General features: G+C 39.0%; 2 protein-coding genes across 5 annotated transcripts; one reads left to right on the forward strand and one right to left on the reverse strand.

Moving 5' to 3' along the window:
- The first annotated feature begins 283 nt into the window (after positions 1 to 283).
- LOC119775288 (small EDRK-rich factor 2-like) lies at positions 284 to 3,758 on the forward strand. Its single transcript, XM_038273215.1, has 3 exons — positions 284 to 413; positions 1,095 to 1,203; positions 3,339 to 3,758. Exons 1-3 carry the CDS (start codon positions 407 to 409, stop codon positions 3,403 to 3,405), a joined length of 183 nt encoding a protein of 60 aa, XP_038129143.1. The 5' UTR covers positions 284 to 406; the 3' UTR covers positions 3,406 to 3,758.
- Positions 3,759 to 17,561: 13,803 nt separating this feature from the next.
- Positions 17,562 to 107,731, reverse strand: LOC119775289 (semaphorin-4B-like). Of its 4 annotated transcripts, none has more exons than XM_038273216.1 (16): positions 107,571 to 107,731; positions 107,247 to 107,474; positions 63,207 to 63,642; positions 42,714 to 42,868; positions 42,412 to 42,474; positions 41,627 to 41,725; positions 38,560 to 38,671; positions 32,783 to 32,899; positions 32,206 to 32,363; positions 24,994 to 25,175; positions 24,758 to 24,908; positions 23,438 to 23,648; positions 23,195 to 23,310; positions 22,310 to 22,467; positions 21,004 to 21,095; positions 17,562 to 19,264 (listed from the first exon to the last, which is right to left on the reverse strand). In XM_038273216.1, the coding sequence occupies exons 3-16, from the start codon at positions 63,325 to 63,327 to the stop codon at positions 18,498 to 18,500; spliced, it is 2,502 nt and encodes an 833-aa protein (XP_038129144.1). In that variant the 5' UTR covers positions 63,328 to 63,642; positions 107,247 to 107,474; positions 107,571 to 107,731; the 3' UTR covers positions 17,562 to 18,497. The 4 variants fall into 4 exon arrangements, with proteins under 4 accessions (XP_038129144.1, XP_038129146.1, XP_038129145.1 ...); XM_038273218.1 differs by having other exon boundaries at positions 107,247 to 107,470; positions 107,571 to 107,716; XM_038273217.1 differs by lacking the exons at positions 107,247 to 107,474; positions 107,571 to 107,731 and adding an exon at positions 90,593 to 90,778.
- Positions 107,732 to 144,179: the final 36,448 nt, after the last annotated feature.

Raw genomic sequence — 144,179 nt, forward strand, 5'->3', positions numbered from 1 at the left:
GGACCATCAGAAACTGGCAGAGTTAAGATGACCTAGAGTAAATTAAAATTATATGGGCAAATGTGATTTAGTATTATGTTGGTTTAAGTTACACAGGTTTTTTTTTTTTTTTTTTTTTTTTTTTTTTTTTTTTTTTTTTTTTTTTTTTTTTTTTTTTTTTTTTTGGGTGAATCGTTTTCTGTTTTCTTGCTTTACTCCATATCAGTTGGTGGCGGTAATGCACAATTCACAAGCCTGCCAACCGCCATAAAACCCCATAAGAAGAAGAAGAAGAAGAAGAAGTTCACGGCCACAGTGAGCAGGCGGAACCGCAGCGGACGCAGCAACTGGAACAACGACGAGGGAGCTAGCGGCCCTTTGGCTGAGCCTTTCTGGATTCCGGGTGAAACAAACTTAAGGTGCTAAAATGACAAGTAAGTAAAGATACATATATATTTTTTAAACACTTGCGGTTTTTGTTCCACAACAAACGACCTGGGCTCCATTTCAGAAAATAGACGGAGCCCTACTCGGTGTATTTACCGTCCTGCCATTGATAATCAGCCCTGGGATTTTGTTTATTAACCAAACCCCATATCGCCCTGTTTTTAGTAGTTTTAGTTGGTTAAATATGGTGTATCTTTAGAGTGTCTGCTAAACGGGTGTTACATAACAGGCGTCTGCGGGTCTGTTCCGGTTGTTAGTCTAAGCCCTTTCATACTGAAAAAACAGCTTTCGTTTGACTTTCTTGCTTATTTAAGCCATAAGTAAAATGCATAATGGGGGTGAGATTAAAGCGATGAATGGTGATCGTTATTATTTTTTTTTATATTGGTTTGTAAGTGTTTTTACCATCAATAATAACCCCCTGGGCTGCGACAAAGCGCTGGTTGATATTTTCCATTCCCTGCAGCTGCTCCACAGCGCCGCTCTGCCACGTCGGCTGCTTTAACTTCAAGCATTCACATTTATTTTGTTTACCTTTGTTTTCTTTGCATTTTATGGTTTTTCTTTAAAGCTCATTTATTGCGATTTTTAAAAGCATTGTATAAAGTTTTTTCTCTGTGCTCTGAGGATCTTTCTGAGGTGTCTTTGCTGTGTTTTCTGTCCCTTAGGAGGGAACCAGCGGGAGCTTGCCCGCCAGAAGCATGCCAAGAAGCAGACCGAACAGTGCAAAGGCAAACGGAATGAGGACGGACTGTCTGCTGCTGCTAGAAAACAACGGTGGGTGCTAATACTTCTGTCCTATAAAACGATGCAGTGATGCACTGAACTCTTATTACAGTTGATATGAGGCTTTTCCACCAGAAAGGAACACAGTTCAGATCATTCCCCACCTCTGAGCCACAGGATTGAAGTCAATCTAACCTGTTTGGGTGTTGATGTAGACATTTTCTTAAATATAATCTGATTAATCCATATTATGAGGAACTCTCAGCTGATTAAGGCTATGTTCACACAGCAGCCTAGAGTGGCCCAAATGGGACCTGTATCTGATCTTTTCATGGCAGTCTGAACAACACAGTTCCAATGCGACCTAGGCCGCTTGGCTCTGTGGGCCTGAATCCGATACAAATCTGATCTTTTCAAATGTGACCTGTGTTTGAACGGCCGGGTCGCATTCCTCCGACCTGGACGCCATTAATACCCGACAAAGGTCACTATTCGTGGTCTTGCTATGAAGAAGCGGCAAGAAAAACAACAACTATGGCGGACGATGATGCGGAGAGCAGTATTTATATTTATGAGCAATTTTAATGTTTAACCATCTTGAAAAGATTGCTTTTATGGTTGTGAAAGACCGGTAGATGCACCACGTCACTACCATCCATGTTTACTTCTGTAAACACAGAGCACACTGGCCTGTGATGTCATTGCGTCCTCTACTGCAGGGGTCCCCAACCACCGGGCCGCGGACTGGTACCAGTCCGTGGGTCATTTGGTACTGGGCCGCACAGAAAAAAGTCTATATATATATATATACATATAATTTATCGACGAGTCTGAGTGATGTTTTATTTTGAAAATTATAAAAAATTGTGGTATTCGCTCCCAATTACATCAGTCGGTGCATCTGTGCCTCTCGACACAGGTTAATTCTCGTCCTCTCGATAACATCCTATCTTTGTGAAGCGGGATTTTCTGCGGTTACAGCGACCAAAACAAAGCTACGGAGCAGACTGGACATCAGGAGCACACTTCGTCTGTCATTGTCTCCGATTACGCCTAGATGGGACCGGCTTGTTGTTTTATTTTTATGCTGTTTGTATTTGATTTTATGCCAGTCGTATCATTTTACCCTCGGCCGGTCCGTGAAAATATTGTCTGACATATAGCGGTCCGTGGTTGGGGACCGCCGCTCTACTGCACATGCGAGACACTTGCGTTGCATTACTGCAGTTCACACTGGAGATCACATACAGGTCGCATATATTTGGAAATGTGATTGGCAACGCAAAAAAATCAGATTTCACCAAAAAAAAAAATCAGAATTGAGCATCAAGGCCTGCAGTTTGAACGTAGCCGTAGTCTGTACGGTGGTTTGTGCAAAATTTTAAAGCACAAAACTTTGATTTTGGTCAGAACTCATAACTGTATTCTATTGTTTCCTAAATTCAACTTTTTTTTTTTTTATTACTTTTTATGTTCGCAAATCACTGGGAAGAATTAGTTTTTTCGTATGTGGAAGTGCTGCGTAAAACATTTGTGTAAAATCACTTTAAACATCAGTGATGCATTCTTCAGGATTTTGCTGACCAATGCTGATTTTCAGTTTTTCCTGAGCAGCTCTTTAGATTCTATTTGTTTCTCAGGCTAAAATAACGTGCTGCAGATTGTTTGATTAAAATAATCGTTTTATAATTTAGTTTTTAGTATTTGGCCTGACGGTTATTTATAAGAACTGATCGAGGTGAAATTGCCCATTTCTAATCTCTGCTTAGAGTGGTGCATCAATAAATCACTGAAAGAATCGAGGGCCTGTCAAAGTTTCCCACTAAGCTGTAGAAGATGTCTGTTTTTAAACTGGTTTCTTTTGGTCTCCGAAATCCACAATTAAAAACATATTCGGTTAACAAGAACTGAAATGATGTGCATTGACATTTAAATGGTATTTTATAACTCTTAACTCTTTATTTGAATGATAATATCTGAATTAAATCTACTGAAACTGTTTAGATATGTTTGTTCCTTGTGATCAATTTTGCTTATAACGGGGCATAGATACAATCCTTCTCTGGTCACTATTCTAAGATTAAAACTCTGATCCTATATTGTCAAAGGTCATGTTGGTAAAATTATTCATGCCTTCCAGTTGACTTATTAACCCTGACTAACTGAAACTGTCTTCACTCTCTCAGGGACGCTGAAATCATGCAGCAGAAGCAGAAAAAAGCAAACGAATCAGGAAAAGGAAAGACCAAGTGAAACATGAGATGGACGAAGAGTTCAGCTCAGTTTTTTTCTTTTTTTTAAGATCGTCACTTGTTCTGAATTCTTTCCTGATATTTATAAGAATGGATCTATCAGTTTTGTCTCGACTCAAGAATCCAGCATTCACCAACCTCCCTGTGGCAAATGACTGCTTGTTGGATTTGTTTTTAAATGGTTAAACTATGAATGGGTTAGACCTTACTCCGGTGCTGCGTGCAGAGCACCATCAGTGGTGTAAGCAGGATGAAGTGGAACCTCGATGTAAAGCATCAGTGTAACAGTTGTGTATTTTTGTACAAAAAGTGTCCCTTTCTGGTTTCAAATAAAGTGTATCTTTTTAGTTCATGCTTGCTTATTCTAAATGTTTGTGGTTGGAGTTTGTGCACCGCTTGCTGCTACACATCTTTACATTTGGTTGATTAATGTCTTCTTCTTTTACAATTGGAGTTTTTTGATATCAGATGCATTTAGAATAATCTAACTCTCCTTTGCAACATGTAGTGAACATTTATGGGTTTCTGCCTTTGTTTCCCTGTGATAAACAGTATACTTGTTATTCAATAACTACTGGATATAGGTAACAGCCTCCCCCTGGCCCTGCAGGTTGATGTATGCTTTCAAGGGGGAGCTTAGTAACTCCATTATAAGTGATTTCATTAAGTGCACCAACATTATACTGAGGGGCTTTACAATAAGCAGAGGACTTGCAACCTACTAAAACAGTTTATTGCCCAATCATAACCTCCAAGCCATGACTTTTCCATAAATTAACACATTAAGGACCTAAATGTTCCAGAAAACCCACTTGAAGGTTTTGTGGGCTGATGAAAAGATCATCCAGGAGGAGTGATTCCTGCAAAATGAATGACTCCAACTGCTTTTTTGTATAAGAAAATCCATTTTGGTCTTCTTTTAGGTTGAAAACACTATTTAAGCTGTGGCACGTAAAAAATGCATCTTTCAAGAAGTCTACATTGGAAAAAGTCGAAATCTAAAATAATTTTTTTCTTAAAATAAGTATTTGTTCTTGGATTGAGGAGGTAAAAGAGACATCATTGCATTGTCTTATTTCAACTGCATATTATCCAATTATCACTAGAGAAAATTCTAATTCCATTGGCAAACTATCTAATTTACCTACTCAAATTAAGGGTAAACACACTTAATTTATGTCATTTTACTTATTTTTAGATAAAGATCTGAAAAATGAAAGAATAACATGAAAACCTTTCCGATCTAGAACCCTTGGAGACCCTGTCTTGAGGGCTGGGGTTGCTGCTGCACATGAGGCTGATGATCAATACATTAAGAAACTGGCAAACACAGGATGATGACAGTAATCCGAAAGAAGGGAGAGTCATTTTACTTTGACAGTTTTAATTCAATAAGTTGTTTATTTTACTTAATCTTCTTTTACCAGTTAAAACAATCTTCATGTAGCAATCATCCGACTAAATAGATCAGTATCAGCAAGATAAAGAACAAAAAGCATACATTTTAAATTAGGAACAAATAGATGTAGATACATTTAAGGCCATTACCTGGGGTCCATGGTGGGCCCCAGGGGCAATACTAAGATCAGAGGTTTAGGGGTGCTGAGAACCTGGCAGCTTTAATCTTTAAACATACATTTTCTATGTTTTTGAACCTTGCTCAGTGCATTTTTACCAATAACTGATTCACCAACACATCGTATTATCTGAGACTTAAATGTTTAGTGTCTTCTAGGACGTGCCATACTGAAACTTCACTAGTACACCTTTTTTTCTCTCAGCTATTTTATTGTCATTACATTGTCACACATACCGAGCAATGAAATTAACTCTCATTATTTAACCCATCCCCTTGAGGAGCAGTGGGCTGCCATTGTGCGGCGCCCGGTGAGCAGTGTGGGGTTAAGGATTTTTGCTCAGAGACCCAGAGAGGCATTCTGTGGGAGTGGTACTCAAACTCAGAACCTCTGAATTTTAAGCTCGATGCCCTAACCACTTGTCCACCACTATTACGACTGGCAATCCTAAAATGAATTCTATTTAATAAGGTAAATATATATTTGTGCTTGAAGGTTTAGACACTGCAGATAAAGCAAAGGATACATTCACAAATGTTATTCTAATGACAAGAAACTGGAAAAAAAAATTATAAAATACAAAATTATGATTTGATAGATTGAAATATTGATTTTGAATTGTGAATTTAAAACTAATAATGATTATCCCAGACACATTAGGGGCACCTTGCTCATGAACATTTAACCAACAAACCATAAAAATGTTCTAACTGAACATTTCAGAAAACGTCCGATTCCAGTGATTCACTCAAAGTGTTGCTCAACATTTTAGTTTAACAGTATGATTAATAGTAAATTAATAATACGATTTTCATTGAATATACTTTTTATATAATATTTTTCTCATCCAAGTACTGTATAGTTTTTACAAAGTTTCATATTTCGTTTGTTTTAGTTTTACTTTCTTCATTTAGAAAGATCATACAATATAAAATAAAACAACCCATATTTCTGGGGTGCTATGATTCAATTTAAGGGAGCTTCAGCACCCCCAAATATGGTCTGAAAACACCTATGATGGGACCTCTTCTTTTTCATGACTGAACAGAAAAACAAAACAAAAAAACAAGCAATAGTTTGATATATTAAGTGAGCCATAGAACCAAACGGCAAATTGCAGCGTTTTAAATATAGCAGATGAAACTGGGATTCTACTTTATTACAACCGAGGCTAGAAGTGCATCAATTTAATTTTTGGATCATTGCTAAAATAGAACTTTACGGGTAGAAATGGAATAGGTCTAATCAAGTTTCAGTGCTTATTACCATTATTATCTTAGAATGTATTTAGGATGATGTCTTCCCAGCAGGGGCCCTAACAAGTACCAGGACCAGTCCTTTAATTGGGCACTGGCCCCTGTCTCAATCCGCCCACGCATGAGGCTTACTGAGAATGAAATTAATGTGGAAAAGAAGAAAGCATGATAATAACAACAGCAGAAAACATTGATTAATAAAAACACTTTTACAAATAGTGTTTCCATTAGTATTTCAAAATATAAGTTAAGCGTTTCAGGGGCCTACAGGCAGAAAAACACAAGCTTATTAAAGTTTAAGTGTAATTAATGTGCAGTTCAATCAACATGTCACAGCAAAGCTTGGAAAACCAATCATCTGGTTAGCATCAAACTGGATCTAATCAGGTCACTAGTTTTCCTGGAACATGAATGAAGATGTGAGGCGTTGGTCATTGAGGCGGAGTACCTGAAACTGGCCATGACTCAATCAGAGAGGTATCTATGGGCGGGGGGGCCAGGTGACATTGTTTGTGAATGATGCATTCAAAGACAGTGTTGTCATGCCTTAAGAAGAGAGTGAGGAAAAAAAAGACGAGCCATTCATCAGCCTTCATCATCATGGACACAGGGACGTACACAGATAGGCACTAGGTGGCGCTAGAGCACCTGCTCTTTACCCCTCTGGACTTTTTTTAGTCTTTGGCCCAAAATACCATTTATGGATTTAAAAGCATAGATTTTTGTAACTTTGCTCCATGAGACAGGTAGCACCACCTCCATAGAGCGTTGCCCTGGTGATGGGCCAGCTAACCATCCAGGTGCCTAAATAAGCGTATTTACCTCCTTCACCAAATGGTTAGTTTATAGCATTAAATCTTTAATGGCCTCTATCAGGAGCCAAGGAATGGTTTGAAATGAAATATTGATTTGAGTAGAAAAAATATATAATTTAAAGCATCCCATAGATTAATAATTAGTAATTATTGATTGGCTGTAATGGTCCCAGTCAGGGAATCCCTGGTGTCATTTTTTTGACCTTTTTATGACAACTACAGCACGCAGGTTACCTTTTGCTGTTAAACAGTTCATTTTAAAGCAAACATGTTCAAAAACATGTTGTTTTATGTTCATAGTTCATACAAAATAACTTTTAGAAAAGTGGGGCGTTTAGATTAAGCTACATTTCAATTTCTGTAAATATCTTGGACTTCAAACATTTTCTGAAAATAACTATTTGTCCCTAATCTGAACAGGGAAATGATCTGTCATTGCAATGAGAGTTTTTAACCTTAAAAAAAGTGTATTACATATTATACACATATTATGCACTTGAAATAAGATCGTTTAAGGTCTTTTTTTATTTTTTTATTAAATATTTTATGTGTACGTCTTAATTCATCTGCAGATTGTCATAAATACCCAATAAACTTTATATGATATTGTGTAATCCTGGGCTTTATATTAGTGGATTTTAAATTGTTATTTGTTTAAGTGACACCAATGTGGCACATCTACCTATGGACTGCAGAAGATCTTTAACATCAGCATGAGTCGGTGTTTGGCTGTTGGTGTCTCCATGAGACGCATAAGGTGCCCTTTTTCAAACTGAGCCCTTCCCCCCCAAAATGTCTGTTTACGGCACTGCAGACACCTATACCATGTTGCCCTACCAAGCACGGTAGTGAAGGAGTGATTATATGGGCTTGTTTTGCAGCCACATAACCTCATCAGAACGTAATCATGAATTTAATAATAAAAGATCATGTCATGATCAAAAATTAATATGTTTGCCATGATTTAATGAATTTAATCAGTAAAAAAATAAAAATAATTTCATCCCGATCACTGAGTGTGGCCATTTTTACCCCATTCCTGATCCTCCACAATCGGGTTCATTGTTGGATTGCCAACTTGGAGAGGGAGGATTTGCCATAGAACTTCTGGCCAGAGAAAAAACACCTAATATGTAGCCAACATTTTGGAAAAAGAATTTTTAAGATGACTTGGATAATAGCGCGTTGTGACAAACACCAGATACAGCGCTGGGACTTGATCAACAGCAGATACGGTACCGTGACATCACCAACCAGTAGGTGGCAGTAGTGCTCTTTGACAAACATGGATGCCTCCAGTAAAGCACATTCAAATGAGCCTCATCATTTATTGAACAGTATGTAATAATTTCATATTTAAAGTACTTCAGAAGTTTGAATTCTGAATATGACCAGACATTTCCTTAAAAGGTTAAGTAGGAAACCTGCCCACTAGGTGGAGACAAACACTGCAGTACAGTTTTAAAAACAGTTTAAAACATGCTGGGGGGATTTCTAATTCTTTTGCAAGAGCCAACCATTAATTCTGCACACTGACAATAAAAATCTGCATTATTGACAGGTACAGACTAATTCAGTAAAGATGAGCTCTTAGCACAGCAGGAAATCACGATTAAAGCATCATGTTTACTCCATCATAGAGCTCAGAGAAAGAATAAGCAATGTTCCTACTTCAGCACATTGGTGCCCTTCATTCTCAGATTACAGAGTGACAAATGCATCTCTCTCCACTTTAAAGTTGCAAGAGGAGGTGAGGATCTGAATAGTGATGAGAGACAAAATGCAGCATCAGCCAGTTGTGTGAATGTGAGAAAAGTCTAATCTTATCCTCCATCATCCACTGCACTCTGCTCAGCGCTTTGCATAAGATCACATTTAAATTCAAGCATTAGGACGACAAGCAGCAGCATGTGGGTTCTGGCCTAGCATGTTTTTTTTTTTTTTTTTTTTACATTACAGATCAAGCAAGAAGCTCAGTGATTAAGAGAGGTGCATACTGTAAAGTGTAAAGAAAAGCTGTCATCAGTGTGATTATAATTATGCACAAACACTACTCTAATCAAGCTATTAGGTTCTCTCATTTATTTTTCTCCCCTTATAATGTTTTTGATGTTACATTATCTAATATCAGATAGCCAGAAATATCAGTTAGTGTCGTCTAATTTAGGAAATCCTCCTGTTAATACACTTAGTGATGGGTCCAGTAACACCGATGCATCATGCATGCATGAAGCCCATAGAGCAAAACACTGTATTGGTGTTGTTTCTAGAAAATCATGTGATTGATACAGGAGTTGTTTCTAACTGATTGACTCACTAAACTATGTTTAAAATGTATCTGTCCACATGATGCATCTGCTGAAAAAAAGTCTAATCTTTTGCAGTTTATCATTAAAATTATAAATAATTTTGGAGCAGCCTAAAAGGAATAGGAACGTTTCAGCTGTTGTGATTTTATTTTAATTTTCTTGTTGTGTCATCCTTTTCCTCTCAGTTATCACTCAACTTATCTGAATTAAAGTTAATTTCGAATCTTAGCTTATTTACGGTTTTTACTGTACTTATTATTTTAAAAATATGATTTCAAATCCTAATCCATGAGCATCCTCATTCACATTTATTGGCTGCATCTAAAAATATCAAATGTATTTTCAACTTAAACATAGACATGAAATAATGCAAAAGGACCAATAATAACTTAAAGCTACAGTGTGTAATAATTACAGGGATATACAGTCAGAAATGTAATATATTATACATAACTATGTTATTTATCATCATCTACGAGCTCAGCCTCTTAACCTTAATATTTGCGTTGCCTTAGAATTCGTTGTTTATATTTACATAGGAGCGGGTCTCGCAGCCATGGAGGCAGACATCTTTGCGCTACGGCAGCGCAGAGCCAACAAACTAGCCATTGCGAGATCGCCAAAACGTCACAACGATGTAGAAAAAATAACGGGTATATTTATTATCTTAAATCTACATGAAATCTATACCCTACACAGACTAATGAAATACTACCTGTAAAATTATCTATGTAAACAAACCTCATCACTTGAGAAGGTAGGTGATGCAGACTTCGTGGAAGACATTTTGTCCCGTAACGCTCGCCGTACTGTTGGGGGGGAGAAGCGGTGGGGGGGAGATGTTCATGTTGCTGCAGTCTGCAGTCTGACCGCTAGATGTCGCTAAAAGTTACACACTGTAGCTTTAAATTATTGTATTAGGCAGAGGGGGGCAATACTAGGCAGTTGCCTAGTATTGCCCCAAGTTCCTGTGGGCCCCATACAACTCTTTACATGTATGGTTAATACAATCATTCCTTATTTGTGCACATTAATTATGTTTTTGATAAAAATATGATATAATAGTATTATAATATTAAGTGTGTCTTTGTATTTCATCCAAATGAAAAAAGGAGAACAGATAAGCAGATTATGGCTTGTCTACAGTGAAAAGAAGGACTGGGTTATTTACTTTTTCCATTGCCTTTTTGGAAATACAGAAAGGAGCAATCAGCTAATTGAGCTTAGTGCTTGGATAAAATCTTTCATTCCTTTTGAGACAGCATGAAAAGTCAGCTGAGTACAAAACATAGAGAGGAAAACAACAAGGAAAGGGACAAGAAGAGAGCGATAAAAACTTCTATTGTATTAAAATTTCTGTATTTGTAAAATTGGTCTGTTCTATGTGTTGTTTTTTTCAATTCAGAGGGCCCCATGCCTTTACCTAGGGCCCCAAATTTCCTAAATACTCCCCTGGTAGAAGGTCATCAAATCAATTGTTTAGTCAGTCCAATAAACTGCCTGTAGTGTCTTTAAATGTCCAGCAGGTGTCAGTATTTTGTTACACAGTATCAACACAGCATCAATACAGTTTGGCAATGAGCCTGAAAGCTTCAGGATGCCTCATTAACCGATCACTAAATAAACTAAAACCTTCAAACTAACAAAAAAACACATCTTGTCTGGATGTAGAGTCTTTATGCTTTAACATTAGCTTTAACTAGAGGGTATTCAAACCTGGACCCACTGTACAGAATGCTTGGGGTGTTCCCTTTTCTCAACAAACTGCCTTAAATGAATGTGTGATTAACAGGCCGTTTCTATAAGAATTCAGGATTCTTATAGAATCATGTTTGCAATCATGTTGGCACCGTCCTCGGGGGGCCTGTCCTGTTGGCCTTCTGGTCCGGGTGGCCGAGACCAGCCCTTCTGCTCTACATACCAAGATCTAGAACCACACATGGGGAAGCAGGGCGTAGTTCTTATTCTTCACTAATCTAGAAAAAAACTCCTGGAAAACTATAAAAGTGCAGAAACCCTAAGTTGCTTTAAATCAATGTCAGAAAACATATTTATTTATAGGGGCCTTTGACTGCGCTATCTAAATATTATTGATTTAAATCTGCAGATCAACTTTTTTCATTTTCTTATTAATTTTCTATAATTACCAATTCAGTCATTTATTTGTGTTGCTTTGAATTATTCATATTTTTAATAATTATCTCTTTGCTCCTGCGGCATACTTTTTCTTATGTTTTCATATTGCTGTTTTTCATGTACAGGGGCCTGTTTCAGAAAGGAGGTTAAGTGAAAACTCTGAGTTTGTTAACCCTGAAATGAGGGAAACTCTGGGTTTTCTGTTTCAGAAAGGGAGGTAAGTTAAACCTGAGAAAGCAGAGTAAGTCAAGCCCGTTTCTGAAAGAGAGGTAACTTATACTCAGAGTCAGTTACCATGGCAATTTACTCTGTGAACCTAACCTGGTCGGGAGCAGGTTTTCTTCAGAAAATCCAGAGTTTATTTTGGTCTCCTCCCCTTTTTTAAAGAGGAAGTGGTGTTTAAACACCTCATTGATTCTTTGGGGACATACAATATTCATTGCACACATTTCAGTCACGTAGAGCGCATCAAAGGGAATGAAATGGCATGTCCTTTTATGGATGATCCTGTTTGTAAAGCCAGGTAGCTACTCTACTCCCATGATGTGCTCAAGGCTTACCTGCTTGAAGTATATTTTTATATTTCATTTTCAGCTGCTGCCATGTTCTTTTGATGCCTGCAGGATTGCACCTATCCATGAAAACTAAATTAGGTTTAATAAAATACTGTTCTTCCAGTTTCACCTCTGATATTATAACAGTTGGGTAAGTTACTCTAAAATGGTTCTTAATTACTAACTACAAATTTTATCTTCAACAAGTCTAATTAGATTAATGTAATAATTACTGTCTCTAGAAAGTATTGGTCTACTTACTAATTTGTTTTACTTACTTATTAATTACTTTCTAAATCCCAAATCAACCTCAACCACTTGAACAATACAAGGAGAGACAAGAAACTGCACTTCTAATGCTTTCAAATAAACAATATTCAATTGCATGAATTCATCTTAAATTGACCAAAGTGTGTAACTAGAGGGAGAAAGTTCAAATCAAAATATACCTTTTAAAAATTTGATATTAAATCCACTATTTTTTTTATAGTCTTTAATTTAATTACAGTATTTATATGACTTAAGTAACATAATTCATTACACCCAACACTGTATAAAAGTAATTAAAATGTAAACTTACGCATTGACTCTAGCAGCTATTTTCACCCAAGCTAACTCTCTCTCCTTCGCCGCTGCAGCCGTGTTGCTTTTTTTTTTTAAATACATGTTCAAATTCTGCATATGCTTGCATAAGCACATCCAGTTCTGCTGGTGAGAAATATGCACACCTTTTTTTGTCTGACGCTGTTGCCATGGTGACTCGTAATATCTGTGCTCCATTGATAATGGCTTTTTATAGTTGTGGTGCACGTGCTTAACTCAGAGTCAGTCAATTTAGAGTTGATTGAACTAACTAATTTCAGCTGTTCTGAAATCCAAAACTCAGAGTTTCCAATCTCAGGATAAGTCAACTCAGAGTTCAAGTTTTAACTCAGAGTTGGTTGAACTTCCTTATTGAAACAGGCCCCAGCACTTTGATTCATCTTGGTTCTGAAATGTGCTTTAAAAATAAACTTTCTTTGCATTGGTATAATATTCCTGTATGAATGTCTTTATGAATTTGGTTAATTCGTTCTTATATCCTTTGTATCCATTACCTTTAATTTTTCTTATATATATATATATATATATATATATATATATACACACATATACACACGTATATATATATTTTTTTTCATACATACATCTCTACATCAATTCATACATACGGCGTAAAGAGTGGTGCTCCTATTGGATCTGGTGATTTTTGGATTAAGACTCAAGCTGTACACTGTAAACTATTAACTCTTCAGTACATTTATGTTTTCATTATGTGCTTTAAGCACATTTATAATTTTTTCCCTGTCTGTCATTGCACTTTCTCTAAGTTATGCAAAGAAGACTGTATACGTAGCAAGATTAGGCCTCCAAAGATAGATATTTATATGGAAAAAATTAGTGATTTAAAGCATCAAAGCAGCAACTGCTGCAGTGACGTTTGAAAGATGCAGGAGACATATTGGATTTTTAGGTGCAAAATTTCTATACTCCTCTTAATTCAAAGATTTTTCAGGAACAGGAAGTCCAGAACAAAAATAAGATGCATGCTTGTTCCTGCAATGAGGCATGCTTAAAATAGAATAAATAAAATTAATAATACATTCTGATCATATCCCCTTACTATACCAACTAGTTTTTATGTAGCAAATCAATACAAAAATGAATGTTTTAGAACCTAGATCTTAATTTAAGTTTAACACATAAAAAGGCTCACTTTATTATTATCATTATGTTTTTTATACCTTATTCAGATACAAGACATTTCCAAAGTAAAAGTATATTTAATAATTCCCAGAATAAAACAGCCCAACATCCATGTTAAAACAAGTAATTTTATTCATTTATCTTAAAAAAATTGAAATAAAGTGCCTTTTATGTACAATAAAAACAACAATCACAATCTCAATTATACAAAAAAATACAGTTCACAAATTTGTACAGTTTAAAAAAAAAAAATCATGCAGGCAAGACCACATTTGTCTAGCAACTATTCAGTCAACTAAGCTTATGGTGTTCAGTATGCTGAGCCAATGCTTTGTCTCATCGTTGAGGATTCGGATTTGTGCTTTGCAACCTACTGCTATACTACATCATGCAGCACAAAGGATCCAGTGCTCTTCTAGTGGTATTATTTTATACTTCTGACCTTTTGAGGTGAATCCTGGAAATATGGAGTCAGAAATAACCTGCATTTGAGGAAAATAGACTGCTGTAGATGTTCTATGAATAGATAACTGGCTACATTCAAGTCCAGTACAGTATGTTTGATTACTGAGGAGCTGTGGTTTGCACGTCAATAAATATGCACATTGATGACACAGGATTTATCATATAGGATACGATCACCCAGTTAAGTTGAACAGTTCTGTATTTGTAGCTCCTTGTAATATCGGTTAAAGAAGTGTATAATAAAAACATCAACTGCTAAAGATGCTGCTGATTGGGTTTGCGTACGTTTTGTTTAAATGATCCAAGGCTGCAGGATGGAGCAGTTTTCATTGCTGTTTATAGGCTAACTAAAAAGCGTGGTGGTGATGACGTAAATCTACAACTGACCCGTGTTGTGTAGTGGAGTTAAGTGTGCCCGCTGGGGACTACAATCATGGTATTGACCACATTTCTGTTGGCGAAGTCACTGCTGGGTGATGTACAGCATAGCACACAGCTGAAGGCAGAAAAAACTGGATATCTACTCTAAAGGCATTTCTACGTGAAGTGGTGTTATCAAGCACCTTAATACAGGTTACAGAGACTGTTTTCAATCACCTGTTCACAAAGACTTGCTAAACTTTAGTGACAAAATGCTTGTTTGTATGGTGGCAGCTGGCAGCAGTTTGGGAAAACAAACTTGTCAAAAACATTTTTAAATATAGTGTCTCCTAAGGAACTGTAAACCCAAAAATGTTGTTAAAAAATGAAATAAAGAAAAAAATCTGGGTATAAACAGAATAAAAAAACAATGCTATGCTAGCCATCTATGCTAACCAACCATTTGTAGTGATGTTTGAAATAAATTAAATAACAGACTATATCACCAGAACACAAAGATAAAATAATTACTTAGAAGTCACCAAGTAAAATGGTAAATATACTAAAAAAAAAAAAAAAAAAAAAAAAAAAAAACAACAGCTAATAAATAGATTTTTTTTGGCCTTGACTTGAAATGCTTAGCTAGCAAGCCGAGCTAAGTAGCATCAATGAAAAGCAAATAATATGAATTAATGTCATAGCAACAGTCTGTACTTTTATAACTGTTCATTTTAAACCATTAATATAATAAAAACTGAACTATTGCTGTTAGTAACTCAAAAAAGCAGTTTTTTTGTATTTTATCTAGTAGCTTCACTGGTTAGCACAGTTTTTAATAGGCTGCTAGCTAAAACAAATATTTTTATTTTTAATCATTTAAAATCAAATAACTTTTTTTGTGGAGAACAAAATGGGTTTTGTTTTATTATTTTGTTTTTCTCTAGCAAAAAAATCCTAAAGGATATATAATTCAACATCTACACAGAGTGGGAAGTTTCTAATCAACCGTCTCCAAAAAGAAGACGAGTAAAAAAACAAAAATGATAGGAATCTAAAAAACACGTATCCTGTCATGAGGCGCTTGATAAAAAACAGGTAAGGTGCTGAAAGGATGGTGCGTTGAAATCTGTATTTCCTCAAGTTGGCAGTAAAGCACTATGTCAAAAATAAAATCAAATAAAAATACTCAGTGTTCAATCTCTAGTTTTAAGACTACCTCTACGACACATCTTGCACAACGTCCCTTAACAACACACAATATTTAGCACAGGCACTGTATTTACACAAAAACCAAACACAAATGGAAAGGAGGATATGCCGAGCATTGTTGTGCAGTATGCTGTGCCATTACTTTGTCAACTTGTAGCCGTTCCAGAGCATTTTTGGATCTACTCAGTGTTCAAAATAGTATTTGAATACTGGAATATATATATACTGTATTCTTACTTGATCAATGTAATAAAATCATTATGTATTCTAAGATACTGTCACCACATTGTAAATGATTCACACTAAGACTGGCAACATTATCAGCTTTTGACTTCTTTGGAGATTTGGTTTTTAAGTCTCGAGAGTCTTTATATGACTGAGTGCTAAGACGTACAATGACGTCCCTAAAGAAGTTCTCATCCTTAGCAGTTAAGACTTCTGCTCGCAGTAGTTGCATTCACTTCTGTATGATTTAACTGAAGAGAAATGTGCAAATATTTTAACCCTGATTACCTGTGCTTTCACAATAGCATTACCTTGGCTTTTCAATGAATGTGGTGAATGCCATGTGGATAAGACATGTAACCTGGAAATATTGGGGGTGTATAAAACTTGAATCTACATCACTACAGGGCCTCACAGAAGTAGTCACACCTTCTGAACTTTGTCACATGTTTACATGTTTTTTGGATGTTTTTGTGGAGCCATAAGGAATATACATGTATATATTTTTTTTTCTTACAAATAAAGATATGAATACAAAAACAATGATCCAGTGTATAAATGAAAGATGCCAAGAAGAACATAGTTTTAGAAATATGAAGAAATTAAAATGCAATTTAAAATTGTCCTATATGACACATGGGAGAAATGATAAACATATGGATGATGTTTTTTTGGTTAACATGCAGAATGCAATGTGTAACATCACCTCCACAATGACAGACAAGGTGGGGGGAGCATCATGCTGTGGGGCTCCTGTTTTTAGCAGGATTTAGGAAAGTTGGACAGAGTTGATGAGAATATGGCCAGAGGTAAATACAAATTAATACTGGAGCATTTAAAAGACTTGATTTTGACTTAAAAAAAAAAAACCTTCCACAAGGAAAAGAAACAAAAACAAAAAAGGATAAAATGATTAATAAAAAGTTTGGACCCAAAATTAAACTGAGAACCTGTAGCAAACTTTGTCTAATAATGCTTTAGCCATGTTATGCCACTTTATATTGATTAGTCACAAATTCCCCACAAAAGATATATAGCGTGTTTGGCTGCAACATGAAAACATGTGGAAAAGTTCAAGAGGCATGAAAGCACTACATTCTGTAAAAGACAGAACACCAGCTTCAATCTGTCGCCTTCAGCAACATCAATCTGAAGCTGTATGACTGGAGCTAAAGCTAACCAAGAAGGCTGTAAAGTTAGTTAAGCCTAGCCGTATTTGCATCTGTAATGTCAGCAAGAAGGCAGAAGGAAAACTGATTGACAACCACATGGCATCTACACACGCCATGTCAACCTTTGGCCCCACATGAAGATCACTTATTCTGCTCAAACACATTTTGCACAGTTTGCTATGAGCTAACAGTCTTGGAGAAATCCTCCAAAATTTGATCTTCACATTTATTTATTATTAGTGCCGCAATACTTTGACATTGATCAATGCTAACAGAAACCATGAGATGGTCATGACAGGATGGCACTATTGCATTTAGACAAGTTTTTTTCAGTTTTTTTGGCACAGTACATGATGGTTTCAAAGTTGCCCTGAATGTGTGGAGAGATAGAGATGTTCCCCCTCTTGTTTTACCACCAGCCTCTCTGATCTGCAGTGTGAATGAAGTCTCTTTCACATCTGCTTGAAAAGAAACGAGCATCTAGGTCCATTTATCAACCCGTAGGGGCACCTTCAGCTTAGTACGGTTAAGACCGATCGTCTCAAATAAGAAGGTTTTCGGCGGTGACATTTTCTGCAAAGCGGACAATCTTGACGACAGCGTACATTCAGGAGGTAAATGACAGTGTTTCGGAGTCAGGGCAAGACCTTTCCAGCACACGTTTTCTCAGGATCAAGGGAACAATGCGATGGGCTTGATGAAAATGAATGACTTTAAGAATATTCGTGTTACCCTGAACTCTGGGTAGCTGTAGCTTGGTTCTGTGTATTGTGCACAAAAAATGTGCAGGATACTCATTCATGGCAGGACGACTATCAATGATCTGACATCCAGGCTCGGCAGTTAATTCATTGCATACCAACATACTGATATAGGTAAATGTTTTTTTTTTTTTTTTTTTAACATTGCGCTGTATTTATTTCTTGGCTCCTTAGCATACACACACTCGCATAATGTCTTGGTGTCCATCCGAACGGCTCAAATAAGACAGAAACGATGATAGCTCATCTTAGCAGCTGCCATGGTTCGGTATCCTGGTCAAAACAGGAGAGTTTATGCTGCACCCTCTGCTCCAACGCTGGAGCAAACCAGACCAACCTCTGGCTTCGGAGTGGAAATGGTAAAACGAAATGACCTCTGCACTGATCACAGAACCAAGATGACTAAAAATAAGATGTGCTGTGATGTAGGTGGAAGTCGGGGTTTCCTCTCCCTCCCTTTGGGAACCACATCGTTCATGGAAATGCTGTTTCGGAGACGCTGCGCTCCTCATACGATGGAGTCCTTGATCTCCGAGCCCAGCCTCACTCGGGGCCGCGGGCAGGTCGGCGAGTACTCCACATGGCTCTCCTTTACGTTGAGCGGCCGCCTGTCGGAGGCCTCGGAGAAGCTCTTGCTGTTTTCCGGCGAGGACTCGTGAGTGGGCGTGCTGCAGATGTAGTTGTCGTTTAACGTCTGGTAGCCCTTGTGATCTGAGGTGGAAACAGGGATGGTGTTCCCATTTAGGGGTAAGCTCTCCGTGGGCTTTCCAACTATCCTGGGTTTCTTCTGCTGCATGTTGGGGCACTCTCCTTGCTTCAACATGGATTTCATATGATCACGGTTCCTGTAGACGACGAACAAGGAGAACACGACGAGGGAGAACGCCAAAAGAGCACACACCACGATCAGCTCGTTCCAGTACGTCTTTGTGGGATCAGAGCGAGACTCGCCGGGCAGAATCATCGTTTCCTCCTGCGCAACGTGAGGCGTACGCGAGTGACCAATCAGAGTGCTGCTTTCCTGGCGGGGCTCTGCTGTCACACAGTAGTTAGCCAACAGCTGGCGGAAGCCCTCCTCCTCAGACCAGCACTCGTAGGTTTCCATCCTGTCAGACTGAGCCACCACCACCAGGTTCCCCTCTGGGGTGGCGTAGAGGAACTGGCTGGCGTCGTCGCTGTAGCGCCACTTCCTCTGAGCCAAGTTGGAGCGCAGCTTACAGGGCAGGACCCGAAATGTGTTAGCCGGGACTGTAATGAGCTTACAACGAGATGCACCTGAAAAAAACAACAAGATGAAGTTGATTTACAAAGATTTCAGTGAATCACTTCAAAAAGTCAAACTCATTAAAACGAAATGTCTAAAATATTATTAGTGTTTTACTTCCACTGCTTTTGGATCAATTTAAAACAAACTACTGTTCTAATAGAGATATTTTATGTTATTGCCTCCAACATAACGAAAACTCAAAAGCCCATTTCTTCATAAGCAGGCTGTTTATAGAGGGCTGTATGTAAGCATATTATTAGAAAGTTGAGTGGATAGAAAAGGTACAGTAAAAAAATATATCTCATAACAGTATTGATTTCTTATAATAAGAGCAATTGTCCTCAAATTGAACAGGTAAATCAGATAACCTGCCAATGAATTATTTTAAAAGGGGAGCGGCGGCCTAGTGGTTAGGGCATAGAGCTTGGAATCCAGAGGTTCCGGAGCCCCACTAACACAGACTAAGCAAGACCCTTAACCCCACACTGCTCCCATGGTGCCCCATGATGGCAGCCCACTGCTCGCCAAGGGGATGGGTTAAATCAGAGCTAAATTTCTCCAATGTGAGATCAATTAAGTTACAGTAAATGATTATTATTTTAAAATAAGGTAATACAGTATTATGCATTTGAAATAAGGTAACAGTTGTTTTATTTCTTATTTGAAACATAAATTAGCAAATGTTCTTAATTACCAGTTTAAATCAAGAGAAATTTAATTATTTTAGGAAATATTTGTTTAAGCTTATTCCTTTTTTGCAGTGTAAACTAGCAATACGAGTAAATGGGAGTAACTGCAGCCTTGCACATTTAACCCACTTAATAGATGGCTGGACGTCGTTTTGCATTAACTGATGCATCAATGCAGTGGCACATGGAGGCGGTCAGCCTGTGGCTCTGCTCAGATGTTAAAGCAGAGGGATAAAAAATAAATAAATAAATGAAGCTTTAAGATTATATTTTCATTTTCTGATGCAGTTGTGCTTGAAAGTTTACACACCCTCCCATTTAAGAAAAGGATAAATTCACACTAGTAATTCCAATAATAAAACACTGGGGGAAAAAAACATCCATCCATCCATCCATCCATCCATCCATCCATCCATCCATCCATCCATCCATCCATCCATCCATCCATCCATCCATCCATCCATCCATCCATCCATCCATCCATCCATCCATCCATCCACCCTCTCCCACATCTTCTCCCTCGGTCCTTTTCACGGTCGCGGTGGGGCCTATCTCCAGCTGTCTACAGGTGAGAGGCGGGGTACACCCTGGACAGGTTGCCAGTCCATCGCAGGGCAACACAGAGGCAAACAGGACAAACAAACAGTTCAGTTTATTTCATTTGCAGCTGATTTTTTCCTGTCTTTAATGGAGCTGTTTGTAACCTTTCAAGCACGACTGTACACCTGACAGCATTTGACACGCTCAAGGTGGCCATTGTTCCTGAAGAGACAAATAATTTCCCTTTTGGTCTAAAAATGGAAACAATTACATGGTGTTTGTGGGCAAATGGTGTACAAAAAAGAGGACACAGCAATATCATCTAAATGCTAAATTATTCAGCTGATATATTTGTTAACAAGGGCAGCGTTTGTTGACTCGTGCCAGGCTTGTAGCCGTCTTTGTTTTCAGAACTGACATGTTATTTCAACTCTTAAGTACATGCTGTTTGCCGTGTTTTCAAAGTAACTGGCAGCACTTCAATTAGAGAGCATTTTGCAGGGGCAGGACACACTCACGAGTAGCGGCTGGTCTGCTAGATCTGAGGAAGGGAGCGGTGGAGTTGCAAATGGCTGATGTGTCAGCCTCCTCCACGTCCTGCTGCCAGTGGCTGAGAGAGAACAGACGACAAAAACAACAAGGTGAGCGCTGGCAGCTGGAGGAAGAACGCAAGCTTTTCTCTCAAACTCTCTGGTTTAGAAAGAAATGTTTACAGATTCCTCTTCATGACTGAAAACACAGCGTTCCTGCAAAAGCAGATTTTTTCCTTAAGCATATGACTGAACTTTACATGCTTAAGTCACAAGGGTGTCTGACTCATAGGATCACTGCAACAACAAGATCATATGTTTCTGTGAACCTGAAATAAAAAAGAAATATCTACTTCCCAGATAAAAATAGATTCATTTTATCTGATTTCAATCTTAATAAATATAGATTCAGTCTGTATAACAGTGGCGGCTGGTCAATTGGAGGCATTAGGGTGCCGCACCACCCACCCAATGACCCGGATTGAGACATTAAAAAAAATATATATGTGTCACACAATAACTGATTAAAGAACAAATGTTCAAAATATACATATAATCGTCAAAAAAAAAAAAAAAAAACAGTTTGAGTTTTGGGAGAATTTTAGACAAACTTCTGAGGAAAAAAAGCCTTTAGTTAGACACAACAGAAATTAAAATTTCACTATGATTTTACAACAAAGCCTTGAAAATTACAAAAATAAATAAAAATTAGCGTAAAATTAATAAAAAAATACAAAATAACTTATGATTTATAAATCACATTACAACACATTTTCCTTTATAGATCATAATACACATTATCGAAGAGCAATCCCTAAAAATACTGAATAATAATAATAATCATAAAATAATATATAAATATATAATATTTGTAAAATATAATCTGAAAATATAATAATATAACACTTTGTGTTTATCATATTAATATTTAATTGCAAAATATATAACTTTGCATATATCTCATCCAGTTTGAGTTCAGTTTATAGTTCAATAGTTTTTAAAATTACTAAATATGTGTAATGTAACTGAAAGGTCATTCTAAAATTAGTTTTGGTCTTTTAAGGGGTTGTGGCATGTAAGAGATTATAGTGATATTATCTCTGACTCGTCTTTCATGTGATTAAAATGAGATCTAAGGCGCCTCCTATTCATTCTGACAGCTGCTGTCTGAACTGTGGTCTGATCCAAGATGGCCGCCCTCTAGGCATGCTGACAGCGTCCAATGAGGCGTCTACGTATATAACGTCTATGGTCAAAGGATTCTTAAGTGCGCCATCGGTGTGGGGTGTCTCACCTGTCGGGTGGGGCCATCCTGACATCCCGGCACAGCCATCCTGACCAGGCACAGTAGGGATCTCTGGACAACACGCACTCACCGCAGCTCAGGTAGTTGGAGCAGTTAGCAACGGGAACCTCCACCAGGCCCGAGTACGACGACACGAACAACAGACCCTACACAGGAGGAGGGAGAGAAAAGAAAAAGCCATTTCAACTCTGTGCGTGACTAAAGATCAACGCAGACCACAGGAAGCAATCTGCTTTAGGTTATGGGTTTTTGATTTCAAAAAAGGAACATCAGACTGAAACAATTACTTCAGATAAACAGAAGAAGCTAACCTAGCTAATGAACCAAGCCTGGCCAGCTGGTTTCAGTCTTCACGGCACTGCAATCAGTGCATGTTCACAATGTCAGGAGTTTCTTAGACAGTTCTTTGTTCACAGCAGTGAACGTTTTAGTGTCGGCAGAGGAAAAAGTACAACAATACAACACAGCAAGCAAGCCGATCCTCCTTCCTGGAGCTAAGCATTTACTCATAATAAATATCCCTGCTTTTACTAGAATTACAGAATTGCAAATAAAATTGTAGTTTGGTAGCTTTGCCCAAGAGAGACGTCTTTATGCAATAAGTAGGATCGAGGTAATGAAATTTAGCTCCTAGTAAAGCACCAGAGAGTATAATAAACTGTCTTCCAGGCAGAGCTACAGCTAATTCAAAGGAAAGGCTGGAGTGGAGGGAGAATATCTGGAGTCATTTTACCATCTTATCAGTTTACAGATGCTACAAGTAAGAGTAAAGACTTCATTTAAACTCATATGAAAAGAACCAGAGCAGCATCAGTAGATTATCCTCACTGTATTTGACTGTCTTTGTTCCTGTGTGTTAACGTCGTGACGTACCCGCTGAGAGTCCAGCTCCATGTGCTGCACGGGCTGCGGCTCTGCAAACAGAACCATCTCCTCTATGATGTGCATCTTATCGTTAACATTGATGGCCTTGTGCAGCTTCCCATCATCTGAGAGAGAGAAAGAGAACAACGTTGATCTTTGGCTGACATGGTTCAAAACAACTCACTCTGCTTTTATTCCTCCCCTCTTTCGGTTGGTTGATTTTTTTTGTTGCAAAAAAGGAAAAAGCGGCACCTGTTCCGATAAAAAGAACGTCGTAAGCTCTCTCTATCCCTTGGATCTTGTGCACGGCGATCTGGGTGTAGCGGACACTGCGTTTCAGCAGGAGGGGGGAACTGCGGATCACACTGTCCATCAGGAAGTGGTCCTTCACGAAGTTGAGGACCTTATCAGGCATGTGCAAGGACGACTGGATGCCCATTTGCCTGGCGTGGTTGGTGACACACTTCAAAGGAACAAACAAGAGATGAAAATATAAGTCTGATTAATCAAGTATTTAGGGTATGAAGGGTTTCCTTTGAATCCTTTTTGAGCATTTATCGTTAAACTCTTAGCATCCTGTTTATTTCTCTAATGTCTGTCTGGTACCATCCGAGTTGATGATCATCTCCCCCTAATGGTCAGGGGCACTTTTATTATGTCAAGCTAATTTACAGATTTTCTTAAAGGTATAGTGGAGGACTTTCATGAATTTTTGAAAAGAAAAAAAAGCACATGCACAACCCGGTACCCACTCCCGAGAGGGAATGCCTATTAAAAGAGTGTGAGAGCGTGCACAAGCGCATTTCTCCTCGTGCACGCTCTGTTTATAAGTTGTTGTTTGCATCGCTCATACAAGCTTACTTTCCATAAGAAGATTTGCAATTTTTCCACTATGTCAGACTCACCATCGTTTTATGAAAATGGGGACGAGCATGTAGGACGACTTTACGTAAACATATCACCAGAATGATTGACAGTTAGGAGGACCACTTATTTAGATGATCCACCCAGAAAAAAAAACATCCTCCACTATACTGTACGTTTAAGTGGAGTTGTTTTTGCTAATTGCAGCAGTTTTCCTCTGCGTGTTTATTCGTTGGCATCCTTTATGCGTTTTCAGGGCGTTTCAACCTCGCTGCTTTCATTACTGTGATTGCAGCATTTCACTGTTTTTCTTTGCATGTGCTTTTTTTTATGTTTGTGTGGTAGTCTAATTTCACATTTTGATAGTCCTGTTTTTGTGTTTTCAGGATTTTTTTTAATAAACTCAGAACAAAAGACATTATCTATGGTTACAAAGTGACTGATAAAAAAGAAAAAAAGGTTAAGGGGTATGAATACTTTCAGCAGCCACATTAATCTGACCAGAAAGAAACTTTTAAAAACAGAGAAATACATTCCTATCTGGATTTGCATTTTAAAGTCATACATTAGTAAAAAAAAAAAGCCAGCTTATTCAACCATGTTGTGCTCTTATATACAATTTCCTGCAGAAATTGGTCTAAATAGTTCATTTTATTAAATACTTTAATAGCCTGTAACATATTTAATAAACCAACTAAAATAACTCACCGCCCCAGGCCGTGGCTCCGGTACTGGGTGGTTGTAAGTGTACCACAGCTGGTTCTCCCTGTTGACTTCTCTATAGCGGCCACTGAAGGCCGCTTCCACCTGAGCCATGCTGAAGGCACACACTGCCGAGCTGCCCGACGCTCCTTTATACCTGCCAGCAAAGATGCTCTTTTTAGCCGGTGGGAGAGCTGATTTAAACAGACGACAGCGGGCAGAACCAGCATCATCGGCCTCACCACTGTGAAGTGAAGACGCCGTAGAAGACAGTGCTCTCCCAGCTGTCTCCTGTTGGCTTCAGAACAAACATATCCTGGATGATGTTGAAGGGGAAGCCGTCGTCGGGGAGGGAGCACAGGAGCTGGGCCTTAAGGAAGGTGGTCCACTTCTTCTGCAGCACCCGCTCTCCTCCTTTGTCCCCCTGAAAGGAAATCCACATTGTTGCAGGATATCACAGGAGATTTTCTGTTGCATTATTAATTGGGTGAGCACCTAATCTCTGCTCATTCCAACAGGGTCTGCAGGGCTATGTGTGGCCCCGTGATAAGAGGGGATGGAGGTCAAGAGGCTGTTTCATATGAGCAGCAGCAGCAGGGGCTTAAAGTTTAACCCACATCTGATACCAAGAGGAGACGTTGTAGCTGAGGTGGTTAGAGGAGCAGGCCTTAGCCTCTGAACTCAGTCTGTGTGTAAAAGGTTTAAAACCAGTAGAGCTGTAATTACTAAATTTCACATCAGACCTTGATGGGGTATATGCAGAGCTCCAGGGGAGGATTTACTATTAAGCAATACTACTGTAGACAGTTGCCTAGGGCCCCAAGTTCTCCTGGGGGCCCCATAAACTCTGTTTACATATATAGTTAATACAGCTATTCCTTATTCTGTATTTTTGATAAAAATACTTTCACTAAAAAGCCATCATTCGTCTCAGCCCCCCCCCTTCAGTGTCCACCATAATGAATCAGTCCATTTGCTGCAAATGTTCAGAAAGGTCCAAACAGACAGCAGCAAACCATTTGAAAACAAACGATACAAAAAGCAGTGTTATTAACTTAGCACTTTTGTGGCAATATTTAGGGGCTTTTCAGACCCCTCTAGTGCTTTTATTTCAAAAAAGTGCCTGGCAACAAATCTAGCTACTTTTTTCTGCTACTGGAGACTTTGATGGCAACATATAAAAGCATTGAACTCTGCTCTCCAGACCAAGTAGATTGGTAACCCCGCCTCCTGCACTCCTCTATCTTGTCTGCTGTCATGATTCATGCAGCTATTATTTCATCCAAATGAAAAATAGAGAACAGACAAGCAGATAATGGCTTGTCTACAGTGAAAAGAAGGACTAGGTGATTTACTTTTGCCTTTTTGGAAACACAGGAAGGAGCAATCAGCTTAGTGCTTTGAAAAAATCTTTCATTGCTTTCGATACAGCATGAAAAGTCAGCCGAGTACAGAACATAGAGAGGAAAACAACAAGAAAAGGGACAAGAAGAGAGGGACAAAACCTAGAACAGATAATTTATGTCCATTCTATTAAAATTTCTGTGTTTGTATAATGGGTCTGTTTTATGTGTTGTCTTCTCAATTCAGAGGGCCCCCTGCCTGTCTTTGCCTAGGGCACCAAATTTCCTAAATCCGCACCTGCAGAGGTCAACTATAATTAAACAATGGATTCGAAAGTTTTTGTATGAAAAAGTGTGAGCTATTTTTTTTTGAGGATTACTTCCATTATTTAAAGGTATAAGTAAAAGAGATGATTTCATGTTTAATAAATCATCAAACCATCTATAGGTGAAACTAAACAAATGAATAATAAAGGGACTCTTGATTTCCAGACAAAAGATGTATAGGAAACAAACTGCCTTAGAGTCTGGAATAAAAGATGTCCTCAAAACAACACCTTTAAAGCTGCCTTCCTGCATTTAGTTAAACCTCAGAGAACGGGTTTAACTACCCGCAGGAGATATACAGACGTGTCCATTCCCTGCAAGAGGGTTTTTAACCATGGTATTTTAACATTAGGAAAATGTACAATCATGCACATCTGGTCAGAGCAGACTGAATATTTCTTTTTGCATCTTTGGTGTACATCGTGCTTTTATTCTGCAGGGTAGGATGCCTGTAGGTGTACAAACGACAGCCTTAGACGGCGTCTCTCCTAACTTCCTGTGCGCCACGGGGAAAGTCCTCACTCATCTCACGGTGCACAAACTCACAATGGAGCTGGAGATTTCCCTAATTTGCTTCCTGTGTGACCCAATGGTTCCAGAGTTCAGTATTTAACCTCAGAAACTCCTCAGAAACCATCAGCTGTGGTCTTGTGGTTGCATTCCTTATATATTTACTGATATCATAGACAAATAAATAAAATGGGTTTGTATAAAGTAAAAAAAAAAAAAAAGAAAAGTTGTAAAATTTTATGAGTTTCATCCATTTTCTGCACCCCTATAGAAAGCTCCTAATCCCATCAGAACATAAAGACTTCTTTAAAATCTGGATTAACTCCTTAAATCATCATGCAATGCATCCTTTTTGTCTGTAGAGGGCGCCATTAAGGTCAGATGATGGAAGATATTGGTTTCTGTGGGCTCTGAAATGGAATAAAAAAGATGGAGCCTAATTAAAACTAGGATTAGAGGTTTATGGGATTTAATATGTGGAAAACCAAACTTACAAAGGACATTTTAAACAAAAGGAAAATGCCAGAGAGTCATGCTGCAAAATATTGCTTGCTTGTTTCTGGAGATGATATGTGGAAATGGAAAGAAATTCTGTTAATATTTACTTCTTAGGAACTGACTGGACCTTCTGTCCAAACAGCTCTTCCTACGAGTGAATGACTCACTCCCTTTTCGTCTGACACAAAATACTCCCATAAGCACTTCTCTTCACATTCCGCTTGTGAACACAAGCCGGCGGACCCACCTACAAAGTACAGCCAGCGAGTGGAGCAGGAGGAGCAGGAAGGGGAGAGAGCGGGAGCAAAACGATATCCAGGCAGTCCTGAGAAGCATCTCCTTGAAAATGCAGAAACAATTCCTGCACGACAAGGAGCGAGTGGGGCTTAGAAAAAGTGCAAAACTACAACAACTTCCTCCTCTGCGTGCGTCACACAAAGCATCCAGGGAGCTGAACCTCCACAGTGAGGAGCAGCCCTCGTTCCTGCTCTCTCTCAGCTGTCCACTGCTGCTGTGGCAGTGTTCTGCTGAGCATCACATCATTTCAGCCACACCCTTCTGGCAGCCAAAAACAAAACAAAACAAAAAAAAAGCCCAGCATTACACAACACTCGTAGGTTTTTACAACTCACAGTCATACAGGCCTTCCGGAGTGAAATGAAGGTAACTTAGGAAAGCTGCTCACACACAAACCTACTCTCCAAAGTCCCTGACTGAACACACCTGAATAAACACAAGGAATAGGGAGTGGGAGAGAGGAGGGGAACAGATGGGAAAACAACTCTGACTCTGGGCTGTAAAGCTTTCCTTCCCAAACAGTAGTCGGAAAACTACGGGAACAAAAAGGAGACTTTCCCTTTTTTTTATTATTTCCAATACGTGACAAGAAGCCTGTCTTCTTTCTGAGCTCATACCCAGATGACACTGGACACACAAAATGATTGAGACATTCAATAAAAACACGCAGCAACTCATCTGAACTCGGTCCAATGAACAGAGAGAAACGGAGGATTATGTTTTCTGTCTTTCTCGTAAGTGTTACTCCGTAGAAATCCCTTCAGGAATGAAATTCCAAAACGCTGCATCTGCATGGGTAGTTGGAGATCTTAGTGGAGAATCCATCACCAACCTTTTTCAATCAGCTGTAACAGATGATGGATGCTGTTCAGGCTGCAGTATGCATTCAAATGTTCAGTAAATACATCAAGCAGAAAGAAGCTTTTTTCCATGCAGTCCTTATTAAATAAATATATTACTGTCAGTTTTTCCTCTTTCTTTTGGCACAGTTAAAATAAAATCAAACAACCTAAAAAAAACCAAATCTTCTACATGCCTTTATTGGCATCACATAAGATGAATTTCCAAAAAAGTAAAAAAAAAACAATCTTTGTTTCCAAGTTTGAAGACGTTTTGCTTCCCATCAAGGAAGCTTCCTATTCAAAATGACCACGCTTTGTTGGGCTACTCTATAAAACCTCGAACTCAACGCTATTCCTGACATTTTGAATTGAAAAGCTTCCTGGAAAAGCTGAGAATCTTCACCAGCATGTAAGATGAAACATTCTCGGAAAGATTTTATTTAGCCTATTAACAAATGAAAGTTATTTGCATTTATTAAACTTTCATTCTTCAGTGCATTTCCATGCACTCTGTGTGGCTGCAGCAAAGCATTTGGAATACATGGATTTTAGAAACATCTAGCAACACTAACACAAATAGAAGCCAGTTTTCTTTGCGAAGACATTTACATCAATCCAAGCTGGTGTAGTTAATGGGTTCCATAAGCGGGTTTTTTTTCTGTTTTCTGCAAAACTGCTGCATCAGCTGAAGTAATGGTATTTTAACCTGCATGCTTTGTCAAAGCGCTGGTAAATGCTTAATATTTAAGGTGGTCCACAGAATACCTCCTTCTTAATGTCCCGTCAGCTCAGGCTTACAGCATGATGGGACTGGTTGATCTGTGGTGTCAGTAGAAGAGCTCCCCTGCTGACAATATTAAGTGTGTTTTTGATCTTAGAGTCTCCACAACTTGAGGCAGAAGCTTTGCTCCCGACGCACAGCTTCAGCCTGGCAGAGTCGGGACCAAAGGGCAAAATGGAAGGGAGGGGGAATCATGGGAGTAGCCCCCCCCCCCCAACGACAGCTGCAATAGCATGAAGGAAGAACACCTGAGAGTCATGGGCCAGAAGCAGGCAAACCAAGGGTCCAACCCATGTCAGTCCTCTACCCCTGCCTGATGCGAATCAAAGCGTGCCAATTGCAACTGACAGCTGAACCCCGGTCAGGCAGTTTTACAATCGGACGGTACAATCCACAAAGCTATGACAGATCTGTAACGTTAACGACTGTTGTCATGTTTGCAGTTTGCTTCAGCGCCGTCTTCCACAGCAGACGTCATCATAAATAAAGCAACTAAATGGCTGAAACACTGGCGGTTAAAGGTATAGTGGAGGATTTTCGAGAATTTTTTAAAAAGACTCGTCACTTCAAAAAAAAAGTATGTGCACAACCCTGTACCCGCTCTGGAGAGGGAACGCCTATTAAACTCATGCGAGAGCGTGCATGAGGAGAAATGGGCTCGGTTTTAAAGTTGCTGTTTGCATCGCTCATTCAAACTTACTTTCCAAAAGGAGATTTGCAATTTTTCCACTATGACAGACTCACCACAGGTAAGTGAAAATGGGGTCGAGAGTGTAGGACGGCCTTATGTAAACATATCACCAGAATGATTGACAGTTAGGAGGACCACTTATTTAGATGATCCACCCGGAAAAAGAAAAATCACTTCAGTTTAAAGGGACATAGTGTAACTCAGGGATGCTCAAGTCCAGTCCTCCAGAGCTACTATCCTACAACTTTTTGATGCAACCCATTTTTAACACACCTGAATCAGATGAATAGCTCGTTACCGGGCCTCTGCTGGACTAAATGAGGGGATTGAGCCTTTCGATTCAGGTGTGTTACAGAAGAGAAGAGCTTTCAATGACTGCATTTAAATGTGTGTTATTACTGATGTATTACCTCCACTAACACTCAGATACATTTCATAAGGCGAGACTGTTATGTTAGTTTATACGCAAGGCTGGTTACCTATAGGCGAAGCATCATTTAGCCCAGTCAGCCATCTTGAAACTACAGACGCCGTTGGGGATAATATGGTGCTAATGTGCAAAACGGTTTCACCATCCTCAAGAAAAAGCAGAACTTCAACGACGTAACCGGAAATGTTTGAAAAACAGGGATAAATTTTGGGCAGGCCTTCTCCAGATGGAAGGAGCTAATGAAGGAGAAATGGTTTAAAAAGGACACTGAAATTACCCTGTTTCTCCTTGACATGTAAATGAACTGTACTGCCTAAGTTAGCGTAAAGCTAACTTTTTCCATCTGGTTTAGTTAGACAGTGTTGCACGTCACCGAAGAGGTTCCTGCAAACATATACTAATCTTGTTGGTGCAGAACTGTAGGTTTACATGGGTTTAGTAGCCATGGTGAACGCTGGCTTTTTCTCACAGGGTTAGGGCTAGCTTGTAGAGACTTCCCTTTACCTTGGATGGCATGGTTACACCTGCGTTGTCATATAGTGTTTGTTTGAGTGAAATATTCCAATTTAACCGATGGATAAGAGTCATTCTTACACAATAGCCCTTTAAAGGCAAGGTAAACCCGTTTTAAAAATCTGTTTAGAGGAGATCAGCTGATCTGTTCCTCTTGTGACCTCTTCAACCCAAATACTGATGTTTTTCATTATTATTGCCATCATTATTTTGCAAAGAGTTAAATGCTTTATTACCCAGCAGAGTTTTGGAGCTGGTGGACATTTTTATGAAGCGTTCTGAAACTATGCCTTCCTGTAAAGCTCCCCCTCTGAAACAACGTCAGCCAGGGGCAAAAAAAAAGGAGCATCTGCATTCCAGTAAAATAAAAAAGGTGCTTCACGGAGCGGAGAATGCTATTCTTCTAATTTTGTTTCACAGCTGAACTGCAGCAAGTCGCCTCAGTCTGTGGGCCTTTCTGTCACTGATTTCCATATTTAGAACCCAGGAGGTGTCGCATCTCCAACTACCAGAGCCTTGCAGGACTAAGTCATTAGGCTGTCACTTGAGATTACATGCTGTCTCCATGATTCCTCAAATTATTGCCTCCGCCAGAAAGAAGCATCAGTCAGGAAAAGGGTTGCTGAATGCATGTTTATACAACAGCTTTAAAAAAATCTTCATGAGAGATGAAAAGTCTGGATATCCAGGGTTGATGGATTAAACTGAACTCAGACAGACTTCAGGAACAAGCGAGCGGCTAAAATAGTGCAAATAGTTTCTGCAGTTTAAATGTTTTCTGTGTATTAGAAGAGGAGAGGGGTAGAAAAAGAGGAAAACGCATTTTATTTTCCCTGCGAAGCATCCTTGAATACTAATAACGCCTGCAAAGCTCAAAGGGCTGCTGGTGAAAGGCGAGGAGCTGGTGGGATGGACGAGTGCAGCTGACACTGTGAGGGAGATGGAAGGAGAGGGGAAGATGACATTGCAGAGAAACGGGAGGGAGGGAGGGAGAATGATGATTCAGACAAGGAGGAAAAAAAATCTGCTGAAAACATGTTTGTACAGTCGAACAGAAATAAAGGCCTTAAACGCACCAGCAACACTACATCCAAACAAGTGAGATGTGGACAAACGTGCCCCGACATGGGAGTGGTCCCCGTTTGTCTTAAGGAAGATTACCAGCAGGAAGTTTTCAGACTTTTTGTGTTGTTTTCATTTGGGTGACACTCCCTCGTCTTACCTTACACACGCGAGCGATCCGCGACACGATGGTGTTGTCAAAGAAGTCAAACTCCTTCCCCGCCTCGCTGAAGAAGAAGTAAATCTTGTCGTCGTCGCCCACACGGTTTCCAGGCGGCTGACTCTCCTCGATGTAAGCCGACCCGACAAAGACCGGATCTGTCCTCAACAGAGATGATAGACAAACAGGTTCTGCATTTACCACTCAGACACTCACTGGGATTATCTGCTTTAAACTGGAGCAAAGTAGGAGCGCCATGCAACACGGTCCTGAGAAAGCAGAGGAAACAGGATGCTCTATGTAATTGCACTTAGATGCCTCATCAGGACCACTCTGCACAGATTACCAGGAGATCAAAAGACAAGAGCCATCCTAATTGTGCGCTGCGTGCAGAGAGCTCCAGCAGATGCCATTTTCATTCTGCTGCAGATAGGACCATGCTGCAGCAGTCAACCGAGGGTCAGCTATGCTCCCATTAGTGACTTTGTCTCACTAATGACGGCCGCTTTTCAGAGCTTATCTGCTTTGGTCGTTACCTAATGGAGGACATGGAGCAGGAATGAGCAAACAAACTCACCTTGAAGCCATTTTAAGGAGTTTTCCGTTTTCAGCGCCGTTCCCTGACCCAAACTCTTGTAAATGACAGGCTCGTTCCCTTGGAAGTTGCTGACAGTGCCGGTGTAAAGCTCCCCATCTGGAAAACAACAACAAAGTTACCAAAAACAATCTAAAAAAGGAGTAACAATAAATGAGCCAGTGAACAGAACTGAATCATTTATCCCCAATTGACTGAGAGGACATTAAGGCTATCAAGTTGATTTCTAAATTCCTTGTTTGCAATCCAACTTTTTTTGGATAATCTTCTTTAATTCATTTCCACAATCATTGTGACATTAGTTTTAACCAGAGTCCAGCTTTATTTTTGAACTCCAGTGTTTCCAAAACTCAAATTTAAATTTACCAATGATGTCACACTTTCTAAATTTTAACATAGTTTAGGATTCAGTGTGATGACTACTACAGAACCCTTCTTCATCTGTAGCTTTCCCAGAGCATGATGCTGCCGCCCCCGTACCACAATGTTGCCGGGTTGTTCTTTCAGAGATTCATGGTGTCACTATATACAGGTGCTGGTCATAAAATTAGAATATCATGAAAAAGTAGATTGATTTCAGTAATTCCATTTAAAAAGTGAAACTTGTATATTATATTCATACATTACATACAAACTCATATATTTCAGATGTTTATTTTGTTTAATTTTGATGATTACAAATGACAACAAATGAAAATCTCAAATTCATCATATCAGAAAATTAGAATATTACTGAAGACCAATAAAAACAAAGGATTTATAGAAATGTTGGCCAACTGAAAAGTATGAACATGAAAAGTATGAGCATGTACAGCACTCAGTATTTAGTTGGGCCTCCTTTGGCCTGTATTACTGCAGCAATGCGGCGTGGCATGGAGTCGATCAGTCTGTGGCACTGCTCAGGTGTTATGATAGCCCAGGTTGCTCTAATAGTGGCTTTTAGCTCTTCTGAATTGTTGGGTCTGGTGTATTGCATCTTCTTCTTCACAATACCCCATAGATTTTCTATGGGGTTAAGGTCAGGAGAGTTTGCTGGCCAATTAAGAACAGGGATACCATGGTCCTTCAACCAGGTACTGGTAGCTTTGGCACTGTGTGCAGGTGCCAAGTCCTGTTGGAAAATGAAATCTGCATCTCCAAAAAGTTGGTCAGCTGCAGGAAGCATGAAGTGCTCTAAAACTTCCTGGTATGTGGCTGCGTTGACCCTGGACCTCAGAAAACACAATGGACCAACACCAGCAGATGACATGGCACCCCAAACCATCACTGACTGCGGAAACTTTACACTGGACTTCAAGCAACGTGGATGAAGTGCCTCTCTTCTTTTCCTCCAGACTCTGGGACCTTGATTTCCAAAGGAAATGCAAAATTTACTTTCATCAGAGAACATGACTTTGGACCACTCACCAGCAGTCCAGTCCTGTTTCTCTTTAGCCCAGGCAAGACGCTTCTGACGCTGTCTGTGGTTCAAGAGTGGCTTGACACAAGGAATGCGACAGCAGAAACCCATGTCTTTCATACGTCTGTGTGTGGTGGTTCTTGAAGCACTCACTCCAGCTGCAGTCCACTCTTTGTGAATCTCCCCCACATTTTTGAATGGGTTTTGTTTCACAATCCTCTCCAGGGTGCGGTTATCTCTCTTGCTTGTACACTTTTTTCGACCACATCTTTTCCTTCCCTTCGCCTCTCTATTAATGTGCTTGGACACTGAGCTCTGTGAACAGCCAGCCTCTTTAGCGATGACCTTTTGTGTCTTGCCCTCCTTGTGCAAGGTGTCGATGGTCGTCTTTTGGACAACTGTCAAGTCAGCAGTCTTCCCCATGATTGTGTAGCCTATAGAACTAGACTGAAAGACCATTTAAAGGCTTTTGCAGGTGGTTTGAGTTAATTAGCTGATTAGAGTGTGGCACCAGGGGCCATCAATTTTGAACCTTTTCACAATATTCTAATTTTCTGATATGATGAATTTGAGATTTTCATTTGTTGTCATTTGTAATCATCAAAATTAAACAAAATAAACATCTGAAATATATGAGTTTGTATGTAATGTATGAATATAATATACAAGTTTCACTTTTTAAATGGAATTACTGAAATCAATCTACTTTTTCATGATATTCTAATTTTATGACCAGCACCTGTATATATATATATATATATATATATATATATATATATATATATATATATATATATATATATATATATTTACCTTTTTCGTAATTTCCAGCTGTGCTCTATCAGAGCATAAAGCTGAGAGGTTTGGATAACATCGATTTCAAAACCATCAGCAGACCTCAGAACTTTAGGAATAGCTTAAATAATTCAAGGTAGACGTGTACCCAACGCTAAATCTAATACACTATTAGTGAGGATGTGAATAATTACAACCAGCTTTTCAGATTTTTAGCACTGTTTTAAACAGATCAGTTTGTTTGGTTTTTGACCAAAATGTATAAGAAGTCAGAATTATTTCATTTATTTTAGCATTTGAAGTGCATCCACTGCAGCTGAAGCACATAAGTAAAACTTTATTTACGCATCTCCTTTTAAGATATGATGATGACAAACGAATCCAGGATAAACTACTACAGCAACCCTACAGCTAAAAAGGCATAAAAAACAGAGAAGTGAATAAACAGCTGGTTTAAATGATACGTTTCTATCTTTGAAGACATCGTTGGTCTTGTGAGCAGTAGATTGTCTGATCTCTTTCCAAAGCTGATTGCTTCAAGACAGAAGGACTCTGAAATCATCCTATAACCAGTGACGTTGCATCACCATCAGACTCACATGGGAAAACTGAGCAGGGCTTGTACCAGCACTTTAGGACACATTATAATCGCTTTATAATCCAAAGGCATGAGGATCTATTTCCTGTTTGGAATGTGAAATATTGGAGAGCGGCGAGGAGAAATCTCTGCTATAATCAAAACTGGTGGAATACCACCAGAATCAAAGGCTGCATCAATGTTCCTAACAAAACTGCTCTTTATCTCAAACCTGCTTTTTCCTGCTGCAAAGATAACCACGTCTGAGACAAAGTGGTCTGCCCTCCATCGTTTAACAGAGACTAAGCACTTTAAGAGACTGTAAGCTCTGCAGTAGAACAGGGAGTGAGGGAATAAACCCTCTCCCACGCCCACAGCATCAGGGTTAATTATTCACTAATCGCCTGTTAAAAACAAAAACCTCCTTCTCCTCACTTCCGGCTATTTATTAAAGACTCTGACGCAGACAAACAACATTAGGAGCCACATCATGACTCATTACGGAGTTAAAGACGGAGCGGTTTCCTGTCCGCTCCTCGGAGGAAGTGCTTCATGAGAAGTGAGAGTCTTTCTACACTGTAAAAAGCAATACCTTCAATTATACATCCTGTCTTATTTCGATGATTTACTTACACTTAACATTTTGAGTTCTAAAATTTTAACTTAATATCATTAGTTTGTGGCATTCCGACTCAAAATTGTAAGCTATTTCAGTGAAATGTTAATTTGGGCACATCAATGGAACCTAATATTTTGAAGTTTATTTTAACATTCTTTATTTAATGTTTTTATTACAATGAAACATAAAACACACACAGAACTTGGGGCACTGATACATAGATAAAAAAAAAAAAGAAAAGCTAAAAAAATACTAGATATTAAACTTGATTATGCTTCCTTTTTCTTGTCTGTCACCCATTTAGACGTTTATTGTAAGAATGTCCTCTTATGCGTAAAAGATTTTTCCATGGAGTGGATCTCCTCAACGACTTCCCACCAATGATCCAGCTTGGGAGAGTTTCTTTAGCCAGGACGGTGTAATGGCTTTTTTGCTTGCGATGGATAGAATTTTAAAAAGCTACACGTCTTCTTTTCGAAGTACTTCTTCAGATATCAGTCCCAGCAGAAAAATTCTGGGCTCCTTAGGGATGACGTACCCCAAAATGATCCCGGTATTCTGACAGATTCCATCCCAGTAAGGTGCCAACTTTGGGCAGTACCAAAATATATAAGTGTGATTGGCGTTAATATTTTCAGTTTTAAAGAAGAAACTGTATCTCCTAATCTGATAAGGGATTCAAAATGAAGATAAGATTTTTGTCACACCTGAGCAGATGGTACCCCCCCTTACAGCGACTTATTAACTGAAGTTGATCACCTAAAGCCCGGCGTACACTGTGATTTTCTGGGCGATTTTACAGTCGTGCGAGAATCTTTCAATCGGGCCGACTTTCAGCCTGATCGTGCGTCGTGAGTCGTGTGGTGTACGGGGGTAACGAGGGGCGATTACCTTCTCACGACCACCTCCCGATCAGGTATCGTGAGGTCGGGAGAAAATCAAACATGTTACCTACCATCGTGGGCCAATCGTTCAGTACAAACAAGTATTCTTCTTTTTCTTCTTCCTCTCAGATGGAAACACAGCAGCATGGCAGTGGTGTGAGTGACATGGAGTTCTTTCTGTAAATTGACAGACTGTAGTAGCCACGTTTGCTCAGCCATGTCTTTGTCCAAATACGTCATCTTTTCTTTTTAGGGCTTTCAGCAGAAAATTGCACAAATAGCTAAGGCAGTGCATTTCACTCTAGTGAGCTTCATATTCCTCCTTTATTTGTTTGGCTTCCGGATAGACGAATCAGAGCAGCTCCATCTCACTGTGGAGCTGAGTCCGACATGGTTTTTAGTCGTACGTGTGAGCAGGTAGTTTGCATGAGAACGTCGGGCCGCACATACATCGTGAGCTGTACGGCTAAACCCTGCGGTTTAGTGGTACAGTGTGAGCTGCACCAGCGTGCAATGATAAAAAAAAAAAAAAAAAAAATCGCATAGCGTACGCCCGGCTTTAGCTTACTAATGATGTGAAAAGCAAAGTGAGGGATGGTTACTTTTTGTCAGCGATATAAGGACCTTAGCAAATGGCTTTCAAGGCATTTGGCTATTTTTGAACAAAGTCCAAGGAAAAGCAAGTAAAACAAGGTAAGTTTAATTTATCAACAGCCCCACAGTGAAGCCTACTAAAAATGATGTGGAGAAGGGATAAGGACTCTTCAATCTGTCCTTCCACATACTGGAGATCCACTCAACCAGACCTAAGGGGTGGATTCACTAATCAATGACTCCGTCCACCATTGTTTACGATGCAGCAGGGAGACGCCAAAAACCAACACCATAAAATCAGGTTCAGGTGCCCCTTACAGATAGTCCCAGCTCAGAACCACACACCTCAACCTATCTGCTGTGGGACACTGACTACTAGAGGGACAAGCAGGCCCTAATCAGTGCCTTCTTACATCTTCTATGTGCCATAACACTCAAAGACATCTGGAGCAATAAAGTCTTGAATTTGTCATCTGCTGAGACTTACAGAAAATGTGAAGAATTCTGTCATTTAAAGCAGGTTTTGGTCAGTAGATTATGTTGTGCTGTGAGTTAATTCAATTCGATGAACTGATTTTTAACAATTGGTCAATAATTAAACAACTGGTGTAACTGAAATAATTGAGTTAAAAGGATATATCATTGCAAGTTTCATTGACAAGAAAATGTTAGTTTTAGCGAATGATAATGTAATATAGTTCGTCACTTCAACTCTTCAACTCTATGTATCGAATTCAAACAAGAATTTAACAACCTGGAAACTTTCAAAAATTACCTTCCTGAGTTGAATGGTAGCCTTTCTTAAAGTTGAGTGAACTCATGTTTTTAAGGCAGCAGTTGAACTTAAGTATTTAAGTTGAACTATCCTGACAATTATTACCGCGTACGTACCCACGATGATGGCGGTGGATTTGTACTCCGGATTAAAAGGGCAGCGGCTGCGCCCGTCTTCCGACACGATCTCGCCCGCTTTGTCTCTCACCAGTGTAAATGTGGACGTGTTCTGGGGGATAAATAGAAAAACCAGGTCAGGGAGAGATCATTTAATGTTTATGTTATGATGAAATCAGATAACTGAAGGTAGCTCAGAGGCCTCCAGCTCGTTTCATCTATTGAAAAAACAACAAAAAAAACATTTTTTTTGTCAAAGTGAAAGTCAAAACATCTTAAATGCAAAGTTTTGATGCAAAGTTTAATTTTTCTATGAAGTATATCATCTTCTTTGTTTCTGTAATAAATTTTTAGCATATATCTGGTTTATTTTCATGTAAAGAGAATTTTTAGAGAGAAAACAAAGTTTGAAAATGGCTGGATCTTTACCTAAATCAAACTGGTATTTGGGCGTACCTAAATGCGATCATTTTGTTAGTTTATATCAAATCCGATCAAGGATCCATCTCAATGATTCATCTTCAAAAGCCAATCAGATGTTAATTCTTCATCATCTGAAAAGCCACCCTAGATGTATTTCCCCTCATTCCTCTTACAAAAATCTGGTTGCAATAAACGCTCACAAGTAGTAACTAATCTGCTTAAAGCTACACTGACCAGCTGTTAATGCTAAACGTGAGACTTATGCAATAAAAGGGAGTCAAATGCTGTCAGTGAGAAAGTATTAGAGGAGTGGTGCAGGCTGATCCTCAGAGTACAACAACTTTCAATAAAAAAGAAAAAAAATAAATTAAAAAAAGTTTTACAGCTTTTACACAAAAACAAAACATTTGAATGCTCTCATTTAAAACTGATCATTTTAGCTCCTGCTGCTAAATTTGCACCTACTGAATTTAAAATTGCGGTTCTTCTAGCTACCCTGTTCTTTAAAGAGTGACACTAGGAGTCAGGTTCCTAACTATAGGTATAATTAAAATATAGTTAACTTCATAGGATGGATGGTTGGCTTTTTTTGGTATTTTGCAATCTCCAAGAAGCCTAATATGTTTTTCTTGAAGGGTACGTGAAGTGTAGCAATAATCCTTTAGTACATCAATGAGATTTTCAGCAGCAGGTAGGGGCTATGCTGGCAGTGTGCTTCCTGAACGGGGCCGCCTGTGGAGCTGGTTGAAAGTTGCCTTTTGTATCTCTGCTTCTTTTTCTGTCTCCTTGAACCCCAGTTAGCCTCAGCAGATGGTGACTCACACTGAACCTGGTTCTACTGGAGGTTTCTTCCTGTTAAAAGGGAGTTTTTCCTCTCCACTGTTGCTACAAGCTTGTTTGGTGTGAGGTATTGCTGAGGACTCGACAACAAATTGCAAGCAAAACACGTTGTTGCAATGTTACCCAGGAGGAAGATGTCTTGCAAGTCAATGACTGGATGCAATCAACTGATTTTCCTTGACAGAAACATTTGACCAATCTGATTGAACAATATTGTCTCTGTAAAGTGCTTTAAGATGACGTGTTGTGAATTGGCACTACATAAATAAAATGAATAGAATCTATTTGAGATACATTCTTGGTTCATTCAACCTAAATTACAGGAAGAGAGCAGGATTTTTACCAGAAAACAGGAAAATGTTCCATTTAAAAATGTTGAGTCTTTTACCAAGGTTAGGTTAAAGTCAACTATGGTCTTACATTATGGAGACACCTGTCAGAAGCTCTAACCTCACAAACACTAGAGGATAAACGTCACAAAGACTAGAGGATAAAATAAGCCCTGCCAAGAATAAAAAAAAGATTAATTAGTCTGCACAGCAGCAGACTCCGGAAATCTGCTTCCTTATCTTCATAGAAAAAAGATAATCTGGATCACGAGGATACGTCAAAAAATCTGAATTTGTACTGCAACCAGAGGGTTGCCGGTTCCAACCTCACCTCTGTCCATCTCAAGTATTTTGTCCTTCGGTAGGACACTTTCTTGCATCTGTACTGCCTACCGATTGTGATCAGAGGGTCTGGTGGCGCCTGTATGTCAGTCCCGGTTCTATCAGTCATCCCAGGGCAGCTGGGGCTACGATGTAGCTCATCACTTTGGAGTTGCCTCACTTGGAAAAATTGCTATATGAGTACAGGCCATTCGCCATATTGAGGCCAAAATTCTACCAAAAGATATGAAGGGTTACTGTAAAATGATGTCTCTCAGTAAAGCATGTAAACTAGAACAGAACTGAGATTTTAAAGATGTGTAATGATAATATCTTGTTCCGGGGATCAAGCAGACAGAACAAGGACAGGACGGTACAAGTGGCGCCCCTGCTTGGACAATCCTCATGCGTCTTCATTACTAAATGCTTCACTCTGAGCTTGTTTTAGTTCATGTCAGTCACCCTGAGTGTTTAGTGTCTCTTCTGGGCCTCAGTGTCCTGTTACACTGCTCCTAAACCCTCCTGTGTCTGTTTGCACAATAGCTTTTAAAAAAACAAACCATTTATCAGCGGTAATATTGGGCCTCTCTGAGACTAGATTCTTAGGAATGACTATGTTGTCTCTCACAAACAAAAATGCCCTCTTTTGGCAACGTGAGTGCTGCTGTAAGCCCAGCAGAGACCTCATCCATGCTCTGAAGCCCGGTTCAGGTCCTAGCGACCTGCCAAGTCATCTCAAACCCGAGACACGCCGTGTTTTCCTTCCACTTTGACGTCAAAGCTGAGAGCTTAATTCCCCCTTGTTTAAACACAGAGAGCAGGCTCCAAACTCAGCTGAGGCTCTAATGGTAAAATCAATGTCAGGTCTTCTGATAGTTACCTTTACTCTTGTTGTACTTGACAGATCTACTGCTTGTTTCCTTTCTAGGAGCTTCTCTGCTCCTCCCCTGTTGCCTTGTCTGGCTAAAAAGCCTCAGCGTGATTTATTAATGCTTGGATCCAACAAAGTCACAGAGGACAAAAAGGGACTGAGTTTGATAAAAAAAAAAAACAACTTAAAGCATGCTAAAGTAAAAGGTATTTTTCTTTTTTTATTTATACATCTTCTTTATTCTTGCATTTGAACAGAATGCAGAACGAGACGTTTGACTCACTATGTAGGCACAGACGGGGCTGAAGGCGTAGGTACCGCACACATAGAGATGAGTGCTGTTGAGCCGCAGGAGAATTTTGATGTAATTGAAGCAATCGGTCTGAAAGAGAACAAACGTCAGGTTCAGAAGTGTCCAGAAACACATTTCCAAGTCCCTTTCAGTCTAATTTCTAATGCATTTTATGATACTTGTACAGTTATTCAACAGAGGATAGATGCATGGGTGGATTCATAGATAAGATGACATATAGAGAGAGACAAATGGAACTTTTAGTGACAGAAAGAGTGGAAAAAAAACATCTTGCAATTCAATCATTCCAGGTTTTCTTTTCTCCACCTAAAAGTACCTACACCTGGAAAACTCTTAAACCTCCAACCTCCTCAAACCGAGCAGCTTTGATGTTGACAGAGACACTTCCCCAATACTTTGGGGAAAACCTGCCAGCCTTACAGAGCAGTTGCCTGCAGAGCTTTGTGTAACACAGATAGATCTGTGCACTGCAGCAGTCGGATTACTGAGGCTTCACACTCAGGGACACAACAGCTGGCATGACAACAAGCTAACAGACAGACTGAAGAAGAAGAAACGGAAGGAGCCGTTCCCACAGGGAGTCTGCAGACTTGATGAACACGTTTGGATCTACTGGAAAGGTTTGTCAGCTCGTCACTTATGTAATTGCCTCGCATGTGAAACAAATGGGAGATCGCAAGGGAAGACCCAACTCACATTCTGGGAAGGAAACAAGGAAAGATTTTTTACAGGGAATGCTTTTCTTCTGTGCTTACCTCCAGGTTTTTTCCTTTAAAGCTGCACTCTTCTCTTTTTCCAGCAGGAGTGCCCCATGTTAGCTAAGGAGGAGAACCAAAAAAAGGTTGAATAAAGAAAAAACAAAGATTAATGAACCAATTTAACTGTTTGATGAACCTGAATGGAAGGTTCTGACCAAAGGTGCATAGATCAGGGAATAAAATAGAGATACTAGAACCTTATTGGCCAATAGGATCTTAAAGAACACCACAGAGGTTTCCTAGCCAGGGTGCATTTCTAGTTTTGACTGGTGACGTGCTTGGCCCGCCATCATGCTTACGTTCTTCTGCAGCTTGGTCTTGTCCGAGAGGCTGAGGGCAAACAACGCTTCCCTGGCTCCAACGTACAGCATGTCATCCTCCTGGCTGAGCAGCAGAGAGGTGTAATTGAAGACGCCACCGACTGAAAATCTCTTGGCCGATCTCTCCCTTGCATCTGGACACAGAGGAAATCAAACGCACACACATAAACAGAGATAGACAGCAGATGATTATCAGAGAAAAGGACTGAACAAAAAGGAGCAGAAGGGAACAGAACATGTCCTGATGATTAGAGTACAACCAGAACTCAGACTTTCGTTTTTTTATTCCTAAAGGAGATAAAGGACTAAAGATTCCCTTCTTTTTCCCTCCTTGCATGACTTTTAATCTTACGAGCTCATTATTGCATAAAAAGGTCCATCTGTTCCATCCACAAATGACCATCAAACGACCTCCTCAAATCTGAAGGAGATGACACGTAGAGCTCGTTCCGCCATTTTAATGAAGTCTCTTTTATTCGTCTAGAAGGCCATCTGAAAAATTGTTTATTTTATTCAGGGGTGCATGAGGCACAACAGAGCCACCACTTTACGTCACGTTTTACATCCATGCGAGAACCCGTTTCCTTCTGTTCCCAATTAAGGCTTCTATATTCTGAAGTTCAGTTAGAAGACAGCAGTGCAAGTATACGGTAGTATTTGACACAAACTTTGAGCAAAGTAAGGGCTGACTGTAGTAAATAGAAAGGCACTAAGAGTTTACTTTATGAAAAAAAACATCATGAAGAGAGACACAAATAGGCCATTTTGGCAAATCTACTCATAATTCATGTCAATCTTGGTAAACTGATTATTTATATGTATGCATGGTTCTGTATAAGAGTCACATAAACTTGAATAAATATTAGTTTTACAAGGTTTACACAAAAATGTCACAAGTATATAATGATCTCAAAGCTTTTTTTCTGTTTAAAAAAAACAAAGATGCAAAGAACTTTTGGCTCTGATACAGATTAAAGATCTAAATTTAATATTACCGATTAGGGATGGAAAGGCTAATGGTCATACAGGTCTAATGCCTGGTGAGAAGGCCCGAGGCTACGATGTGATATGTAATCAGAAATGTATCTATCCTTAATCATTTAAAATCTCTATCTGTATTATATTATATATCAATTTATCAAATGATAATCAAATTAAAGGATTTAAAAATAAACGGTATCCCTGAAAAGCTGTGGATTTCTGCCAAATTTCCTCCTTGCGTAATCACTCCGTAGAGCTGCTTGGCCTCGGTAGCCGCATCGTACGGTGGCTAATGTGGGTTTATCCACTGATTTTATTGATTTAAGGTCCTTGCAGCGCCCAGACTACAGCTGCAGCGTAATCAGCGTGAGACTGGTGGAAAAATCTGTACCATTTTAAATGACAGAAAATTCTCACATTTCAACCTATAGAGAGTAACACTTGGATTGCATGTGGAACATCTTAGATAAAATAACGCAGAATTAAACAAGTTTACACAAAAATTACAAAATATGCACATTACCATAAAGAGAGAACAATTAAAGCCCAATTTATACAGATAATCATTACCTCTAAAGGTTTAGTTCATTTTTAACAGCAAGAATTTTCTTTTTTCCCACCCTCCGGCCAAACCCACATTAACCCTTTGTAGGGCAATTTACCGTTTTTGATGACTTGCATACCCCTTACAAATGGAGTCCCAGCCGTCCCTCAGTGAGATCAAGAAGCACTAGATCTACATCCAGCCATTCAGCATTGCTGTACATCTTATTTTGGCATTTGACCAATTAGATGAGGCCTTGATTGATATGTCACAGACTGTTAATTAAGTTTGGGGGAAAAAAGTTAAAAAGTCAAGAAAAAAAAAGGTAAAAAGCTAATTGAAAAGTTAAAATGTAAAGTTCAAAAGTTAAAGAGTCTAATTAATAATTATATTTAGGTTAATAAACTATAAAATTTGTAATTGCCATTATCTCTCAGGGTTCTTCCTTCTGTTGAAGTTTATTTTTAGTTTCTTTGTATATGTAGTTGTTTTCTAGCAGTGTTTTGTTCTTGAGTTACTCTCTGTTGCCCCCTTGTGTTTGTTTCCTTTCCCCTTGGCTCCCTTCTAGGTGCTTCCATCCACACCTGTTCCTTGTCAGCTCGTTAGTCCAGTCTTTGTTCTGTCTCCTACGTATCCTCTACCTGTGCAGTTCCTCAGTGCTGGTTCCTCGTCTTTTCCTCGCTCCCCATGTGAGTTTTCCCCTGAAGTTTTCTGCTTTTTGGTTCCTTATATGTTTTACTTTGGTTTTTGGATTTTGCCTCGGTTAATTCATTAAATCTACAAAATTCAACTCTGCCTCCTCACCTCTGCATTTGGGTCCTCAAAACCTAAACCCAACCGTGACAGTATCAGCATTAGTGCCTCTAAGGTTATGTTGTACCAAAAAAAAAAAAAATCTGTTTCACTCTGAGTGTTTTTAATGAATTTCTTATAGAGGCACTTTTGTTATTTTTCTTAATATATTCGGGCAAGTTGGCGTTTCTTTTTATTACATTGACATTAATTGCTGCCATCAAAATAGCCATATTTTTTATGTTACAAAGGTAATAAGTAAGGAAATATTGGTTTTCAAAGCATTTCACTGAATGCCATATAAAGGATTAAGTTCTTGCCACTTCCACAAGTGGGGAATGTTATATTAAAAAAAGTTAAATTTCTCTATAGGACCTTGGTAAAAAAAAATAGTTTTATTAGGAAATGGCTCAACTCTGCAGAAGTGGCAAAGATGAGCAATTTACCAAAAGGGTTTTTCATCTGATGTTTAATTACATTTTCAAACAGCCTTAATTGATAGCCCAACAAACTGTCACAGGAGTGATCAAATATTTTGTTCCAGCTGCACTGGATGATTTGAATCATTCAGGCATAAAATGAGCGAGATGTTATATATCCCCAACTATTGTTTGCATACTTCTAAACAGTTTGCAATTTAGGGTCATCTTTGTAAATGTTTGTTCTCTTCCTCTCATTCCAAACATTTAAACATACTCCCCGTCCTTACTCTGCCAAAATAGAAAAAAGATTAAAGGAATAGTACACCCAAAACATGATTAGCCTTCATTTTCTACTCACCCCCATGCTGAACAAAACTCTGGAGTACTTTTTTGATATCTCAAATGCATCTGGAGATCTGGGAGGCTTCTTGCTGTCTGCTGACATTCAAATAATGGAAGTCCACAAAAACGTGTCAATATTCCTCCATACTGCTCGTCCAATGTAATCCAAGTGTCCTGAGTGGGTAGCATCCAGAATTTACTCGAAACGAAGTCATTTAGAACGTTTTAGAGCCTAAACAGTAGTGTATAGGATTTCCTAATAGCGCCCCCATGCGCGCTCACGATTCTACGGAAGCCGGCAGACCAAACCGAGAGGAAGTGCGCATTCAGCGTCTGCTCTGCCGATAATGCAAGCGTAGAAGAAGAAATGTGCTGTTTACCTGTGCAAAGAAAGAAACAACGAAAGAAAAATGTCTGAGGACTTCAGTGTTGAGGAAGAGCATGAGTTCTTTGCCGAGCTGAATGCGCTGGTTTGGTCTGCCGGCTTCCGTAGCGTCGTGAGCGCGCATGGGGCGCTATTAGGAAATCCTATACACTACTGTTTATGCTCTAAAAACATTCTAAATGACTTCGTTTCGAGTAAATTATGGACGCTACCCACTCAGGACACTTGGAATACATTGGACGAGCAGTATGGAGGAATATTGTCACGTTTTTATGGACTTTTATGGACCTTTCTGTCTCGGGCGCCATAGACCTCCATTATTTGAATGTCAGCAGACAGCAAGAAGCCTCCCAGATCTCCAGATGCATTTGAGATATCAAAAAAGTACTCCAGAGTTTTGTTCAGCATGGGGGTGAGTAGAAAATGAAGGCTAATCATGTTTTGGGTGTACTATTCCTTTAAAATAAAAAGAGGTGGCCACAAACTCCATGTGTTTATCCATATAAGATTACAAGCTCGAAGCGGGAGCTGTAAAAACTAATATTTGCCACAATTAAACCATTTACAACCTCCCCGCCCCAAATTACAGTGAGCAACTAGGAAGCCTGTTCACTTTTTCACCCTGACGAAGGAAAACGACAGACAGGACCAAGCAACACGTTTATCTTCAACACTCCAGGTGGTGCGTTGGACCATAATGCAAATACAGGCAGAAAACCGCAATAAATGTTTACAGCCCGCGATATAAACTTCTCAACACACTCACAAATGGTTCATCTTGCACTCAAGGCAGTTTGGCAGATGATCATCTTCCCCTTGTGGGAGTGAAAGCCAGCTGCACGAGCCGCATCTCGTTCAGATTCAAACGCTGGGCCCTTTCCACATCGACAAACCCTCATTCTCTTTTAAAACACAGCTTTAAACATCTGGAGTCAATCAGGACTGGGGCTTGCAAATAAAAAGAAAAAAATGAAGGGATGGGGGAAATAACTTCCCTTTGTCACTCACAGGTCCTTCAGGACACTAGTCCTTCTGCACAAAGAACGAAAACACAGTTTAAAGGGAATATAGGCCTATTGAAATATATCCTTAAATGCTTATAAAGATAGTCATCCTCTGGCTTGGCAGATCCTGCAATCGGCAGACAAAGGACTGCCATCTCTCCTCCCTACAGAGGGACATATCATGGCCTTATTGTCAAGGCTCCAATGGGTTTGGGACATTCACTGGAACCAAAAAGCAGCCTCTCCTCAGCATATTAAAACTCTCTGACATAAATCACAGTGACAGTCTCTCAGACAGACAATGGAATAACGAGCAGTGGAGAGCAAAGTCATGAAACTTTTACTCAGAGGGAAGACAAAGAGTATTTATCAGGGGGTGGGTGGGAGGGTCTGGGGGAGCTGTGGTAACCTGGATGATTGCATTGAGATCTTGACCTATGAAAAACATAGTCTGCAGACATGAAAAGAGAAGAAGAGGATTCAAGGGACAGAAAACCCCAATGGCCAGACAGCAACCAATATGCATCCCATTTGAGATATTGTCTCTATGGAGCTTTTTTTTTTTCCATGCGGTGATTCAGTGGAGAACTTCAGTGTTTTGACTTGTTTGCAGGAGAACGTTGAGCATCCATGGATATAAACCGTTTCACTGTTGGGCTTGGCTTCCATTCATCACCCGGTGGTTTAATCAGCACACTGTCAGCAGGTCAGGCTCTGAACCTCTGCCAGTGATCATTGCACCAACACGGCTGCTTTATTGTCTGTGTTAACCTGCAAAATGGGTAAGTTCCACAAGTCCTAAGAGGCAAACTGAGGCCAATAAAAAAAATCAGAGACGATGCATAATCTGACCAAATGTTATCAACAACAAAAACAATTTTTGCATTCAGTTAAACACACTGAGACCACTATGGAAAAGGCCAGTTTGTTCACAAAAATCGAACAGATGTTACGTTAGTTCAAGAAGAGTTTCAAGGCCTGGTCAGTAACTGGTAGCCCTGGTTGTGCTCATAAAATGGTTCCTTAATGCGTTTTACTTTGCGGATGGAAGCATTGGACTGCTGTGAGAAACATCAGGAAAAATTATTTCCGTGAAAAAAATGCTCTTATCCAAAGCTGTAGGTAGGAGGTAAAAGTAAAATAAATATAAAGTTAAACATTTCAAGTTTTGAGACAAACTTTAAGGTATTTCCGGGTCCTCCTAACTGTCAATCATTCTGCTATCTTCTTCTGTGCATGCTCACTTTCAGGCATACATCTGTGGTGAGCAACGGTTTCAGACAATCTTTGAAGCTCATCTTTCTCACAGCAGTTCCGAAATGGCTGAAGGAGGTCATAAGAGAAGTTTCTACGAAGTGTATGAGAAGAAAAGAAAGGCCTCATAAGAGGCAGATATATCCCAGAATGCTTTGCACAGAGAGCTCTCCTCGCAAAGCAATATGGGATTTCCTGTCACAGTGGCCCGCTGTTGCTGTAGGCTGTCGCTACCTGACAGCGGCGACTTGTGTTGCACCGATGCCATTTTTTGCCCCCCCCAATACCTGGCTGTGTTGTATTTGCCCATACCGATACCAGTACGATACCATCTGTTTAAAATTGATGTGTGTGTATATATGAAGAACTGCATACTACTTGGATGTGGAATAATTGCCATCATGGCTTTGTCAAGCTGCTGCCTACCTTTGTGAAGCCTTTTGGTCAATGACGTGCACAATGATGGTCAGATTTTATGTTTATAGGAATATTGTTACTGTGAATCTCTTAATTTATGCAATAATAAATAAATAGCTATTACTTTGCTATTATTTGTATCATCAAGAAAGAAAAAAAAAAAACAAACATCAACAATATATCCAGGTCAAAAACTACTGTACCACCACATTAAACCGGTTCCTGCAGACTAGGCCAGAATCACCACACAAGAGCAACTCTTTTTCAGAAGTTCTGACCCAATGTGACCCTTGCCAAACTTGCTCAAAAACTTGATTTTTCTTACAAATTTGCATCTTCCTTTAACAAGTCAAATTTGAGGATGACACGTTTATTTGCTGCCTAACACATTTCCACCATGAAATTGAAAAGGATGAGCAGATAACCAGAACATGATGTCAGCAACTTCTAGATCAAGGAAATGATGTGTGACATTCAAAATTATGCAAAATATTAAAGTCTTTCCTATTAAATCTATGGTAAGGCAGCTTGTGAAGAGCCTCAGGCTACAATGTCATCGCTAATTTTGATTTATAAATGATATCTTTACACCAAACAGTTGGAAAGCTATACCCTCTCAATTCAGAGGTTGTATGTTGTCATCACTCTGCTGTATTAATTCGTTGATGTCACACTAGAGTGTGCTCAATCAACGCCTTAATCAAAGGTTACTGACATCACTTAAGAGCTTGCTAGTCTGCAAATGATTGTGTTGCTGAGAAAAAGTCGGCATCTCGGCAAACGACAACCTGCAGTGCAGGGAGAGAGAAAGAAAATGGAGCAGGATCAACTTTTTCCCTCTTTTTTTCCAAAGTTTAACAGCTTATAAAAGGCGGGGTGACGAATTGGCTGCATGGCAGGTTTTACGCCTGCCAAGACTCTTCTAAAAGCTAAGTGTAAACATGCCCCAGATTTACTATGGCAGCATGAGCAGAGTCACAAGGCAACGGGGTAACAAGGCCAAAGTGGCTCACCGTTAGCCGAGCAAAGAAACCAAAGGAATACAACTTCTACCAAAGGAAAGAAGGGAAAAATAAGATAAAAAAAGGAAACGGAGAAAGATTTTGTTGTCTCGAATCCAAGGCTATTTCAGCCCGGCTTGACATGATTTAACAACAGTCCTTATAGTCACAGAAAGGAAGAAAGAAGCCAACTTCAAGGCCATCAAGTGGTTGTTATTGTTTCACTGGGGAGTACAGGAGACGTAGACAGACCCTGATCCCACTCATGCTATGAATCCAGGCAAGTTGAAACAGAGGCAGCATTCTGGCCAAGGACACACACTGGTTACATGACTTAATTCTGTTCTTCAAGCAAAAAGGAGTAAGTTACCATTTTCTGGAAATGTGTAATTGAATTTGTATTGGGTTAAATATTAAAGAAAACTTTTTCAGTCACTCCCAAGAAAATATGGCTCACCAGCAAATATGTTATTCCTGAGGTGAGCAAAGATGGGATATGTGATTGAAGTTAAAGTGAAATTATAGATTATACACCTGAGAACACCTTAATCCACATTTTAGGCATTGTGCTGTTAAATAAATAATAAAAAATATGCATTGCTGGCCTCCCTACATCCAAATTATGCACAACTTTGTATCTGTCATAAAAGGCAATAAAATACGTTTCAATTTGTAGATGCAATATGAAAAAGGGGATGGTGCTCGCTCTGGTGTGTGACCAAGTGCCAGTCATAATATGAGGATATCTGGACCTTGAAGATAATAGGCAAAGCCCAAGAGCGCGCCGCTTCCAGCAATTTCTGACAGGATTATGTGTCAGAAGTGTCTGAATGGTGCAAAAGGGCAACAGGATGAAAAACCCATCTTGCCAAAAACATAAAAGATTATTCTGTGGAAACGTTGCTGCAGCTAAAAAGCCTAAAGTCTGAAATAAAGTGGCCATGAAGTCAGTGCATCAAAACACAGTGAAGAAACATACCGTATGCGATGTGGCATTCTGTAATTATAGGCTTTCAAGTCTCACTCATGCAGTCCAAGACTGTATATACCCACCCGACATACGATCCACTGCACCTGAAAGCTTACAAAATCCTAGCAGCAACACTGGTGAGACACCGTGTTGTCTGAGTGAGCTGTCTAAACAAATATGGCAGCCCCAAAGACACAGGTGACAGATAGCTGGTATCATTTTCTCCCTCGCAGTGCATAACAAACAGGTCTGTGCTCGTCGTGTGCGGGAAAATCCTCGGCCGTTTACGTTTGGCAAATCTCTTCGTTAGAGTTTGTAGATATTAATGCAAAAATAATTTACACCATTTCACTGTGGCTTGGTTCAGCTTAATGAAGGCCTACAGTGAAGCAGCAGGGTCAAACTGCTGTAATAACACACTGTGTCACTCTGAGTGAAAAGGGCCATTTGGGAATGTATTGTTTGGCCAAGAATCATAAATAAATTGGCTTTTCAGAACTGTAAGAGGTGGAACATCTCTGAACTACAAGGACACTTGAGTAGATGGAAAATGGTACCGTACTTTTCCCCACCTCTCAGATCAGTGTCTGAAAATCTGATCCGAATCCACAATGAAACATCAAATCCTAGATGAATACAAGTAGGAACGCCCAAAAGGACTGATAGAGAACACCCACTGGGGTGGTCTTGGACACTTTTCTGCATTCAATTTACTGTGCAGACAAGACAGCTCTTGATGTGTTAAAGGACCAACCACTGGCATGATTTGACTCCAATAGAGCCACAAGGTTATTTCTTGGCTATAACCCAAAAACCAAAGGCCATCTGTGTTTATTAGCATATGGAGCTGGTTACTGACTTCATGTCCACAACAACATGGACAAACTACAAGACAGAAATTTAGGCTTGAGTCATTTTTGTGTTTTGGTAAACTTGCCACACCATCACTGTCCCTTTCAGGGCTAGAAACTACACAAACTGATTATCCTGGCCAGCCAGATTGACTTACGCTGTAAACATGGCATATCAGTCCTGGAAAGGAGCAGGTAGAGCCCAGTTTCAGAGGTGGAACCAGGCCAGATCAAACAAGAGTCCACGGTGACAGGTTAGAACTGATCACCAAATAATGTAAAGTAAAAACTTATCTGCACTCCCAGTAGTAGTACTGTATTCCAGAACTCCTTTCCTACCCTTGATAGTGTTCCTACCATTGACCAAATGAAAGGTAAAGAGATAAAGGCTAGAAACAGTAGGTAGGAGCTATCATTTGAGGTATTTAGATCAAGCCCGAACCTTAGTGGACCCGCTACCCTAACCAGGGGCGGATTTAGGAAATTTGGGGCCCTAGGCAAAAACAAGCATGAGAAGACGACACATAAAACAGACTCATTATACAGATACAGAAATGTTAATAGAATAGATATACATTATTTATTCTAGATTTTGCACCTCTCTTGTTGTTTTTCTCTGTTTTGTACTCAGCTGACTTTTCATTCTGTCTTAAAAGGAATGAAAGATTTTTTCCAAGCACTAAGCTCACTTAGCTGATTGCTCCTTTCTGTGTTTCTAAAAAGGCGATGGCAAAAGTAAATAACCCAGTCCTTCTTTCCACTGTAGACATGCAATGATCTGCTTATCTGTTCTCCATTTTTCATTTGGATGCAATAATAGCTGCATGAATCATGACAGCAGACAAGATGGAGGAGAGCAGGAGGCAGGGTTACCAATCTACTTGCTGCTTTTAGATGTTGTCACCATAGTCTCCAGTAGCAGAAAAAAGTAGCTAGATTTGGCAACAGGTACTTTTTTGACATAAAAGTGCTAGAGGGGTCTGAAAAGCCCCCAAATATTGCAAAAAAAAAAAGTGCTAAGTTAATAACACTGCTCTTCACACAGTTTGTTTTCAAATAGTTTGCTGCTGTCTGTTTGGACCTTTCTGAACACGTGCAGCTAAAGGGGGGGGGGGCTGAGACACACTTAATCTGATGGCATTTTTGCGAAAGTGCACAAATAAGGAATAGTTATATTAACCATACATGTAAACAGAGTTTTATGGGGCTCATAGGAACTTGGGGCCCTAGGCAGCTGCCTAGTATTGCCTTATGGTAACCCCCAACCGCCCTACCTAGATTAGAAAAGGAACTTTGATATAGTTTTAGGCCAAATACAAATATTTCTAAGATGAGCGAAAAACTCTTTGTGGTGATTTTATAGAGAAAAAAAAATAGCATTAGCGTGACTGAGGACACTCGAGAAATCTGCTTAATGAATGACATTATACTATTTCTACAGCCCAGCCAAGTGTATCTGAGCAGAGAAATAAAGCCATATGTCTGGGTGCTACCAAAATCCAGCTGGCTTGAACATCATTACAGATGGTTACTTTGCAGAGAGATTCCCTTCCCTGCACGAGTCGAAGCCCAATTGTCAGTTTTTCCTGCTTTCAGTTTATGAAGAGCCCTCACTTTTGGACTGGCATGTTAAAAGGTCTTTCAAGTGGTGCCACATCATCCAAACGCTCCTCTCAAATATGTATTCATGTGTATGAAGTTTCTGGAGAGGCTCTTGATGAGAAGAGCAGGCTGGAGTTGCTCCATCTTTCCTGCTCTGCACTCACCCACAGTAGTGAGTACAAAGCAGAAGTGTCCGAACATATGGATTTATATTTGCTGACGGTTCACCCAGTCTTAAACGTAGCTCTAATTCCTGCCCCTCGTGCATTCAATTCCTGTGGTCACGATGCTATGAGGAGCCCGGCGAGAGCAGGATCACTGGATTAGTCAATGCATTTGTGGATTATGGTTTACTCAGCAGTGACTCTGTTAAAAGACATCCCCAAAGGAGGCCGGTTGCTGCCATTATAAAGAAAAAGGCTTACTTTGATGGGATCTCTTAGCTACATCTTCAGTGTTCGCAGGCAAGCCCAGAAGGAACACTCAGTGTTTTTCTGCAAGGATGTTTGTCAGAATGAAGCATGTGGAGCGCGTTAACGTCCTGGAACAGGATAAAAACAAAAAGCTCTGGCTTTTAATGAGTGATACACTAGAAGCACGTTGTTGCACTTCCAGATGTGCCTTGATTCCAATGTAAAGTTTTCTCTCAAGCATAATCATATTTGTACTTAATCACAAAGTTTCTTCAAACGTTGCGCAGTACTCGTTTCATTATGGTGTCAGTTGTATAAACTGTGATCCAGATTATTCAAACACTGGCCCGTTTAACAGAAACCAACAAATTCATCCCCATTATTCAGAACATGATTAAAAGCTTCATTGCAGAGGTAAGTTTCTCCAATGTGAGATCAATGAAGTTCAATAAAGTTCACTTATTGTAGAGATTCCATAAAAAAATGAAAACTTGTGACAATTTGTTAGAGATTAAATGTTTTTTTACATTTTTATGTCTATGGCCTCTAATAAACATAAAAAAAAAATATGAAAAATGTCATTGAACCAAAGAGAAATGACGAAGTACAGTAGTAGCCATTCAAAATTTCCCCACTTTCCTTAATGGGTCCTTGGCTGATCCCCAAAGATTCCTTTTTTAAACATCAATCTTTGTACTAAAATATTCTGTCATGATTTGTGGACGTTAGGATCTAAAGTCAAGCCCCTTGCTGCTCAGTGGCGCAGTGGGCAGCATGGCTGCCTTGCAGCCACAAGGTTCTGGGTTCGATTCGGGGTCTTTCTGAGGATGCAGGGGTTCTCTTCAGGTACTCTGGCTTCCTCCCACAGTCCAAAATTGTCTCCTCTAAATTCTCCTTCGGTGTGAGTGTGTGTGTGAATGGTTGCTTGTCCTGTTTGTCTCTGTGTTGCCCTGCGATAGACTGGCAACCTGTCGCGTGTAGACACCTGGAGAGCGACCCCGCTTGGGATAAGTGTGGCGGAAAACGGACGGATAGACAAGCACCATCTCCTGGTCAGACGCTGTAATTGAGTCAAACGAGTAAAAAAGTCAGAGTAAAAAAATATGCACACAAAGGAGGAGGGGGTCACACCGTTGGCTGCCATTCGGCTGGCATTTAACTGGGAATGTTCATTTTGAATGGCTGCTACTGTAGCATCCATCCTCCTACTCAGGTAAAACAGCAATTGGTGAGCAATAAGCAGCATGTCTGTAAAAATGCTGATAGTATAACAGAGCATTAAGTGAATATGCCAAAACTTGTTACCATATACAGTCTGATCCCTTTACATACTTAATGCACACAACAGAAGCAGCTGAAGGGTTTATGGGATCAGCAGTTCCTGGGATTTTCCTACACAGCAGAGTTGATTTTAAGCCCTCATACATGATCCATAAGCAAAACCTGGTATAAACCGCTTATAAGGACCGGTGAGACAAAATGGTCTTTTCCATGCCAAGAAGATGCAGCACACTGTGATAAATGATGCATATTGCATTTGGTCATAATGCTGAAACAAAGAATGCTTGCTTGACATCCCTATGTCTGATAGACCACATTTGTTTGAGATAACTCAAGCAAACAGAATTAATTATAACAAACACCACACAAACCATATCAAACCAACAAAATGAAAAAAAAAGACTCAATCTTTCTTTAAATGGTTGTAAAAGAAGGCTTATTTTTCTTGGAACGCTTCATCACAGCGATACAAAAATAACCCATTGACACTCTAACCCCACATTCCTCTCCGTCCCTCTCAATTAACAGCAACACGGAGGCTCTTACTGCCTGCCATTTTCTTCAAATCAAAAAAGTTGCTGAAGGAAATCTGTGCAGACGGAGCGCTTCTATACATTCCCCGGAGCGTGCGGGCAACAAAGTCATTAAAATGTCTGAAACAAACAGATCTGATGCGCTGTAATTACACTCCTTTGTGGTTTTGTGTGCAGGCACTTGTGAGTGCCACCTCTGCTGGAAGCTACAGGCTGCTTTTCTTTCAGGATCAGTGGGCGTGTCCTTGCCGGGTCTAAGGTGGGCATCGGAGCATGTCTAAAACCCCATGAGTATTTTATCTGATCCCAGCCAACTCTATCCTCCCACCTTCTTTTTCGTTTCAGCTCCTCCTCTGTCGGTTGCTGAGCTGTGATCCACACACTGCGAAGGTCACTGGATTAGCATGCATGAGAGAGGGCGCACAATATTCGCTAAACATTAACCACGCTGGAACTAGAAAGGACAACGTCTACACATGGCATCCATTTATCATTATTACCAATCATTCATTTCCTCTACAGGGAGTTAAAGTAAACACCTTTACAGCATATCTGACCAATGTTCTTTCTTTTAGACAAACATCTTTACATCAAATACAAAAACTTTAATACAATAACTTTAAAACAATAATACTGTATGTGACTACAGTATTATTGTGCTCCATTAACACACTAATTTTGCTGCTGTTGGATTTGTATGTTATAGTACATGATTTGTAGCCTGGGTGCCAGTCAGAACTTAGTCCCGCCCACAAGGTTTGAGTTCGGGGAAGTTCGGTCTGGCTCTGCTCCATAGTAGCGCGAGTATTAAAGCCCACTGTCAGGCGATCCAATCAAATTGTCAGGGCGGGCTTTATACGATGATGGACAGATGATCAACAGTAACGTAATCAACCACGTGACCAAAGCGCGCTAGGGTGACAACAATAATGGCTGCCGCTGGAGAGTTTGGGTGAGTAGATTCTGCTATTAGGTCTGTTCCAGAAGATATAGACAGCAAATTAATTTTAAAAGAGGAACAGAGAAACGCGAAACTGCACGCTTTGATTTTTGTGGACAACAACTATGCCTCGCTTAACATACGTCCCGCACTCCGTTGCTCTTATTGGTTGTAGATCTATCCAATTGAGTGCAGAGGCATTTTTTTTCCTGGTTCGTTCGAAACACGCCCCATAATCACAGCTCTATGGAGCAGTATCAGACTCATATTCTGACTAGAATTGAGTCGGACTACGTCAGGCTACATGATTTGTAGACTTAATGGAATTTATACTGACTATGCAATGTGATGTGCCTATTCTTTACCATAAATCACAGTAATCTACTAATGCTATGAAACAGCAACTGTGTGTCAAAGTGATGCATTTATCTTTATTTTAAAAGCCCCCTGAAAATGAGAGCATCATCGTTGTTCGATGCTGTAGCGCACGTGTTGTTTACGTTCCAACCAGTCTGACTGGGGAGTACCAATATGGTGGCTGGTGACTTCACAGCACCGTGTACTACCCACAGTGACTGAATAGAGATCAGTGCTTCGTACTAGTAATTTCAATTCTTCTTTGTGTGCGTAGAAACGTTGAATTATAGGTGCCTAAAATCATATGTGTAATTTTCAAATTGTTTAAAATTTAAACATGTGCACTTAAGGGGGGATGAGAGGCTACAAAGGAGAGAAATTTAAACATCACACCAGAGTTGTAAAATCAGCTTTTACAGACAGATAAAATAAATGGTGACTATAGAGTTTATGCTAAATTTCATGTCTATTCTGGGGCAAGGCCCGTTTTGGAGAATTTACAGCAGATTGTCTGATGATTTTGCATTTGTTCCCCTGTCACAGCCCCACTCCCCAAATAACAGTGACACGTGCTATATAGCTGCCCAGCTAACTGCTAAAAGCTTTTCCATACTCTGTGTTGCCCTTGAGCCCGTAAAGCATAATGAAAAACAGACAAGCTCTCATTCTGCCACAAAACCCTTTTACTTGCTACACGTGTGAGATTAGCCTTCTCATTAGGAGAGAAGGAAGGAGCAAGTGAAGAGGAATTAAAAAAAAGGACACTTTTCCAGGAAAAGGGCAAGGATACTCTCCTAGAAAAACATCCAGCGACCCCTTGATCTTACAGCCAGCACAAACCAAAAATGGAGGTGCTGCTCCACAGCACATCCAGCAGTGCAGGCCGTTCTGAAGAAACTTTCAGCACAGCAGTTTAACACTTTGTTTATAAGGAATGTGCAACTGGTGCCAATGACATTTTGTACTGATTTAATGAAAATGTTGTTTCTTACACTTATTTTTTGTGTCAGAGTCTCTACTGTCAAGTAAAAAAAAACAAAAAAAACAGTGGGTGGAAAAATACTGATTCAATAATAAGTCAGTTTAATCAATTTAGTTGCTTCCCTCTAAAGAATAAGATGAGTTTTATCTCAACTGAATGATGCCAAATATGGGTGTTAGTTGACAACTCTTGCAGCTTGCTGAGAAGTAAAGACGGATGATCTGCAGCCAGATACTCTTTCAACCTTTTTTGCAACCTTTCAGACCCAAATGGCCATTTTATCAAAAGCACACCAAAATAAAAGTCATTTAGAGACACAAATATTACATGAGATTTAAATAAATCTACTTTTTCTGTCATAGAAAATCTGTTTTATTAAACAGTAAACCTTTTTTTGTTTCGTACCCGTGATGTCATACCTGTGAGTTTTTGAGACATTCACATTAACAGTGATATTATTGTTCTTGCGAAAACCTAATTTATTCAGACACAAACAGTGAACAAAAAATCCATAATAAATTGGAAAGAAAAGCATAATGTAACACAAATTATACAAATAAAGTCTAATTCAAATGATTAAAGATGGATGCTTTTTTTCCGTTAGTCAGAATGAACAGTGACAACTAGATTTAAATAAAATAAGGACAAAACATAAACGTTTCATAAAGAGGAAGTACGAGGTGGGTTTGTTTCTTTAGGATATTACTTTATATTAAAAAACAGTAGCTAATTTCTACCATACTTCTGGTTCTTTAAAGCCATTTTATTTAGAAAATTCAATGCAAATGTTATTTTAAAAACCCGCTAAAGCTTTTAAAATTATATTTGTTAATATACTATATTTGAAACTATGAGTTGGTTCTTTAAGGCTTTAAGCCTCTATAATAAAGAGCCACTTGCAGCTCTGGAACAGCGGGTTGCAGATCCCAGGTCTATATTGTAGCTGCTGTTGGACTGGAATGTCTCCCATCATGAGAAGAGAGGGACTGATTTTAAAGAGCAACTTGTTTGTAATGAAGAGCTGCCCGTTTCACAGACAGAAGTGTTTCCTGGAAAAAAAAAAAAAAAAAAAAAGCTGCTCATTTCCACCAAGGTCCACACTAGTTCCCATTTGTCATCAGCTCCCACAGAGAATCAATCAATTAGCAAAAGGCTGTCAGCTGAACAAATGCTGAAAGTACAGCAGCCTGCTGTTAGATTATAAAGCTTAATCCACCCTTCTTATAGTTCATAAGTAGTGATTACATTCCATGATGAAGTCAGCGACTAAAAGGTTTTCCATTTAAATAAGCCTATAGAAGAAGGAGACATTAGGTTCTACTTGGGCAGCAGATTTCTGCACATTACTAAAAAAGGAGGATTGGATGCAAAACAGAGGAAGAACCTGAATGTTTTTGGAACAAGGCCTTAAAGCTAATTGACTGAATCATGCCCGCCCAAAACTGATTACTAAAACACACAAACTAGAAGAGCACAAGCACACACACACAATGCAATATAGTTTGTTTTGTTAAAATGCACCATACAAAACATTTGGGGATATGAATATTTAAGCAATGCACTGTTAGAAGTTGCAGAAATGTGCAAGGATCAAAATGAAACAACACAGGCAACAGATTTCACTCATAGTAGCATGTATAAAGAAAAGCCTGCGGGAACAAAGCTTGCGACTGCAAGTATTAACAACTTGCGGTGATTGTTCCATGTTGGGTTTGGGAGTTGGCATGTATGGCCTCCAGGCCCTTGTTGTATCCCTCAACACTCCTGTTGGAGCTGTTTGTTGTGTTTACCATCCTATCTGAATGCTGTCATTTTCTGAGGTCCTGGACATTTGTCGACCCCCCCACCCCCTCCAAACTTGTTGTGAATTCACTTTCCCCTGCCCTTTAGACCTTCCACTCAGACACTGAGTGAGCCAGAGGAAACCGCTATGATCCTCTCATTTCATGATAGGCTGTGTTCACACTGCAGACCTTAATGACCAATTTTGATTTTTTTGTAAAATCTGACTTTTTTTACGTTGCCGTTCACAATACCAAATAGATGCGGCTTGTATGTGATCTCCTGTGTAAACTGCATTCACACAACTTAAATCTGAAGCATGCGCAGTGGAGGACGCAGTGACGTCACAAGTAGTGATCATGCTCTTTGTTTATGGAAATAAACATGGATGGTAGTGCTGGAGCGCATCTAGAGATCCTACCCAACCTCAGCCAGTGCATTGTCAACACGCTCTTTTCAAGACTGTTGAAAATAAATACTGCCCTCCACATCATCGTCCGACATGGTTGTTGTTTTTCTTCCTGCTTCTGTGTAGTAAGAGTCAGAGTAGTGACCTTTATTGAGTAATAATGACGTATAGGTCGGATGACGTGACCTGGCCGTTCAGACGCGGGTGATGCATTTCAAAAAAAAATTTTGAAATGCATCAAATTCAGGACCACAAGCCAAGTGGCCTGGGTCACATTGGAAAAAAATCTGATCTGTGTATTTAAGGCCCCGTCCACACGAAGACGAACCCTGGCCTAAACGCACAAAATTTTCACCAAACCAGCCTCTCATCCACACGAAGCCGGCGTTTCGGGGGTCTGTAAACGATCTTTTTTTTATTCAGCCTTCAGAGTGGGAAGATTTCGAAACGCCGTTTTCGCGTTTCCATCTTTACGCTCTAACCGCATATTTTTTTTTACACGCATGCATCATAGCGTCGCCTCTAAACACGCATGCGCGACACATCACAACAACAATGGCGCCGTTGCTGCTAATGCTACTCACCCTGCTGTCGGGCTTACAACAGAATCTTCTTCTTCTGGAATATCTCCAGGAAGAACAGAGCAATATCGACGACATAGTTCAGCACCTGAATTTGACTTAACCACGAAAATGGACCCGCAGGGCAACCATGTATAAATATTAGTGCGCATGCCCAACATTTCGTCGCTTATTTTTGCTTTGGCACCACAGCGCCACTTACAGGCCTGGCATACATTTTGCAGCGTTTTCATGCATTCGTGTGGACGCTCACATTTATTTCACGTCTCTGTCTTTACGGCAAACGTTTTGGAAAATATCAGCGTTTCGTGTTCGTTTTGACCTCATGTGGACGGGGCCTTAGACCGCCATGAAAAGACCCCCCCCCCCTCCCCCTTCCTTCCGCAGACACTCTGAAACACCTCCTGAAAACTGTAGGTGACCGCAGACAGTGCCACATATAGCATCGCAGGGAGGAGAGAGAAGAGGCCTCTGATTGGTCAATTCTACATCCGCTCTACACTATGCATATTTCCTGTTTGGTACCCGTTTGGCCAGAATAATGGCTGTAGTGCCGTCCACGACGCCAGTCACCTTGCAGGATTCTAGTTTGTAGCTCTGTGATTGTTTGCACCCGAAGCCAACACACGTAGCGCCACGGCCAGTCTTTCGGGAACACTCACAGGTGAACTGTGTGTCGTCTGGCGTTGGGTGAGGGGTTGTAGACGGCGAACAAGCTTGTCAAACCAACACACACAATCCTAGCTATTTCATGACTGTCCCTCTTGCGTTGTGGCGTGGAATAACATAGCACCGACCACGCTTCCAAAATGGGCATAGATCAAAAATATCTGCGTCATACCTGCGACAAGCTGACTGCGACACACTGCTGCGGGAGTAGAACCAGCATTTTAGAGACAATGATCTATTTCTGCCACATTGCCAGACAGGTCACTGTTTTGTTTTTAGTTTCAGCTTGCATTCTGGCTGTTAAACAACATATGTGTTTAAACAAGCAATGTTTTAGAGAAAAACTGTGGGGTTTTAGGTATTTCCATTTCTAAATTTTTGGAACAAGCAAAACCACTACAGAAAAAAAAAACTTCTAATCTACCACATACTAATTGAAATAAAAAACAGAAATGCTGGGCAAACAATTCCCCCTAACGGCCCTCTTTTAGAGACATAGACAGGTAGCAGGTATTATAGGCTAACAGGACCTGAAACTGCCCCCATTCCAGAAAAGCGGACCCGTTTATCCGCTTCAATTTGCATGTTTTTAAGCCAAAACAAGGCTTAGTTTAGGTCCACTGTATAAAGCCTCGAACTCAACGCCATTTCTGACATTTTGAATTGAAAAATCTTCCTGGATGGGAAGAGAAACGTCTACAAACTTGGAAACAACGTCCAGTGGATTGTTTTTTTTTTATACTTTTTTGAGAATTTTACCCAGAAGGCATTTGTTTGATCATGTGGAAAACAGTGAGCTTTAATTGAAAGTGCTGCTTCTGGGGCTTCCATCATAAGCTTTGTTTAAGCTTGATCCATTGATGAGGTCTGGATGGCCAAATCACATCATTTGGTGCTTCCACGTCTCTCTGGGCGATAGAATATACGCAATTGGGAAAATTTGTAATGAGGAAAAACATGGAGAACAAGCTGCAGATCCTTCTGGCAAGCGTTCGCAAATGTAAACCTCTTGAGATTCTGTGATTCAGCTCATAAATATCACCGCTATCAACAGATTGTAGAATCTATGTTCTCTCTTTGAAGGCATTAAGAGGCTTTGAAAAAGTTGTACACAGTTGTGTTTTCTACTTCATGGTGCAGTGCAGCTTGTGCTGAACATGCCCCCCCCCCTCAGAGTTAGTTAGAATTGGAGGGAAAGCTTCACAAAATATAAATGCTGCAGATGTGACGGGCATCTCATTTTTTCATGCAGATTGTATGACCATCAAGCATAATGACCTTTATAGTTAAAGCCTCGTTAAACCCACTTCTCCCTGGACAGTGACACTGGTGTTCCAGCAATCTCCATTTTATTACACTTTCATGGTGCCTCCTGGGATGTTCTGGAACATCCCTTATTATTTCTTCCATCTGCGCCTCTATTGAAGACTAATCTCAACTTTGGTGCTCCAATTGGAGTATAATTAAAAAGCACAGGAAAAAAGCACAAGATTGCTTCTTCGAAAAATGGGCCTGGAAAGTCAGGTACTAATTTTAAAATGAGTGTCAATAATGCACGTCCAACCGCTTTTAATTAAAAAAAAAGTCCAGTCAGACTGTAACTAAATTGAATGTAAGAGTCATGGAAGTAGATGGTTGATTATCAGCTAAATAGAGCTCTGAATGTGTCTCTAAAAGCCCAACTTAATGACATCTCTTCCAATTATGGGTGTTTTTGAACCCCTGACTTGCACTTTGCATCCTTCTCAATTTCCTGTGTTGTTGTAAAATTAATCAAATTAAAATGGGAAAAAGAAGCAAAGGAATATTGCCCAAAAGCACAGCCATTCAGATATCGTCTCCAAGCTCAACACCTTGGCTGTTCTTTACTGGACCTCTGTGTTCTCAGAAAGGCTGAGCAGGAAGATGACGATTGAAGATTAAAACACAGAAATAAAACTTCAAGCATGCAATTACTCACTGTATGGAAAACTGATGCGTGGCGTGACGTCCTCCTCAGGTTCAATGGCTGACTGCAGGCTGCCAGCCAATAGCAGAGCAGCAGCCAAAACACGGCGGATGGTCAGAGCTAATGAGTACATGGCTGCTGAATTCTGTCACTGAAAAATGCTGTTTGTTTTAGGATTCCCTGGAATTCATTAAGAGCTCCTCTTGACTCCAAACAGCTTTATGTTTTTACTCCCATCTTCCTGCAGGCTGAGAGGTGAGTGGGGGGGTCCGGGGTGTAAAACGAGTCGTTCGCTGGATTCTTCAACTCCCAGAGGTCCGAACACACAGGGTTAGAAAAGGAATCCTTTCTGGATCAACGGCTGCTTGTTTTCTTGTACTTTTAGCCTCTTCTGATGGGTCAGAGAAGAACTCAGACAAGTGGCCTGTTAGTAAAACTCATGCTGGATCTGTGGAGACGGAGAGAGAGAAGACGTTTTTTTTATTGATTTCTGTTTTTTATTTAACACAGGACTTAAAAAACGATTAGATTCTTTGAAGAGATTCTTCTGAAAACAAACAAACAAACAAAAAAAAAAGTTCAACCAAAGGATTTCCTTATTTATAATGCAGCTGTCAGCAGCTGGAAGTACTCAGTGGGCACATTTTCACATTCATGGTTTTTAGTCATCATCTTAAGTTTAAATGCAGCAATCAGCTTTTTTAAACGATACGAATTTAAGTATTGTCTTATAAAGAAAATTTCTTATCTAATGCAGTTTTAAACAGGAAGAAGTAAAATATGCTGCAATTTCTTTAACAGAAGTTTATATGCCTCTTATTTTTGTCTGATTTTGATTTAACTCAGAAATTTGGCAAAAAAGACCCAAAAATCAACAAATTTGTAAGTTCTTACTCCACGCATGCATGCAAAAGAATAAGTAGGTAGTGAACTAAAAGATATTTCAGTAAAAAGAAATAATTGCCTGTGTTTGTTGAAATGAAATCTATTCCAACTGTGAGTCAATCCCAGTTATCCAAACATAAAAACAAAACAAATTAGTCCAAAGACAACTTTTATGAGTTGCATCCACCGATGTGCCTCTCTGTCATGTCACTCTTGCATAAACCTCTGCGGTTTATGAAAGATTTCTTGCAGGACAAGGTGATGCAGTACGGTTCTGTTTCATTCAGTTATGAACTAACGGCTTAAGAAACAAAAAAATGGTGGTTGATTTAAAAAAATTAATCAGCCTCAGCCTATACCGATGTTAATTGTAGGGTGGTGCAAGGCATCATTCTGGATAAAATAAGCTAATTTTTAAGGCAGTCTGTTAAAAGGCAGAACAGAGGATATTCTTAAGGGTTAGAGTCTTTCTCTTTCAGAAAATGGTTAAAATGTCAATCAATATTTGTATTTCTTTATTATTTTAGCATCTGGGAGGTGTGCTGGTACCTCATGGTAAATTAGTTTAATAAGAATGGTTAGGGTCCACACAAAGATTGCTGGTCCTGATTTCAGAGACCTTAAATCTCCAGAATAAGAAACACTAAAAGGGCAACACTGATCCTCAAAGATCCTCCACATCCTCTGCACTCAGAGTTCAACCTTCGAGCATAAAGCAGAAGGTTTCCTTGTACCCAGAGGGCAAGATCAACCCATTACCTATGGCTCTTTTATTCTCAGAGCTGATCTGTTTTTAAATGATGCTAGATAAATGGGGATGTCTGGAGTTCGGATGTAAGGTTTTGATTTTCTTTAGCTCTGAGGTATTTATTGTCGTTTATAGACTTAGTGGAATCTATCCTAAATAAATCCCCCTCTAAGACGGTGAAATGTATAAATTAAATCCGATACCAGTGATCAGATGGAGAAAAAAAGTGTTTTTCAGTTCCTACAAGAATCAACAAACATCAACTGCTATGATTTAATTACTCGGTTCCCCGTGTTATTATAATATCAATTAGGAGAGGATAAACATTTGCTCAACAATAAAAAAAAAATATATATAAAAAAATTGTTATTCATTTTTCAAGTTTTTTGTTTAGATTAAAAACTACAACCACTAATAAGGAGCCTCCACTTTTTGATCAATGTTGGTTACAGTTCATGGCTTGATGTGTCACAATAATAGTTACGAAATTCGGATTCAAAGTATTAACTAGCTGGCTAGATTTTAAAAGTAACCCTAAAAAGTTATTTAAGGCAGCACAATAAATGTAAATCTTAATAATAATGATTGAACTTTATTGATCTCACATTTAACCCATCTCCTTGGGGAGCAGTGGTCGGCCATTGTGCGTCACCCGAGGAGCAGTGTGGGGTTAAGATTCTTGCTCAGGGACTCAGAGTGCAGGCTGTGTGAATTGAATCGGGTTATTGTAACTTTCTCAGAGCACAAGAGCACTGCTCTAACCACTAGGCCAACACTCCCCACTTTTTAGCCACTCTTTTCAAAGTGATTAAGCTAACAGATAAATAATAGAGCACAATTTTCCATCTGTAAACTTACAGTAAAGTTATACTCCCTGCTTAGAAGCAGAAAACTATTTTTTTTTTTTTTTATTAAGCTAAAAATATGGTGTGAAGACCACACAGCTTCAGCTGAATGAACAGAACAGAGCCTGTTTCTATTATAATTCACCACTATCTGCTGCCTGCCCATGAGCAATAGGTGGTCGACGTTAAAACATAAACACTGAGGAGCATGTGACGTCTCTGGCATCACTGCAATCACTCCCATGTGATCTCATTCAAATATTTACAGTAGCCAATAAATCCTAAACAGCACAGGGTGTGGCCGTGTGTCCTGGTCGCCCGGCGAGACAGATTCCCACTGCGTTTTTGTTGTTTTTTTTAAACACACAATCTGACTGAATATATCATTTAAAAATAGATTCCCGACCTCTCTCCAACCTGCAGATACTTTGATCAGAGTCAAAGGAGCAGAACTTTATGTATCTGAATCTCTGAATCTTATGTATCTAGAGCTATCTCTATAGCTCTATATAGGGACCCCCATTTCATCATTCTATCTCTATTCTCCCATTCTGCAGAATCTGTTAGTTCAAATTCTAACATTCTGCTCTCTCTGCTTTTCCTCATGGTAGCTTCATCTAGTCTGTTCCTGTTTGGCTGTGACTCCATCCTGGAGAGAAATATCAGCTGTGCTCCTACAACACCTTTGTTTATAGATGTTGGAGGTCGGCCTGTTTTTCAGTGTAGTCCCGTTTCTCTGACTGTGACTGGCTGGATGTGCTCTCTTCATCCTCTGACATGGGAGCTGGCTCGGAGCTCGTCTGCCTGGCTGTGTGTTTCCTGGACAGGGCCGCCTTTTACAGCTGCTTTTTGTATCTCTGCTTCTGTCTCCTTGAACCCCAGTCGGCCTCGGCAGATGGCCGCTCACACTGAGCCTTGGTTCTACTGGAGGTTTCTTCCTGTTACTACTCTCCTCTGTCACTACAAGCATGCGTAGTGTGAGGAATTGCATCCGAGTCAATTAGTCGATATAATCAACTGGTTTTCATTAGAAAACTTTGAATCAATTTGACTGGATGATCTGGTTGAACTGTAAAGTGCCTTGAGATGACGTGTTGTAAATTGTCGCTATAGAAATAAACTGAATTGAATGATAAAATGTGAACGACTTCCTCTGCTGCCTTAACTAATGTCTCTAGAGCTGTGCTGATAATGTCCTTTTGACCGATGCAATTATTTTGATAAGGATTACCTAAAGCAAACAAAGAAAATAAATATGAGCTGCAGATTATTAGTAACAGAAGTTATTTAAATTTAAGCTTCAAAGCATTTAGCCCTAATGGTTATCTCATTACTGTTAAATAGAAACAATAAGTGTCCATCTAAATAAATGTTGACCTGTTGATGTTGTGTTTATGACCGGAAAGGGCGGCCCTTTTAAGATGGATGCTTTTATCGAGCAGAAAAACCACCAAAAACAACTTTTTTCATTATTTAACCGATAAATCACACAGTGCAAAGCAACACAGAACTAGAAAATACAAATCTTTGCAATGATTGATTGGTGCAGCTCTTAATAAATATTAACGTTATGCTTAACTCTCACATACCCTTTGTTTTATTTGGCTCCAGTCAATGTCTCTGACCCCCCCTCAGTCATTCCTCTCATTCCTAACAGGAAGAGCATGCAGAGCAGCTAAACATGCAGCAGGAATCATCCTTATGCAAATCTTAAGGTCTTTTAAATGCAAATAAAGATATACAACAATTATGCTTTTCAGATGGATTCCTAAGATTTATAGAAATGCAAAAGGGACGATTTGTAAAGACAGTAATCAATATAAAATAATCTCACATTTTCAACAATTATCTTTAAAAGCCAAAAGACAATTAATTATCTCAGATATAAACCAATAAAAAAGATGTGATAAATGTACAATAAATACATCTTGTCCGACCTCATTAGAACAGACTCACATGATGAGACCCTTTATCCCGCCTTTTAGAGCTCATATCTATCTAAGAGGACCCATCTGCTTGTTCAGGTAAGGGTCTACTGCTCCCTGTATCTGTGAACTCTGAACCTGCTGCAATATTGCCTGAAGCTACAGATTCATTAACCTTCTAAACCTCTCTGGAGACTCCCTGTTACAAACTGCATCTGTTCAGGAAGAGACAAGATGTAACAGAGATGCTGAAAAACTGAGCTGGGTCATATAGAGTTCAGAGGAAAGGGAACAGCGTGAATTCTTAGTTTTTGCCAGCTCCATGTGTCGCACCAGGCATCATGTAATCAATCCATGCTAATCTACTTGTCTAATATTTAGTGTTTAGCTTGTATCATGGGCAGAAGATATCAGAGATATCAGAGATCAGGCTTTTCCAAGTCAAAACAGATTATCCCTTTTTTGCAGTTTTAACTACCGATTCTGATTTAAAGATTTCCTTCATTTGTACGTTAAATATTACACATTTAATTAGTCTTTGTGATTCAAAAAATGTCTTAGATGTACATCACATGTTAGCACTTTGCAGCATGACAAAAAAACGTTCTATTGGACCCGATAAATGTCCCCACGCCCTGCCGAACCATGAAATTTAGCTCTTTCAATGTCTGACCCTTAAAGTGGCATTACGTCTTGGGTTCAGATGGCTATTCAATGAGATTTATAGAGGCATTATATTGTGCAGAAAAGAGCTCGGTGGGAAAAAAAGCACAGACTCCTTGCTGTGTTTGTCATTGTAACTCACACTTCTAGCAGGCTGCTTAGTCGAGGCGCTGATACGGGATTGGTTCAGAAATCAACCAGGAGAAGGTGGGGGATGCTATGAGATTGCATCAAATACATGCATGATGGATTAACACTTATTTCTTCTCTGAATATATAAATTAGAGCTATTAACCTGATAATACCTCTATTTGAAATAAAAATAGAAAATAAGGCCCTCACCGTATTGAACTTAAGCCAAAAATTGAAAAAAAAAAGAGACTTGTCCTTTAAAAACTTGACATGGGAAAAACAAATGACTTCCAGCAACATAAAGCATTTAGACATCTAGACATGGCTAAGTAGCTCAAATAATCCCTGGTTACATCCAGTGGAAAGAGATCATCTCTAAAAGTATGACTTATTCAGCTGGAAAGAAAATAGACTAAAGCTGCACAGAAATCACACCACCTGCCACTTCTCTCAGCTACGGAGAGACAATTAGGGACTGCAATGTGCAGAGATTTATCACAACTGGAAAATCTAATAAAAAATAAACAAAAACAAACCTTTACAATTAAGAACAGTATGAGATAAATTGTGAATTGTTTAAAAGTGTTTTTTTTAAACCTTGGTATATAGTATTTGGAATCAGGCTATACTGGTTTTGTTGTATCCCACAAACTCCTTGGTGGCATATCCACACAAAGCAGCGGTAAAACCATTAGAAACCTACGTCTAGTGGGAAAGTTTTAAACCATCCTCTATAGCAGCCTGATGGCTAACCTCACTAGCTGTCAGATTTTGCACTAAGCTCTCTTTTAATATCAGCTTTTAAACTTATTGTGGATTTTACACATAATTCATCAGCCTCTTTCTCAAACTGATTCTGAATACATATCATTATAGCTCCTACAGTAGCTTCTCTCCCTTCAAACATTTTGGGTCCAAAAGTAAGATCACCATCTTCGGTAGAAACAAACTCCAGACCGTTGTGCTGAACCTGTACAGCTATACCAGAGGTCACGGATTAGTGGAACAGGGTCCAGATCAGGACCCAACCTGATTTAAAACATTTATAAATGACTGCGTGTTGTGCAGTAATTTATAAATGAAGCCATCAGGAGCGTCTGGCAAGCTGCATATGATACAAATTAGCCAATGAGCTGCTGTCAGTCTGGGTTGCTGCTGCTTCTACTTTTAGACACAGCAGGCAAACCAGTGGCAAGCCGGGCGATGGGAAAGAAGGAGAAGAAGATGAGAAAAAGAGAGCAGAGAAAGTGAGGACTGCTGGAAGAACTGCGGTGAACTGGTGAAAGAAAATTGAAATGGTGCTCAAAGATGACCCTGCACATTTAGAGTATGTTTGGCTCAACCTGCTGCTGTGAAGCAGGATTCTCCAGCATGAACAGAATCAAAAACAAATATGGATTTAGGCTCAAAATGAGCCCCTTGATATGTGCTTTAGAATGGCTTTGTCTCCATTCAAACCCAGGTTTAAAGCCCTGCAGGGCAGCATAAAGCCCACTGCGAACATTAAGAAAAAAAAAGAAAAAAAAAAATAATACGGTCAGTTTAGGTGTTTTATGAAAAAAAAGTGAGTCAGCAAATTGTCTATATACCAAACTGAATGATTGTTTTTCTCTAATTTCTCTAATCGACTTTAAAATGGTAAAACTTTCTATTTTTTATTTAAAAATTCAATGTATAACATGGATGCATAAACACCTGCATTTTATTTCAGTGTTAAATTCTGTTTAAAGTTACGGATTATAATTAAAAATGTCTCCGGACCTTTACTGGTTGATGATTTTCTTTATTCAGACCTTGCTGATTTTTAATTGATTACCCCTGAGCTATACGACATTGTGCGCCAGTAACACAGATAGGAGGCATAGCGCCTCCTTTCCTTACACCTCTTCTACTGGCAGCGCTATTTGAACAGCACTCATAATAGTAACCGGTGATACACTTCCCCTTTCCTTTAAGAGTCCTTGCCTATTTGCTGTATTCGGATGTAGCTTCCCTCCTTGGTTTACCGTTTTTTGCACTTTTCCATTCTTTACTTCTGTGGCACCTTTCCCCTCAAACAGGATAGACAGAAGCATTACAATGCTGTTAAAGCCCCTCCAGTTTAGTTACAGTCAAAAGTTTCTGTGCCAATATCATATTTTATTCCTATGAGGATGTACCCTGACTTTGTCATTGCGTTGATTTATTTTGGCAAGTATCACTTTGCACTGTGGGAGTAAAATGGAACACATATATGAAGTTCAAAGTATGTCTGATGCTTAGTCTTTACCATGCACATAGGAGGGAAGGTATTCAAAGACTTTAACTAGGCAGATGGGTAAATAAAGTAGTTTTTATTTAAAAGTAGTATAATTTTAAATATTTAGGACTAGAGGGGGATGGTACCGGTTTGGCCACAGATGGTTAATGTGGCCAGAACATATTTGCTGTAATACAGTTATAATAAAGTGGCCATATGTGCTCCTGACAATGAAAAACAAATTAAATGGCTGGCCGACGGCTGCGGCACACAAAGAATGAACCTTAACAGCAGAGGGACAGATGAGCCAGAGCACCACTGTGCAGGTCTGAGCTCAGCAGACTGCTCACAAAACCAGGGAAGCAGACTGCTAAATAAATCACGTCTGGGTTAAAAATAAACTCTAAGAGCCCCCATGCAGCAGCTGAGACTGCAGCAATTGTTTCTCAAGCTGGCAGAGCTCATCGTAGATTCATCATCAGAGCGTCTGTGAGTGACTCCCAGTTTACCCAACACCACACTATGATTCAGCACGTCTGGATGAGGCAGCGCAGTGAGAAACGCTGCAAGACAAAGATGAGGAACAGATGACTGGGATGACGCAACTGTTTGCAGCTACAGTACACACCTGCAGGGAGAGGTTGCTCACCATCTTTACCACGGGTAAAGAAGTAAAAGCTTTTTCTGGCTCCTTTTTTTTTCTAAAAGTCAAAATTTGGAGGAAAAAAAATGCACATTTCTAAAAAAAAAAAATGTTTTAAACAATTTTACCATTTCTTGGGATCCTTCTGCTGCAGGCCAAGTGATCTAAGTCGAAATCCCAGCGTGGAGAATTTCTGCATGCATTGGAAAGTTTCCCCCTACTGTCTACCAAATCTGAATGTTAACAGATAAGTGCGTGTCTTAATGCTTTGATGTATTCCGTTACTTTTAGAAAACTTTGAAGGGTATTTTTGCTCTTCTATACATTTTACTTTACTTAATATTCTTGTAAGATAACTGCTACTCTTACTTGTTTATAATATCTGATTACTCACCCAATGTAACTTAAATTATTTGGTCAATATCAGATAAACGGATATTGTTGCTGAAAGTTCTTCCTCCCTTCCTGACCAGAGGTGTCAAGGAACAAAGTACAAAAACATCGTTTCCTAACTTCAGTAGAAATATTGGCATATCTATACTTTACTGGAATAATTCCTTTTTATGCAAATTTTAACTTCTACTTCTTAATTTTTTTTTTTGCAAAGATCTCTACTTTCTACTTCTTATATTTCGAAAAGGACTCGTTAGTTTAACCTCATTTACGTAATGGCCTGGTGGCATTTAAAAAAAAAACAACAACATCAAAATACTTTGTTTCATCCAGACAATTAATCTCTTTGTGGTTGGACTCGGTGCTGCCCCAACTTGTTGTTCAACACATACCAAAATAACTAGTTTTTTCAAAATGATGCAGTTAAATTCAACGCCGTTTGCCATTAGTTGTAAAACTATGAAAATTAGGCATAAGGAATTTATCATCATGAACTGTAGAAAAATGTTCCTTTAATAGGGTAGTGTAATAACCAAAAAAAAGTTTAGTGCATCTGTCCTTATAATTTTTTTTCTGCATTACTTTTACTTTTATACTTTAAGTAGCTTTAAAAAAAATGGAACTTTTACACTTTTACTTGATGAAAAAGCTTCAGTTAATACTCTAACTTAAGGATTGATACTTCTACTTGAGTATTAAACATTAATACTTTTGACACCTACCGGTATGTTGCTGAGAGCTATACTTTACATTCTTGGTTAACTGGTTTTATAAGTTTAAGTAGAAATAAGTTTAGAAAAATGCTTCCTCTATTTCTTCTTATTTTTTTAACCATTTTTGTTTATTATATACTTTAAAATTCTCTGTTTGGGTATATAATTGTTAGCATAGCAGACGTTACAAGCCTCTAATTTCTCAGTAATCCAGTAGCCAGTTCACCAAGCAATTTAATGGATGACTACTTTTTTACAAAGACGAAAAAAAAAAGAAATGTAAAGTAGTGCCTTAAAAATGTTTTTCTATTTTCTTACTCGAGTGAAATTTTTGGGCACAGCTGAGCATTTTTGTAAATAGGGGGTCTTTGCTTTGGTCCATACAGAGAAAGAGATTCCTCCAAACATGGAAGTTCTCCGTCCGCCATTGTAAAAATGATCAGATCTAGGTAAATAACTCCCTTTAACCTACAGACTGTATGGTGCAACAAGAAGGTCTTTCTTAGAATCCCAGAGTCTCTCTAAAGGCAGGCAGGCACTGTACGAATTTTTCCCTTTTTAGGCCCATTAACCTCTGACAACCACCAACCGATCAGGAATCGTAGAGTCGGGAGTAAATCAAACATGTTTGAAGTTCAGTCGGCTGTCGTGAGCTGTATGTGATTAAATCCTGCAGTTGGACAGGACCTACAAGCGACTACGAGCCAATTTACAAGAACTTTGCGAACCGTGCATGTGCAACACGGGAGTTCTTCTTCCAGATTGAAAAGTCCAACCAGCGCGATCTCTCAGCACTGAGTCCGGTGGTTTTTGGACGCACAGTGTGGGCAAGCATATCGCATAAGAGTCTGGCCGTACTGCAAACTTTTAAAACCTTCGGTTTCTTCGTACATTTTCAGCTGTAGCTGACTACAACCCTTGAATATATCGTTCAATATATGCCGGGCTTTGGTGGAGATGGTGTGCTCTCCCAGTTGGTTCTCTCCAGGTACTCTCTCTCAACTACCTCCACCAGTGCAAAACAACATGACTGTTGTGTTCAGTATTTACTGGAATATGACTCCTAGGTAGGAGTAAACTTTTTATTTTATAGAAGTATGTCCTGTGCAGGTCTGTTTGGCCTTATGGGAGAGGTGACCCATCCTCTACCTTAAGGACTGTTACAGACATGAGCATGTCCTCCCAAAGTAGCAAGAACAAGCACGTGCAGACAATGAATGGATAAACATACTTCAGCTATTAATAAACAAGTAAATGTTTTTATTCATTCTTGCATTCACTTTTAAGGGTTGGATTTAAACAGATAGTGTATGGTTTGCAGAATTAATTTAAGTTGTAGTAATTTTAAACACTTTTACATATATTTAACATAGAGGTCTGCATCTCAATGTTAGATTTCTTCAGCTGAACCAAACAACCCAAACTTTATCTTTACAAAGCAGGAAGTCCATCCCAAGTTAAGCTTGAGAGTAGAATTGGTAAGTGGGCTCATTGCTTTCCTTGCTAAAAGGTATATCAGTCACAAATCTCCAGGATATCCTCCAGCCGGAGTCCTCTGCTGTTTTTTTTTTCCCCTCACTTTTTTATTAACATAGCCTGCATTCACAAAAAAAAACAACAACAAAGGAAAAAAAATTTTCACTTCGAAAAAAAAGAAAAACAACCCTCACTGCAGGAAATTAAACTTTTATTTAAAGTAAATATTCTTAGTGAGACAAAAAACAAAGTTATGGGATCAGCAGCAATCCACTTTCAATGCCTGTCCTCCTTTACACGGTGAGAAAAAAAAAAGAAAAGAAAAAAAGAAAAACAAGATGTAACATATCCAGAAAAAAATATTGACTCCAATTTCACTTTTACCCTGCAGGTAGCACTTTCTCTTGGATCTGAAACCAGAGGCCTCTGTGTCAGCATGCAGCAAATAAAGAGTTTAACCCAGGATAACACGGGAACCCGCATGCACGCGTCAGCCTTTATGTTGGTAACTTCATACAGATGCACGGTGAAGGTTCAGATTCCTGATGCCTGAGGGCAAACACTGCCTCTAAAAAAACAAAAAAAAAAACAAAATATGTACAAAATGCCTCCAAACACACAAGGCTTCACAGCTAATCAGGAAAACATACGGCATTTCATCTCCACATCTTTTCCCCTTCCTTCTTCAATCTATTGGGACATTAGTTCCAGGACAAAACAGGATGTGGCATCAAATATTAATTCAAAAAACGAAACAGATCTTATAAATTCATTTAAATAATCAATTATTCATGAGTGTGATGCCAGATACACTTTATAAGAAGGATGGCTTTTCCTGCATGTACCAATAATTACTTCCACAGATATCTTTGAGATAATAAATGGCTGCAATGCATCCTGCTGTGTCATGCCCTTGGAACATTTGAGGACACAATGAGGACGATGAGGGCTCAATAGATCGGTTCTGATAATGAAGCAGAAGGCCAAGTACCGATCTGAAAGCCTTGACATTTATAAACTCCATTTCCCATCACGGATCACCCACTAAAGTCTCTTTTCCACTGAACTTAGCGGCTTAACACCAGATTTTCAAACCTGGCTAATAACCCACTAATAATCTGTATTTGCTTCCCTTCCCATTGGCAAAAAAAGCTGACTCTACCCCCTGCTGCTGTGTGTCTGTTGACACCATCATGTTGGGTTAGCGCGGATGATGTCACCAGTGGAACAAAATATAGGAAAGTAAACAATGGAGAGCAACATGGAAGGGTGCCAGGGCGTCATGAGTGTGCTATATTGTTTCGTTCTTGTATCTGTCTGGATCTCTTTCACCAGAGCTGCGCAATTTTTAATCTATTGCAAGCAGAGTTGTCTTGGCCTGTTAGATCAGACGCGACTGGTCGAACTAAATGGTATCACGTAAACTTGCAGTTCGAAATGGGTCTGATGTTCCCACTGTATGCCCATCGGAGCCAAGCCAGTTCAAGGACTTTTTTAAAGTCAGTAAGCCATTCCCACCGCCACTAAAAGCTGATTGTTCGTGGGTTTACACTGGTATATTGGGCAATGGGAGAAGTTCCAACCAGCATATGTCAATTTTCCATCTAAATGAATTTATTTCCTAAATTTGCAGAAAAGAAAAAAAAAAGAAAAAAACTCAGCTGGATTTTTTGTGCTACAAAGGAAAACAAAAACATAAAACTCTAAAAATATGCCAAGCAAATCAAAAGCCACAAGCACAAGGATAACTAGATTATGACCAGGTATATTGTTAAAGGGGGACAACTCTGAACATCTCCTCAATATGGCACCTGTTACCTGGATGTAAAAGCAGTGAATTTAATATTTTTTCTTTGGAGTTCAAAGCAGGAAAAAAAATTTAGTGGCCCTTAACCAGGGCTGTTCCTGCTCCTCAGTGGTCATCATCTACCAAAAGTGGTGGAAGGAAGGAAAAGTGGTGAGCTGATCACAGGGTTATTGGTTCACGTAGCAAAGGTGTGCATTTTTGGTCTGGTCTTACTAATGACCTCTACATGCTTTCCCAAAGGTTCTGTTCGAAAGAGGTCAGAATACAAGGTACTTTGGGGGTCAGGATGTTTCAAAAGAATAATGTTCCCTTCCACCAGCGTTAGGAGTAACTGCATAATATAACAGCAGTGTCAGTAAGTGCATTAGTTTTTTTTTTATTAAAAAAAGTAATCTAACCAATTACTTTAAATATGTGTAAAGCAGTTAGGTTACCTGTCATTTTTTTTATTACTGAATCAATCAAAAGGAACGTCACATAAGAGCACACTCTGCTAAAGGGAGATATATTTACTGCTTAGACAAGGCATGACAGCTGAAATGGAGCCATTAATGATAGCAATGGCTTAGAAGCGTAAGATCGGTAAGTGTTCAGCATGCTTTAGTAGAATGGATATTTCAACTTTGACTTTTGAGATGGGTTTATCCCTTGATGGGTCAAGACCATCATAAAGAGAAAAGTGGGAGAAACATGACATTATGCAGGTAGTCTTAATGTTATGCATTATTGGTGTCGGTGCATCTTATGAGCAATGAAGAAATAGCATCCACAGGTTTAGGTCCGCTAGAGCGTCCTCAGTCTGCAGGCTTCATCAACACATTTCTAGCATAATATGGTATAAAATATTATGTTATAAGTTTATTAGTTATGTCTGTGGCACAGGGGTTAAAACGCATGACGTTTATATGGCAGCCTTAGTCCTCAATGTTGCAGCTACAGGTTCAAATATCCCTTTTAGGGGAGTGGTGACCTAGAGTTTAGAGCATAGAGCTTGGTGTCCTGAGGTTGTGAATTCAAAACCCACTCCCACTGCCACTCTTGGTCCCTGAGCAAATGCCTTAACCTCCCACTGATCCCTGGGCACCACAAACGGCAGCCCACTGCTTCCCAAGGGGATGGGTTAAATGCAGAGAGTGAATTTCATTGCTCTGTACTTGTGACAATGTAATAAAAATAAAAACGCTGGGGGAAAAGGTACATTTTATTTTCCTTTAGAGTATAAAACTGCAAGTAGCCAATCTGTTAGCTTTATATAGCTTTCTTTTCCAATATTATGATAAATATGCTTCGCCTGACGGGAGACAACCAAACAGATCAGGGTGACATGGTATCCGTGTCAGGATTTGGCAACAGGACTTCCAGTAACGGCTCCTTCCTAAATGTGACAAACCAAAATTCCTAGAATCTTGGTGTCCCCTACTTTCCACTAGGCTTAGACGAACATTCAAACTGCCTTTAACATCAGAGCTCTGCTTTGCCACGCAGGAAGTGGAAATTATCATTTCAAAACGAGCGAGTGGCGGCGGAGATGAGTGCTGGAAGGAGAGCCGGGGTCACCTTTTTCCTCTGATACAGACGTGCCCTCACCTCAAATTATTCAAGGCTGACGGAGGAACAGTCGGATGCCGCTGCTTGAGAAACCTTTAAAGCGTCAATAATGAGCCCAACGCCAGATTTAAAGCACTGTTATAGAAACCGTGGAGGCCTCTACAGATAAAAGCCTGTGGAAGAAAATATATTAACAGCCATAAAATATAAAAAAGGCCATTAGACTACAGTACAAGTCCACATGATTACAGATTACACTAATCCCCTTTTGTTTTTATTCTGTGCTTTTGGGTTTAAAAAGCTTTTCACACTTACAACCCAGTGACCTATTTAAGTCTAATTAACTTCTCTGACCAATCAGGAAATCCCTCTCATTAGAGCTCAACATTTTACTTCGGGTGGGAACATCCCAAAAAAAAAAAAAAAAAACTGGAAATTTCAATGAAAGGTCCACTATCGCTTTATGGGAAACAAATGGCTGCCAAATAGGACAACACCTCTATCGTCTACAGGGCTGGTAATGATGCCAGGGAAGGCTGTGGACAAACTCTATAGCGTGACAGAGAACGGTTGAAGATTTATAGTGGCGTAACAAAACAATGGAAGCCTTTGTATGGTCTGCAAAACACGCTGTGTGAGCATCACAGTTCATCTGCTAATTACAACATCAAACCTAAGGCTGGCTGTCTGCAGCAAACTATTCATCTCATGACTTACAAGGCAGGTTTAGAGGAGGAGGGGGCTGCAGGATTAATCCCTGTGGTTCGACCAGCATGAGGGCCGGTTTCTTTACGCAACCTGACAAGCAGGACAATGGGATTTAAAAGCATATCAGATGACTGTATTCCAACTCCTGGTCCTTGTCATGCCAAAAAAGTTGCACACCAGCCCTCCGTTAAGTTTCCATGATTTCAACCACAAGTCTGTTCATGCAGCTCATTCCAGGTGGGAACATGACAACGTTTGGTTGAGTCATTTGACAGCTTTGGGGCCTCGGGGCAGTTGTCTGTTTATGTTTTGCATAGGTGTCGGTCTTAGTGGCATCTTCAGTGACAATAGGTGGCTCTTTTCAAGCACTATTTCATATGTTATGGGACAGGTACTAAGCTGTGAAAAAGTTTAACTTTTTCCTGTCCATGGTTTCAAACTAAACTACTATTTGCAATCAGAAAAATATTACATGAATATATAGATATACAGTTAGAATTTTTTTTTTCAAAATAAAGCTGGGTCTTTATAAAAGGTAATTGCCACCTAAACCTAATCACTAGTTACACCAACACCTGCCACCAAACATTTGCCCCAACTGGCAATCAGTCATTTGAATCATTGGGTTCTAGTCTTCCCATACCAGAGAGTTTTATTGCATTGCCAGCCTGTTTAAGATAACGCCAAAGAAATCTGAAGTAAATTCAAATCAAGCCCAAAACTTTTTTTTGGGTGCATTTGTTTTTTTCCCTTTTATTTTCCAGTCATTCAGAGGAAGAGATAGTGATGTCATGCTGCATAACCCAAATAATAATAATAATGGAACTTTATTGATCTCACATTGGAGAAATTTACCTCTGCATTTAACCCATCCCCTTAGGCAGCAGTGGGCTGCCATCGCTGAGCGCCCGGGGAGCAATCAGGATCTAAAAGGATGTGTAGGGTCCTGCAGTAGAGAGTCGCAGTTAGCTTGTTTCAGGTATGACGCAGATATTTTTGATTTATGTCCAATTTTGAAGTGTGGTCTGAGCCATGTTATTCCAGGCCAAAAAATGCAAGATGGACAATCACAAACTAGCTAGGACTGTGGGTGTCCATGTGTAAGTTTGACAAGCACAAAGTTCTCCCATGAGTGTTCCTAAAAGACTTGCCGTGGCGCTGCGTGTTTCGACTTTGGCTGAAAACCAACAAACCGTCGCACAGATCTACAAACTACCGTCCTGCACGCTGTGTCTGGGATAATGTCCGAGGTGTGCCAGGTGTTGTGGACGGCACTACAGCTGGAGTCTCTGGCATTAGGTACCAAACAGGAAATACGCATGGTGTAGAGCGGATGTATAGTTGCAACACACATGCACATGACCTGGTTTCTTAGTATAAACCAGGCTTTGGGCACAGAGAACCAGAGTGGCAGTTTGTGGGAGTGGGTTTCAAACTCACAACCTCAGGATTCCAAGCTTAATGCCCTTTAGGCCAGCACTCCCTCAAAGCACTTCCGGTTAAATTCACTATCTAACGGTCAGACATTCTCATTTACAGTTTTCTGGTAATTAGCAGAATTCATGGTTGCATCAGTTATTGCAAGGTTAACATGAGATTAAATGACTCAGATTTTCAAAAAAGGCCAGCTGTGTTGCCACAGTCCTCAGGATATTTTATCAGAAGGTGCAGGGGATCATCATGATGATTTTTTTGCACTAGTTTTGGCTTTGAAAGTGTCCCATTGAGGCAGTTTTTCCCCCAATCTCCCTCTCTCATTTGGGTCTTTTGTGACCTTCAGAATAAGCCATCAAGACGGTCTGGGAATGATTTTGGTGAAAAGCCACACAGTTCATCACTGTTCCAGGTTTTTCCTTCTTGTTTTTTCCATTTGCGGATAATGGATTTAACTGTGACTCCCTAATAACTAGGGCTGGGTAAAAGAAACTACAAAACAAAAAAAAAACCCTTTGAATCAATTATTTGATTTTCCATTTGAATGGCCCAATATAAATTAATAAAACCCTTCAATCAATCCTTCTTTTCTCCTCGATATATATGCACAAAAATCATTGCAACACAGTCAAAGGAGTGAATTTCATGCATTTATAATATGTTTTATTTACATAGCCTGCCTTGAGGTTTAAAGTTATCTAAAGCTTTAATGTTTGAATAGGTAAAGTTAAATAAAAAGTTCATGATCATTTTAACTGCAATGGGTTCAATTCATAAAATATTTTTACTAATGCACCAAGTTAGAGTTGGTTTCAATCTTTTGCAGCATTAATGCTTCAGAGAATGTCTTCCATATCCAAGTAAAGCTGGTACCGAATGATATCCTTTAAATATTTGAACTGAGTAGTGCCTTTGTTAATCAAATTGATGTGGAAAATCTGAAATAATTCCCAGTACTAACAGTGACCCGGACCTTAGAGATGATTTTGCAATTTAGGACATTTTATCTTTTCTGGGATTTCTTAAGATCGCTCCAAACTGTGTTAATCTTTGGGAACTTGATTCGACAGGGCTTGCAGAACATGGGCCTGGGTTTGAGTCAGGATATTAAACCAATAAAAGTAGTCAGTCACAAATATTTATGATTCAACAGGAGTTAAGCTTATCTTGGTATAAAATAGGTTTAATCTGCTTTTTCATTCTAATAAATAAAAAAGAAAATTCTTTTTTTTTCTCCTCTGGCTATTTTAATCTGTTATGAAATACTGTAGAGTAAATCATACTGATAAATAAGTAAAACAGATTAGGCGGGAGGCATTTCTCAGGAAACCCCCCTCCCTTTCACTGAACTTTCTCCTTATTTTTTTGTTCAGATTTCTGGAGAATCATCATGCCTTATCGCATATCCGCCCACTCATTGTTGCGGTGTGGACCTGTTGAGGTGTGAGTCACACAATGTAGAGTTACACATCTCTGCAGGTAGAGCTCCTTCAACCAGATCCAGCTTTTGCTCTGCCAACAGGTGTCCTTGTGCAATCTCATCACACTGTGATCTGAGTTGGCCGTCAGTCCGAGGGCTTCAAGGAGATAAACGTTTACAGCAGAAAAAATGGGATGCTAAAATCTCCTTTAATGATCTTTAAGAGAGAAGCAGATTTTTAGGAAAATTAAACTGTGGAGTTTTTCAAGCAGAACTTGGTTTGACCTTTTTTGAGTTTGCATAAGCCAAACAAAAACCAGAGTTAATAGATCTCCTGCTGCTCTTACAGCAGTATTCACACCAACCTTTCAAACCATCAACCAGAAACATTTCACACAGTATAACACTGAATATAGTGCAAAATTATACAAACCTTTTAAACTGCAAATCAGTTTCTGTGCTGAAATACTAAAAAAGTAGCAGATACATGGAAAAAGAAGGCACTTTTGTTCATTAGTAGTTATTCCTGTTTATTCTGATACCTCTACATAAATGCAAGTGTACAGAGTCACCAAATTAGTCATTACCGTATTTTCACGACTATAAGGCGCACTTAAACGTCTTTTTTTTCCCTCAAAATGTGCGGTGCGCCCTTTGGTGCGGTGCGCCCTATGTGTGTTGTAACTGCGACTTTTGAGACCACCTCATTGAGGAGATGATGAAAGAGTGGCTGAATGTAAGGAGACCAGCTGTTTTTTTTCCACTCATCACCATCGCTGTTAATATGTAACTCCATGCGTGCCCATCTCACAGCTGATGTGAAAAACATGGGGAAACAAATTAACGCTGTGCTCGCTGTTCAACCGCTCGACATCGGTGTGAACCGGACCCAGCAGGTGCAGCAGAAGCAGCGAGTTGACATGCAAAGTCAATGGTTGACGCGCGTATAGGTGCAGCAAAAGGTCCCGCAGCGTTTTGAGCAGCAGGCGCAGCGCGTCGGGAAGCGTTTAAGCATCTGACACACCGCCAACGCGCTGCTGCTGCTATGGAAAAATTGAAGTTTTGCTGCTGGACGCGCCGCATCAACCAATCAGAGAAGCTGATCTGGGAGCTGACAGCGAGACAGACACAGCGCTCTGATGACATATTAGAATAACGCAAATGAAAAAGGCTGGATGGATGAGGAGATGATGAAAGCGTGGCTGAGGCAGGTGTATGTGAGGAGACCAGGTGGTTTTTTCCACGCATCACCATCGCTGCGTGCCCATCTCACAGCCGATGTGAAAAACAAGGTGAAACAAATAAACGCTGTGCTCGCCGTTATCCCGGGGGGTCTGACAAAGGAACTTCAACCGCTCGACATCGGTGTGAAGCGGCCGTTCAAAGTAAGGCTGCGAGCGGCGTGGGAGCGATGGATGACCGACGGAGACCACAGTTTCACGATAAGTGGAAGGCAGCGCCGGGCAAGTTACGCCACCGTTTGCGGATGGATTGTAGATGCTTGGACTAACGTGTCTGCTGGCTCTGTTGTTCGAGCTTTCGCAAAAGCCGGAACTATTTCTGAGGAGCCGCCCGGCACGGAAAGTGACTCTGACAGAGAAGAAGGGGAAATTGGCGTGTCTGATTTAGCGCAGCTGTTTAATTCAGAAACAGAGGATGATGACTTTGATGGGTTTGATTAATACTTTGTAATAAATACATGAATAAAGCACAATCATACTCAGTTTTGCTCCCGCTCTATTTTTCTACCTGAAAACTTAATTCAACAGCAGCCTCTGGGCCGGGTCTCCTCCGCTTATACCGCGGTGGCTGGCAGGTGTTTTTCATCAAAATAATCTAAATCTTGAAGCTATATTTGCTGTGATCAGTGGGAATAAAGTAGTTTTAATATGTTTTTAAGTGAGAAAGTCCACCTGAAAACTTAATAATTGCAGTCAGTTCATCCAGATTATCTATTTCTGTCGGAGGCGCTCAGACCCCCACATACCAGCGGTGCACCAACAGTAGAAATCCCTTCAACAGCAGCCTCTAGGCCGGGTAGCCTCCGGGTTCACCTTGGCGGCTGGCAGGTGTTTTTCATCTAAATAATTTAAACTGCAGGCACCAGGATACCGGTAATAAAAGCGAACATATTCCGTCGGCAGGTTTCAGGATTTTAAGTTAATTTAGGAGTGACCACAGCGCTGTGTCATCTGCGATGTGTCTGTCTCACGGCCAGCTCCCAGGTTTGATTAATACTTTGTAATAAATACATGAATAAAGCACAGTCATACTCAGTTTTGCCCCCGCTGTATTTTTAAATACGCAGTAGAGATATTTAAAGGTAGTAGAGGACATGTACCGATAAAAAACGCGCCCTATAGTCCGGTGCGCCTTATGTGTGTGTTAAATACAGAAATGGGACACATAACTGAGAGTGCGCCTTTTAGTACGGTGCGCCTTATGGTCGTGAAAATACGGTAGTTCAGCTGAGATCAATTTTGTTTTAGTAAATCTGCTGGAGCTGCAGCCATCTTTTACTTTAAAAAGGTCAGCATAAAGCTATAATGTTTGCACACAACAAATTGGGTTGTCATTAAATAGCAGCAAACAAAAAAAAAAAACAACAACTATGTAATGGACAGAAGGCAATCTGGTCAGATGAGATCAAACTGATCAAACAGATAAACAAACTGATCTAAACCTGAATGTTTAATGAGCCAGTTAGCAGCATCGATAATTTCCATGTTTGAATGTTTTGACATGAAGAAGATTCCTTTAGCGTCAAGCGTTGGTGAAACCAACGTGTTACTGAAGCAAACAGGTTGATGATTGCGTCGATCCCACCTCGTCAAACAAAGCATTTTGGAGTTTTTAGAATATTTTTTGATCAGTTTTAAGTGAAAGGCCAAAGTACTACATCCATTTGTAGCTGAAGCAGTGCGTTTTGTGTACATTATATATAAATTCATGCTTGTAAATTTCTGTTGCCTCCTAAAGTGATAGAAACAGCTTCAACCTGACAAAGTTAACTATGACTGGAGCCGTTTGGCTGAAGATAAGCACACAGTTTTTTTTTTTCCAATTCAGTGATTTTAAAATAACATTATTTAGAGCTGTAATCATGATACATGATACTGTTTGCTTAAGGTTTACATACCATCAGAACTTCATGCTGGCTCATGCCTAGTTTAGACTGAGTTTAATCACATCTTAGAATGATTTAAATCCCATTTCAGATAGCATCCATCTGGTTAAGACAACACACTGATTAGATATGGGTATTGACTAACGTTATATCCCCATTTGTAAAAAAAAAAAAAAAAAAAAAAAAAAAAACACACAACAAATAACTTTGTACACAAAATGCATATTAGGAAGTCATGTATGTACCAGTGGCAAAAATGTACAATAACTTGCCCAAAGTTTGTTGCTGTAAAAAGATGCAGTGCAAATAGCTGAATACAAGCAGGCATCCACAAATCAAAACATATAATTAAGCCCAGATCCTCTGTGGAAAATTCTAGATCTTGATGCAAATTTTGATACAAATGTGTGATCTGTCTGCACATCCAAATCCAAATAAAGTAAGATTTGCTCATCAGCACATGTCAAAGGAAATCATTCCAGGCATAGAGCTTTTTTTTTCTTTTATTACAAATATACTGCTTTATCTTTTTCTCCTGGCTTTCCTTCAGAACAGCCAAAGGAGAAGAGAGGAGATGCTAAATCACTCTCTGGAGAAGAGCGTGTTACACAACATGTTTCCATCAACAGACAGCCACCTCAGCGAGGAGCTCCACTGCAGACTGTCCAATCTCAGATACAGATACGCAGCAGCGATATAAACACTTTCACTGAAAACCAACAGAGAGGGATTCTGTGTGACACGGAGCCCAGCTTCCAAATGTCAGTACTCAGTTTTATCAAGAAGACAAACAGACAATCCAATTACTCTAAAGTCTAGCATTTACTGTAGTAACTAAAGAATGAATACAGAACTAAACGCTCAACAACACAAACTGCAGATCAGTAAAAACAATAAAATCTCAATCTGAGTCATGCAAGTGAACAAATGGTAGTTAATACTACAGTAGGTAGCTAAGCTATGATTAGGGCAGCTCAGTATTTGGAAAATATCTAATTGCTATCCTTTACCTCTTAAGGAAAAGTCCGGTCAGCAAGGAATGATCAATGGATTATCATCTATACCTAAAACTAATATGTTTGCGGTGATTTAATGAATTTAGCATTAATCGGTAAAAATAATTTCCGTTGCGATAACTGAGTCTGGGAGCGACCATTTTTGCCCAAATATAGTAACACCTCACTCCTGACATCTTCCAGCAGTGATGTCACGGTGCGGTAAGCCTAGCGCCATTCTCCCCGCTTTACAAGCAAAAATCAATGGGAACTACTAGACACATCTGCAATCAACAACAATTATTGAAGGTTTCCAGAGGACTTCACCATTGAAATTCACCAGAGCTATGGTGAAACTGACAATGCCCACGTGCATGGCAGCTGGATGTTGGAATACATCGGGTAAAAGTGTAAACAAAATCAGTTATTTCACCTTTCTGATTCATGATCCTCCACAGGATCATTGGATTGCCAACTTGAAGAGGGAGGATTTGCCAACGACTTCTGGCCACAGAAAAAAACACGTAATATGTAGCCAACATTTGGAAGAAGAATGTTTTCAAGATGACTTGGATAATAGCGCGTTGTGACAAACACCAGATACAGCACTGGGACTTGATCAACAGCCGATACCGCACCGGGAGGTCACAAACCCGTAGGTGGCGGTAGTGTTCTTTGACAAACATGGATGCCTCCAGTAAAGCACATTCAGATGAAAATTACTCTTAATTAAAAACCCTTATCATTAATGAACTGTATGTAATACTTCTATTTTTAAAGTACTTTCAGAAGTTTGTATTCTGAATATGACCGGACTTCTCCTTTAGTTTAATGATGATTAACCCAATTTTTCTATTTTTTTCCCCTTTTAGCATTGCAGTAGTACCCCTCCCATTTTCTATAAGCTTTATATTCTGACGCATTATAAAAATAAACCTAATGTAGACATTAAGGAAAGTTGGAGGTAATCGAACTGGCCAAAGTTGTTCGGAAATGTGATTAGTGTGAACACATTCAATTCAAATACAATCTACTTTATCGAATATTGCTGACCAGCAGTCGTTTAAAATATGATATTGCACACGTTGACGTTCTCAATCATTATTTCCATTCATTGGTTTCATTATAAATCATAGCTAGAGCTTGTTATGCAGCTCTGGCTATAATTTGCAATGAAGTTTAGCAGCAAGTTCCAAAACTACAGTTCTGGAAATGTTTCCCATATCAAATAGCATTCTATGGGACGGACTGAGACTAGGTGGAGAAAAGATACATGGTTAGCAGCATTGCTTTGCTTTTATTTAACACTAGAACATCCTTTTGATGCAAACAAAGTTTATAAGGGCAAGTCTGCGCTTGTAGAGCATACTGTGTGAATTATTTAGCAGAAAGCATTTTTAAACGGAAATAAAATTCTTGCCACAGATTTAGAATTTGGTTTCTAATAAAAATTCTCGACTCTGACGGAGCCCCAACTAGTTTTGATCTAAACTTCACAATATTAGCTCAGGCTATATTTTTTAGATTGTTGTCCAGTTGGAAATTAAACCTCTATCCCGCTCTGTCCCATACCATAATGCTGCAACCACTATGTTGTAACTGTATTATTGGTGGATTTAGGGTGTGCAGTATAAGGTCACCTTATTGACGTTCTTTCACTCAAGGTCAGTTTGATGTCACATTCTCTTTAGCTGCTTTGGTATACTGGTACAGACAAGCATTAGCACTGCAGGGAAGCAACTTCTGGAGTTTTCCTTCCACAGAATGGCTCTGTGGTTAATGTTAGGCTCCTGGATTAGGCTCAAACCAGCATAGTTACCTCCAGGCACCTGCTATGGCATGGTTAAAACTGTTTCAAAGGTTTAGTGTAAAAGTTTGTTTGTTTTTCTGTGGGTGTAAATACTTTTGCAAGACAAGTTAAACATTAGCAGAAAGAAAAGCAGAGCATTTAACAGGCTCACGATTTTTTTTTTATTTCTTCCAAGTAAACGATCAATCCAACCATTCATGAGTCTAAATTCTGCATTTTCAGCAGAGTCACCTGGAACATCATCTGCATTCAGAGTCCTGCTCTGACCCTGCACCTAAACCCCTGCAGGGGCTTCTCAACAGGGTTTGTAGGTTCATGCCGAATATGTATGGCCCAGCAACAGGCAGACAAAAGCTATGCAGCAGCACTGCATAAAGAGGCAGCAGGCAGGGCAATGGCCAAGATTCACTGAATGCAAATGGAACCGTTAAACATTCTCACCAAGGTGCAAAGACTTAGGTGTGACTTTTCGCAAATTCCTCAGGCTGAGGCACCATCCCTGTCAAGCTTTCTCATCAAAACTCAGGTACTATATAAGATTTATTTTTTTTAAATAAAACAAAACCATGCTCTGAGTGAACGGAGGCCTTGATTTAAAGAGTTCTGAAGGAAATCTGCTTGGATAGAAGAAAGACAGCGGGGATTAAGCTGTTCTGTCCCTGGGTGTGTCTTGGACCCAGCCCAGAGAATGACCATTTTCCCACATCTTAGCTCCGTACAATTGGCTGCTCAGGGACTCTAAACAAACAAGTTCCCATCAGATTGCCATGAGTCGTCCTAATCCCTGTGGACACCATGTTTTTCAGAGTTTAAAGCTGCAAAGTATCTCTCTACGACCCGGTTTACCCCCTTTAACTTTACCACAACTTCCCCACATGCTGACCATTCTTCTCTAACTGTGGGTGGAGTGTTGGGTAGGCGGGTGTTTGCTTTGAGTAGTCCAAATGTATGGGTGGGGGTCTGCATAATTCCAAAAAGAAAAAAAAAAAAAAAGAAGTGTTAGGGTGGTTGGATTGATCCTTCACTTAGAAGAAATAAAAATTGAGAGTCTGTTTTCAACAGTATAAGCAAGGGACTATCAGAAAGAGCGGCTCCAGTGGTCGTTTACAGTCTGAACCTAACAAGGCGTATCAGCACAATGCAAACAGGACAGCCATCAGGCCTCACATCCATCATAATCAGCAGATTTTGCTCCAACAGCTCAGGATAAAAAGGAGGAAGCTGATTTCATGAGGAGACATTTGCAAAAACCAGATCCAGAGCAAAGGTGATGCTTTATCCAGGGTTACGCCGAGTTTGCTCTACAGACAACTGAAGTGATACGTGCATAACGTCAGACTCAACAAAGCAAAACAAACCTCCAAAGACATCAGGACCAGTATGAGATATAGCAAACTTTTGCTACTGCCTGAGGGGCCCCTGCTTGCACGGAACGGGTTGACAAATATACCAGATGCACAAAAACCTTCGTCACCTCATAGGTTATGTAATTTAAAGCTAGCTTCATTACTTCTGCTGCTCAGGTCTGAGCTGGGAAAACACTTATGTTGATGGTTGGTAAATAAATCAAACAGACCAGCTTATAAAAGCTTTTTTCCACAGCCGCATGTGAACGCGACATTTAATGAGCCCCATGCTGCAGAATGCATTAAAAAATACAATAAACATCAAGCTAGTCTTAGGAGATGAAAGAAGTGAATCATTATTCCACACATAGATAAACACAAGGATTTATTAAGAGGGCTTTTTACTTTGATTTCAGAAAATGGACAAAAACAAAACAAAATAATTTGTTTGGCAGAGAGTAACATAGGGTGGATGAAATGGATCTTAACAAGTCTGTTTAACATTAGCATCAGCCTCATTAACAAAATTATTTAAAAAGTCAACAAACATACATACAAGTAGGATTAAACTAAGGTCCTTTCCTGGAAATTAACCAGAGGATGCATCTTCTGGCTTACAGTAAAAATCTGCCAAATTACAGCACAGCTTTGCCACAATTAAACAAAAATTGCCAAAACATCCAATTCAATTCAGTTTATTTATATAGCGCCAATTCACAACACAGCTAATGGAACTTTACAGTTCACCAGATCATACAGATTGATTCAAAGTTTTCCATCTAAGGAAAAACCAGTTTATTGCATCGACTCATTGAGTAGAAGGTAATCACTCACTAAGCATGCTTGTAGTGACAGTGGTGAGGAAAAACTCTCTTTTAGCAGGAAGAAACCTCCAGCAGAACCAAGCTCAGTGTGAGCGGCCATCTGCTGAGGCCGACTGGGGTTCAAGGAGACAGAAGCAGAGATACAAAAAGCAGCTATAAAAGGCGACCTTGTCCAGGAAACACACAGCCATATTAAAATATTACAAAAAGTATCACTGTTGGGGATGAAGGGATTAACTGTGAAAAAAAATAGCACAAAACACCAAGAAATTACACCAAGCATAGTACGGCTTGTACAGATAAGACAGCACTGTGGAGCCAATCCTACTCATCATCACTCTAAAAACATCTGAACATTGTGAAAGTATTGCATATGCAACGCAAGGTAGCCAAGAGGTCTATTACAACTCCCAATAGGATGAGTTTTGCCAAAAAGATCATGTTGTGCTGAGGACGACTTAAAGCCTGTGATTTTAGATCATAAATTATGTGGGGAAGCAGGTGTTGAACCCTCCCATCTATTTCCAGCAAGTGCTGTCTAGTTCCAGTGGAGCCGAATGATAACAAGGCAAAACTACCAGGATAAATGTTGCTACTTTAAAGTTATCCAACAGACACGCTTCTTCTGACTGAAAGTAATAATAACATTCTGGAGAATCCCAGCAAAGATTAAGGTGATGGCACAGAGCCCTTCCAACCTCAAAGATAAACAATCAGAATACCACTAGAATCATGCAAAAAGCTTTTCAGCTATCAAAAGCTGTTAAAATGTATTTATATAATAATTAATGCACAATATGAATTATTATAAAACTTTATATGAATATAAATAGAAAGTATCAAATGAAATGTACAGCTATCCACACTAACCAGGGGCGGATTTAGGAGACGCACTTAATATTCCAAGTCAGATGGCTCAGATGGCATTTTAGCCAATGGATTTTTATCAAAAACATAATTAATGTGAACAAATAAAGAAAAGCTGTATTAACCATACATGTAAATAGAGTTTTGTGGGCCCCCAGGAACTTGGGGCCCAAGGCAACTGCCTATTATTGCCTAATGGTAAATCGCCCCAACCCCCCCCCCCCCCCCCCCCCCCCCCGACACTAATGTTTAATAATATTTTGAAAGATGCTCATCTCATCAAATAAATAAATAAATAAAATAATTTCCCATCTATTTCATCCTGAGAATATGAATAACTTAAACCAGACATGTATATATGAGCTGGAACTTTCTACAGATTCAAATTTTGAGCCAAGCAGAACTTCTGATCCTCTAGTTCTATATCCAGTTTGGAGAAAAAGAAAGAGAAATTAAATTTGTATATTTTATTAGTGGGTTTAGTTTGTGCTGTATGTACTGCAGTCCATCAGGCTTCCTCCCCACCTGCACAACCAGCACAGCAGGGCTGATCATCTAGTCTGATTACTTCTTTCATCTCATCTAGGAGCTATAATTTAGTCAGAACCAACCAGACACGGATGGAAACGCACACTGACTGAGGAGCGCAGAACAGAGTAAGGAGAATAAAAGCCCTTAAAACAGAACAGTTTGTTAGAAAAATACATCATAGATAAATAATAGGTCATAATAACTATTTGAAATGTATAATTGTGTTCTTTTTTCTGGGTTAAACTCGTTTAAAAAAGCAAATGAGCTGTAGTCTGATCTGGGTGATAAAATGTACGGTGCGGAGGCAGAGAGAGCTTACCTCTGTAGAAACAAACAGCAGCGGGTCTTTGCGTAAAAATGACAGAGAAAAACAAAAACAATCCTCAGAATGCGCTCTGATCGGACTGCGTCAGTGCCGGGGAATCGGTAATCATCCTCCCAACATGTGAAAGCAAACCTCCTTCACTACAAACTGAAGGCTGCTCCTTTTTCAAGCCTCCAAACTTAAGCTCCTCCCTCAGCACACGCTGTCTGTCCCTCACAGACCCTGCATGGCGCAAACACTGCGACTCTGCAAGAGCGCCTGTTACTTATTACGCACGGAGGGGAGACCATGAAATCTATGGAGGCCACTGAAAAAATAAAAAAAGTTAACAAATTTTTACATTTTATTTCAGTTTAATATGGGAAAAAGTCAGAATTCTGTGAAAAATGTCAGAATTCTGAGGAAAAAAAAAAAAAAATTCTGAGATTAAAGTCAGAATTCTATGAAAAAAGTCATAATTCTGAGATTAAAGTTAGAATTCTGAAAAAAACAAAACAAAAAAAAAACACTTTTCCCATAATAAACTGAAATACAATTTCAAAAAATCAGGTGGTTATTTTTTTTTTCAGTGGCCCTAATCCTCCTCTGTAGAATCCAGCTTAAAGAAACCAATTGAAATATTCACGGTCAGTAAAAACCACAGGAGGCCAGTATTTCTAATAGACGTTCGCTTAAAAATCAATGTCAGTTGAACTTAAGGTTCTGAAACTTTGTTCCACCACAGGTGTAACTTTCTGAAGGACTGGTGTGGACATGTCCCCCCCAGTAATTTCAATACATAGACTTTGGCTCTAAACAATATCTGGGACACATTTCTAAATTAGACTTTGCTGCTTTTGAAGGAAGATAATCACTGATGTAGCTGAAAGCGAAAACATCCATCATTCAATAATTTTCTGGATGGATTGATGGATGGATGGATGAACCAGGAACTGCACTGTAAAAATACATTTTGGAACATTTTGAACAGCATTTATAGGATAAACTCATCTGTTTGTAAATATTTTGCTCAGTAATGAGTAGGCTGTATTCTAACATTATGTTATTTATGAATTTATTGTGAAACAACCCATTTTGAATAGAACTGAAGTAAAATTGTGATTTTGTCAACTCATTATTTATGTTATGAGGAAGAGGTGAATATGTGTTAATAAAAAAACAGCCGATTTCAAAGGTACAGGTTAAATTGCTTGTTTAGACAAACAGTTAATCAGGTAAAATACCAGGAACTCAATGCATTTAGGAGTCAGACATGAGGACAGCTTGCTGAAGAAAGTGAGGATGAAGATTGCACCAGCAGAATGTATGATACCACTTGCTCTGCAGAGAGGGTGATTAGCTTTAGTTTTCCTTCTCTTCAGGAACTGCATATGCCTAAAAAAGGGAACTGGAGGGAAAACCTCATTTACTCTACCCTTTTGAAACCCTGCCGACACGGTAACCGAGATAACTGTTGAGTGTAAATGGAAAATAACTGGACTGGACCGTGCCAGACTCAACCAAACCACGTTAAATCTAGTACTAGTTCAACAGTAGGGCTCGGTTCATCTGTGGCTCAGTTCTCTGATAACAAAGAGCGCATTAGCAGTCATCTCCTATTTACAGTCAGCTGACTCATTACACCTGTTTTCTGGCGTTTTCGGCTTTGTAATTCACAAATAACTTCACCTGTTCACAACACCAACTTCTTCTCAGCCTATTAATGAGCGTGGTGTGACCAGGGATGATGCCGAGACCGAGGCTCTCATGCAATTGTATAATTCCCACCTTGAGAGCTGTAATATCACGGACTGATGATAAGAGGTGAGGAACCATGCTAGCCTGATGTGTAAATGGTCGTAAAAACCAAGCTCGGCACGGATAGCTGATCCAAGCTTGGTCTGAACTCGACATGGGTTGGTTTCTGAGGGGTAATGGAAATGAGGCAATAGAAACCAGTTTTTAGAAGACTCCCCCATCTGACGGGACAAAAATTTCTTCTTAATGTCTGCAACTTGCCTCATTAACAAGGCCTAGCCCTTACCAACACTTTTCTACTGAAAATAATACAAATATTCAAGCACGTGTAAATACTTATATTATTTTCTTTGTTGCATGTTTTTAAGATCTCCCAAGTTGCTCTTCTTCTGCAAAATTCATCACTATTTCACCAATTTTTATAGCATTCCTACAAAACAGTACTTGCTAAAAAAGCCTTTGCTAAATCTGATTGTGGTTGTTGGTGCTAGATGGACATAGCTGAATATACTAATACATGACAAAATGTTTATTTATCAGGTGTTTCAAACAAATCCATCCCTCCAGTTTACATAGATTCAACTTAAAAAATATAAAAGGAAAATGCAGTGATTAGCGATTCAGTCCAAAGGAATGCCTCGTTTATGTGAAGTTCAGTGTTCCCTCACTCTGTAGCAGTCACTCCCAGTAAAGACCACATCTTAACTGACAGTTTTATCTTTGCTGGTAAAAAACTGAAAAATACACACTTTATCAGTAACATTTATTGCCTTCACCATAAACCAATTTAACAGGTGAGAAAAAAGTTGCCAAACAAAAATAATACCAGTAATTAGTTAGAAATAACTGATTCATTTGAATATCTTTTTTGTATATATCTGTATAATCTATGCTCAGTAATTTTTGGTTTTCAAAAATAATCAATAATCAATGTAAACTTTTACAGTCTTAGTTTTGATCTCACTACATAGAAGACAAAAACTCTCCAAAAAAGGGAGAACACTAATTTTCCCAACAAAGATAGGGACAGGGTCACATTCCACAAACATTTACAAATATCTAATAGTCAAATGATCTTAAAAAGATAAAAGAAGCACAGGGAATGTTTTAAGAAGCTGCGTCAATAGAAATCACTGAAGTAGATGGTTTTAATAATTCAAAATGTCTGTTTCTAGGATGTTTATATTGACAAGATTCTAGTCATAAATATCTTTCAAAAAGCGTTTTCTTCGGCATTGCGGCGGCCCCTCTTGGACGCTTTTACTCTGGGGGTCCTTTTGGTCATCTTGGGTTTTGAGTCTCCCAGCGATTGCCTCGGGGTTCTGGCTCTTCACAACCACTATTGAGCATTTTTAAACTTTACATGCACTAGTGCACTCTCACAAACAACTACAGGTGCTTGGTTCCAGGTACTTAGAGATTCACTTCCATACAAAAAGCCCACATTCTTATCTTCAACTACCACATTATACATGTCAGATTAATTAATACTACTTATAATTCAGCGATAGTATCAAGGTGTTATTTTATTGTATCTCTTATACTATATCCGTTGGTTGGGCTGTTCTTTTTACATCTCTTTGCAGGTGATGAAGCAGACTTAAGACGTTTTATCATTGTCTCCCTTTCATCTCCTCTTACTTTCATTTTTTCTTGATGCTTTTCCTTTCCTGTTCTACTTACATTGCAGTGTCCATATAATCTGAAATACTTCCTGCATGAATTATAAAAAAAAAAGCTATTTACATGCATAAATTGAGCAGAACACTATGGTGAAAGCTATACTGCTCCACTTGTGGAAGTAAAAGCTGTTAGGCTCTTTTTGGCATCAAGAGAATTATTCTTATTGCCACATTGCCAGACAAGACACTGTAGAAAAAAAAAAGTACAAGCAACTTCTTTACAGCAGTTTCAAGACTGCATAATAGTAATATCATAATAATTCTTCAACTTCATCAGATGAGATGAAATTGTGACAAAGTTAAAACACAAACAAACTGCCTGGTTTTAAATTGATGTATCTCGGTATCTATCATTTTATTGATGGTTTAGGGCTAGTCTGCATAGTCCATAAATATGTCCTTTTTTAATCATCAGGATGCTATTTTTTTTTAAAGAATAAATCAGGCGTATTTGAAAAATATTCTAAGATTTCCTTCCAGACTGAAAGTTCTCTTCCTTTGTCCTTCTTGGCATCAGTTATCCTCTTTATTCCCAGGGATTCCTTTAAGACATCAAGCAATGACTGACAGCTGAGCGTGTCCACCACAAAGAGAATTAGGAAGGATTATGTACAAAGGCAAAGACATGGCCACATCCAAACTCAGTCATTCATGTAATCTCTTTTGCTGGTAGAAGGAATAAAAAGAACTGTGAAAGTTAAGTTGTCCAGGTCCCTTTTAATAACTTAGTGCAACATAAGTCATGGCCTTTCTGCTTTACTCAGGAAATCCAGTAATAATGATCTTATCCTGAGAAAAGACGGGCAACAAATAAAAGCTCATGTATAATACAGAAACACCTGCAGGGGAAAAGATAGTCTTCTAATTAATCTCCAGCTTTGTGCTTTCAGCAACTCAAAACAACATGGGATTTTGTCAGATATTCTGAGGAAAAATGTTGTCAACAACCAAAACCAAATACAAAATGCTTAAGGCAGTATTCTTATGGCTCAGCTTGACGATGGAGTTAAGGTACATTCTGAAAACGTTGTCACTCTCTCACAGGGTCTTGTGTGGCAGCTTTTCCGATAGAGAAGGTAGAGGAGATGTCTGTTCTCAAAGCCTATATCCGACCAATGGCAAAATAATCTACAGGAAGAGTTTAACCTTTTGAAAGCTCTTCAATACTGCTGCCTGTCTGTTCAGCACCTACTTTGGCTTTCACAACAAGGGTCTCTATGTTACCCTGATAGGCCGAGACTAAATCTGAGCTTCTCGTCCTTATCTGATGAGATAATTCAAATGGAAACAGGGATTAACTCAGAGCTGACTGGAATCCTCCAGTTTATGCTGAAAACAGAGTTTAAACATCTCAGAGTAGACACCACAACAGACCTATACCCTCTTGCAAACATTCATACCCTTTGACCTTTAATTTTTATTTTGTGACACTCTTACACTCTATTGTATTTGATTGTGATTTTATGTGATTGACAAACACAAACTAGACCAAATTGAAGAAGCTGTAATAATTCCATTAAAAAAAACATTAAATAACTGTCTTTATTTAATAACGTCCTTTATAAGGCAGGAAATTAGTAACTACAATCTCAGTATCTTTTCTAGGAAGGCCTCAGAAGTTTATGAGAGAACATAATGGAGGGAAAGCGTTGTAGAGACCAAGGAACACAGTAGGAAGATTAGGGAAAACATTTGTAGGAGAGCTTTTAGTGGGAGGTCGATTCTTAAAGGTACAGAGGACAATCTTTTATTTCCGGGTGGATCATCTCAATAAATGGTCCTCCTAATTGTCAATCATTCTGGTGATATGTTCAGGTAAGGCCATCCTACATGCTCGTCCCGTTAGCTGTCATTCTCTGCGCATCCGCACTTTCAGGCGTATATCTGTGGTGAGCTACGTTTGTAGACAGTCATTGTAGCTCACCTTTCTGGCTTAGGTTCATAAGAGATCAAATTTCTATGAAGTGTATGAGATGAAAAGAAAGGCCTCACAAGAGGTAGAACCCAGAATACTTTAACGGAAAGCTCTCCTCGCAAAGCATTGTGGGATTCGCTGTCACCGCTGACAGCAAAGACTAATAACAAAGATGGCGCGGGTACCGACAAGTGGAGGAGGAGTTATGTCACCAAAGGGGAGCAAAAAGTAGTGATCATCTGTCCGAACGGTCAGTTAACTGAGTTCACTATAAAGTCCACGACATAGTCCCAGCTCTGTATAGTGATGGAGGGATTTAGGGCTTAGGGCGGATGTTCAGACACAGTAAGCTTGTATGAGCTATGAAAACAGCAACTTTTAAACAGAGCGTTCACAAGGAGAATGGGCTCGTGCACACTCTGACACACGTTTAATAGGCATTCCCTCTCTGGAGTGGGTAAAGGATTGTGCATGTGTATTTTTTTTTTTTAAGTGGAGAGGGCACGTCTTTTTAAAAACATGGCAAAAATCCTCCACTATACATTTAAGATGGAGGTCTTCAACAGGGGGTCTGTGACACCTAGGGGATCCACGGAGGTACTGCATGGAGGTCACGAAAGTTTTGGTTGATTATTTTTTTTTTATATTTTCCCCTGCAATTTTTTTCCACTTATTGAAATGTCTTTAAATCCACATTAACATGAATTCAACACACTGTAGTAAACAGATAAATGGAGGCAGAAGATGTCTTTCAGTCATCAAGGCACACATTCAGCGACACACAGGAGCTCTTTCAAGCTGGGCACCGTTTCATTCACAACACCTGTCCCATCAACCAGGAATCACAATCAGAAATACTTTAATAATCCCAGGGAGAAATTACTTTTGTTACATTACTCCATCTGTAATAGAGTGACTATAGGACCAATTTGATACAACACAATTTCATACAATATATATAATTAGTAGGTCCCCACTCCATCTCGCCATCAGTTCATCATCTGAAAATGGATAGAGTATACATTTGAGAAGCTGGTCTTCATATTGAGTACAAAAGACAAAGTAAATCATCATCAGTTTGCAAAATAGCAAAGGGAATCAACAGACTTGTGAGACGGGTCAAAAATTCTCACTTATATGAAAACTATTGGTGGTGGAAAACATAAGCTGTACAAAAATGTGAATACACTGAAAGACTGGTAGAAGTTTCCAACTATGGAGTGTTTTTAAAAAGGATTCAAGGAAACTGGTGAGTGTTTTAGGAATGACAGTTGGAATGTAAAAAAGGAAATAATAGAAGAAGTTCACCCTCCAGTAGCACAATGACCCTGAATATACAGAGATCTATGATGAAACGGTGTTTGTGTAAGAGGGGAGGAGCAGTAAATAGATGTGCAAAGCTGGTATGTACATACGCTAAAGGTGTTATGGATATGATTTCAAGGAAAAATGGTTTTGGAAAGTAGTTTTTCAAAGGGGCTGTTTATTCACATTGGTTCACTTTCACTTCATAGCATTGATGTCTGACGCATATAATTCACCTAAATAAATGTTTGTGGCTCTTGTGTCACTACTGGCAAAAAGGTTCACGGTGATCTAAAAGGTTTTAGCTTTTTTTTCATATTTTTTTGCCACTAACATTTTAAAGTATTGTAACAGGTTTTGGTGAAGGACCATGATTAGATATGTATAGCCTGATGCTAAAAGGCATGTCTGAATGTTTTTGATTTAATGTTTCCCTTATTCTAAATTTGGTTGCAGATAATATGGGTTTGACGTCACGTGTTAACCAAGCCATCATCCAGTGCCTATTGTTAATCGGGTCAAGGCCCCCCATGGAGCTTTTATTGAGGTTAAGTACCAGACAAACAACTGCAGATTTTGAGGTCTCTACTGATGTTTGGGAAGAATTTGGTAACCAAAAAAAGAAACACAAAAAAACAAAGAAGGTTGTTTAATATTTTTGCCTAAACTTTAATCTCACCAGAAACAGGGAGCAGTTGTTTATGTTTTTGAGTTTTAGGAGTTTTGCCATAAACTGTTGAATACTGTCTCTAAGGTGTTGACATATTAGTTTATTCCTTCCATTTTTGGTAGTTTTGTTTTTATGCTGTTTTGTCCTCCTTGTACATTTGGATGTATTTATCAGACCTCTGTTAGAATTTTACCCTTGATTTAATAGGTTTTTATTAGTCCAGTTATCTCCTTGTTAATAAGTCCTTTCCCTTAGTCTCCATGGTCACCTAAGTGTCTCCATACAACCCGTTGGTTTACACAACTGCATCCAGTATCATTTTCACACTTCCCTCAGCATATAGGCTCCCTGTAGGTCTATGTTTTTCACCTAATCCACCTGTTTCTATTACCTCTCTTGTTCCTGTTGTATCACTTATTGTTCTTTATCTGTAATCAGTTTATTTTTATGAAAACCATCAGAATGCTCATCTCACATTTCTAATGCACCTGGGTTCTACTCCAAACACGCATGATAGCAGTATGGCTTTTCATCCGGAATGTCACCCTAAAACAGCTTTGTCACAGATAGAGCCAGGTTTTCAAAAGTTTCTGTGTATTAAAACTTGTTAGCATGTGCAAAGCTAACCTATAGATCATGTGCAAATTAAATTGCATATCAAAAAAAGGAAGGTAACAACTGTTTTGTAGTTTTGTGTAGGATATAAAAAATGTAAAAGTTTAACCCACTGTGAAGTGTTTTATTAAACCTGAAAAATGACTGCAGGCGCAGTTTAGCATGAATATTGAAAGTCAGGTTCAAACTTGCATGCAAAAAAAGTCTGTGGTTTACATAATGACAGACGATGGGAAGTAAGTCTGTGCACGTGTGAGGTGCTAAAGACAAAATGCAGGCAAAGAGGGGATCTTGCTTTTTCTGTGGTTGCTCCCAAGCTGTGGAATTACCTTCTCTTGGGCATTTGGAGTGACAAAATCTGAGAAGTTGGCTTTGTCTTACTTTGTTTTTTTTTTATAATTGTATCACTGCTTTTTATTTTATTACTACTTTTATATACAACTTTATTTGTTGTTTTATGATTAAACTATTTGTATCTAGTGTATTGCAGGCTGGTCCTGTTGGGTTTTTAAAGTGCTTTATAAATACATTTGGTATAGAAACATGTGTAATCAGAAATAACTGTAGAATGGTAGTAATAGAGAAAAATACAGATATTACATGAAAGTTTCTGGACCCAATTTATCATTCAGTGCAGGGTAAAATTGGATTGTATGAAGTCTTGGCAATATATCTAGTTGAAATTAATTACCTTGATCAACGTCTCTTGATTGGTCACGTAGACGCCTATTTGTTTGTTTTCTTAAAGATTCTGCAAAAGTGTCTCTAGATCCAGTTTAATATTTTCTTCAGAGGTCAAAACCACTCTCCAAGCGTAAGTTTAGCTCAACCTTCAGATAATCTTACTTTATTGTAGCAGCCATAGTTGCTTTGTGTAGAATATTTCAATAGAGATGAAATAACATGTTGCATCCAAAGCTTTTATTCACTTCCTATTGTACTGAAAAATAACAGAAATCCTCTGGTATGATTACCAACCCGCTTAAAGAGACACCGCTTCCCAAGACAGCTTCCTCACACATCCTTCCCCATAATATTCCTTAACTATATGTCAATATTAATGAATAACCGACCATGTATATAAACACATCTGTAAAAATCTTTTCCATAAAAATATTTTACATTATGATATCATAATATCAGCCAATACAGGTTTACATATATGAATGCTTCTCTAATTTCTGATAGATTTGAGCTGGTTTCTAGGATTTTTTTGCCTTTTATATAGCCCCCTTTTTATGAGTCCAATACCTATTCATGAGTTCCATTTATGGTTTCAGCAAATCTTAAATTGGACTAATTTTTTTAGATTTCTAAGTGAGTAAAATTGTTTATTTAGCTGGTCTAAATATTATATTTACGCCCAGACTGAAAATATTTAAACTAAGAAAAGTATTGACAGGGTTAATTGTTGTTTTTAATGCTTAATATACTATTTGTAGTCAATTCAACTATGAGTATTTAGGCATTGTTTAGGTCTATTGTAAAAAATCTAATCATTTTCATTTTTCCACAAATCTGGGCTTTTCATGTTCAACAGAAACACTATGTGTAGGCTAAAACTACATGCTTTAAGTCTTCTGGTATCCCACTAAACTTGATTTTTTTTTTTTTGTTTAGTTAAATGATCTAACACTGAAAAGAGCCAGTGCCTGCCAGGTTGTTGGTACAAGCCAGCACGACCCACTGCTTACAGGAACAGTAAAAATCACTCAGCTGCGACAGATGGCAGCTCAGGTCCATATCAAAGACAAGAGAAGTGGCTTCCCCTGTTTTTATTCCTCTCTGCCATCCCTCCCTGCTGCTTCATGGCTACCTTTCTGCCTGTCTCGTGCACACGCATGTCAGAGGACAGCCTGTCTTTATGGTGACGGGGGATAATTAAAAAACTGATGCAAATTATGACATGCGCTTTAATTGGCTCTAACTTTCATGTTCGGTTATCTTGGAGTGATTTTTCTTTTCTTTTTTTTCCCTGGTCCTTGGTTGCTGTAACTAATCAAGCCCACTTCATCAGCTCTACACAGAAAACGGTCCCAGTGGAAGACTGTTGAGCAAATAAAGCATCCTTGTTTGAGCGGGTTAGATATCATGATGCAATCAAAACATTTGTTTTGTTGTCTTTAGTAGTTTTTTGCTTGCGTGAATAAAAAAAAAAAACAACGGTTCAAGCTGGGAATTAAAAGTTTTCTGCAGATTTGTTTTCTCCTTCTGTCATCCGGAGGTTGGTAATCAGTAAAACAAAAAATGAGAGCTTGACCTGTAGCAAGGTGGACTTCTGCACACTTTTTGAAACCCTCTAATGAATGAAAGATGTGCTCTGGGGGAAGGGCTGGGATGTGGTGATGAGGTGAACTCTATGAGTGGTTATGAGATTAATGCAGCTGAATTTGGTTCAGTTTTCCCCTGAGAGTTGAATGGTGATGTTTGATGGTCTGTGCTGTTTAAATGAAGGCACTCATCGGCGTATTTCCTCACTGGATGTTGTGTCTTTCTTTGTGAAGATAGGAGGCTGTGGGTTATCCAGGAGGGCATAGGTGAAGGTCCTACACAGCTGCAGAGCAGGAGGAGGGAGGGCTTTGAGGGAACGCCTTAGGCAACAAGCAGGAAATTATGAGTTCAAGGCTTTTTGGTGCAGATAAACTGAGCTTCTCCACATTTTAAGTACTGCATTTTTTGCAAACATTTTCAGGTTTCTACTGTTTGCTGTCACAGGCCAGGAAATCCGATAAAAACCTTTTGGGTTCTTATTAAAGACAGGTCTGAGTATTAGAAAATGAACAGTAATCAGCTATCTGACTATTAGCTAGACTTATTTTTTACTTCATTTTTAAGAAACGGTAAAGCAATTTCAGATCCCTGCCATTATAGCTGAAGCAGAGAAGCACTGAGATATAAGCTGCCGACCAGAATCAGAAGATATCTGATTAGTGATGAACCAAGAAACTGAAAATCCAGTCTTCTTCCAATCAATAAATGACTGTCAGATGCTAACAGGCCATGCTAACAATGCACTGTTGTGGAGGCAGAAAAATCTGTTATTCTGAGCATCAGGGAGGAGCTTAAAGTGAAGTCAGACAAAACAAAAACTTTTTAGAGATGTAAGCCCTGAACACACTGGAAAGACTGGTTGTTTCTGACTTTTTATTCTCTGATGCGTTTCGTTTCCACACTGACTGCAGTGCGTATAGAAACAGGGTGAGCAGACCCCGATCTGTGCAGATATTTTTCTCTTCTGTCCCAGTGCCCCGCAATTTAAAACTATGTCCAACATTTGACTGGGTCAGATTATATATCGTATTATTAACGCTACGGCAAGCTGCATGACCTCTGTCCTCACACTGCTGCATGCCTGGTGATGCCATCGGTGTGACAGAAATCAGGAAAGTAAACAACAGAGAGCAACATGGAAGCAAGCCAGGGCGTAGTAAGTGTTCTCTGTCGTCTCATTCTATTGTCCTAATCCCTCCTACCTGTGCTGCAGCATCTTTATCAAATCTAAGATGAGTTATTCTGGCTTAATAAATCGGACATGACTGGTGTGTTGTTATGTCCATACATTGCAGTCAATGGTATCCCGTAAATTAACGGGTCGGCCTGGGTCTGGTGTTCCCACTGTATTGCGATTGGAGCTGTTTAAAGGAGATTTTAACATAGCTTACTTACCGAGCCGTTTGACACAAGTCAACAAAGGTCAGTGAGCTTTTTCCACTGCAACTAAAATCAGAATGTTTGTGGGTTTAAACATTTTTTTAGCCAGTGGAAAAGGGATATCAGTGAGCGATCTGTATTATTGATTGAAGGTTTTTTTTGGTTTTATAAAGAGGGGAGAGTGATAAGTGATGCGTGTCCTGCAGCGTCGCCTGTTGTTTTGTTTTTCGAGGCCTTAAGAGGATTTCTATTTTACTTGATCCCTTTTTTTGTCCTTCCATCATGGGTAAAGTATTCTTTTCATTAAAATGATATATTCAGTGCTTATGTCCCAGTCTTTCCCACCTGCTTTCCGTGTAATTCCAAATGGGGTAAACCTGACTGTTTTTGTCTTGTGATTTGCAGATTTTATTTTGTTTTCCCCCCATAGGGAAGGTGTTTTACTTTGCAACCAAATCTTCCTTTCAGATCCATGAAATTGCAACTAAATTGCTGCATAGTCCGACAAAAACAGACCTACGGTGTATCTCGGTTGGAGCTATGCAAATCCCCCTTGGAGAAAATCGTGTTGGGTGTCATCATCACTATTGAGTCTCAATGAGTGCTAAACGCCACATTCGCTTACGACACAACTTTTTCATGTTTTGCGAGTTCAGGGCTTTAATCTGAGAGGGAAGGTAAGGATCTAACTTTATAGAAATACCCACAAGGACTGCTTTTAGTAACTGATCCCCCAGTTTGTGCTATTCACTTCTTATCTCTGACCGTTTATTTGTCACATAGAGACATACAAACCCTTGCTCCAACACTGCTTCCATGTTCGGTGTGAACGACTGCTCTCCCAAACACACAGAGTGACACTCCTAATGTAAACACATTAAAACATTCTGACAGAAATGGCTTGTTTAGGCTTGTGCACACTTGCAATAGATTGATAAACTATCAAGAATTTAGACAAAACTGTTATATTAAAAAGATGCCAGAATGGTGCACATTTCTTTTATAGCTGGACAAAAGAGAGGATAAAACAACTAGTGAGCTATAATCTGACATTTTAAGGAGTAAATCATACATTATGTGATTTTTTTTAGTTTGGTTATAACTATAAAAAATACACCTGTAAAACAACTAAGAGGATCAAAGAAGATATAGAGGTTTTTGTTGATGCAGGGAAAGACAGCCCTAACTTTGTGCAGAATGTGTGAAATTGATTAATCCAAAAACTAGGAATATTGTTTTAAATAATTTAAGTTCTTAGAGAGGGATTAGAACAGAATAAAATCAGTATGAGCAGGTCAGAGAAAATCTGAGATTGGTGCATCTGGATCTGTAGGCAAAGTCATGTGAAAATAAGTTAAACTGAACACTTTTGAATGCTTAACATTTTTCCTTTGACAGTATATTTTGAAGTGGATGAATGACATCTGCAAGACAGTTTCAGAGGAACTTATAATAGAACGCCACTTGGGAATGGAAGCACCAGATAAACACAGGGGCCCCTTTGCACGTAATGTTCTTGGAAATACTCAACATTTAGGTCAAATGGAAAAAAAGCTATTAAGCCTTTGGATAAAATGAAGAGAAATAACAGCTGATATGCATGAAGCCTGCACAGACTGGATGGAAAACACAGATGAATTCTGTATGGAAATAAGAAAGGTTCTTCTTTAGGCTGTGATTAGAATCAAAGGTAGTTACACCCTTGCAAGGATGGATGCATTTTTCTTTCAGATTGTAGCCGAGTCAAGTTTTCAAGGCAACATTTTTTATGTTTATTCTAGCTGGCATTGATTCTGCAGCCAGTGAGGACAGCGCCAACCAGTTTGCTCATGAGGGAAGCGGTACCAACATGGTTCTGCGACAGATTTTATGTAAAAACAAGTGAACCAAATACTGTATGAAAACCTACAAACTGTTTCAAGAAGATGATCTACAAAGAACAGCACATGGGGTTAATATGAGCTGCTTCCTTTTAAAGGTCTTTGCGGCGGAGTGGAGACACAGCATCTGTTGTCAGATGTAATGAGGTTGAAACAGTATGAAATCAATCAATAATCTATCTCAGTATGACCACTCATCAAACCTCCTAAGTACAGACATACCATCCAAACAGCCAATGGGAGCTGTAGACGTGCTCCACGTGCTCGTCGGTTTATTAGCTTTCTGTTTGGCCACAATCATAATTACTTTCCATTTATGCCCACAGAGTCCATGTCAGAGTTAAATAGCCTCCAGGAAGAGTCTTTTCATGTGCTAATCATTGATTACAAAGAAATCAACTGACATGTTTGCTTGCAGAGTTTCATGATGGGCCCTAATGCAAATCAGGCCAGCTGAGTCTCTAAATATCTCATAAAGGGGTCTAATAAAGGGGGTGGATGGTTGCTGGAGTCATTCTAATTAATAATGAGTTTGGTGAAGAGCAAAGCAGAGCTGACTGGTTTAAAGAGTAAAAAAATAAACGTGCAGATTATCAGGGGTAAAATGTATCATTTGTTTTGTGCTGTAGCAAAGCTATGGTGACAACTCATTGGTTAATCAGGTTCATTCAAATGCATCTATGGAAAAATGATGCATGGTTTACACAATTTACAAATAACAAACTAGAATATGTGCTGAATATATATTTCTGTGCCTTGAAATAAAATTCAGTGCAACATTTTTACCTACAGAAGCAACCTTATTAGTAGAACTCTGAAGTTCTCAACCTATTCGAAATAAAAATGGTGTTTCTGTTGTACGCCCTTAATTCAGAGTCAAGGCCCCATATGTTTGTCAAAGAGTGAAGAAACAACCTTACAAAGACCAAAAAGCACAGAACGGGTGTAAGGGAGGTTGTGGAGAGGTTTAAAGCAGGAAGAGGCTTGGAAACAATGTCCCAAATGTTCGGAAGAGATGATATTTTCTCATTTTATTTGATTTAAATTGGAAAAAAAAGAAAACTATATTTTGCTCAACAAAAAAAAAAAATATAAAAAAAAAAAAAATACCTTTGCCTTTTTAAAAAGAACAGCCAGCTTTTTTGTATCTTTTCATCATCAGGAAACGTGGCTAACTGTGGTTTTATTTTACCAAAATCAATGAGAGCTTTTCCAAGTCTGTTCTTTAATAAACATCACTGAATGTTAGTTTTCCTTTTTACATGAAATATAACTAAAATAAGGGCTGATAAAGGGTGAAAGTTGAGTGCTGAACCTTAAATTTTTGAGGAGCTTCAGTAATGTGAGAAACATCCACTAAAATATCTTTTTTTAGCTGCAGAACTAGAAGAAAGCCGCCGTTGAAGGAAAGTCCCAGCTTGACCAGTTTGTTACAGGCAGACACAACCAAGCTTTTAAGTCTGAACCACAAAATGGTACCAGAGAATTGGTTAAATTTACAAACCTTTTTATGAAATCAATCAACTAGGGATTTGTGACATTGCAAAAAGCATCAGCAACCAAGTTTGTTGGTTTTGTCTATTTTTAAGTGATGCTTTCATCCCTTAAAACACTTAAACATACATATTTTTTGTTTAGCTTAATGTCTGTATTGGATCTCAAGAGCCCATACTGGTTGATCAAGGGCCCTAAAAGGGATCACAACCAACAAGTTTGTGGGTTGTGATAAGTTTTAATGATGAGGCTACAGAAAAAATCAGATAAGGCCAAATATTTCACTTATCTGGCTTCCTTACAAATCCCTATGCATGGCAGAAATCTAACCCAGCACCTGAAGAACTAATTCCCCAAATGGTGAAAAATGGTGGTAGTGTGATGATGTGGGGGTGCTTTGCTTCAGCAGGGAAAAGAAGCTAGACCTGAAAGAAAAAAACAATTCAGCGCAGCAACTAAGCCAAACTGTTAATGGATGGATTGAGCTAAATACAGCATCAGTGTGAAAACCTGAGGTTGAGGCGGAGGTTTTAATTCCAATATGACAAGAACCCTAAAGATACAACCAGTTCTGAAAAGGGATGGTTTATGATCCACTATCCTCCAAGTTTTCCATTGGTTTTCTGCTGCTTACACCTAATATCAATGCAGGTTTGGGTTTCGTTTGTAGGATGTCATGGCATTCTGAGGAGGTAATAAAGTCATTTAAAAACAGGTCTGCTGGAGCAGAAAGCATCTGAAACATGATGGAGAGCAGAGCCCAAGGACCAGGACTGGCAACCACTGGTTTAGATCAAAGCATTTTCACATGCTAGAATGGCTCCAGAAATAAATCCAAAATGAGAATCTGGGTAAAAAAAAAATGCAGTTTACAGATGTTCTGTAAAGAAATAATCAAAATCATCTCTAAATGACCTAGCATTGACTTAGAATGAAAGGTGTAGCAGGCGAAGGTGGTTCTAAGGGTTTGAACACAATAATACGTAACTCCTTTTAAACTTTAATCCATAGAAAGTACTGGAAGTGATCATTTATGCTTCTAGTATGGAAATTCAATATAGAACCTTTACTAACTCAGCCTATCAAAGAAAAATGGAAAAACAGTAAAATGATTTCTATTATACTCTACATAAAGCAGAGCATAATAGAGCCACTGTGAAAAAAAATTTTAACATTTCAACGCACAAAAGTTTCAAATTGACCAGAATGAGCTGAGGGAGAAGAACGGACCAGTGATTTCCTTTCACCCACTTCCATTATCATCAATGTCTCATTTAGCTGTGAAAAGCTGAGGCGATAATAGAATTACTTTTCCTATTATGCTCAGTGTCATCGAGTCTCAGAAAAAGAGCCCAGTTCACATAAGAAAAAAGGAGACAACTAGAGCACAGCAAGAGCCCGAATGTCACAGAAGCACAGCTTCACGCTCCATGTACACACCCTGTTTGTTCAGTGGCATCAGGAGGGAATTAAAGGAACATAATGGGACTGTCAGGGATTTATCAGGGCCACTATATAGTCCTTTGGTTAGGGACCAAAACAGACTGCAGGAAGGAACTTCATTCCCCTGCAGTTTTTCTCTTTCCCCTTATATCTCTACACCAAGGTGACTGACATTTCACCCAACACCCAGGAAGAGACTGAAGGTTTCTATGTCATCCAGAATGAGCACCCAAATGCAAGCAAAGTCATTCCTCACCTAACACATGTGCACTCCAGCATCCTTCCCTGTCAAAGACATGTGTGAAGCCTGCAGCCTCCCTGGAAGCATCGCTCTGCCATGGCACCGTGCGCTTAGAGGACCGGTATCTGGAGTAACTGAGCAGCTTCCTCTTACATCACTTCATCACTCCACGCTCTAACTCAGCTGTGCGCCTATCCTCCCAGGCTGCAGTGGCGTTGCCTCCCGGCGTTTGTCCGTGGCTGTCTGCAGGAAAAATCAGCATCCTCTCATCCTTTTTGTCTTGTTGCGAGCCACAATCACCAGCTGTCATAAAAGGAAAGAAAGAAATGATGTACTCACCGGGTGGTTTTTACCTCCCCAGCGGTGAGGATGGGAGCCAGGTGGAGACAGGAGCAGAGGCTGCAGTGGCGGAGGAATCCCCCTGGTAGTGTATGTGTAACAGTGTGTGTGAGAGGGAGCTTGGAGATGTGGCTGTGTGTGCGTAAGGGTGTGCATGTGTGCAAGGAGTCAGAGCTGATCCAGCAGATCCAGACGGGAGCAGCCAATCAAAAGAGGAGAAGGAGTGAGAGGAGTGTGTGAAAGATGGAGGGAGGGAGAATCAGCAGAGGAGGGGTCTGCTGGCATTACATCATGGACCTGAGAATGGCAGGTTTGCAGAGGGTGAGCTACGGGTGGGGGGATGTGAGCGTGCATGTGTGTATTTCTGCCTGCAACACTGTATGTCCCAATGCAGCAGACCACCAGATGATTTCCCATTGCTTTCATGCTGCTTACAGAACGGTGTCGTCACGATGCAGCATGTGCAGCGGTGCACATATAAACAAGTGACAAACTGCAAATGTAACCAAAAAAGGGAAAAGGCTATTGCCTTTTTTCACCTAAACCATATGGTATCTGTAGAAACAAGTTCTGCTGCATCTTTCACGTGCAGATGCTCCCCAGATGATAGAAGACAGCCTCTCCAACATCACAAGCCCACCCAATTTCATCACATTACACACACTCTCAGCCGGCTAATGGCTCCCCTGTCATTTTGAAAACATAGTGATGGACGCTCTGTTTGGGTGCCAATGACATTTCAGGTGAGTGATCTCAAACACTTTCTGTTGGCTTTCAGAAAAATTGAACACACAATAATTGCGTTCTCGGACACAAATCACCTGTATATGCTTCCCTGAGGAGAGCAGAGAGGGAGAAGGAAGGGCTTCACAGGAAAACAATGACAGCTCGGGGTCATTCTCGCACCTCTGCTCCATCACTACCAATCTGGAAGACGACAGAGAGAAAACAAGATACCATGGCTGATGATAGGGAGGAAACAAGGGTAAAGGAGTCTCCAATTTCACCTCTCTTCATTAGTTTTTATAAGTTAAGCATGTTCTGCCCTTCAGGATTCTGTCTTACCTATACCACCATGTCCCAAATTTACTGTGCCAGTAAATGAAATGGGTGAAGGGCGGAATAAACTGTTGACAAGGTGTGAATAACCCTAGGCTGAATGTTGAGCTTATTCTAACTAGTTAAATTGGGCTCAGGACCTATTAGAGTAAACAGAAGCAAGACTTACAAAAACCACAGTTGGTCGTGGACCATATGGCACAGAAAACCTGCTTCACAGCCTGGAGAAGAGATTTCAGACTTTTGGTGACGGATAAGAAATCCCAATGTTTTGGTTGTTACAAGAAAAAAAAAATGTAAGGAATCACATGTTATGTTTTAAAGAATGTTTTCATCATTGATGAAACCAGTACAGCTCAATTTTAAGGGAGGGGCTAACAGGGTCAGCTTCATTAGGTTAGAACCATTCAGATCATTAGGGATGTGACGCAAAAACTCTAGAGTAGAATTATTATTATTATTTAGGGTAGAATTATTATTATAATTTTTTGGAAGCATACATAGCCTAATTAATATAGTCTATTGACATACAGCAATATGCATGGTATGGTTGTTCCATGTCAGGTACGCTGGTCATTGACCTTAACCAAGGCACCTTTCAGTAGAACTGCAGTCAGTCCCTGGACTGGCATGGCTATCACTGCCCCTACATAGTTAAGGACTCGTTTCCCACTGGAATCAGCTTAATAATCATGGTAGGACGCTTCTTTGATTTTATTTATTTTGCTCAGGCTACATGTAAACCTACATCCTGCCAAACATTGAAAGGATGATATTATTGCCATCGTTGTTGCTATTAGAATTGTACACATTCAGTGATAAAATGTTACAGGGGACGGTATCCATCCATCTCCTGTGCATATCTGCGTTAACTGCGACACACGCGCGGACGACCTGGGTATAAATCAGCCTTGAGAGAACAAACGCTTGAACGTCATTGTGCATAAGATGGAAATATAATATGATGCAAAGGGAAGAGATTTAAGATCCTACTTTGCTGTGCAAAGCTTAAAATGAGGGGATGTTTAACAACTTATTATACATTAAAACACATTTTAGTGTATGCACATATTTTAGATGGTGCACTTTCACTCATACACTTCTAAATAGAATGTGTTTACCAATGGCCTTAATGAAACAGAAGTTTTCTCTTTTGTGCAACAAAAAACAAATTAACCAAAGGTGTTTCTGGCCTTTTTGGAAAGCTGATGTAAACTTTCAAAGCAGCCCTCAGTAACTTTTTAGTTTGAAGCTATTTAGACCAATTAGAATTGGTTTAAACACTGCACGTTAACATTTTACCATCTGATAGCTTTTCTTGCTTTTAAGGTGGACTGTACTGGATATAAGTAACATCTTATTTATTATTACAAAACCAGACATTTTGGCCACAATATGTAGAATATAGAGATGCTGAATTAGATGTTGACTCTATATTTACCACTTCCTATTTCACAGGATGGTTTATACTAATCATACCTGCAATGAAGCATTTTTACATTTTATATTAATCCAACATTTATCACTTCCTACTTAAAAGCCACAAGGGCTATTTGTATATCAGCATATGAGATGTGACAGAGGTTAATGGTCCTGTTTATTTGTATGATTATGGTAAAGTGTTGGTGACAGCATGTACTGCAACAACCCCTCCTGCTCTGGTGACTTGTTACCCCTGGAGCCTCTCAGAACAAATAAAAGTGACAGTGACAGCATTACTGCAGGATTACAAATTAGAAATTACGAAGAAAATGGTGAAAGCAGAGTGCAAATAAAGTGATATCAGAGAGCTTGATCAGATCTTCAGGATCTATTGGAACAGGGATTTCATTCACAGCAAAAACGATCTATAAATAAATAAAAATGGTTTAAATTAAGTGTATTTACCCTTAATTTGAGTAGGTAAATAAGATGATCTGCCAATGGAATGAGTATTTTTAGTCTTAAAAGAAGATAAGCAGATAATCTGCACTTGAAATTAGACAATGCAATTATTGTTTATTTTAAATGTAAATCGTCTTGTTCTGTTAGCAAAGTGTCTCACTTACCTCCTCAATTCAAGAAAAAATGCACTTTTTTAAAGAAAAAATGACTTATTTAGATTTGCATTTTTGTAATGTTAACTTAGTGAATTTATTGAGTGTGGTTAGCAGCTAAATCAAAACATAAAGACTTCTGAAGACTGAAACACACAACGGTAGGACATTGTGATAATTTGATGAAAGCCCAAGAACAAAAAATATGTAAATTCTTAAAAAAATTTAACATTACAAAAAAACTGTTTTATCTTCCTTTTTCTGGATTCTGTGTGATAGCAGCATGGAGCAGTGAAACAGGTGCAAAATGATGAACGCCCCTGACTTTACTTTTCAAATAATGATTTTACAGTGTTACATTTACATGTATTCATGATTCATACAGTCTTCTTAGATAAAGCCAAGTATAATGAATAATCCTCAACAGTCATCCAGTCAGTTAAAAGAGTAGGGTGTGACAACCTCAGGTTATAAAGCAAACAATTCACAAAGCACCCTTCTATCTATCATTAAAAAAATAAAAACCTAGCTTTCACGCTGCCAACATAGCAAGTAATGGCCGCCTAGCTCAACCAACAGGTTAGTCAGGGTGAGAATTAAACAGAGAAAAAGCCCAGAGACCTGTGGTGACTCTGTAGGAGCTACATAGATCCACAGTTTACGTTCAATAACGGGACAACTATTTCTTATGTACTCTAGAAATCCGACCTTTAAAAATGAGTGGGAAGGAAGAAGCACTGTTGAAAAGAAATAAAAAAGGAAGTATTGCTTGCAATTTTCCACAAGCTATTAAGGGGACACAGCAAGCATGTGGAATAAAGTGTCCTGGTTGGATCAAGCCACAATATCCATATTTAGTCTATTTGCAAAACAATGTTTGTGTAATTAAACATCACCCGCAATACAGCATTTATGTTGCAAAATATGGAGATGGAAGCACCATAAAGTGGGAATAATATTAACAGTTGATTGGATGATAGACAGACTTTAATAGAGAGGTGTCCTGGAAGGAAAGCCATTGCACTGCAAAAACTAGAGAAGTTCAAAAATGTCTTAAATTAAGTGTATTAACCATTAATTTGAGTAGGTTATTAGGATAATTTGCCAATGGAATAGGTATTTTTACTCTTAGAATAAGATGATTAGATAATATGTACTTGAAATAAGGCAAGGCATTTGTTTTTTCTCATCTTAAATGTTAATTTTCTTGTTCCATTGGTAAAGTGTCTCACTTACCTTCACAATGAAAGAAAAAATGCACTTATTGCAAGAAAAAAAATCACTAATTTAGATTCCAATTTGTTGCAGTGTATAAAGGTGCAAATTCTCTTGAGACAAAGGCAGAGGTTAATATTCCAGCAGAACAACATCTGTAAACATTTTAAAGAGAGTAAAATGGCCCATTAGGATGGCCAAGTCAGTCTCTAGACTTTAATCAGACTGATAACATGTAAGTCTTGTGACTCACAGATATTCTGTATCTGGTCTGACTGATTTGCAAAAAAATTAAAAATAAAAAATACTGGCAGACTATCACACTTTAATAACAGAAGCAGAAACATTCTAAATAGTTCTTTGAAGAACTGACTTAGGAAGGTTAAAAAACAATTTCCCACTACACTGTTTATTTTTATCAGAAATGTGATTTAAAAAATGTATAAAATATTTATTATTTTCCTTCCACTTGACTATCATTCACCACTCCGTACTGGCTGGTCACATAAGATCCCAATAGGAAACAAATACTTCAAAATATTCAATGATTTTTTGTGAAAGTCAATCCAGTGAGATCAAGATTTGGAATAACCAAAACTAATTTACTTTTGCTTATTACAAATGATTAATTCAGAAAATTAAAATGATGTGGGAAAGTCTCTCTAAGGTCATTCTCTCTATCACGAGGGTCTTCTTGTGCTCTTAAAAAAAGTAGTCTTTTAGGGGAAGTTAAGCTACACAGGTTTCCCTCAACAAATAAATCCATAATAACAGGTTTTTTATTTTGAGACCAAGGAAGTCCCTCCCTCCACTCGAAGGGGTCACATTTGTAAAATATATAAATAGCTTAAACAGCCGCCTAAAGCTGTTTACGCTGCTTTACTCTCATACTGTGACCGGCATGTTATCACTAAGTCCCAATAGAGCTGCATCTCACTTGTCTTCCAAAAACAAAACCATGCCTTGTTGGGAGGGAACCGCATCTTCAGTCAACATGGTGGAAGGGTTCCCAGGCTCTGGAAATTAAGAAGCAATTAGGACGGCTGACATCAGACGGGAGGGCCAAGCTGGAGGATTGAATATAAACATAGCAGCATGGTATGTACTAATTATAAAAAGTCCCAAATGGTTTTAATAAATACTACAGATAGGTTTGCAGCCTTGTTGTTGTGTTCTTAATTAAATGTGTAATTATGGGAAATGTTTTCTGTGATTGTGGTAAATCCAAAATAGAAACATGACTTTATCCTTGAAGAACTAGCATGTGTCAGAGCTGATGGAGTTCTTTGTTCTGGTTTATCCTTTGGTTTTTGATATTTAGTTTTTCAGTCTTTGTGTTCGTTCTTATTTAGTTGTAGTTCTGATCCTTTCAGATTTATCTGGTTTTTACCCTCCGTCTGTCTGCTTTGTGTTAGTGGCTCTATGTCATTCACCAAATTAATTATTTTACCTTCACAGCTGCTTGGTCATTTAAACACATTGTTGTTGTTTTTTTTGTTAATCGTTTGCTGTTTTCCCAACTGTTTATCTCTGATTCCTTCCAAGATCTTAATTTCTGTGTTTTAGCTCAGGAGTCTCACTATTTTCTTATTGATTAATGTCCATTTTCTCTGCTTTTGATTCTTCACAACTTAGATTGGAGTTCTTCAACATGGGGGTCGCAAAAGTTTTGGTTGATTAGACTTTTTTTTATAGTCCCCGCTGCAATTTTTTCCACTAATTGAAATGTCTTTAGATCCACATTATCATGAATTCAACAGACTGTAGTAAACAGATAAATGGAGGCAGAAGATGTCTTTCAGTCATCAATGCACACATTCAGCGACACACAGGAGCTCTTTCAATCTGGGCACCGTTTCATTCACAACACCTGTCCCATCAACCAGGAATCAGAATCAGAAATACTTTAATTACTTTTGTCACATTACTCTATATGTAATAGAGTGACTATAGGACCATTTTGATATAACACAATTTCATACAATATATATAATTAGGGGGTCCCCTATCCATCTCGCCATCCGTTTGGGGGTCCTTGGCCTGGAAAACGTTGAAGAGTCCTGATTAGATGATGGAAGTCACCTTCCACCCATCCATCCATCCTTCCATATGGATTTTAAGGGGTCATAGGGTGACATTCTGATCATTGGGATCATCTTAAACACACAGAAACATACCTGACAGAAAATCACACACACAAACTGGTCCCTCTCTATCTTTGTGGGACCTTTCCATTGATTTCCATTGACTTCCATTCATCCTGCAGCCTAACCGGGAACCTTACCCTACACCTAACCATTATGGGTTCATACTCTTTTTGGGCCGATTCTCCGGTCATGCTAGAATCTTTTCCGATCGGGCCGACTTTAAGCCTGATTGTGCGTCCTGTGTCGTGTAGTATACAGGGCGTAAAGAGGGGTGATCAGCCTCTCGCGATCACCTCCCGATCAGGAATCGTAAGGGTGGGAGAAAATCAAACATATTTGAACCCTGCAGTCTTATTTTACAGTTTGAACTGTAGCTGCGTGCAACAATTGAAAATATTGGACAGTGTATGCCTGGCTTTAGTCCTTAACATCAACCCTGACCCTAAAGAGGTCATTCCCCTCATGGGGTCCAGGCAGAGAGCCCAACAAGCAGTCGGTCTCCACAATACAATATATTTCTAGAAAAAACACACTCACTAGTGTGGACTGTGACAAATTAAGTTTATATTAGGTTCAATAAAAAATATTGTCATGCTTTTGGACAATTAAGAAAGCTGGAGTCAAGTATACAGAGTGCCTTGCAAACGCTCTTTTATTTACATGCCAGTTCTTCAATCTTCTCTGCATCATAGCTCAAGCTCAAGTTGGATAGAGAACATCTGTAAGATACATTTCTTTAGACAAGTGACAGACTGGATTGAATTAAAGTTTAAACTTTGATACACACATGAACAAAATAGAAAACCATTTATAATTTCTGTTCCACATTCAGCACTGCACTTTGTGTGGGTCTGTCATTATGAACCCTGTAAAACATTTTTGGGTTTGATGTTTGTAATAGGACGATATTTTAAAAAAAAAGTAACTGGTATGCATATTTTTTTGTAAAAACTTGTTGCAGTAATTAGCTTATTCTACAGCAGCTGTTATGCTGTCAGGTTAAAATGTGGCAAACTGTTTCCTTTAAACACCATACTAAACTGGGAATAGAGGCCTCTAAAGTGCTGCACAATAAGTCCATTTTTGGTCCTCTGAAAGGAGGAAAATCAGCAGATCTGTGTTTTTTTCAGTTTCTGGTAGCAGGTGCTCCCAGTGGACCCGTTGTCAAAGAAATGGGGCCTTATGTGTCTTTGCTTAGTTCCTACAACCCCTTAACACACTTCTATCTATATCCTGCAGAAGGTTGAACAACGCCACATTCAGGACCACACTTACCCTTGACACACATTCATTCCTCAGCATTACCATCATGTTACATTCATCTTTACACATAATTTTTAGCAGGGTTGTTTTTACAGGTGATATAACATAATTAAAAATGAATAAACATAGCCATTTATTTTTATTTGGGTACTGTAAAACACTTCACACATCCATGATGTGGTAACCGTAACAACAAATGGTTTTTTTTTTCTCTGTTTTTTTCTGCTTCAAATAGGAGCGTTTTCATCTTATTCACAAAAGGTGTCCGCTGGCGTTCCCCTTATCCCAATCAGCCAAGACCAGCATCCCCCTCCCTCCTTTTTTTCACAACTATGCCTGCAATGTTCGCTGTTGCTGTGGCAACCTTACGGCCAGCCAGGCATCTCTCTCACTTTCCCTCTCTGGATACACAGTGACTTCTGCCCCCCCCACAAACACACCCAAAGCAGCTGATGGGGGATGCACTCATAGGTGCTGCAGAGAAAAAAGGTGTATGCATGTCCTTTTTCTTCGCTTTCTAACACCAATGATCCACTTGCATGAGCACTGACAAGAAAATAGCTGCACTCAGACAGAGAAAGAGCCTTTTTCCAATTCATGCCGTGCTGACCTCACTCTGCATGCAGAGCAGGGGTGAAAACAGACTGCATTGAGGTTCAACTCGGAGGTTTGGTCCGAAAGAGAAAATGATGTCCAAGAGCAACAGGGCCTCTTTAAATGGAAATAGCTATGCCCTATGTTGGAGAATGGGAGCCAACTGAAATAAATTGCAAACATAGTGTAGCTCCATTCAACTGCATCGCTATTTACCTGGAGAATTGCTTCAGTTTGAAGTAGAACAAGATTTGTAGGCGAAGGAGAATAAATTTTGCTTTTCAGATTTTTTTTTCTGTATTAACAGCATTAATCCTCTCACCTTTATTGTAATTCAAATCATTTTGCTTCCAATCGACTGAATAAATCAACTTTAAAAACAATTCACAGATGTTTTCTTAGAGAACAATAACATGATTATTGTGGTTCTCCCCTTTTGGGACTCTGAGTTTTTAGTTTTCAGTTATCAGTTATTCTGTTTTGTTAATCTTTGGTTTACTTTCCATTATATTCAAGCAGTCTTTAGTTACTCTCTGTTGCCCCCTTGTGCCTGTCTTCTTTCCCCTAGCTCCCTTCTAGTTACTTCCATCCAAACCTGCTCCATATCAGTTGATTACCCCAGTCTTTGTTCTGTCTTCCATATATACTCTCGCTCTGCAGTTCTTCAGTGCTGGTTCCCTGTTGTTGTTTTGTTGCTTCCTTGCCTCTGGCTCCCCTCATCTGGCTTCCCTGATCTTTACTTGTTTTTGGTTGTCAGTATTTTTTTATTTTTGGATGTTTGCGTCAGTTTCTCTCCATTAAACCTACAAGAACTCATCTCTGCCTCACGTATCTCTGCATTTGGGTCCTCAAGCAGCCTCACCCCCCACATCGACAATGATGGAATTAAAAAAAAGTGGTTTTGATACGGTTTTATTATTAAGGGAAAAGCAAATCAGCATTGCCTTATGTGAAATAGCAAGCTAACAACTGGATGTGCCACCCTTGGGTGCAGCAACTGCCACCAAAAAGGTGGTAAATGAATTTCATATCACTGTAAATAAATATGTTTCAGAATTTTTTATATTCAGCCAGATTGGAGAGTTTTCCTACATAAAGACCCACTTTTATGGAGCAGGTTTCTAGGTTCTGAAGCAGCATACCACCACAACACTACCTCCGTTCTTTAATGTTTGTATGTTTCTCTGAAATGCTGTCTAAGTTGTATGCTTGATGTAACAAAACACATCTGCTTTTTTCCATTTTTCCAGAACCTTCAGGGGTCATGAGGATGTTTTCTTTGGTTGTTTTTGTTTTGTTCTTTTCTGGTTAGATTTAGTTTTTGTCTTTGAACTCTTCACAGTATCTTTTTCATTGTTGAACACTAGGATCAAGAATAGGGAGTATTTCCTCAAACTGCATTTTCTCCATTTTTGAATATCAGGTCTCAGTGTGGTTTTCTCCTTCCCAAAGCCTAAGAAATGACTTCATAACCCTTTCTAGACTCATAGATATCTGTTATTTTGCTTCTCATTCATTCCCTTTTTTTCAAAACCTTTAGCCTACTTCGTGTTATCAGGTGATTGCTTAATTCTGCTTTCAAAAAGCTTCACGTTAAGATCAGTCTTAAACTTTTTACATAGTTGAACGACATAAGTTCTCTCAATTGCATTTATTATAACTGTGGTTATTTCTGCCTGATATTCAATTTATTTGCTGATCTGAGTTATTTAATAAAAACACGTGAGCAAAAACAGAAGAAGTTTGTTAGGGGAATGGTAATTATTGTCAGCACTGTGTATAAAGTATGTTGTGGTGCTTTGGAAAGGTTCACAGTTTATGTTTTTGTGAGTAAATGCGACTGAAGTATCTCTTTGGCTGAATCCGTTACAGCTGTTGGTGTTTACAGGCAGCCAGAGCGGAGTGTTTGTGTTCAGCGAAGCTGCATGTTTAACCCAGTTATTCTTTGGCAGAGGCTACAGGGTTTTCTCGTCTTACAGCCGTTATTATTCTGTGTCAGAGCAGGTGTTTCACAAAGAAGGTGTAAGAGCAGATAACTGCTGAAATGGGAATTAATTTTACATTCCTTTTGACACACCAGTCCCCAAAGACTGACTTTCCCTTTTTTAATAAAAAAGTGTGATGCAAGTTAGAATTTCTAAATAAAAAAATATCACATTAAAGCAAGATTAATGACTTCCTCAGTGTATCAGTAATGCAGATTACATTTATGTACAGACAGATAAGATTACACAGACTGGATACGGTTATAGTAAATAACATTCAAGAACTGTTCTCTGTGTCGTATGCCACGCTTACTGGAGGGCTAATGTTGTTTAAAGATATGCTTACATTTTCTTCCACTGTCTTTTTCCAACTGACACAGAATAAAAACATATCATGGTTTTAGCATCACTAATGCTGAAAAAGCCTTAAAATTAATTTTATTTTCACTGCGGTAGCTGTTGTGCTTGACAAAGCAACAACCAAGCAGATTAAATTGTTCTCAGAAATAGATTCAGATATTGAGGTAGAAGCTTTGTCTCCCTATGATTTATAAAAATGTTAAAGGTATAGTGGAGGATGTTCTTTTTCCGGGTGGATCATCAAAATAAGTGGTCCTCCTAATTGTCAATCATTCTGGTGATATGTTTATGTAAGACCGTCATACGTGCTCCTCCCCATTGCAAATGGCAAATCTTTTGGAAAGGAAGCTTGTATGAGTGCTGCAAACAGCAACTTTTAAACAGAGCGTGCACAAGGAGAAATGGGCTTGTGCACGCGGTCGCAGAGGTTTAATAGGCGTTCCCTTTTTGGAAAGGGTACAGAGACGGAACGCCTATTACAGGGTACAGGGTTTAGAGATAAAGCGGACAGGGCGGGTCTTTTAAAAAATGTGCAGAGATCCTCCACTATACCTTTAACCCTAAATTGAGTTGAGTTCTCCTATGAGAACTGGATCTGAAATTAACATACTTTTGATAGCGGATCAGAGTTTCAGAGAAAAAAACCTGCTAATAAGTAATTATTGTTTTCCTGAGGTATAGATAGGGCTCCAGAGCCCATTTCTTTTAGCCACTGGCCAAATAAATTCTTTGAGATCCCTTCTCTGTCTTTCCAGCAACCGTAGCAAAGGGTATGGTAGCAATAAAGTAATATGGTGGTAATAAAGAAAACAATCTCTTTGGTCGACTGATTTAAGCTATAACTGCAAACAGGTATGTTGTCAATCAGTCCTACTTAGAAACTATTAGAGGCTACGTACATGACTGCCAGCTTTTTGAGGGGATAGTGGCAAAACCTTTTTCAGTGTAAACATCTTTTCTTAACTGAAACTTTAACAGAAACTTTGTATCTCAGTGTTTTGGTGACAAACACTCCAGGATGTTTATGTAAAACCAGAGGAAGGCAGTAACTACTAACAATCACTCAGTAACATTTACTTAAGTAACTTCTAGAGATAAATGTTTGAAGTTGCTCTTCTTTAATGTACTATTTGCTCAAGTAATATTTAAAGATGCAGTGATCCAGTTTCTTCTGATCCAGTTGGATATCGATGGATATCTGATACCGATCAGTTTCAACTGTTGATTGGATGAACCATGTATCTTGCTGTATGATTGACGGTTTAGCATTGATATAAATATTTTTTTTTAAATGGAAACATTTATCTCATTTATAATTGGTAACACTAGTCATCTATTAACAAATAAGCAGCAAAAAAGAAAGAAATAACATTTCCATGTAAAGTGCACTGGATTAGATCTCTATAATCTAATCCAATATAAGGTCACGGATATCCCATCCACCTAATAAGTCAATATCGGAGGCAATATCCGATCCAGGTATCATTTCGGTGATCTTTAGTAATTTTCTTGTGATGGTATAGCTACTTTTATTTAAGTAAATTTTTTGGTTATATGAGTAACTTAGCTTTTTCCAAGATGAGTTGAAAATGCAATAAACACCTGATATTGAAGCTGAACATTCTTTATCCCTTCCTAACATACATGCTTACCTACCGTAGATAAGGTTTTATAGTTTTATCATTAACATTTTATATGGAAAACAGATTTCTTCTGCACAAATTTGTTTTGTAATAAAGTTATTTTCGTTATCACTCTGAAATACCAGGATTTGTTCATAACTCTCTGATTACATCATTAAAAAAATTCAATTACATGTTAGGAGCTTACAATTACTCAGAACTTGAGTAGCCATTTTAGCAAGTACTTTTTTTCTCTTAATTCCCTAATTTCCTGGATGAAGAATTTCTACTTTTTTTAACTAACATTTTTGGGTCCTTGTTTTACTCATTTTTGGGTGCTGACCTCCACTTAAAACAAAGCTTAAATGTGTGGAAATGTGATGTTGACCATCAAACTTTAGACATTTTAAAAATTTTTTCTCCAGAATTTACAAAAAAGTAAATGCATATTAAGACATGTATGGCCTGGTGGACTTTTTTGAAATATCAGATGTTGGAGGAAAAATAAACTAGATCACTGAATTGTTAAGGGTGATGGTCTAAATCCTCATTCCAAAGCCCTAAATGGGGGAGAAAACCTGCAGGGCCAAGGAGAAGAGAAGAGCAATGATTTTGGATCTAGAACAAATTTGCAAAAAAGGTTAAAGCTCCGTTTCTATGCATCTGAAACCATATAAAATGTAACAGAGGACACTTATAGATTTGCTTTTGTCTATAATAACCTGATAGCAGTTGGATTTGCCGATTAAACTATCCAGGAGGCAGCATTGAAACCTGTTAGGAAGAGCCTTCCAGATTTCAGACAGGGTTATTTCAGTGGAAATCAATAACATAGTGTTACTATCAATAGCTTTAAGAGGAAACACCTCCACAGTCAATGCGCCAAAGTGTTTCCTCTGTCAGAGGTTACGGTAGAGAATACCAACACTGCTGAGTCTAACATTCATCTCGCTGTGAAAACAAGCAACTTTAGCAGGGAAGAATGTATCTGTGAAAGTTTCTGTCTACACAGTTGGCCTGCCTCACAGGAGATACACGTTAGACTCAAGATCACTGTTATTTCCAGCTTCTTGCTCAGTTCCTCCTTAACATCAACAACACATGATGAGAACAGCACAGACGGCCTTTTCTCATGTGCCATCAGCAGGATTTCAATCAATTGCGTAGAAAACAGTTATCACTTTGCCGCCTCAGCTGAAGCTCTTCAGCTTTAATTGCCTGGTTTTGTCTTGCAGGAGCTGGTTCTCAGAGTGTAAATGTTTGGCTTTCTCTTTGGCAGAACAAAATGTTTTGTTCTTGACAAGAAACTCCTTGACTCTGGTCAAGGGCCTCTTCTAACTCATGAGAGAAAAAGAATCAGAGAAGCAGGTGCAGTCTGAGGTTTTTGCTGTGCAGATAACCTTCCCAGGGAACAAGCGTTTATTACAGAATGTTATAATTAAAGTTGTTAGGAGCTGAAGTCCACAAAGAGCTTTTATAAATAGTTGTTTTTGATTGCTTTTCAAGACTGGAGTTGTTTTGGGATGGATGTAAGGAATCTCAGAAAAGGAAGCATCTCAGCTCTAAACCTCCCAAACCAGACGTCATTTAGACGCTGGTTTCTAGGCTAAATCTGGTCGGTCTGTCATAGTCTTGATGTAATCCAGAAATAATTGTTAAAATTGGGCTGTGTCAGTGTCATACAGACTTTGTCCCTCTTTAGTCCAATTATAGAAGTTGAAAACTGGGTTTGCAACATCTTTTCAACAATCTGAAAATTACGGCTTTTCGCCTTCCACCTTCCACTAAATGTAGGCGTCTTTTCAATCTCTTTTTAAGCAATTTTTGCTCAGTGGAAAAGCAGCATCGACCCTGTTTGGATGCAGAAAACAGGGTTTTTCTGGCTGAGACCCCATGTAACAATTACAGAACTACAGGAGAAGCTGGTTTGGCCGATAGATATAACCCATCCACACAGCCAGATAAAACGTTCAATCACAATTCCAAGAAATTCTGCATTTAAGCTATATGAACAGAATATCCTTCACTCCATCATGTCTTCCTTTGCCTGCTTCCATCAGGATGAACGATCATTTGAAAATAACGGAGAACTTTCCAAGCTTTGATATAAGCAATGAATTGGTGCTATTTTCTTGCAAATACTTATACTGCATCCCATTTTAATTTTTCTTGCGATTTTCAATGAGTTTCCTGTAATTGATGTGCCACTCAAACACAAGTGAATAATAACTGAGCAACGAAAGAATAACAGTGATTTGCTTTCCAGAATATGTTGCGGGTTTAAATCTGAAAAGTGTGGCTTGTAATTGTGTTTGGTCATTCCAAGTCAGTACTTAAATCCAGGCACGATACGTTTCCCCCAATATTCTTTGCAAGGTGGCTGAAGATCAGTCAGGTTAGATAAACAATTCAATTCAGTTTATTTCTATAGAACCAATTCACAACACATGTCATCTCAAGGCACTTTACATGTCACTTAGCCTGGGTGCCATTCCGAACTTAGTCCCGCCCACAAAGTTTGAGGTCGGGAAGTTCGGTCTGGCTCTGCTCCATAGTAGCGCGAGTATTATCGCCCACTGTCAGGCGATCCAATCAAATTGTCAGGGCGGGCTTTATACGATGATGGACAGATGACCAACAGTAACGTAATCAACCACGTGACCAATGCGCGCTTGGGTGACAACAATAATGGCTGCCGCTGGAGAGTTTAGGTGAGTAGATTCTGCTATTAGGTCTGTTCTAGAAGATATCGACAGCAAATTAATTTTAAAAGAGGAACAGAGAAACGCGATCAAGTCTCATCTTCTTATTATAGGCGTGCAACTGCACGCTTTGATTTTTGTGGACAACAACTATGCGTTGCTTAACATACGTCACGCACTCCGTTGCTCTTATTGGTTGTAGGTCTATCCAATTGAGTGCAGAGGCATTTTTTTTCCTGGTTCGTTCGAAACACGCCCCATAATCACAGCTCTATGGAGCAGTATCAGACTCATATTCTGACTAGAATTGAGTCGGACTACGTCAGGCTACAGTTCACCAGCTCATCCAGTCAAATTTATTAAAAGTTTTCTATCTAAGGAAAACCAGCCCTTTGCATCGACTCATTGACTTGAAGGCAATCGCTCACACTAAGCATGCTTGTAGCGACAGTGGAGAAGAAAAACTCCCTTTTAACAGGAAGAAACCTCCAGCAGAACCAGGCTCAGTGTGAGCGGCCATCTGCTCAGGCCGACTGGGATTCAAGGAGAAACAAGCAGAGATAGAAAAAGCTCCCATGTCAGAGGATGAAGAGAACACATCCAGCCAGCCACAGTCAGAGAAACAGGACTACACTAAAAAATAGGCCGATCTTGAACATCTATAAACAAAGGTGTTGATGGCCGCACCACAGCTGATATTTATTTCCAGGATGGTGTCACAGCCAACCAGGAACAGGCCAGATGAAGCTACTATAATGAGAAAAAGCAGAGAGAGCAGAACATTAGAGATTGAACTAACAGATTCTGCAGAATTGGAGAATAGAAATATAATGAGGTAGAATGAGGAAACAGGGGTTCCTACAGTATGTCCTCCAGCAGTCTAAGCCTATAGCAGCATAACTATAGAGATAGCTCAGGATAACCTGAGCCACTCTAACTATGAGCTTTTTTTTTTTTTTTTTAAAGGGAAGGTTTTAAGCCTACGGTACTCTAAGTAGACAGGGTGTCTGCCTCACAGACTAAAACTGGTAGCCTGATAACTAAAAGATCTGCCTCCCATTCTATTTTTAGAAATTCTAGGAACCACTACCACTCATAAACTGTATTAAAAAGGATAAATTATTTTTAAGACTTGTTACAGATTCTGAATTTTTTTTTTTTTACTTTTAATTGGCCTTAAAATTGGTTTATGTGTTTAATTTAAACCATTCTATTTTCAAGGTTGCTGAACAGAGGGAAGGTGAACCTTTACCATCTTCACTTTTAATACTGAAGAAAAAAGCATCCTCTAAGCATAATGCCACCACCATGTTTTGATGTGGAGCGTTTCGCAAAATGTGCTGCATAAGTATTCATCCAGACAAGGTTTTGCAAACAGATCAAAGGTTCTGTCTTTTCCAGTAGCTTGACCTTAGCGTCGCTGCTTTATTTATCAAGTAACTTTCCTGTAGCGACGTTATTGTTTTGATCGTCGTTCTATTGGCTGGAAAGGTTGCTAGGCAACGATCCAACTGCAGTCTGAGAGAGCAAAACAAATCCGCAAGCAGAGCCTACGGGTTTGCGAGCGTAACAGAGCCCGGTTTGTGCGCGAAGAGAAGGAGGCAAGCAAGAGGAGAAAATATCTGTGCAAGAAGCATTAAATCTGAGAGAAGAAACAAAGATTTGAGAAAGAAGAGAAAATATTTGAGAGAGAGCGCATGTTTTGAGTGTGAGCATTATAAGTTTTGAGAGCAAGAAGAGGAAATTCTTTTCTCTAATTGAAGTTATGTGCTCTTGCATTATGGCAGGATAATTCTCCCATATCTATGTGCAACTAAGATACTCTAATTAGAGAGCAGTAGTGAAACTTCGATATTGTATTTTCATGGCTTAGTTTACCTGACAGGATGTTTACATAAATCTGTTTTTAGGCTGTGCACAAATAAGATTATTTATGGAGGAACAGCTCTACCGTATATAAAATAAAAACATAAATAAATAAATGCTCAATAAATAAATAAATAAGCATTCAATTAATTGCCTCCAAAAATACAATGAATAAATATGTAGGTAGAAATTAAATTATATGGTGAGACATATATATATATATATGTATCTCTTAATTAGCTTCTTTATTTTTTCACCTTCTTTTGTAAACAGTTTTGTTTGTTACTTGAATCGGCTGTTTAATTGAGGCCTTTTGTAGGGTTTTGTTTTCCCTAGAGATGTCCATTGAATGCAAACTCATAGCCATGTCTCGGTGTGTAGAACACTACACAGTACCTTTAATTTGGTTCTAATAACAGCAGATTGTTTACTAGTTTGTCTACTAGTAATTACTTTAGTTTTTATTTTAATATGCTGATCATAAAGCAATGTTTACACTGTGTTATGTCATTGGCTGATCTTTAATAAATATTTTAACCAGTGCATCAGACTCATTTTGAATTGACATTAGGTTGGTACAACGTTAAGTAGCTTCTGATGTAGTTAAGCTACTTTTAACACATTAGTGTAACTTAGCTTGCTATAATTCTTTAGGTGGTAGCTTTTGTTTAGTGAAGCTTAATTTATTGTTGAGTAACTGATAGGTTAGCTCACTACACTGGACAAGTAGCTTGCCCAACACTGGTCTTTCAACAATTTGCAAATCTTTCAAACAGCTTTGGAAATCAAACCAATAAACTGAATAAATCCTCCCATCTGAGCTGTGCCGTCAATACCACACAGGTAGACTAAATCCAGTCAGACATAATAAGTTATCAGGACCCAAATTGAGATAGAATAAGTTATCTTTGTCACTTTCAGTTTTATAAGCTTTTATGAAGTCAATCTGAACAGTTGGTTGTAATGTAATTTATCAAGGGGTATCGCAGTAAAGGTGTCAGAAGCTTAGAACGTAGGACCCAGAATTGAAGCAGACAGATCAGAATGTTTTAAAAGCAAGCGTTTATTAACTGCTCTGTTTATAGCGGCTTGTCCGCCTGTGCAGGGTCTCTGGATACTCTGTAGAGGTAGAAACTCAGGTTAGTGACTACGAGACTCACACAGGAAACTATACTGAGCATGTAAGTCACTAACCTGGTTTAAGCTCAGTCTGAGCCAAGAAGAAGGAGTGGAAACCGGAGGGATTGTTTCTCTGCAGTGTGTGGTAGGAGTTCTAGGAGAGAAGCCGAGCAGATCGACGAGCAGAAGCCAGCAGACGCAGTAGAATCCAGAGGGATAATCCAAAGCCAGAGTCGAAGCAGGAGCAGCTTTCAGGCCAGAAGATCAGAGATCTGGGGAGGTACAAAATGAGTTTCCAAGCCACAGAACTGAGGTCGTAAGCACTCAGAATCCAGTTAACGATCTGAAAACAGATAAGGCAAACAGAGCAGATCAAGGGCAACCAAAACTCATAAGTCCAGAGGCAGAAACTAGTCAGGATCAGGTACTCAGAAAAACACAGATGCACTAGAAAACTCTCACACATGGCTGGAGTAGTATTGCACCAATGGCTGGGAACAGGCAGCTAAAATAGAAAACAGGAATCAGTGGATTTGATGAGTGACAGTGAGCAATGGGCGGAGCTAAGCAGGTGGAAGGAGAAGAATGATGGCCCATTCCAGCCATTAGTGCCAAGATCATGACAAACTGCGGATAAATAAGATTCACACTACAGTTCCTTTGTTTACCTTTCATAGGTAAATAAGTTTAAATACTATGGCATATTTTTTTCATTTATCCAGAATGTATTATGTTTTTAATTGATCTTATAAAATCTTCTGCAAGGAACTGCATTTAAAAATCTCATTACTCAGTCACATGACTGCAAAGAATAACTCATTAAGATAGATAAACTATGAGTCCCTCCCATATATTAGACCTACATGTATGGATTTATCTGCGTGGGAAAAAGGCCAACCCAGCAATATATCAACATATTTGCTTAAAGGTTTGTTTGCCAAGGTTATCTTCTGGGGATTTATCTATCAGTGTTCTTAGAGACAGTCAACTAAACTTTGAGTAAAATGCAGTGAGACTGAAATCATATTAAAATCTGCTTTATCCATTTTTTTCAGCAGACATATGGAAGACGAGCAAACTGCAGAAGGTTTGTTATTGAAGACACTCGTCGATGTCATTACCTAAACCGACTGCAAGCAAACTGTCTAGTTGATCACCTCGGTTAGAGGTCAGTTAAACAGTACATTCATCCCTGAAAATGACAGTGAGCATAGTCGCATGGTCCCCAGCCAGCCAGCCAGCCAGCCAGCCAGCCAATTAATCACCTTGGCAGGAAGCCATCCACAGGACTGATGGTATGATGGGAACATAAGGGAAATGTGGGAAAAAGCTGACGAAAGCATTCAGTGACAGCTAATATTGTCATAGACGTAAAGCTCTTTACACAGTTCAGCAGGGCTTCAGAGGGGCAGAAATCGACTGCTTTTAAATGAGGGAGTGACTGAGTGAATCAATTCAAGTGCTGATTAATTCCTCTTTGGTAAAAAGAGCAGGGAAACCTGAACCTTTTCCCTTCTGTGGACTTCCTTTACGATGAGTCCTCCTATATGACAGAAAAGATGGTAGTTCATACGCAGTGTGTTATATTTTCTGTAAATGCCTCCCTGTTTTCCTCATTTAATGCCTTGCTATTATTTCCTTATGCACTGTAACAGACTTTAAGGCATAATAGACTCCCAATTAACAAGAGGACCTGTCAAACAGTGATCCATAGAGGGTCCAACCAATGGTCTATTGTGTCTAATGGGGCTTCATGTGGATGTCCCTGATGATTTTCAGTGCAGCACCTTCAAAAAGTATTCATATACCTTAACTTTTCCACTTATCTCTCAATACAACTTCTGAATTCAAGTTGTTTTGACATTTTTTTATGATTGAAAACATATAGTTGTACATAATAGCGAAAAAGCAAAAGAAATTGATTAATGGCTTTTTACTTTTTCATTGCAATTATTACAACAGATGCTGGTGAAGATTCTCAGTCATCCAGGTCATAGTCATTCCAAAAAAGTAAAAAAAAAAAACAAACAAAAAAAACAATCCGATGGGCTTTGTTACTAAGTTTGAAGACATTTAGCTTCCCATTCAGGAAGCTTTTTTAATTCAAAATGTCAGGAATAGTGTTGAGTTTGAGGCTATATACCATCTTATTCCCCTTTACAGGGGAACAAAAGGCCTTGCCTTTTCAGCCAGGCCAACAATTCCCTTTAACGACCCCCCCTATCAGAGTCATAGACAGGTATGGGGCATTGCAGACTAACAAATAAGCCAAATGATCCCCATTCAAAAGGAGGGAACCGTTCTTCTGTTTCAATTAGCATGTTTTCTACGCCAAAACAAGGCTTTGTTGGGCTACTTTATAAAGCCTTGACTCAATGCTATTTCTGACATTTTGAATTGAAAAAGCTTCCTGGATGGGAAGCGAAACATCTTCAAATTTGGAAACAACATCCAGTGGATTGTTTAACTTTTTTTTAACTCCAACAGGGTTTGACCTACAATTATATACAGCCTCTTAGTCAGAAACACTAAAAACCACCTACCCTTCAGTCAGAGTTTAAAGCCTTTTATACATTTAGAGAAATTCTTATGCATTCATCTGAAATGTGTTGCTCGGACTCAGTCGGATGGAAAGCATCTGTGATCAACAGTTTTAAAGTCTGGATTTGAACAGTGACATGGGACTTGCTTACAAACCCATGAAAGTCTTTTAATCTGAGTTTTTTTGTTGTGTAATGACAAAAAGTGAAAAAAATTTAAGAGCTAATTAGGCGGCTGCATTTTTTTGTTTTGTTTTTTTGTTGTATAACTGGAGAGATTGCCCCACACACAAATTAGCTGGGGAGAGGAGGCTCTTTGAGATGTGGCAGAGCCATTATTAGAGCAACGGATGGCTTCCCTATGATGTCAGCCATCTTCTCTTTGATGAGGTCAGCTTCCTGGGAACAGATAATGATCACTGTTGCCGATCTAGATTACAATTAAGCTATGACGATTTATGTCCACTCTGGCATGTAGACTCTCCAACAAACGGGACAATTTCTATTCAGTAATTAAATTTTGTTCTTTCAAAATACATAAATCAAAAGCACATGGAGTTTGTGACTATAGACATATAACATCATGTGAGGATAAAGGGAACAGGAATTTCCAGCTAGGCCTTTAAATTTGCTTGACTCTTTGAGGTTTGTTGCATCATTATTTGCTTAACACTGTTTTTTTTTTATTTTTAATTACTTAACATTTACTAATAAAATGCCATAGGATTAGAAATTCCTGTAGTTTGATCTTTCAGGAAAATCTTTTTCCGTTCTGCTTCACCGTGAGTGTGCAACACAAAGGGATGTTATTGTTAAATGTGTATTCGACATAACAAGTCGCTTTGGTAAGTGCATCTGCTCTTATTACTGCCATATAAAACGTCTCTAAACACATGAAGATGAATGATCTTGATTTTTAAAAGCCTGCCAAGATGCTTCCAAATGTACGAATACAATTAATGTTTTAATTGAGAGTAAGGCAGCAGTTTTGTGATTATGTAAGCCTAATTATAATTAGAGGAACATAAATGCTGAATCATTTTGTTGTCTTAATGCGAAGGGGCTTTCATGTTTAATTGATCAGAATGTAGACAAAAACAAGTTTCTACTCTGATAAAATAAACTGTTTACAATACATTGAATTAATGACTAACAATCCGAATACATCAATCCAAAATACAATAGAATTGAACTTTATTGTCATTACACCGTCACAGGTACAAAGCAATGAAATTCACTCTCTATATTTTAACTTGTCCCCTTGGGGAGCAGTGTGGGGTTAAGGGTCTTGCTCAGGGCCCCAGAGTGTCAGTCCGTTGGAAGCGCAATGCCCTAACCACTAGGCTACTCCATCATAAAACATTAACTAACATTAAATAAAAACATGAATCCACACTGTTATGGTTAAGATACGCTTTTATTTTTAAATTCATTCACAAACCATTAGACTGCAGTTAACAGTGAGGTATCAGTCCTCTTATTATAATTAGAAGAATTACTCGGATTTAAATGCCTGATGCTTACAAGAGCTTAGAACTTAAATGTATAGTGCAGGATGTTTTTTTTCTGGGTGGATCATCAAAAATAAGTGGTCTTCCTAATTGTCAATCATTCTGGTGATATGTTTACGTAAGGCCATCCTACGTGCTTGTCCCTATTTTCACTTACCGATGGTTTGTCTGACATAGTGGAAAAATTGCAAACTTTCTTTTGGAAAGTAAGCTTGTATGAGCGATGCAAACCAACTTTTAAACAGAGCGTGCACAAGCCCCTTTCTCCTCCTGCAGGGTTGTGCACGTGCATGTTTTTTTTTGTAAGTGGGGAGGTCTTTTCAACAGTTCGCAAAAATCCTCAACTATACGTTTAAACTCTTAAATCATGTGTGTTTGTTCTTTCTACCATGGAGTATTAGGGCCAGGCTAGAGATTTTTTTATTTTTATTCGAGAATAAAGTCGTAATATTATTACAATAAAGTCATAAAATTACGAGAATAAAGTCATAATATTATGAGAATAAAGTTATAACATTACAAGAATAAAGGCGTGAAATTACAATAATAGAGTCGTAACATTATGAGAATTAAGTCGTAATATTACGAGACTAAAGTCGTAACGTTACGAGAATAAGTTTGTAAAATTACGAGGTTTAAGTTGTAACATTACAAGAATAAGGTCATAACATTACGAGAATAAAGTCATAATATTATGTCTTTATTCTCACAATATTATGAGAATAAAGTCCTAATATTTCAAGAATAAAGTTGTATTTTATGGCAACGTCTACAAGAAGCACTGTCTTCCCTAAAATGAGGAATGTTGAGCCTTATGTGAAGTTATAGTTTGGCCTCGGTTTCACAAATAAGGAAATCTTTTAGCACCAGCATCAAATTAAGCAGAATGTCAAAGTGGACTCAGGTTGCTGATTGGTGGAGCTGGTCGGCCATCATCTGCTGGTCAGATCTTGAAACTTTCTTTCTGAAACAGGTTATGGCATGATGACTTCATTCTTGTAATATCATGACTTTATTCTCAAAATATTATGAAATTATTCTTGTAATGTTACAACTTTATTCTCAAAATAAAAAATAAAAAAATCTCTAGCCTGACCCTAATACTCCGTCATATCTTTCTGAGTGGCTACCTGTAAATGATTATGTTAGATGGGAGGTGATACTGCATCCTGTCGACCACAGACCTGTGAATTTCATTGAATGGAGTGTAATGGAATTGAAATTAAATTAATTTTTATTGAATTGGACTGAATCTTATTGTGACAAACTGTGATTTTGACATACATCATATTGCCAACCAAACAAGTCAGTACAGCACTGAAATGTGTTAAAGGGGGTGATTAGAAACCCTTTGATTTAATGGCAACAGCTTCCTCAGGGATCCGAAGCTCAGCTTTCTTGCAAATTGGACTTCAGCTTTAGCGCTTTCGCTAAGCTTTTTAATTCTTTTTAATTCATTTCGGCACCAACACATAAACCCTCTCAACCACAAGACATATTAATTTTCCTGTAACCATATCCATCATCTAACAGAGTTTGAAATAGTCTCTTTTGATGCTTCGTGTTTGGCTTATTCCTGAAATCTTGATATTTTTCAGGTTTAATTTTCTGCATATGTATGAAGCTCTTTAGTTGTGATCACTTCCGTTGATTTTCCTGTGTTGCAGTTTTTACCATTTACTCTCAGTCCCTCCTGCCTTGCTATATTCTCTACCTATTAAATATATCATTAGAAGAGGTTAAGAGGGGGTTGATTCATTTAATACAACACTTTATCCAATCCTTGTGTTCAGTCTGTGTTTCAGCTCCACAAATGTTGTTAATAAGCTTCTCTGTTGGACACCTCACATGATGGATCATTTCAATTCTTCAAAATATTTCTTAAAAAAACAAAAAACTGTGTATGCTCTAAAATAAACTGCAGTCTGTCATCTGAGTTTTTTAGAATGTTGTTTAGTAAACTGTCAAACCTCCATTCCCTTGGATAATGTTGACTTGTAAGGTTTCTGAGGTTCCATACTCCTACTGTTGAAAGACAGATTAAACAGTTACTGTCAGCCAATTGTACAAAATGGGAAAGGGGATAGATGTAAGGCACTGCATGCTTATGGAATTCATTTTTTGTTCCTAAATATTGAAAAATGCTGTTAGAACGTTGAATTGCACACTAAAAACACACAGATTAGGTAACATTTTAGGCAACAGTTTAACATTTTCCATTGGGAGTCTACAGATAGTGAAACCGCCCAATAGGAGGGTGGGAGCTGGGTTAACCGATGGGACACTTCTCCACTCCTTTTCCATGTCTCCCTGTCAAAATCCACACTCTGAGCTTAAAGGTGGAACACATATTTAATAGGACATTAAAAGACCTTTTTCCATAGAAGCTGCGGTGGATCAGATTAGTTCACATGTTCCTGACAACCAGGAACAGCCCTAAGAGAACACTTCCTCCCAACGGGACCCAGAATATTGGGTCATTTTTCTAGGAAGTGTTGGATTCAGGACTACCAGCTGTACTGGAGCATTCATCGTCGATGTTTTCTGATGAGTTCCAGAAACCAAGGTCTAATACAGTTTCTGGTTAATTCTTAAAAACTGTCATTTTTTTTCTTATTATCTCAGCTTTCAAGTCTGTGAAGCTTTTTTGTTTTTCATAAAGTATTGGAAGGTTTCCCAGAATGAGTTGAAATAAGTAAGCAAATGAGGGTGCTGTGTAATAAAAACTGGAGGCATGAGTCACTCTGAACATGACTTTCCTAACAGGCAAGCAGGCAGTTCCTTCTTTTTTTCCCTTTTGCTTCTCAGCTACATTTGTGGCCAAATTGGAGCTAATGTTCTTCAGAATCAATGCAACATTCTGTTTAAATCAGTATTCATTGATCTCACTCTGCTTTTGGATAATTGACCATTTTGTCCTTGTTGTACTACAGTATCTTACTAAATACAGCTTTGCAAATTTTTTCACCTTATGAAAACTTTTCTACCTTTTTCTACGCTTTACAACCTGAAACCTTCATGCTTTTTACTGGGATCCTCCTTGAAGCTAAAGCAGCCCCTAAATTGTTAACAGAAATATATTACCGGTAAGTTGAAGGTTTTTATGTCTCCACCGGGTTTACAGGTTTAGAGACGGACATCTTGTCTGCAAACCTTCCGAAGTATATTATTATCTGGACTTCGACAGGGTCAAATGTTCACATGAATTTGTTTTGATTTGAACCCTTCTATCAAATCTCAGGCTGCAGGTTTCAGGGATGTCATTCTGCTGGAAGGTGAACCTTCTGCCCAGCCTCAGGTTTTTTTGCCCCCTCTGACAGATTTCCCTGCATTTAGCTCTTTGTATCTTTCCATTCCTGCTGCTAACAGAAGAAAAGCATTCCCTCATTATGATGCTGTGCACTCAAATTATATATCACCCAAATTTTAGGATTTATGTAAATTTATTACATAAGAAATTATTATTTACTTTATTTTTAGATGATTTTAAAACAAGCCTATAAAATAACAACATATACTTACTCAAAATTAACACTAATGATTTTATTTATTTCATATACATAAAGTTTATTTGTTTGAAATGCATAATAATCAGGTTTCTTTATGCATTTCATTCAATAAACTTTATGTATGTGAAACAGAAGGCGCTCATTAGTAGTCAGTATTCATTTAGGTGATCATTATATATATTCAAATAAGATTTATTTTATAACAAAATATGGATCATGTAAGGCTTATTTAATAGGTTTGTGTTTTAATTATATAAAAAAAACAGTTAATTTGAATTAGTTTTGTTATAAATTTGGATAAATTTTAAAATTTGTGTGGTATATTTCTGTGAGAGTGTTATTTCTCCTGCAAATATCCCGTCTCGCATGTGTTCTTATCTGACCAGTGTTCCGCTATTTGCAAAAATATGCTGCGGTTAATGATGGGATTTTGCATCTAAAGGCTAACGTTTCCCATCTTACGTGCATTGTTGCCAGGTTGGGAAGTTTCCCAATCTGGCAGTTTAGGATGACCGTCTAGGGGTAATAAAATGTTTTTCTTTAGATTTATGGCCTAAGAGATAAATAGACTTTGGTTTAAATTTGGGGTTGATGTAGATGGAAAAATGCCAGGGCCTAAAATCGTTCCTGACAGTAATTTTTATGTGTTCTCATCCGACCAGTGGAAGCTTCCATGTTTTTTGATGGAAAACTTTAGCTTAACTTTCTTTTCCAGCTCCTCTATAGAAGACAGACTAGTAAAGACTATTGCTCCCTTTTCTTTTTTACTCTCCCTGCCATGCCTGTTAGCTTACTGGGCTGCCACACTCTTTCCATTTGTGAATGATGATGCTGCTGAGCTTGAATCACTCTTAGGACATCTCTCTGGTTGCACTGGATTTTATTTATTAACGTCAGATTATATATGCATAGCATACTTTAACATACAAATGCAAATTTCATGGTCAAAGCACCATGGCGTCATGATTTTACCTTAAAAAAAAAAAAAAGGAAATTCCCCAGAGCTCAGCTGTTTTGTGGCAGCAATGATTTTCTGTTTCTAAATTAAACATGTTACACCCTGCCGTCCTCCAAACATTTGTTCATTTGTTGTTGTGCCTTGGATACAGAGGTAGAGTTTTGAAACTCCTCTCTGCCATCCAAAATCTGTGTTGATAAACTCATGAGAGTCTGCATGTTTGAAGTAGGGATTTAGGCTTTAAATTTTTTACAAGAATAATCTGTGCCTCAAACCAGAACCAAAGGCCAAACAAACAGAGAGATACTGTGGCTAAGCTGGTGCTGAGGGTGTATGACCTGCTCATGTCACTGTGGGCGACAGGCAGTGGAGTGTTAGCGGAAAGCTCTAAGGTCTGTTACTAAGGAAGATAAACATATCTATGCAGTCTCCCCTCACCTTTGCCTTCCAGAAAATGCTGATCCATTGGTTGCAGCAAAATGCAGTTTTGCTTGTTTGCGAAGATGCATAATTTCTGCTCATAGAGGCCGCTCCCACATCGACAATAGACAATAGAAAGCAAGAGCAGATGCAGCTTGGGCAACACAATGGGCCCTGACAACATGGAATTACAGCCTCTCCAGCTAAATCGCGGCTTTTTATTTCTGTGCTCCAGAGAATGGCAATAAAGGGTGGGACAGACTGGATAAAAGCCCCAATTCCCATACAAAATAGCATCTGGACTGATCTGTCACAACAAAATCTTCAACATAACAAAAGAAACGAACATACAGCAAAAGAATTTTAGTAGAAAGAAAAATACTGGATGTAGATGAATCGGGCTTTGAACTTTCCGATAACAGTGCAGCTCCTGAGGAGCTCACATCATGAGACCGCAAGTAGGCCTGGTGCCGAGCTCGTCCAACAGCTGTGAGGCAGGCTGCAGGTGAAAGATGAGTCAAGTCCTGCAGGGAGACATCAATCATTGATGGTCTGACGCATCAGAGAGGGGAAAAAGCAAAGAGAAACAGAAGGAGAGCCAGCAGAGAGCAGACAACAAACGCACCCTCGTACTGCTGAGTCCTGACCTTGCTGCGAGGTGTCAGAGTCATCAGCGCTCAGCCCAGCCCGACTCGGCCCGGTGCATATGAATCTGATCAGTCAGGATGGGAAACAAAGGATGTGATGCAATACATGAAATTACACACCCTCTTTGTCCAGAGATGTTGGTCACGTCCTGTCTTCTACAGGCCCTTCATTCTACCCATGATCAGATCTGTGGACTCAGACAACCCCTGTTCTCCACAGCAAAAAATAAATAAATAAATATACCATAAATGTTTCTGCTTTCAGTTTATATTAAGATCATGCATCATCACAGGAGGTAATGATCATCAGATACACTATTAAAAAAGAAATCCGTAGGGTGTAAATGTGATGCTTCACTATAACTTTAATTCTAATAAAACATAACATCTGTTGTTCAGTAATGCTTAAATTCTACTATTTCTATTTTTTTTAAATGTGGACGGTGTCCAGCAGAGGACAAAAAGGCATCTATTGTTACGTTGGCTGAACTGTGAGTGGTTTAATCTGTTTTGCAAAAGTTAACGAGGGTTATGATGGATAATGTTTCATTGTTGGAAGAAGAATTTATGTGGCTTTACTGGCTTAGCAACACTAAGCTTCAGTAAGACTGCCCAGCAACTGTAGCTTATTAACATTGATAACAATAATAATAATTTAACTTTATGAAATTTTATTTCTGCATTTAACCCATCCCCTTGGGGAGCAGTGGGCTGCCACTGTGCAGCGCACGGGGAGCAGTGTGGGGTTAAGGGTTTTTCTCAGGAACCCAGAGTGGAGGCTGTGGGGATCGAACCGGGTACTTGCAACCTTCTCAGAGCACAAGAGCACTGCTCTAACCACAAGGCAATCACCTCCCCTTAGACCTACCCATACCATATCCCTCAGATTTGGGAATCACATCCCACCCAAGTTTAGAGCATTCTCCCTTCAAGTTCCCAAAGGATTAATTAGAATGGTTCAAACACTAAATAAACATGTTCACAAATAGAGGCTCCAGTAACTTTGCTTTAGTATCATACAAACCTTATAAACAGATAAAACACCCAAACTTACTCCTCCATATTTGATAGTAGAGCCTGCACTACCTGCAGACTATCTCACTTGATTTTCATATTTTGGTGGCGTTCTGGTTTAAGATGTATGAGAAAATCTTGTTCATGAGTACAAAGATCATATTATTCTGTAGTGAATGAATGAATGATACTGGTTGTGCAGATGATTTCTTTATATGTTCATATAATAGACATTTTTTTCCCCTTATTTAGCCATTATAGCTTTGGGAATTAATGTCCCAGCTGATAGCCCTAAAGCTTTGCTTTCTCAAGAAGATAACTATGACTGTTGCCATAAAATCCTGCTTGATTCTTGTATATTAAACTTTATTGAATATTGCTTGGGGAGTAAAATTTTTACAACGGCTATACAGTATTGACACTAAAAAAAAAAATCTCTATACATGTCTATCTCATTGTAGAAAATGTGAATAAAATTGTTACTCTATATTTTTAACAGTTTATTTAGATTTAGAATAGATGAGTAAACAAGTAAATTTGGTTAACAATTTACTTCTTTAAATAAAAGAAAAGCATTTCTGCTTCCAAATAGGCTGGTGTATTGATGAATCAACACATACCCTGAAAGAACTTCTGCAAAACATAATCACAATCTGCCCAGTAAACACCAACTATAATCATTTTAAGCAGTAAAATTGTCAGTAATGTTTGTAAAACTCCCTTAAACAGAGACTGAACATAATCTCTCCCTTGACTCTCACTCCCCTTCAGCTAAACTGGTTTTTAAAGAGTGTCTTAAAGTCTCTTAAATGAAGTGCTCATCTTACATTTCAGCAAATGAAATGTAACCTTAAAGGACATTTGAGAGAAGACTAATAACTTATCAGGTCACACAGTAAAGTCAGAGAGTTGCAACCAACAAGGCCTTTGGGAATTTTTTTGCGGCTCTTTCATGATACACTGTAATCGGTGTGAGTGTTAAGTGACTTTGCGGCAGCAGGATGTGCTGAAGCAGGCTTCCCTTTAGATCCACAGGATGAGAGATAACCTTTGACTGGCTGGATTTAATTAGTACATAAAAGCATGTGTCAAACAACAAAACGGGAATGTTTCACAGTAATAAAAGAGCGAGAGGTGTCTGTTCAGACTTCAAACTAGAAATTCACAAACTGTTGGCTGGTTACCAGAATGACTTCAACTATGTCAGCCAGGACTGGTGAAAGATCAACTGAAAATGCAGAAATAAGCTGGTTTTTATCATTTAATGCTCCCTTCTGAACCACAACGTCATGCTGGCAACACAACTCAATATGGGTTAAAAGTTACTGTGGGAACAAAACTTAACATCAGCTCTAACGATGAGAGTCAGTCTGAATCAGAGCCACAATGTTCGCTGAAAGGACATCTGTAAACAGAAATATTGGTTCAAAAATAATTTTAAATGTGTACCATTCATTCAAGCACAGCATGCAGATAACATTTTAATTTCTTCCGTGCTATGTATTTTTCTAATGTTTTTTTTATTGTTGAGTTTTGAGTTGTCTAAGTAATTCTTTTTTGTTGATCTTTGGTTTATTTTCCATTTTGTGTTATATTGAAGCTGTCTTAAATTACTCTCTGTTGCCCCCTTGTGCCTGTCTCCTTTCCCTTAGCTCCCTTCTAGTTACTTCCATCCACACCTGCTCCACATCAGTTGATTACTCCAGTCTTTGTTCTGTCTCCCTTTGTTACTCGGCTCCCCATACCCCATGTGTGTTTTCTCCTGACGCCCCCTTGTTTTTTTGGTTTGATTCTTGGATTTTGTCTGTTGCCCTTTGACTACATTAAACCTAAAAGAACTAATCTCTGCCTCCCTCATCTCTGCATTCGGTTCCTCAACCAACCTCCACCCTCACATTCACAGGTATTTAATATTTCTGTTTCAATTATCTATTATACCTCTACTTCATACATTTATTTTACTAAACGCCAGGGGCTAAAGCCTATTTCCATGCAAAGGAAACAACTTGATCATCTTATCTTCAGATTAATGATTCCATGATTGGTAGTTTATGTGTTTATTTATTCCATTATTCAGGTGGTGGATCATCCAAACAGCTTTTTCTGTTGCCACAATCTTCTCTGCTTAAGACACTGTGACGGCTGACTTAGAGTTCTCCTTATTAGTCCAAACACATTTTTCACTTGAGGAGCTCTCTAACGCCTAAGGTGCTATGTTAAACATTTTTTTCTCACAAACGGAAAATCGGGATTCCAAGAATTCCAAGGATTTTTCCTTAAACGACGTCACTAAACTCTACTGTAACAACAGAACCCGAACAAAGACAGTAGAAATGTGATCGTAAGTCAGTTGTTAATATTTAATGACGAAGCCTTCAAAAATATTAAACAGGCCAGAGAAGAATTAAGGGATGGAAAACAGCAGAAGCTACAATAAATGGGGGAAATTTGCTTGGCTGGAACAGATAAGTGTAAAGAAAGCTGAGGGCTCATCCTAAACTGTCAAACTATAGCTCCTAACTCCTATCCCTTCATGGGGATGACAGTAAGAACTCTATCCAAGGTAGGAAAGAGGCACTGGACTGCTTTCCTGAATCCAGACAGCCTTCAGCCTCACGGACGTCATTAGTTGACGGAAATGCACATGGATGATGCTGATCAGATTGAGACTGCAGCCGTCTGTGAAAGGAATACAAGTACAAAAGTTACATAAATATAGAAAATAGCAGAAGTTCTGTATTATAAAACCAAAAACAAATGAAGGTGTCTGCATTTGCATGTGTCACACAGGGTATATATAAAAAAAAACATATTAATTTAGCTAAACTCTGTGGTTGTTCTGTCACGCAAAGGATTGCTGTCAACCATATAACTCCTATCAGCAGATAGGAAGGTCAGAAGTTCCCTATGCTAAATTAACTATGGATAGGAAGCATGTTGCTTCCTCTTTCCAGCTCCTTCCTTACTGCAAGCACTAATTTATAATATTTAAATCCCATATCAAAGAGGTTTCTAGAATTTCCTTCTTTCATCTGAGGAACATTGCAAAAATTAGAAATATCCTGTCCAGGGGTGATGCTGAGAAACTAGTCCATGCATTTGTTACTTCAAGGCTGGACTATTGTAATTCTTTACTATCAGGAAGTCCACAAACTGTAGTTAAAAGCCTTCAGCTGATCCAAAATGCTGCAGCCAGAGTTCTAATGAAAATGAAAAAGAGAGATCATATCTCTCCTATCCTGGCTTCTCTTCATTGGCTTCCTGTTAAATCAAGAATAGAATTTAAAATCCTCCTTCTCACATATAAAGCCTTAAATGGCCAAGCTCCATCTTATATCAGAGATCTGATTGTTCCTTATGTTCCTAACAGAGCACTTCGCTCTCAATCTGCAGGTTTACTAGTGGTTCCTAGAATTTCTAAAAGTAGAATGGGAGGCAGATCTTTTAGTTATCAGGCTCCTCTCCTGTGGAACCAACTACCAGTTTTAGTCCGTGAGGCAGACACCCTGTCTACTTTTAAGGCTAGGCTTAAAACTTTCATTTTTGATAAAGCTTATAGTTAGGGTGGCTCAGGTTATCCTGAGCTATCTCTATAGTTATGCTGCTATAGGCTTAGACTTTTGGAGGACATAGGGACCCCCATTTCATCATTCTGCTTCATTTTCTCTCTGTTCTCCTATTCTGCAGAATCTGTTAGTTCAATCTCTAACCTTCTGCTCTCTCTGCTTTTCCTCAGAGTAGCTTTGCCTCGTCTGTTCCTGTTTGGCTGTGACGTCATCCTGGAAAAAAACATCAGCTGTGCTGCTTCTATCAACACCCTTGTTAATAGATGTTGGAGATCGGCCTGTTTTCCAGTGTGGTCCTGTTTCTCTGACCGTGACTGAGTGGATGTGCTCTCTTCGTCCTCTGGCATGGGAGCTGCCTTGGAGCTCGTCTGCCTGGCTGTGTGTTTCCTGGACGGGGCCGCCTTTTACAGCTGCTTTTTGTATCTCTGCTTCTGTCTCCTTGAACCCCAGTCGGCCTCGGCAGATGGCCGCTCACACTGAGCCTGGTTCTGCTGGAGGTTTCTTCCTGTTAAAAGGGAGTTTTTCCTCTCCACTGTCGCTACAAGCATGCTTAGTGTGGGGGATTGTATTTGAGTCAATGAGTCAATGCAATCAACTGGTTTTCCTTAGATAGAAAACTTTGTATCAATTTGACTGTATGATCTGGTTGAACTGTAAAGTGCCTTGAGATGACATGTGTTGTGAATTTGGCGCTATATAAATAAACTGAATTGAATTGAATTGAATGGGGTATCTATTTGGAAGGAGCCAGTGAGTAGCTTGCTGATATATTTAATGGGGAAATGAGCGACCAGAGGACCCCGCTTCTGCTTCTGCTCAGCTGAAAAGAGGATCATAGAATAAAGATTATTGCAAAGAGATAAACATAAGTTTATCTAGCAGGACATAAATAAGCCAACATCTAAAGGCCAACACCAAGATAAGAATAGAAAAACTGAAAAAAGTTATGAAATAAAAGATGATTATATCCATTTTTAGAAATCATAATAACTGTGAAGGGTCTCAAAAGGGTCTTGAGCCTTAAGCAAGTGGTCAACTGGTAAGAAGCAGGGTTCCCCCCATCTGTGGTGTTCACACTGTTAAATGTTGGCTGGATGCTCACTTTTACCGGTAAAAGTGAGCTCTAAAGTGTTTAAGATGTTCTTCTGTGTTCTTTTCTTTTTTGGGGTTATCTAGTTTGGTTGCACACTGCTTGAACATTTACCAGTGTTTTTCATTTTCACCACTGGTGACTAATGCCTTTTACTGTGGCTCTGTTTAGTGCCAAAAGCTTATAAAAAGGGCTTCATGAATCTTCCCATCAGGGGGGAATTTACCATTAGGCAATACGAATGGCTGCCTAGGGCCCCAAGCTCCTGGGGGCCCCATTATTAGAACAACTATTCCCTATTTGTGCACATTAATAATATTTTTGATAAAAATCCTTTCACTAAAATGCCATCAGAAAGCTTATAATAGTTATTGTGTCTCAGCCCCCCCAGCCCCCCCTTCAGTGTCCACCACATTGGATCAGTCCATTTGCTGGACATGTTCAGAAAGGTCCAAACAGACAGCAGCAAACCATTTAAAAACAAGTTATGCAAAGAGCTGTGTTGCCAACATAGTGCTTTTGTCGCTATTTTAGTGACTTTTCAGACCCCTCTTGCTCTTTTATTTCAAAAAAGCGCCTAGCGCCAAACTGGTGACTTTTTTCTGCTACTGGAGACTTTGGCAACAACATATAAAAGCAGCGAACTCTGCTCTCCAGAGCAAGTAGATTGGTAACCCCGCCTCCTGCTCTCCTATGTTGTCTGCTATCATGATTCATGCAACTATTATTTCATCCAAATGGAAAAATGGAGAACAGATAAGCAGATCATGGCTTGTCTAGAGCGCAAATAAGGACTGGGTTATTTAGTTTTTCCGTCGCCTTTTTGGAAACACAGGAAGGAGCAATCAGCTAAGTGAGCTTAATGATTGAAAGCAAATCTTTCGTTCCTTTGGAGAAAGCATGAAAAGTCAGCTGAGTACAAAACATAGAGAGGAAAACAACAAGAAAAGGGACAAGATCCTTATAATGGGTCTGTTTTATGTGTTGTCTTCTCAGTTCAGAAGGCCCCCTGCCTGTCTTTGTTTAGGGCCCCAATTTTTTTTAAACCCTTCCCTGCTTCCCATATTGCTAGATGTTAGTAATCTGGCACTTTCTTATATCTTTACATTGGACTTCAGATGCTTACTTTTTGTTGGTTTCAACAAGTAAGGCAGGTTTTACTACTTTCTCATTTAAGGCAGGTTGGTTTGGATAGATTCCTTTGCCTCAATAGTTATAATATTTTACAGACTCCCCTTTGCATTCACATTAGCTATTTTTAGTATGGGGTTTAATAAGCAAAAACATGTCATACAAAACGAAAAATAAAAAAAAATCTGTAGGATGGCAAAAACTTTTTCACAAATGCATAGATTCATAGATGGAGTAAAGAAGAAAAGGAAGAAGGATTTTTTTGATTAGAGAGATTGTTTGCAAATGTAAATTTCTTCTGTTTCCTAGTTGATAGAGCTAATGTTTCATTATATTTGATATAGATATGTAAATGTGAATGCACTGAAAATATGAAAATAAACATCATTTATAGTTGCATAGGTGCATAGGTGCATTTTAATTGAAAAGGACTTCTACTACAAAGTTTATGAACTCTGATGAACACGCCTCAGGTTAAACATCCTTGCTTTAAAGTTCAATCTCCCTCCTCTCGATCCTGTGCCAAACCTTCATCCTTTATGTCGTCTGAAGAGCCCACTGTGGACTCAAAGAACTGGGAAGTTTTCAAAAACCAGGGTGGACACAGGTGGGGGGATTTCCCGTGTTAGAGACCGTCTACATCAAAAGAAACCTGCACCTGTGCTGTCCTCTGAGCCCAAGGCAAATGCTCCCATTTCAAGGAGGACAGAGAGACTCCAAACAGGTGCATTCCTCACATCCTCCTCTCCACTGAATCTAAAAGCTTTACATCTCAGCTTATGCTGGTCTTATCTGTTTTTCTTTTTTGGCAAATGCATAGATCTCATAAAACTATTCATACCCCTAGAACTGTTATAAATTCCTTTCATTGTATAACAATAACAAATTTGAATTAATTTCATGTTTCATGTTGCATATAGTGTACCACCCAACTCTAAAGTACAAGAGAAACAAGTGAATGCATCTCAAAGTGTGGTTAGAATTAAAAGATATTTAGTACCTTTTAATCTTATTACCACCAAATAAAATCTGCAGTAGCCAGAGGCCTTCTAAAGTGAAATCAATGAATACAATCCATCTGTGTGTAACTGCATGGGGATATGAATCCAGCTGTCCTGGGAGGTTTCATAAAGGGTATTAGCAGACAGGTCGGGCAGAAAAGTAGCAAAGAAATGTTTAAGCAGGGTTACAAAACAATTTCCAAAGTTTTAAACTTCTCAATGAACTTTGATCAATTGATCAATCTCTATAGTTATGCTGCTATAGGCTTAGACTTGTGGAGGACATAGGGACCCCTACTTCATCATTCTGCTTCATTCTATCTCTATTCTCCCACTCTCCAGAATCTGTTAGTTCAATCTCTAACCTTCTGCTCTCTCTGCTTTTTCTCATAGCATTTTCATCTGGTCTGTTCCTGTTTGGCTGTGTCACCATCCTGGAGAGAAATATTAGCTGGGCTGCTGCCATCAACAACTTTCTTTATAGATGCTGGAGATCAACCTGTTTTTCAGTGTAGTCCTGTTTCTTTTACTTTGATTAACTGGATGTGCTCTCTTCATCCTCTGACATGGGAGTTGGCTCGGAGCTCGTCTGCCTGGCTGTGTGTTTCCTGGACGGTGCCACCTTTTACAGCTGCTTTTTGTATCTCTGCTTCTTTCTCCTTGAACCCCAGTCGGCCTCAGCAGATGGCCGCTCACACTGAGCCTGGTTCTGCTGGAGGTTTTTTCTTGTTAAAAGGGAGTTTTTCCTCTCCACTGTCGCTACAAGTATGCTTAGTGTGAGGGATTGCATTTGAGTCAATGAGTCGATGCAATCAACTGGTTTTCCTTACATAGAAAACTTTGAATCAATCAGACTGTATGATCTGGTGTAATAATCAGAAACGCCAACTTGCCCGAATATAAGAAAATTAACAAAAGTGCCTCTATAAGAAATTCTTAAAAAATACTGAGAGTGAAAGAAACACTTTTTTTGGGTACAACATAACTTTAGAGGCATTAATGCTGATACTGGCACTTACATTCTTTAGTTTATAAACCTAAATATAATTGTTGACTAGGATTGTTAACTTTTTTAACTTTTCTATTAGCTTTTTACCTTTTTTTTCTTGACTTGTTAACTTTTCTTTCCCAACTTCATTTACAGTAGGTAATATATCATTCAAGGGGTCATCTACTTGGTCAAATGCCAAAATAAGATGTACAGCCATGTAGCAGTATCTTTGACAAATGGCGGGATTTAAATCCTGTTCTTCT

This window comes from Cyprinodon tularosa, unplaced genomic scaffold (genome assembly GCF_016077235.1).
Source record: "Cyprinodon tularosa strain WSP-4 unplaced genomic scaffold, ASM1607723v1 ctg861, whole genome shotgun sequence".
In the NCBI taxonomy this organism is placed as follows: domain Eukaryota; kingdom Metazoa; phylum Chordata; class Actinopteri; order Cyprinodontiformes; family Cyprinodontidae; genus Cyprinodon; species Cyprinodon tularosa.

Bases quoted from the DNA above. Each gene is read 5' to 3' on its own strand.
- LOC119775288 (XM_038273215.1), top strand. The intron at 1,204-3,338 runs GTGGGTGCTAAT...TCACTCTCTCAG, and splicing joins GCTGCTGCTAGAAAACAACG to GGACGCTGAAATCATGCAGC.
- LOC119775289 (XM_038273216.1), bottom strand. From the start codon at position 63,327: ATGTACTCATTAGCTCTGACCATCCGCCGTGTTTTGGCTGCTGCTCTG. The intron at 23,311-23,437 runs GTGCCGCTTTTT...TCTCTCTCTCAG, and splicing joins CGTTCTTTTTATCGGAACAG to ATGATGGGAAGCTGCACAAG. The intron at 22,468-23,194 runs GTACGTCACGAC...CCTCCTGTGTAG, and splicing joins TGGAGCTGGACTCTCAGCGG to GGTCTGTTGTTCGTGTCGTC.